Source organism: Balaenoptera acutorostrata, chromosome 7, assembly GCF_949987535.1.
Source record: "Balaenoptera acutorostrata chromosome 7, mBalAcu1.1, whole genome shotgun sequence".
In the NCBI taxonomy this organism is placed as follows: Eukaryota; Metazoa; Chordata; class Mammalia; order Artiodactyla; family Balaenopteridae; genus Balaenoptera; species Balaenoptera acutorostrata.
In genome coordinates this window covers 2,526,245-2,669,942 of record NC_080070.1, presented here as the reverse complement: position 1 = coordinate 2,669,942, position 143,698 = coordinate 2,526,245, and the positions used below count along the sequence as shown (strand labels likewise).

At 43.2% G+C, this 143,698-nt stretch overlaps 1 protein-coding gene across 9 annotated transcripts; it reads left to right on the top strand.

Moving 5' to 3' along the window:
• The first annotated feature begins 23,754 nt into the window (after positions 1-23,754).
• On the top strand, positions 23,755-138,173 carry RBM33 (RNA binding motif protein 33). 9 transcript variants are annotated; one of them, XM_057549612.1, is made up of 19 exons: positions 23,755-24,299; positions 38,521-38,599; positions 44,776-44,824; positions 47,839-47,915; positions 49,919-50,231; positions 53,939-54,055; positions 66,024-66,195; positions 71,594-71,802; positions 75,668-75,953; positions 82,395-82,453; positions 101,036-101,168; positions 101,570-101,907; positions 103,681-103,965; positions 105,314-105,601; positions 108,786-109,394; positions 123,118-123,324; positions 125,675-125,863; positions 134,996-135,084; positions 135,333-138,173. In XM_057549612.1, the coding sequence occupies exons 1-19, from the start codon at positions 24,257-24,259 to the stop codon at positions 135,379-135,381; spliced, it is 3,591 nt and encodes a 1,196-aa protein (XP_057405595.1). In that variant the 5' UTR covers positions 23,755-24,256; the 3' UTR covers positions 135,382-138,173. The 9 variants fall into 9 exon arrangements, with proteins under 9 accessions (XP_057405595.1, XP_057405599.1, XP_057405598.1 ...); XM_057549611.1 differs by having other exon boundaries at positions 23,757-24,299; positions 108,786-109,421; XM_057549610.1 differs by having other exon boundaries at positions 23,757-24,299; positions 108,786-109,421; positions 123,115-123,324.
• Positions 138,174-143,698: the final 5,525 nt, after the last annotated feature.

Here is a 143,698-nt window from a genome sequence, read left to right as displayed (position 1 = left end):
CCTGCAGCCCAGCCGCTCTGGCTGCCCCAGCTCTAGCCCACCCGGCGACTCCCCTGTGAAATCCTTGTGCTGTAGGTCTGTCTGCAGCCACCATTGTTCCTTTCTCTTCCTCTTCTCTCCGTCTTTATGTGTTTATACCTTTTTCAAATTCTCACTCCATTGTTCTAGTGGACTTTTGAGTAGGAGTGGAGATAACTGCTGCCATCAACCCCGTTTACTGGAAACCCTGTAATCGCAGCGTTAGTTTGACCCCATGAATAAAATTGGCCTAGTGGGGAGACCCAGGGCACCTCTCCCAAGTGAGAATAGAAAGGGGGCGGGGGGCCAGGGTCTGCAGTGGGTCATGATGTGGGCCCTCACCCCGAATGCAATGATGCCAAGGAGACAACGCTGCTCAGTGGGTCGGTTGCCAGTCATTAGAGATGAGTTAATAACATTTTCAAAATAAAGAACATTTGCCATTGACCCTACCTGCTGGAGTCTGATTTCATTGCTTTGGAAGCAGCTCCTGTGCATCAGGGTCCCCAGGGCGTGAAGCAGAGCTCACGGGAGTGGTACTAGCCACAGCTGCTGCTGGACTGGGGGCTTCAGAAATAAAGCAGGAACGCGCTACAGGGGCAGAAGACCCCGAAGTGGTGGGCGCACAACAGAAACACTTTAGTGGGGCGAGGGAAAGATGAGGGACTGAAAATTCTGGGTGCTGTAGCGGGGTTGGGGGGGCCGTGGGAAGAGGGATGTCTGCAGCCTGGCCAGCGCCTGGCACCTGGGGATGAAGGACGGCGGGAAGAGGGGGCCTCAAAGCAGGAACGGGACGGGGAGTCAACGCCCCGCAGGGAAACACAGGCCTGTGCTGTGGACTCAGGCCAGTGGCCTTTCCGCTTCTTATTCCTGAGGTGTCCTTGTCACGGGAAGTGGGAGCAGCCCTGGGCGCTTCTCGCAGGAGGACCCTGTGTTTATAATCCTCGCGCAGGACCTGATGGGCCCCCAGCACTTTCTAGTCGGGCAGGTGGTCTATTTACTTCAGGTGTTTGTCTCCCTGAAGATCAGACCCTCTCCTCGCGGCCGCAGACCCCGTGTCTCCCTCTGGCTGTGGGTGATAAGCTCCGTGCTCATCCCAAGAGCACAGCCCAGAAGCCTCAGCTGCTCGGGGCGGTGGAGCCCGGGCGGCTCGGCGCCAAATGCCTCCTGGAAGTGCTTCTGCACAGGCACGCCAGCCTGGGAAGGGCTGGGACGGCCTCACGGGGGGTTCTGGGGACACTGGGCCTGGAGTCGTGCGGCTGGCAAAGCCCCTCCTGCCCTAGACCTTGGTTTCCTGCCTTGGGAGGCCGGGGGTAGGGGGACTGTACCAGGCTGATGCGCTCCGAGCTACTTTCTTTGCCCCTGGCCGTCTGTGATTTATCGAAGGAGGCTCTAAACTCACAAGGAAAGTCTGCTTCCGGGCAGGAGTCCACCCAGGCCCTAAATGGATATGAAGTTGCTATCCTTGCGATTTTAGTTTTTTATAGAATGTGAGAAATGGCAAATATCTCAGGGATCATGCATTCTAAACACTTGGTTTTTATATATGAAAGTCAGCCACGTGGTTTGTAAAAGGCCAGAGAAGTAGTTAGTGGTGAGACTGGATAGACACACGGACAACAGCCAGACCGCATATAAACACAGAACCCTGACCACACGTGCAGGAGTCATGCCCGGAAACCAGCTCCTCCTCCTCGGTGACCAGCCTGGGAAGCCAGCCCGGCTTCCAGGAAGTCAGCCTCTGTCCCTAGCAACTAGCTCAGGAACCCCCGTAACACAGCTGGGCCACGATCAATTATCTGACATCACTATCTCGATCCCTAATTTCTGTCCCCACTTCCAATGTAGGGCCAGTTGGGGAAAGCCTGATATGTTCCCCGAGGCGGCCACGTTAGAGCCCTGCTTCCAACCCTGCCCCAGCTCCCCGTGCCCTCAGCCTCCACCAGGGCACCCCTGAGCCCCCTTTCCCACGATGAAACTGTCCCAGCTCTGAGGAAGCAGCCTCTGCTTGCTCTCATTTGGTCCCTTCATTAATTCCACAGCAGAGGACTGGACTTAGCTGCCGGGACTCCAGGTCCTTCCCCGAGCTCTCCCCCCGGAGTCTCACTGTCCAGAAGCAAAACATGAGTGGGTTTTCCCAAGTAAGTCTTGGCCACTGGTTGCCAGCTACCATAAGGTTAGTCAGCCTTCCCAGGGATGCTGGGAGCCCGACCAGCATTTCAAATTGCTTTCCCTGGGGGCATTCATTCTAAGCTCCAAACAATCAACTTACAATTAAACTTTTTGAGAATTATTTTTTTAATGATTTTGGCATTTCCGGACTGCAAGTAAGCCATATTCACCCGTGTTTGTATTTGGGGGTCACATCTCTCCCCTGGGGGCACAGGTTACTTTGCAGTGCTTCTCTGAAGCTGACGGGCCCTTTCCCTCCCCCCACGCCCATCACTGGGGGTGGCCCGATCCCTAGTAGAGGCTCAGGTGTCTAGGGCATATTTTTGTGTCCTGGTTGGGTGCCCTCAGGTGTGAGAAGACCTTAATTTATATTCAAACAAGTGGTAGCTCGTTTGAATATTTTTTCAGTCACTGTGCGCAATGACAATTTAAAATGCAGTTCACACCCTATTAGGTCAGATTGATTTAGAAACCTGACATCATTTTTACAGTAAAATTTCACTAGGTCTACAATGTATCCCATTTAAAAAGTTTTAAGGAAATAGTATTATTCACAATGCTAAATTCAAACGCCTCCTAAAATCAAATATTTCAGTGAACAACCACAGAGGGATTTTTAAAAAGTACAAAATCCCAACATCTAATGAGAAAAAGTGTTAATTTTGCAAGAAACAAATTATTCCTGATTTGTGAGAGTTCCCGTGCTCCAGGATTTGCCATTTTATTATAAATGCTCCATAAATCTCAACTATGGGAAGTAAAAGACATGACTATTCATTTTTATTTCGACCAATTATTTGGCCTTTCCTCACAAATGATCTTTTCTAACTCATTTACTGCCCTTATTGGGAAGCTGGGCACGGGGAGTGTTTCTCTCCTGCTGTACGTGGGACTTGAGCACATGTTTCCCCAAGAGCCTGGGGTTCTAAACTGGTGGCCGTGGCATGCCCCTTCTCCCCACGCAATGAGCAGAGCTAGAGACCACAGATGTCTGCAAACAGCTTTGTAAATTCAAAGGACGACATCGCTGGTTCTCAGGTCGGGACCCTGAACACTGTTGCAGCCTTTGCAGAATCCGGAAGCCTGAGCCTCCCTTCCCTCCCCAAAGTGGGGCAGGCCAGGCAACTTGGAGCAGAGAGCTCTTCAAAGATATTCGGACTCAGTCCCCAGCAGCAAGTATGGGCAGGACCACTGGCTGTTTCTCTGCCTTCTAACCACTGGAATGAGTCACAGGGCATGCCCCTCAATAAGTGACATCAGGTTAATTAATACCCGGGATGGCCTCAAAGGGGGCAGAAGTCACACAGAGGCAGGAGGGGCAGGAGGAAGGCTGTGAGCTGCTGGATTTGCCTGGTTACCATTGGCACCAGCTCCTGGTTCCCTTCACATGGCTGGGACCCCCTCTGTGCTCTGCCTTCCCTCACCCTTTCCCCCTCACGTAGTCCCTGCCCCCTCTGCCCTGGTCAAGCACGCAATCTGAGTCCCTTTCCTTGACTGCGGGGAGGCTGGGACCTTTGGAACAACCTGTGCCTGGATCCCAAACTGCATAGAATCTAAGAGAGACGGGAGAGACAGTTAGTCACCAGAAATAAATCACATGCATTAAGACAAGGGTTGCAAAAGGGTAATGAAGGAAACATCGTCAAGAATTCAGACTTGAGATTTTAAAACCCCAGTCTTCTGACTTTCAAACCTGAGTTCAGGATCTGAGAAACACGGTGCGGGGGGCGACGGGGAGGGAACCTGTGGTTGGGGGGCAGTTCCGGCGGGCTTCCCACATCCAGCGCTACTGTTAAACCAAAAGCGATTTTATTTGTCTCCAAGTGTTTTAATCAGATTGTAAAGATGCTTTACTGCCTGAAGATGAAAGCAGCACTTGGAGTAATTTTTCATAGTTCTGCTCTTTTGTCCAACAAGATCAATAAGCAAACCGGCTGCCTGGGAAAGCAACTGCATTCTGTATCTGTGGGAGCCTCAAAAAGCAAGGGAGATGCGAGACTCTTCTGGAATCACTGAGACACGCTTTGCAAGTAGAAACATGTACACGCTCTACCCTCGAAGTCCTGAAGCGATGGCGTCTGAAGTGATCACGGTTCCTCTTGGTCGAGATGCCAGTCAGCGCTTCTCTCCAGAAGGTGGGAGACTCTCTCGCTGCTGCACATTGCAGGCAAGAGTCCTGAGACTCACTCGTCTGTCGTGAGCACTCCTCGATGGCAAAGCTGTCCCTGAAAGTCCACCGGTGTCACCTTAGTCTCTCAGTCCCCACTCGGGTAGGTATGTCACAGAACAGTCACAGAGACACGTCCAGCTTTGGGACTTCTTCAGAACCATGATGGCAAACCCGCGAATGCCTGTCACCACTGAGATGGTGGGAACACCTGGACCTCGGGGTCCCACCGACTTAACTGGTGGCTGGGTCCTAGGACAGGGGCTCCTCATGCACTGAAAACACATCAACATTGCAATGCCCAGACTTACGTTGATTCTTTGGTTCCCAGGACTCATTTCTGTTTTGTTTTAACACCCATCTAATAGACTGGGAGCTCCTAATGAGAAAGGCAGCCTTAGACGAAATAAACTATTACGTTGAGAACTTGGGTGTCCAAACAGGCATATCTTTCTAAATTGCAAATTATTAGCTGGTTCACAGACTTTAACTGTGACAAGCATAATGCATTGTTTAAGTGACCTAAATGGGTTTGTTTTGCTCTCATAGATCAGCCTCAATGCTCTCCCAGCAGGAAATTTATTGCCAAAAGAAAAAAAACATCTTTCTGACTGGAGAGGAAAAGAAAAATGTGCACCTTTCACCATATACTAAAAGATAAATATCTGAGAAGTCACATTTCCAGTTGCAAGCGAATGCAAAGTGTGTCTGCGTTTGCTCTAGTGTCCTCACTAGGACACCTACGCAAAGCTTGTGTGAGAATGAAAGAGAATACGGGGTTGATACAATTTTGTATTTCTAAGTACTTTTAAGACACTGGTGTGGGTGCACTGGAAAAATATGAATGATATGAAAAATGTGTCAACTCGGTTATTTTATTTTATTTTTATTTTTTTGGCTGCACCGTGTGGCATGCGGGATCTTAGTTCCCTGACCACGGTCCAAACCCATGCCCCCTGCAGTGGAATCACAGGGGCCTTAACCACTGGACTGCCAGGGAATCCCTTAGTTATTTTAAATGAACAAACAGAGCTGATACTTAAAACAAAAATTACAAAGCATATTTTTCCCAGCTGAAAAAATTCCTTTGTAATGCAGTCAATCAAGTTCTAATTTTAAATTATCCACTTCATGCATTTGGAGTTTTGGAAACCTTGTTTTCTTAAAGCAGAGTGTCCTACACGGCCTGGTTTGAACTCACCTACTCCCCACCCATTTTCCCTTTGAATAAGTGGAAAAGAGAAAGTACGCAGCATTTAATGCGATGACTCCTTTAGGAGTTCAAATTTCTCAACATTCCCTAAAGGACTATTTTCAAGGACCCTCTATAAAACATCAACAAGGTCTGTAGATCTTCTCTTCCTCCTCCTCCGCCTCCTCATCAAAGTGGTTACAATGTTTAGAAATGAGAGAAGAGAAGCAAATTGTGGATCTGGCTGGTCCTGGAGAATTTATTCAATCGTCAGTCCAATTAACTGGCCATCTTTAACAACTTATGTTTATAAAATGCATTACATGTTACCCAGACATATGAAACAGGCTTAAATCTTCAAACATAATTCAGCCCATGTTCTAAAAACAGGTCCTTTCTCGGGAAGCTGTCCACGTGCAGTGCTGACAGCCGCCAGTGGGTGACACCCCCAAGGCTCACACACAACAGTCGAGTCACGGAGAGGGAGATCCGGGTGGTGTTAGGGGCCTACTGTGATATCGTCAGGACATCTGACAAAGGCAAATTATGTTCTCTCTTTGTTGTTTTCTTTCTAAACATATTTGACAACCGATCTTGTATTAACATTTGTGTTCTCTGAGATGATTCTTTTGTACACCATCTATGCTATTTCAGCACAAGGGATCAATCACGGATTAAGGACAAGGTCCTGTATAAAGAATATTTATGTCTTAATTGTCTCGAAAGCTTGGCATAGTAATTGAAAATTCAAAGGTCAAAAATGCTACTGTGTTTTTCTTGTTTTTCAAGAAATCAAGAGGGCAACAGCACAAAGATTGATAGAAATACATTTTCCTTGTCTCTTTCGCACGTTATACTAAGTGGAAAAAGGTGTCAGGCTGTCAGGACTTTGTGATGTTTCCCATCTAACGGTGAATATGTCTTAGAATGCCTACTATTAGAGATACTGCCTTATAGGTAAAAAGACTAACAGACAAATCATGAAAGAGGTCATACGAAGGAACGTGAACATTGGAAAACACGTTTAACCTCAACAGCAATCAAATACAAATGAAAGCCCAACCTGAGATGTCATGATTCACCAATCAAATTATCACACGCAAAAAATGTATTAATCACAAGTACTATATGGGAGAGGATAAACTGATCAAATCTTTCTGGGAATCTGACCCAAGAAAAGAATCTCAAATCCAAAGATACATGAACGAAGTTGTTCATTCCAGCAGTATACATAATAGAAGAACACAGGACACATTCTAAATATCACCAACAGAACAGATAACTAGGTTATAAAATAGCCATATGATTATATAGATTTAGTCAATAATATAATGTCTATACATACTTTCGGAGATAAACAGAATAAGAGGTACAAACTACTATGTATAAATTAACTAAGCTACAAGGATATATTGTACAGCACAGGGAATATTTTATAATAACTATAAATGGAATATAATTTTTAAAAATCATGAATCACTATGTTGTACACCTGAAACATAAAATATTGTGAATCAACTGTACCTCAATTAAAAAAAGTAAATAAAAATGAGAGGACTTCCCTGGTGGCGCAGTGTTAAGAATCCACCTGCCAATGCAGGGGACATGGGTTCGAGCCCTGGTCTGGGAAGATCCCACCTGCTGCAGAGCAACTAAGCCTGTGCACCACAACTACTGAGCTTGTGCTCTAGAGCCTGCCAGCCACAACTACTGAGCCCACGTGCCACAACTACTGAAGCCCATGCGCCTAGAGCCCGTGCTCCCCAACAAGAGAAGCCACTGTAATGAGAAGCCCGCGCACCAACGAAGAGTAGCCCGTGCTAGCTGCAACTAGAGAAAGCCCACACGCAGCAACAAAGACCCAATGCGGCCAAAAGTAACATAAAAATAAATAAAATTTTTAAAAGTTTCATAATTGCTAGTCATTGATTTTTTAATATCCTATTTTACCTTTTGGTAGCAATTGAATTGTTGACTGAAAAAAATACACAACATGAGAATTCTGAGTTAAGTTTTATTTGGGGCAAAATGAGGACTATAGCCCGGGAGACAGCATTTCAGATAGCTCTGAGAAACTGCTCCAAAGAGGTAGGGGGGAAGGTCAGTATAGATGTGATTTTAGTGAAGGGGGAGTACATGCAATCAAGCACATATTTTTTTGCAGAAGATTACTGCTAGTCACGAGGACCAGACATCACCATGAAGTATTTTGTGCTTTTCTAGATACGAGGAGATGCAAGAATTTGGCTCATAAAATCTTCTCCTGAAAATATCTAACCCTCTGAAGACCTGTCCTGACAGTTTTTCCCAGAGCACAGAGCACCTCATTCCTGATCTCCACCTGAACTCCTTTCAGGGGGTGTTGAAGGTTAGTAGCTGCAGCAGCACATGATTTAATCCTCGTAAAGGCAGATGGCAAGTGCCAATTTGTAGGTGACAGTATTTGAAGCACATTCATCTCCGTCACATTACCAATCCTACAGCATCCCAATGAAGCCCACTGGGCTTCAAATGACCCCGTTTTTAAAGTCAGGAAACAGGTCCATGTAGGTGGTCCGATGATGTAAGGCGAGCAGCCTGCGGTGGCACCCTTGCCCTCTGTGTTATCTGCATCCATCTGGCCATTTCACCTCCAGAAAGATAAGTGTCCCTTGCTTTTCCTTTGCTGAGTGACAGCAGAGGTGTTTCCTGAAGCTCCGTGCGGATTTTTGGAAAGAAGACCAATTCGGTTACTAATTAATTTTATTCAGTAGCCCGAGCAGAGATTTGAGTCCACAAGAGTCAAAGCTCACTTTTAACAAATGCCTTTGTTCCCTTGGTTTTCTGTTACACAGGAAACAAAAGTTTCATGACGTAACGCTTTAGCTAGGTGCAATGACCCTGATGGTGTGTATTCTGTTCTATACTATTTGGTTTTTTTTTTTAGGTGCTGGTCATGACCCACTAAATTGACTTTATCATCCACTGATGAGTAGTGACCATGGTTTGAAAAACACCTGTAGTGAGCCTGGTGACACACACTTTAGTGTCTCATTAACAACTTTTGTAGGGGAAAGACTGATGTTTACACGAAGGAGCCTGTTCATCTATTTGTGAACCGAGTATACTTTAAAAGTTAGAAACTATTGAAAAGAAGTCCTTACCTTTTAGATCCTCATTTCCTACTCCTGTGAACAGCACCGCGGCTACTCCAACCATATAATGACCTTGCTGTTTCTCACGCCTCCACGCACCGTCCTGCCTCAGGGCCTTTGCACTCGCTCTTCCTTCTGCCTGAAGCATCTTCCCCCAGATATCCCATGACTAGGCCCTCACCTCCTCCAAGTCACCTTCTCGGTAAGTCCCTCCCTGATCACCAGTGTAAAACTGCAGCCACATTCTCGGTTAGCCTTGCCTTGCTGTTTTTGTCCTATTCATGGCATTTTCACCTTCATTATTTAGTAAATTTATGTATTGTTTATTGTCTGTTTCTCCCAGTTAGACTCTAACTCCAGAAGGGCAGGGATCTTTGCCTTTTCTTCACGAACACATTTCACCTGGAATGGAGCAGCCTCTGGCCGATGTTTAACACCAGCTGATGGAATTTCTTAAATATTTTCTACAAATTAGAATGAATTGATGGCAAGCTTTTCATTGTATCTGGTCTGGTGAAGAGGAGCTGGGCACATGGTTCTGGGTCTCACCCATACCCTCCCACCCGCAGACCCAGGCTGATATGATGATTCCTGGAGTGTAAGCCCCAGAGACACCTGCAGCAGAATCAGTCATCATGCTTACTAAAAATGCAGATTCCTGGACCCCACCCAGACCTACTGACTTAGACTATCTGACGGCAGGACCAGCAGTTTGCGTTTTAAATAAGCCCCAACCCCCACTAGCTAGCTGTTTGGACTTTGAGGTTATCAGCATGCTGCCAGACTAATCCAGACTGTGTACACTCTGCTATGGTAGTGGTGGTGATGGTGCTGGTGGTGTTGGTGGTGGTGATGGTGCTGGTGATGGTGGTGGTGGTGCTGGTGGTGGTGGTGCTGGTGGTAGTGGTGGTGGTGCTGGTGCTGGTGATGGTGCTGGTGGTGGTGGTGATGGTGACGTTGATGCTGGCGGTGGTGCTGGTGCTGGTGGTGGTGCTGCTGGTGGTGGTGATGGTGATGGTGTTGGTGGTGATGGTGATGGTGGCGGTGGGGCTGGTGGTGGTGGTGTTGGCAGTGGTGGGAATAATCAGGCTGCAGGCTGGTCAATACCTACCCAATGTCAAGCACCACCTAAGTGCATTAGCTCATTTAATCCTGTCCATAAACCAGAGGTCAGCACCATTATCACCCACCATAAATCTGAGGACAGGGATGCAGAGAGGAGGGACGTAGGTGATTTGTTTGGGGTTATGGGCTGGTGAAAGGAAACCCAGTTGTAGCTGGTCTGGTTTCCTGACTGTACTATTTCACTGCCTACAGTGTGGTTCAAATTGCTATTTCTTTAAAATGAAAATAAAGAAATCTTATTTTTCTCATCTAGTAGGCTAAAAAAAAAAAAATCTACAAGTAGGTCAAAAAAAATCAAGTAGGAGTTACTCAAACAAGGTCAGTTTTTATAAATTCCCACTGAACCCACAAGAGGTGGCCTGGGCCTCCTGGGCCTCCCTCCCCTTGTTTGTGGCACTGCAGGCAGGCAGGAAAGATGCCTCGCACGCTCTGGGCCCTGCTAGGCCATCCTCGGGGCCTGGGGAGGAGCCCTGCGGCCAGGCCGCCCGTGCCTTTCCAGGGAGACCGCAGGTTGCTTCAGCTCCCCGCCACTAGGTGAGTCGACCCCTGGGCCTCAAGCCTGAACAGACCCTACCCGGACACCCGTGCTCATCTTCACACCTCAGGGTCACCTGGGAGCCCAGGCCGGCACTGGCTCGGCCCCTCAGGCGCAGCTGTTTTAAGCTTCCCAAGTGCAAGCTCTCCATCTGGGGTGACAGAGGATCACCCCCTGCTGCGTGTGTGCTTCCTGTCTCCCCCTGCTCTCCAGACCCCACCCCTGCGGCCTTGGACTTCGCTGAGGGACACCTTAAAAGTGCTCAGGACAATTGCAGTAAACATCTTCCTTCAACCTCCCTTTGAAGTCTTCATATCCACGCTTGCGGTTTTATGTTTAAATAGGGCACATGGCCTGTGGGCTGAGTGCTGTGTTAACAGCATGGAATTGCGAAAGCGTGTGTCCAGATCGGGCAGAGAATGAGGACATCCCTGGCACTGCCTAATTGCCATCTGTTTCTACCATTCTGCAGGACAGCTTCGAAGATAATGGCATTTATTCTGGAGTGTTCACTCCACTGTTTGGGACAGTGATACGTACATGGTCCAGCCAGGGCACTGCCCACTATAGCTTTCACGTCTCAGAGAGTTCTTTGTGCTCCCAACGTGAGCTGACAGCGACAAAGGTAGAGGTGAGTTTCCAATGGAAACAGCCGAAGGAGCAGACCCCAGACCATCACCTACCTAAGGAGGAGGGATGGCATCGCTGACAGGTCCCAGACACTAAATAACACAGGGCACCAGTGCACGAGAAAGAGGGAAACCGTGTGTGTGTCTACACAGGGAGCTCCTCTCATCTAAGAAGTAAGGAGAATAGGAAAACATACGAGTTGTCTGTTGCAAAAAAGAAACCCAGAAAAGGGGAATCAGGAAACATTAGAGAGGATGGTGAGCATGGAGTGCAAAAGACGGGGGAATGGGAAGGGGTTGTCAGGGATGCGGAGGGACACCTCTCTGAATATACCCTTTGTATGGTTCTGACGGGTTAGAACCAAGTTAATGTTTCACATTATTTGCTCAGTAAGGAGGGAGGGAGACCTCCAATGAGCTACACACAGAAACAGAAGAACCAAAAAGTGTGTTACACATAAATAACATAGCAGCACAGAAGAGGGTGGGCAAGGAAAGAACTACAACTACATTCTTTCTCTCATCTCTCTGTCTGGTCAGATCTGGCTGCTATAATAAAGAACCTCCAACCTGGGCATCTTGAACAACAGACATTTATTTCTCTCAGTTCTGGAGGCTGGATGTCCGAGATCAAAATGTCAGCGGAATGGGTTCTTGGCGAGGACCCTCTTCCGCCTTTCAAACGGCCGCCTTCTGGCTGTGTGTTCACAGGGCAGGGAACACATAGCATGTGCTCTGCTGTCTCTTCTTGTAAGGGCGCTGATCCGTCATGAGGGATCCACATTCATGACCTCATCTAAACCTGATCACCCCCTAAAATTCCATCTCCTAACACACCATCACACTGGGGGGTAGGGGTTCGACATAGGAATTTGGGGGCAGACACAAACATTAGCTCTATAACATACTCTGAAGCTAAAGGCAAAAGGATACGGATCCAACTTGAAGGGTTTTCTTATGGCCAAATCTGTGACAATTTGAACATAATAAGTAATGATAATAACAGATTATAATCCGTAGAATAGAATACAAATTCATGAGTCCATACTGATTTAAATAAATAATTGAATAAATAAATGAATAGGAAATAGTGAAAGCTCTTCTTACAGCAGTATTACAAGTGATGAATGCAGAATTGTGGACTTAGAAAAGCATCAGTTGCCACCCAACATCATCAGAATCAATTCAGGCAAGAATAATCAATGAATGTAAACTAGTGGGCGATGTTTGAATAGAAACAGAATATTTACATAGTCTCAAAGTAACTCCTTATGAGACACTTATCAATTGCAAAGGGAAGAAGAATGGTACAGTGGAGAAAACTGGTAGACACCTCTAGGGGTGGACCAGCTGGGCAGTTTCCTGAGGCGTCAATCTACACACAGAGAGACCCACTAGAAATGTAGAAGGGTGGCAAAAATTATGTTTACTAGAATTCCACTGAAGAAGAATACTATTTGTGGATAGAAGTATACTCCAAGCCACTCCCTCCCCAACCCGGAAGACTAGGAAAGGCAGCCCCTGACGGGAAGGGGGGCAGGGGTAGCTCTAAACACCAGAGGAGAAGCCGAGTGGCTGCCCTCACATCTCCACCGTGCACACCTCTGTTCCTTCTTTCAATACATTATTTTTAAGCATTAAAAATATTTGGTCACACCTATTGTACAGCACAGGGAACTATATTCAATATCTTGTAATAACCTATAGTGAAAAAGATAGTGAAAAAGAATATATATGCATATGGAGCTTCTTGACAGCAGGACAAGTTCTTAGTTGACTTCCCATTTTCACACCTATCCAGGTGCTTGGCACATAAGCACGTGCTTAGCAGATATGCAGGTGCGCAAACTCTTTTTTTTTTTTCATCTGATGGACAAAATTTGGACCTTAATTTTTTTGATCAATTTTACCCAGAGAAAAACCTGAATGCCCTATTTTGGGATTGCTTTTGAGTTGGAAGGAGATTTAACAAATCTTTAGTTTAAAAAGTAAGATGGAACAATACAACTTTCCTGCAAAACTGAAACCAACCTAGAGAATGTTCTTAGGCAGTTTTGATTCAATAAAATCTCTCTTTTTTGATCAGTTACATCTCAAACTAGCCTTAAAAATCAGCAACCAGTTGATAAATCAACAGTGTGATGAGTTGTCTTCATTCTCTTTCTATATTTAACTCAAAAAACAATTTCTAATAGAATATTACTTTTTGATTTTCAAGTGTTAAAAATTTCAGACTAATAAATCTGATGCTTTTTGATATTTATAATGACAAATGCTTACAAATAAAACTGTTCAATGGAAAATAAAATATTGTGATAGGAAAGAAGTCACAGAATTCAGAGGATTCTACTACCATACAGATATTGAACAAAAGCCTGATGTATCATGATGTAATCTTTCAGACATACAATACCTTGTAGCGACTGAAGTTTGAGACATACCTAGCATAAAATACATGGACCCTGTGACTGTGCAGCCCTTCCCCCTGTGCCCTACCAGGAATAGTTATCATGCATGGGCACATCTTTATACCTTGGCTTTATATGAAAGTTTTCTCTGTATACGTATTTTCATATTTATTCATTTTTTGTTCAACACTCTGATCTGAAGTCTTTCTATTATGGCATGCATAGCTCTGGTTCACCATTTTCACTTCGTGAGTATATCACAATCTATTTTTCTATTCTTTTTCAAAATGTGTGTTTGGATACTGTGTTTGTTTTGTGTTTTTATTCGTTTGGGAGCTTTGTTTTTGCTATAATCAACAATGCTGCAAGCATGTTCTGGTTCTTAATGCACACATGTGAGCATTTCTTTAGGGTGTATACCAGCAGGGAGATTGCTGGATAGGAGAGCATGCTCTGTTCTTCACTAATTAATAACTTTACTAGATATTACCAGTCACTCTGCAGAATGGTTGTTCTACTTTATGCTCCTATCGGCACCCGCGGACTCACCAGCACTTGGTATTGTCCAGCTTTTAAATTTCTACCAATCTGATGGGTGTGAATTTGTTTCAATTTTTATACTACCTTACACAGAGTGAGGCTTCCCAGCTTCTCGTATTGTCATTAGCCATTTGAGAATCCTCATCTGTCATCTGTGTGTTTATATCCTTTGCCTATTTTTCTTTTTTTTTTTTTTTTAATTTATTTGTTTATTTTTGGCTGCGTTTGGTCTTCTTGCTGTGCGCAGGCGTTCTCTAGTTGCGGCGAGTGGGGGCTACTCTTCCTTGTGGTGCGCAGGCTTCTCATCGTGGTGTCTTGTCTTGTTGCAGAGCACGGGCTCTAGGCACACGGGCTTCAGTAGTTGTGGCACGAGGGCTCAGTAGTTGTGGCTCACTGGCTCTAAAGCGCAGGCTCAGTAGTTGTGGCACACAGGCTTAGTTGCTCCGCGGCATGTGGGATCTTCCCGGACCAGGGATCGAACCTGTGTCCCCTGCATTGGCAGGCGGATTCTTAACCACTGGCGCCACCAGGGAAGTCCCTGCCTATTTTTCTATTGGGCTATTTGTTTTTATTATTGTTACCAATTAGTGTGTGTATGTGTGTATTCTGGGTACTAATACTTTGTTAATCATACATGTTGCAAATAATTTTTCCTAGTTTATGGTGTGTCTTTTCACATTTAAGTGACATTTTTAGATAACGGAGAAGTTTCAAATTTTAATGAGCTCCAATTTACCAGTCTCTGCCTGTTTTTGTTTTGTTATGTTATGTTTTTTTAAATCCTTTAAAAAATATATCCTCATTTACCCACTGAATCGATATAATTCTACGAGGCAAACATTTATCAAAGCATTATTATTATTTTCCCCTAAGTTCCAATGTAGGTCAATGAGAGTTTTTTGTTTTTTGTTTTTGGCTGCATTGGGTCTTTGTTGCTGTGCGTGGGCTTTCTCTAGTTGTGGAGAGCGGGGGCTACTCTTCGTTGTGGTGTGCAGGCTTCTCATTGCGGTGGCTTCTCTTGTTGCGGAGAATGGGGTCTAGGCGCATGGGCTTCAGTAGTTGTGGCTCGCGGGCTCTAGAGCACAGGCTCAGTAGTTGTGGCTCACGGTCTTAGTTGCTCCGCGGCATGTGGGATCTTCCCGGACCAGGGATGGAAACTGTGTCCCTTGCATTGGCAGGCGAATTCTTAACCACTGCACCACCAGTGAAGTCCTGGTCAATGAGAGATTTATTAGTGGCTTTTCCAATGGTTGCACTTAGATTATCTTCATAATCAGTCTTATAATTGTCTAAATGTTAACACTAACACTTTCTAGCAGCAAAACCTTTTTATAAGCGTTTTTCAGTTCAAACAAGATATCCTATCTGTAAGTGATCTTTTTTAAAAAGAAGATCTTTGAAGTGCTTAGGTATCTAATTCAATACTGAGGACCTGAAAAGTAACAATGGCTTAGCATATGCTCTTGGATATGGATTACCCCATAAATCCGGACCCTGCTCCCCTAGATCCGCCCAGGCTGCTATTCCCTGAACGCCTCCCTTTCTTCCAGCTACTCCTCCAATTGCTTGCTGTTGCTTCACATTGATTTCTCCCTGGTCTCTTTAGCCACATTAAAAACTCCTTCTGACCAGTTGTAGCTTAAACCGCTGTTTTCACTCCCAGCACTTAGTGTAGTAGCTTATAAATGGAAGGTGGTAAATGAAAAATTGAACAAACATTTGGTGTACGCCACTTGGACAGGATTGTTTAGATTTCATACAGCTGGTAAATATTTATCTACAGCTCAGAAAGCAGCGATCCACATTCGCTTCATTTTCTGCTGGTGAAGATTCCATCCTTTGCGTTGTACAATATGTTAGCCTGACTTTGAAGTCGCGAGAAATTATTTTTGGACTCTGTCATTCCTGCCTCTTCCTTCCCCTCTTCTGAGCCCGGGGCTCCTGTCGTGGGAAGGACATGGCCACTGGCATCTTTCAGGCCACATTGTCCCAACCTCATTGCGTGAAAGGCTATCCCTCCCCCGCAACCAGCCGCTGTGTGCAGTGTCCTGAGGGCCCTGGCTTGGGTTACATACCCACCCCTGCGGACAGTCTCGAAGGTGGTGGGAGGGGGAGAGTGACTTCTGTTCTATTGTACAGAAGCTACAGGAACTTCATAGCACACTTTCTGTGCTCATGGTACAGCACTAAGTGCCTTTTATGCATAAATGAGGAAATGAAGGTGCAGACATGTAAGTGGCTGCCGTCAGGTTAAACACCATAAAAGACACCCCAAGATGCTCAGGGCTCCCATGAAGGTGTGGCTTCATGAGATTTCTCACTAGTCAAAATGATAAACAGCAGTTTTAAATTTTAGTTGCAATAATCAATAACTATATTTCTTTTTCCAATCTACAGTCAGTACTCGGGGAACTAAATTTATGGGTATTAGAATGACAGTGCCAGCTATGGAACGTGGGGATCTCTAATTTCCTTCTGTAAGAACATGTTTTAATGATTTGGTCTTGCAGCTTCACTCTGGGACCGGGCTGTCCTCGTGTCAACCACACAGAGCCGTTGGCTCATGCCAGACGGGGACACCCTGGGGCAGGGCAGGATCTTGGTCATTTTGGCGCCTCCACTGCCCAGCCCCAGCCTGGCACACCTGCGCACGTGGTGGCTGGGTGGGTAGCTAATGTTAATGGGAAATGAATAAACCAGAAACTTGGGTTCTTTGCCCTCTGGAAAGTAACCCCGAAGGTGAGGAGGGCGCACCCAAGCAACTACTTATCAATTGGTATAATGGGGGAGGGAATGGAAGAATGATGAGTATTCGGACAAGACAAATCATTTGGACTTGGGAAGATAAAACAACGTTAGCAAGAAAAAGATGGGAGCCTGAACTCACGTTGGAAGCAAAATGTGTAGCATGGACAAGTGGTGAAGATGAGCTATATTCGTACGCGGCTGGAAGAATTAATTTAGAAAGTTAACATTCCCACTTTCAGGAGCACTGTTTTTCTTTTTGTTTTTACACAACTCTCAATTTCGTTATTCACAGTATGCAGTGATTTCACACAGCTCTCCACAACACCGGGAAGGATCAGGCTGGAATCTCTCCTGGGTGGACCGCTGCGGTAGTGAGGAAATCTTGTGAGCTTGGTCTTATTATCTGTTAGAACAGTGAAGGAAGATGGTGACAAGGTTGGGGGACCAGCCACTGCCATCCGTGACTCCCATGAACACTGTCCAGATTAACACTTTAAACATGCTTCTGAAACACGATAGAAAACACCGATGATGTGTGTGTGTCACACAAGTCACCATTAGCAAAAAGGATGAAATCGTGTTTCAGAAACCATCTTGGTGCGAGTGTAGTTTCATTAGCAGATTTATACTTAAGAAGTGGGATACTTTTTGGTGAGGACCTTATGCTAGAATTGAGAATCAGGCTTACCGCTGCTCTGTAATCAATTATCAGTTACCATTTTAGGCTTGTACTTAAATGCAACTGAAATTCAAGCAAACAGTGAAACTCAAGAGCTTGGATTTGCATACTACTGCACAGTTGCTTGTTCAGGTGTGTATTTAACATCTCTTCATATTCCAGTTGCCATTACTAAATGCATTATTTGACATCTTAAATTGAAAATCACTCAATTTATATGGGATATTTTAGTCTTATCAATATGCATTAGGGTGATATCCTTTTAACATCTTTATAAAGAAAATGTTCTTAATAACAAAAGAAAAAAATAGGTTAAGAAAAAAAAACACCATAAAAAGAAAATTAACTATGTTGAAAGTAATAGCTGAGAAGTAAAATATAGGATATATGATTATGAAGTTTCTTTCTTTGTAAGTAACAGTAATGTATCCCTCGAAAGGATCATACAGCAGGTATCTGTTTTAGCCACAGCTACCTTCTTTGCACACAAAGCTCTCAAGTCCCCCAGTGATGCCTCGTGCTGGAATGAGGGCTGGGTTGCAGAGATTGTCTGTTTGTCCCCTGGGTTGGGGTCTTCTCTTTGCACTGCGCTCCCTGGAGAATCAGTCTTTGCAGCTCTCCCAACTGTATTCCGTTGTTAGTTTTATTTGACGTCTGTTGGGCTGGTGGCAGGAGGTGCAAGAGGGGAGATCCGATGTTCTCTGTCAGCCTCTTTGGGCCAGCACAGAGTCCTGTCCCGGGTCTCAGGGTGTGGACTCCAGTATCCCTGCTTCCACCTGTCGCCCGGGCTCCCCTGCGAGCTGTCCCCTTCTCACAGTAGAAATGGGTTCCCCATTGTCCCAAGGCCACCGTTTTTGTTGCTTTTCCCCCTGAAGATTACAGCTTATTTTTAGAGGGAAGATGAGGAGGGGTGTGTATGTGTGTGGAAGGTGGTCTCAAGTGGTAGCTGCTCCCTTCCTCAGCCCACACAACGAGGGGTGTGCTCGGGACTCTGCCCATCTTCCCGGTCAGTGCCTGGTGGGGTTCATGGAGAAGAAGCTTGCAAGACGGTGCAGGTCTCTCTGCCTCTGCAGCCCTGAGGGGCTTCACGCTCTCATGCTAGCCCACACGTGGCCTTTAGACGTCACTGAACATTTTTAGCTGAATCTTAGTTCCAGCTTCTATGGCATCCGGCCTCGTCTGCCCCGGGTAAGCAAAGGCTCAGGTCCTGCTTTTCTTTGCAGATGTCTGTCTTTCTCTCAATTTCCACTTGGTTGCTCTGAAATCTTTTAATTCTCTGATTAAAGGCTCGAGAAAATTGAAGGTGGTTGTAATTTTTTCCTGTTGTGAGCTTGGGAGCGATGCTCTTTCCAGCTCTCTATGTCTCTCAGATGAAACTGGAAATTTCTAACCTGCTTTTATTCCTATCCACTGAATATTGAATTTCAAATATTGCATTTTTCAGCTCTAGAAGTTCCACTTATATCTTCTATTTCCTTCCTCATTATGGGCCCACTTTTCCTTAAATCCCTGAGCACATTTATAATAGTTAGAAATCCCTGGCCTGCTAATTCTGTCATCTCTGTTTCTATTGATTAATTTTTCTCCTGGTATTGGTCATATATTCCTGCTTCTTCCCTTCACTAGTAGGTTTTTTAAATTAAATGCTAGACTATGTGAATTTTACTTTATTGAGTGCTGGGTTTGTTTTTCTTTAAAGAAAAATGAAGTTTGTTCTGGTAGGCCATTAAATTACTTGCTGATTAGCATAAACTATTTCGAGACTTGTTTTAAAGGTTTGTTAGGAGATTCTAGCACTGGTTTGTCCTAGTCCTAATGCACTGGCCCTTCTTGGGTCTCTCCTGAATGTCCTGGGTGGTCAGCCAGGATCATCCACTCTGGGTGGTTGAAGTTCAAACATCTCCCAGGCTCTGTGTGAGCTCCGGGAATGGTTCCACTTACAGCTGTCTGGTTGTTCTGGTCCTCTGTTTATCCTCATGGGATTCTGCCCTGCAGCAGCACATTCAAGGTGTCCCCGTGTGGATTTCTGGAGTTCTTCCTCAGCATAGCTCCATCATTTCCACTACCACCTCCCCACAATGCCCCATGTTAGGCCCTCTAAATTCTGGTCTGTCTCCTCAAGTCTTTAAGACAACTGTGTTTCACGTGTGTTTCCCCTCTTGCCTCATGGTCCAGAAAGTGTTTCCAGGCAGAAAGCTGGATGATCGTTAAGGCCCACTTCATTGGTTTTCTTTCTCTCAGTGACCACAGGCCTGTACTGCCTGTGGCCCAACGTTGGAAAGCAGTTTTGTTTTCTCAAATTTGTCTACTTTTCAAGTTATGATATAAGGACAGTCTGTCCCAGCATCTTCATCATGACCAGAGGTGGCAGTTTCTTTATGGTTGTTTTAAGATCTCCTTTGTGGGTGCTGTTCAGTTTCACCACATATGTATAGGTGTGAACTTATTTTTCTTGCTTGATATTTGTTATGCCTCCTGTATTTGTGGGTTTATATCTTTCACCAGTTCTTAAAAGTTCTCAGGAATCATCTTCTCAAACATTGCCTCTTTTCCATCCTCTTTTTTCTCTACTTTTTGGAACTCCCATTTGACATTCTCATTCCAACCTCCCAATTTTGAAAACTCTCCATCATATTGTCCCTCTGCTCCCCCACTTTTCTTTGTGGCATATTCTGGGAAATCTTTTCCTGCCTGTCCGTAATTCTAAAATTTTCTCAACTGTCTCTTATCTGTTTAACTTTTCTTTTGCATTTTACTTCAACAATGAATTTTTTTAGTTTTATTGAGGCATAATTGATGTACAAAAAACTGCACATATTCAATGTACACAATTTGATGTGTTTGGATATGGGTATATACCCGTGATGCTATCACCACAATTAAACAGTGGCATTTTTAAACAATGTTCTCTTTAGTTCTTTTTTGTTGTGAAGCAGTAGAAAACAATATTTAATTTTATAGAAAAATTTAATATAGAGTAAAATTAAAACCCTTTTACTGCGATCCATTTGAGAATAAGTTCCTGACTTGAAGCCCCATCACCCCCAAGTAACTTTGTAAGAGGGAAGAATAAATCTGACTCCATATTGGATCTGTTTCTTTTACTATAACCTTTGTATTCTATTGCTTTTGCTACACTTTAAGAACGTTGCCTATAGCCTGAATTATATAGGGTAGCCCATTCTCAGGGCTCTGACCTTTAAAGGTATAACACTTTTCCATTCATCTAGAGATAAAAAGTTGCAGAAGAGAGAATAACATTTGTCTTGTTGGAGGTTTATAAGGACATTGTGACCAGACCTCTGTGGACAGCTGCAAGAAAAAAGGATTCTGGCCCAAGAAGTTTGCAGTAATCAACCACACCCCCGCCCCTTTAATATAAAAGAAGCCTGAATTTTTTTTTTCGTAACATCTTTATTGGAGTATATTTGCTTTACAATGGTGTGTTAGTTTCTGCTTTATAACAAAGTGAATCAGTTATACATATACATATGTTCCCATATCTCTTCCCTTTTGCATCTCCCTCCTTCCCACACTCCCTATCCCACCCCTCTAGGTGGTCACAAAGCACAGAGCTGATCTCCCTGTGCTATGTGGTTGCTTCCCACTAGCTATCTATTTTACGTTTGGCAGTGTATATATGTCCATGCCACTCTCTGTCTTTGTCACATCTTACCCTTCCCCCTCCCCATATCCTCAAGTCCATTCTCTAGTAGGTCTGTGTCTTTATTCCCATCTTGCCACTAGGTTCTTCATGACTTTTTTTCCCCCTTAGATTCCATATATATGTGTTAGCATACTGTATTTGTTTTTCTCTTTCTGACTTACTTCACTCTGTATGACAGACTCTAACTCCATCCACCTCACTACAAATAACTCAATTTCGTTTCTTTTTATGGCTGAGTAATAGTCCATTGTATATATGTGCCACATCTTCTTTATCCATTCATCCGATGATGGACACTTAGGTTGCTTCCATGTCCTGGCTATTGTAAATAGAGCTGCAATGAACATTTTGGTACATGACTCTTTTTGAATTATGGTTTTCTCAGGGTATATGCCCAGTAGTGGGATTGCTGGGTCATATGGTAGTTCTATTTGTAGTTTTTTAAGGAACCTCCATACTGTTCTCCATAGTGGCTGTATCAATTTACATTCCCACCAACAGTGCAAGAGTGTTCCCTTTTCTCCACACCCTCTCCTGCATTTGTTTCTAGATTTTTTGATGATGGCCATTCTGACTGGTGTGAGAGGATATCTCATTGTAGTTTTGATTTGCATTTCTCTAATGATTAATGATGTTGAGCATTCTTTCATGTGTTTGTTTGCGATCTGTATATCTTCTTTGGAGAAATGTCTATTTAGGTCTTCTGCCCATTTTTGGATTGGGTTGTTTGTTTTTTTGTTATTGAGCTGCATGAGCTGCTTGTAAATTTTGGAAATTAATCCTTTGTCAGTTGCTTCATTTGCAAATATTTTCTCCCATTCTGAGGGTTGTCTTTTGGTCTTGTTTATGGTTTCCTTTGCTGTGCAAAAGCTTTTAAGTTTCATTAGGTCCCATTTGTTTATTTTTGTTCTTATTTCCATTTCTCTAGGAGCTGGGTCAAAAAGGATCTTGCTGTGATTTATGTCATAGTGTTCTGCCTATGTTTTCCTCTAAGAGTTTGATAGTGTCTGGCCTTACATTTAGGTCTTTGATCCATTTTGAGTTTATTTTTGTGTATGGTGTTAGGGAGTGTTCTAATTTCATACTTTTACATGCAGCTGTCCAGTTTTCCCAGCACCACTTATTGAAGAGGCTGTCTTTTCTCCACTGTATATGCTTGCCTCCTTTATCAAAGATAAGGTGACCATATGTGCGTGGGTTTATCTCTGGGCTTTCTATCCTGTTCCATTGATCTATGTTTCTGTTTTTGTGCCAGTACCATACTGTCTTGATTACTGTAGCTTTGTAGTATAGTCTGAAGTCAGGGAGCCTGATTCCTCCAGCTCCATTTTTCGTTCTCAAGATTGCTTTGGCTATTCGGGGTCTTTTGTGTTTCCATACAAATTGTGAAAATTTTGTTCTAGTTCTGTGAAAAATGCCAGTGGTAGTTTGATAGGGATTGCATTGAATCTGTAGATTGCTTTGGGTAGTAGAGTCATTTTCACAATGTTGATTCTTCCAATCCAAGAACATGGTATATAAGAAGCCTGAATTCTAACTCAGGTAAGATGGCTCTTTGGGATGCTACTCCATCATCTTTTTGGTCCGCTGGCTTTCTGAATAAAGTCGCTATTCCTTGTCCCAACACCTCATCTCTCAATTTATTGGCCTGTCCTGCAGTGAGCAGTACGAACTTGGACTCCGTAACACTTAGTATTTTCTACAAAGATTTTCTTCCTGCATATCACCTACAATCATCAAAATAAGGAAGTTAATTTTGCTATATAACTCCCATCTTATCTTCAGACTTCATCAATTTTTGCAACTTGTTCCAATAATATTCATTACAGTGAAATGATCCAGTTCAGAATCATGCATTGCATTCAGCTGTCATGTCTTTTTTTTCCTTCAGTCTGAAACAGTTCCTCAGTCTTTCCTTGACTTTCATAACTTTAACACTTTTGAAGACTAAAGGACAATTGTTTTGTAGTATGTCCCTCACTTTTTTGTCCTTACTTCTTCAGGATTAGGTTCAGTTACGTATCTGCGACAGGATTACCACATAAGTGATGCTGCTTCTTCCTATTGCATCCTTTCAGGTGGCACACAATTTTGATTTATCCCATTACTGAAAATGTGTACTATCATCAGTTTAGGTGGAGTTTTCTAGGCTCTTCCACCAGAAATTATTCTTTTCTACTAATACGCCAGCGCCCACGTGTACTGCTTGCAAATCTGGAATCATATGAAGTCATTGGACATCTCTGTGCCTTTGCTCAGCCTTCTCTTTCTACCTAAAACGACCCTTTTCTCTCCCCATAATCCCCACATTCGTTGTTTTGGAACCGTCTGCAGCTTGGGAGTACGTCAAGGCCTAACTACATTCACTCCCCCTCCCCCGCAAAGGCCAACAAGTCATAAGTCGTCTTCGGACGCCTTATCCTGAGTAGCCCTCACTCTTCTCCGTATCACTGTCTGGTCCCCTTTTTGTCACTCATTGGCATCTTGCTCTCCACCTTTGTCGCTGCTCGAACGCAAACTCTCGCGCACTCGTTCCACTCCGTCTGTCTCAGGGCCGCACCGGCTCAGCGCACCCGCCTCTGCCCGCAGTCCGCAGTGCGCATGCCCGGCACCTCCCGGCCCGCCCCAGGCGCGCTCGCTCTCCGCGTCGGTCCACCGCTCAGTTACTCCGCCCCCACCCCGCCCCGCACAGTCCGAACACAGAAACCAGGTTCAGGTCCCATTGCGAGGCGCGGGTCCGCCCCCTCCCACTTCCAGCGAGACTTTCGCCGGCCGTAAAGCGCGGCGCCAACTGCTGCAAAGCGCTTTGCGACAGAGCCCGGGGCCGAACTACAGCCGGCAGCCGCCCCCGCGTTAAACGTTAGGCTATCCGGAGCCGAGGAAGGCGGCCGCTCGCGTGTTTGACTTCCGCACTCGGCCTGCGTCCCCCGGAGGTGGCTCGGAGCCGCCGCGGCCAGGAGGGGAGGGCCCGCGCCGGCGCCTCCCGGCCGCCATCATCCCGGCGTGCACCGCGGCGGCGGGCCGAGCTGGCCGCCATGTTGCGATAGTTTGTTGTTTTCTTCCTGAGGAGGAGCAGGCTGGAGGGCCAGATACCCGTCGGCTGTGCAGCCCTCCGCCCCCAGGCACGGCCTGCTGCCCCCCGCGTGTCGTCCCCCGCCGCGCGTCTCCGGGCCCCGGCTGGCCCGGCAGCCCCCCCAGCTGGCTTGGTGGGGCGAGGCTGAAGGCCGGGCCCAGCGAGCACTATGGCGGCCGCCCTGGGAGCGGGCGGAGGAACCGGCGCTGGAGGTAAGTCAGCGGCCCCGCGAGGGAGGCGGCGGCGGGCGGCAGCGGGCCGCTCCCGGCCGTCGTTGTGCCCTAGTGTCCCTGCCTTCGCGGCGGTGAGGCGTCAGGCTCACCTGAGGCGGCGGGCGGCCTGCGCGGGGGGGGACAGCGCCCGCCCCCGGGCCTTTTGGGGGAGGGTCGCGGCCCAGGGCGGGTTGTCTTGTCGGGCTCGGGGTGGTTGGCAGCTCTGCACTAGACCTGGCTAAGACTCACCTACGTGAGGGGATGTGTTTGTGCGGCGTTTCGGAGAGCAAGGAGTCTGAAAAAATAATCTCCCCGGGCTGGTCTCATTTTCCCTGAACTCCTTAGTGGTCTGATACCGACCCCTTAGGGCTTCGTGATCAGCATCTTACAGAGATGGAAACGGGGCCGAAAAGGGTCAGGTACTGATGCAGTTCCTCTGGGTAGTTTCTCTTGTTTTCCGAGCGTAGATGAGCTTGATAGGGGACCTAACTCAAAACAGATTTCAGGTCAAGTCACTTTTTGGTTGCAATCACATTTTGTTGATTGAGGTTTTTTTTTTTAACGTGAGAAAAACACTTGAAAGTGACTTTTACGATTGTTCGAAAACTTTGGTAAAGGAGTCCCTTAACTGGTAAAGTATGAACAACAGCAGTGTTTGGGCTTAGTTCTCATTATTGAAAGGTCAAACCATCCTACTGCGTGTTCTTTAGGAATGCCTATTTATGAGTACATTGCAATAATCTTGTCTAGGTCTAAGTATTTTGGTCTAAGTATTGAAGCGCTCATATGGCGCAATGGAAAAACCCACAGAGACTAAATGCAAGAAATGTCACTTCTGGCAGTATGATTTGGTGTATGCCATTTTTCTGTCACGTGATTTTTTTTCTGAGGCTTTGTAGTTAAATTTTGAAAATACTTGGTTTACCTTCCTTACTTGGTTACTTTCTGGGGTTCAAAATCATGGTTCTGTATCATTTTCAAAGTGTAGTCTGGGAACTCCTGGGTCAGAACTGTTTCCATTGATAGTACTAGTGTCACTTGCATGTTTCGCTCTTTCACTAGAGCATAGTGGAGTTTTCCAAAGGCTGCGTGACACGTGAAGGCATCGTTGTACAGGTGGCCAATGGAATGTGTGCTTGCATAGCTTTTTGCGTTTCTCATTTTTAATTTCGAAAATAGCAAATGTCAGTGAACGTAATTCACATAAACAAAAGCTTTTTGGTGTCCTTAATAAATTTGAGTCCAGAAAGTTTTTGAGAATGGCTATTTTAGAGGATTAAGTAGGTTTTGTCCTTGATGATTTGGAGTTTTTCTTTCCATTTTGTCACAGGTGCCTGGTTTCCCATTGCTCTTAGACTAAAGCCAATCTCCTTACCAAGATTTGCGAGTTCTGCATGACTCGGTCCCCCAGCCTCCCCAAGCTCTTGGGTCAGCCTGCTGCCCTCTAGGAGGACTGCTCCTGCCCTCCCTCTGGCTCCTCATCCCCCAGGTCTCAGGCTCCTTGGGAGGCCTTCCTTGAGCATTCTTCTTTCTGTCTCAGATATGCCCATCTCGTGCTTGTGTGCCTCCCTCACCTAAATTCTGTGGCACCCTTCTTCCTTCAGAGCATTTATCTGAGTTTGTGATTTTATTTGGTTATTTATTTACTTTTGTAAAATCTCCCTTCCCCAGTAGCCTGTAAGCCCCTTGAGGACAGGAATGCTGCCTGTTTTACCTGCCGTGTATTCCAAGTTCCCGGCACGTAGTGTATGTTCAACAAATACTTGACAAATTAATGATTAAAGAATAAAATATTTTCTTTATGAATCCCTTTGCACCCTTTTCTGTGCATATGTAAGTTGCACATTTACAGCTGTGTGGCTTTTTATGGTATGAATGGAATCACGTAGTGCGCCCCAGTTTGTTCACTTAGTAGTAGGTCTTGGCGATCTCTCCTGTGTTAGTAGGTGAGAGTTACGTGGATCCACCGTTTATTGATTAACCATTTTTGTATTGATGGGCATTTCAGTTATATGTCCTTTTCCACTGCTGTGGAAAATTCTGCACTAAACGTCTACAGACACATCTTGGTGTGCTTAAGCAAATATTTCTGGAGGATTGATAACTCTAGAAGTGGAAATACGGTGTTGTAGGCTACATATATTAAAAACTTTTTTTGTGTGTGTGTTTCTTTGTTTTTCAGCCTTGTACGTGGGATCTTAGTTCCCCGATCAGGGATTGAACCGATCAGGGATTGAACCCGGGGCCACACCAGTGAAGGCCCGGAATCCTAACCACTAGGCCACCAGGGAACTACCCCTCCCACCCAAGTTTTTTTTAATTGAAGTGTAGTTGATTTACAAAGTTGTGTTAGTTTCAAGTGTACAGCAGAGTGATTCATTTATATATGTTTACACATATATATATTTTCTTTTTCAGTTTTTTTTTGGTCACTTGTTTTTCATAAATTTTTTTTGTAATGGTGTCTCCATGCCAAGAGTTCCTCTGTGCTTTTAATACTTTATGCTTCTTTGCTTTTTTATGTTTAGCTTTTATTGCATATGGAATTTTATTTTGGGTGTGGTGTGAATTTGGGGCTTCTAACAGTTCTAATATGATTTATTGAATTCTCTATCTTTTCCAGCTTTATGACATTAAATTCTCATTCATAGTTTTAAAAAATTACTGCTTCATGGTGTGTGACTATATATATTATAGCATGTTTTTCAGTAATTTCGATTAGCTCTGCATTTAAAAAAAAATAAACTTCAGAATCATCACATTTTATAAAGAATTCTGCTGAAATTCTTACTGGGATTGCATTGAGTTTATTAATATAACTTTGGGATGATGGATACTTTTACAATATGGGTTCTTTCGTTCAGCAGCAAGAATGTCTCGCTGTCAAGCTCTTTTTTGCCTGTCAGTCATCTGCCACATTTCTGAGTACCTGCTCTGTGCTGGGCACTGATCTAAGAGGTTGGGATACATAAATATTGGAATAGAAGAGATTGCAGATACGAAGAAAATTTTACTTAAGGTAAGTTCCATAGGAGAAGGGATCTCTGTCTCTTATGGAACGTACCTTAGTAAAATTTTCTTTATATAGTTTTCTTACATTTCTTGTTAGTTTTATTCCTAGATATTTTGTATTTGTTGTTGTTGTGGATGGTATACTTTTTCATCCTATTATATTCTGAAATTTGTTGCTGATCTACTATAGAAAAACTTTTTTTTTGGTTATTGTGTATAACTGGCTTATTGGGATCTTGTTTTAAGAGTTTGGTGCTTTAGATTTTCTAGTCAGACTGTCATATCTGCAGTTTCTTCTATTTCAGTATTTATGTCTCATTTCTTGTACTTCTCGTTCTAGAACCATTCCTTGTCAAGTTCTCCAGTATAATGTTGGGTAATAGGGGTGATGACAGGCATCTTTGTCTTGTCATCTTGTTATGAGTTTAATGAGTGTTCTTTTAATGTTTTACCAGTGAGTATGGTGTTTGCTGTAGTTTTCTGATAGTTGTTGTTTGTTTAGCTAAGAAAGTTTATTTTTTGAGTTGGGGTTTTAATTTTATCAAAGCCTTTTCTGCATCATTGAGGTGATCATGAGGCCCCTTCTTTAATATCTTACTGTGATGTATTGATAGATTTCCAATGCTGAATCAATCATGCAATCTTGGGTTCAAAACCTTCTGGTTCTGTAGGTCCTTTTCAGTGTTTTGTTGCTTTTCATTTTAGGATTTATCTGTGATCATAAGAGAGAGAGGCTTATTTATAGTTTTCTTCCTTTGTATTTGTGTGTGCACATGGTGCTATCCTGTTTTTTTTTTAAGATAGGCTGACTTCCTAGAATGACTTGTGAGATTTTCTGGACATTGTAAAAATCTCTTTATTAAATGTCAGAAGAGCTCTTGTCTGCAAAGCCATTTGGATCTGTTGCCTGTTTATTTTTCGGTTTCTTCTGATATTATTGGTCTATTTAGCTTTTTTAAATCCATGGGTCAATTTTGATAAATTTTTCTGGGAAAATTATTCTTTATGTTTATATTTTCAAATGAACACATAATAAAGGCTTCAGTTTCTTAAGAGTGGGTGTGTTGAAGGTAGGTAACTTTTTGAGACCCATGCATGTCTGAATAAATTCTTACTTTATTTTCATACTTGACTGATGATTTGGTAGGGTCTCGAACTCTAGATTTGACTTAGATTCATTTTCCTTAGATTTTTGGTGGTACTGCTGTGTTGTTCTCTGGCTTCCAGTTCTGCTCTTGAGAAGTCTGATGACATCCTGATTCCCTATCATTTGTATGTGACCTTTTTTTTCTTCCTGGAAGGTTTTAACAGTTCCTCCTTACTGTTATAACATTCATTAGCATAGGTCTTTTTCTGTTTCTTGTGCTGCATTTGGTGGATACTTTAGTCTGGAAATATGCATCCTTCAGTTCTGGGAAATTTTCTTACAGTACTGTTTTTCTCCTTTCATTTCCTCTGTTCTCACTTTCTGAAATTCTTATTATTGGATTTTGATGCTTCATTTATATACACAAGATAAGCATGATGAGGCAGTTCATTAGGATTCTTTTGGAAGGATAGATACTTTGGTAGTTCACAGAGTCAGATAAAGTAGTTGGACAACTAAGACTGCAGAACAACAGAAGTCAGGGTGGTGTGGGCCTTGGGCGGGCTTGCAGCTGCTGATGGGGCTTGCTCCAGCTCGGCTCTGTGGCTGCCACTTCCTCTTCAGTTACTTTTCTTACAGACACAGGAATTTTGTTCCTGTTTGGCCAGGTGCTGTTCATCTTTAGCTGATTTAGCTACAGCAAAATGTGGGTCCACTGTTCTACATCTTTTGATATTTTTATGTTTTTTTGAAAGAAGCTGTAACTCTGGTACTTATATATAATTATATTTTTAAAATGTTGGCAACCAAGTTGATTAAAAAAAGACAACATAATTCAAAGAGAGTGTGTGTCTTCTAGGCCACCAGATTGCAACCTGTGCTTTAGAGTGATTCTGCCTTCATGATTTTGTAGGTTCCATGAATTAGTGATCTTCCTACCTAAACATTGAGGAAGTTATGGTTACCCTTTAGTATTTTTACATAGGAAATCAGAGGGTTTGTTACTGCAGTTGCTTCCTGAATAAATTCAAGAGCGTTGTACTTCGTGTTTGGTAGACCAGAGTTTAAATCTGATTTTGCTCTTTACTAACTTAGATTAGTCTTACTTTTCACATCTGTAGAAGGAGAATTTGGGGATGGATTAAATGAGAAGACAAATATAAAAATGCTAGCTTGCTGAAGTAAAATGAAGCCTCTCTTCAGCTCTTCAGTAGTGCTAGGCTTATTTGAGCTTTATCAGTCTTGTTTTAGTTAGGACAGAGGCCATGCTTTGCCTTCCAAGTGTGAAGGGTTTTAACACAGGATTTAGAGGCTTGTACAATCCTTGGAAAGGCTGGGGATGTGATGGTCAGGAAAACTTAGTCTGGTTATCTGATACTGATGGTCAGGAGCTTGCCCAGAAGCCGTTGTAACTGAAGACTATTGCGGAAGCTCCAGTGGACTGTCTGAAGTCTGCAGCACTGGAGGTGTTGACTTCTGATGGTATTGAGTCTCAAGAAGCCCCCACTGACCGTCACAGCTCCTGCAAGCCCGGATGCCACACATGGTTTTCAAGAGCACATTCTGACCTCTGCGAACCTCATATCTGCAGTGTGTGTGTCCGTCTGTCATCTGTCCTGCCTCTGCCTCATCAGAGTAACTGATGATAATTGTGACTCAAAGCTCCTGTGACTGCCTTACCTTGCATACTCTAACTCAAAACCACACAGGGAAGGAGGCTCTGGGAAGTCTATTCCTCCCATTCTCTGCACCATTGCGTAGAGCGGAGGGGACCACAGTCTCAGCAGAGCTGTTACTTCTGTCTGTGGAAGGAAAGACAGATGGGTGGAAGGACTTTCTCCCTTTCTTTGACATTTCTTCCCGGACACTTCACCAATTTAGCAACTAATCTTTAGCAATTGAGAAGGTTTCCCTTTTTAAAAAGAAGGTGTGGATTCTTGGGAAAAGAAATGGGGTGTCATTTCCTCTAGATTCTAAGTCATGATGGGAACATTCAGTTGGCTGAGCTCAGACTACTTGTCCTCTCCCAGCCTGCCCGGGCCAGCAGAGAACTCAAGGGCCTAGCTTTTATGGCTTCTGTAATTGGGAGGCAGAGCCCTGCCCTGTCTTCCTTCAGGACTCATACTGTGATTAATTTCCAACACAGGAAGAGGAAATTCAGTTGTAAGACCCGCAAACAAATTGTCAGTGTGCACTGCACTTCATAAGCGAAATACAAAGTTCACTTCAGGGAAACCTCTCCAGGGTCCCATGAAAGTAAGAGAGTTTTAGAACAAGACTACAAATAGTTTTTCAAGTACATGATGTAGGGGTGCTTTCTGAAAATTTTGCTTGGTTACTCAAAATTTGATAGTTATACTGTAGGGCAAAGATGCTCACTTTGAATGTTCTTAAATATTAGTCCAATTCCTTTCTCTAGTTGCTGTTTAAATAAAGGGTCTGGATTTCCTCACTTATAAAATATGGAATTTTGACTCTGTTAGTGATTTAGAATATGAGCATGTATACATGAGAATGGTGTTGAGGCGAAAGAAGGAAGGTTAGAACCTTTGGACTAGAGCAAAGATTGGCAAACTTCGTAAAGGGCCAAATGGTAAATATTTTAGGCTCTGCAGATCACAGGGCTTCTCTTGCAATCTTCTGCTGTGCCTTGTAGCTTGAAAGACCTATAGAGAATATGTAACTGAATTAGCATACAGTGTTCCAATAAAAGCTTATTTCTATACATCAGGCAGTAGCCAAATCTGGACAAAAAGAGGTGGCAGACCCTACGTGGCCTGTGGACTGTAGTTTGCTGACCCTTGGACTAGACAGTTGCTAGAGCCCTGTTCCAAGCTAATATTCTATAAAATTTCTAATCTAAGCTGCAGGTTCCTGGAAAGGATGAGGAAATAAGAATGATAAGTAAAAGAGTTGTGTTCGTTATAGATATCTAATTGCTGTGTAATTGAATATTGTAAAAATTCCAGTAGCTGTTTTTAAGTCTTGCTGATGAGGAAAGTTGATTCCCTTAATATAGCATGTCTGGTATAATGTTTAGCCTTAGAAGGAGAGTTTCTAGGTAAAGGCATTGACCACTCTTGTCCTGCTGAGTTAATCTTCCCCTTGGTCTTCAGGGATGCGCTCTTTTTCCTTTAAAACTCTGGATTAGTGTGGACATGTTTTGTTCTCTTGGTTCTGCTCAGTATGACAGATATAAACTAGAACTTTAAAAAAAAAGGATTTGTTTATATTCTAAAGGAGAACAGAAGGGGAGTGATGCAGAAAATGTAAGAAGAGTAAAAATAGGCATACAGAGTTCTTGTCTTAGTTTATTTCTTAGGATTTTGAGTTAGAGTTCTTTTCATACCCATTTTTACATTCCATATTCCAGGTGGAAAGAAAGTATGTTTTTGTTTTCTGCTTTATCAGGTGTGGTTTTTCCTTTGCTTAATGTGGTTTTGTCCAAGCACAAGGTTACCCACATTTACAACCTTTCGTGTCTCCTTTTGGGAATTCTAGTTATTTTCCACTTCCTTTAGGTATTTAGTTTCTCTCGGCAGTGTTTCACAGTTCTTAATTAATAGGTCTTTCACAGATTTTATTATGGTTATCCCTAGTATGTATTTCATATTTTTATGCTAGTGCAAAGATTTGTTTTTTAATTTCCAACTGCTCATGCCTTGTATGTAGAAAAACTATTGTTTTTTTAATATTGTTCTTATATTCTGCGACCTTATTTCATTCACTGAATAGTTTCAGTACCTTTTTTTCATAGATTCCATATGATTTTCTACATAGTTGATCATGTTTGCTGTGAATAATGACAGTTTTACTTCTTCCTTTTCTATCTGAATTCCTTTTACTTCTTTTTCTTGTCTGGTTGCACTAGGTAGAACTTCCATTACAGTGCCGAATTGCAGTGTAATGGAAGCCACAATCCCAGTCTTGTTCCTGATTCCAGATGAAAGCACTGAGTCTTTGCCTTTACCTGTGATGTTTGTTATAGGTTATTCTTACAGATGCCCTTTGATCAGGTTAGGGAAATACTATTCTATACTTAAATTTGATGAGAGTTTGTATAAGGAATGTGGATATTGGGTTTTGTAAAAAAAATAAATTTATTTATGTATTTATTTTTGGCTGCGTTGGGTCTTGGTTGCTGCACGCGGGCTTTCTCTGGTTGCGGTGAGCGGGGGCTACTCTTCGTTGCGGTGTGCGGGCTTCTCATTGTGGTGGCTTCTCTTGTTGCAGAGCACGGGCTCTAGGCACGTGGGCTTCAGTAGTTGTGGCTCGCGGGCTCTAGAGCGCAGGCTCAGTAGTTGTGGCGCACGGGCTTAGTTGCTCCGCGGCATGTGGGATCTTCCCGGACCAGGTCTTGAACCCATGTCCCCTGCGTTGGCAGATGGATTCTTAACCACTGTGCCACCAGGGAAATCCTGGGTATTGGGTTTTGATTAATGCTTTTTCTCCTTATATTGAGATGATAATTTGGTTTTCTACTTTTAGTGTGTTATTATGACACATTACATTGATTTTTAAAAAGTATTGATTTTTGGATGTTAAACGAACCGTTCATTCCAGGGATAAACCCATGAGGTCATGATGTGTATTATCCTTTTAATGTATTATTGAGTCCTATATGCTAATTTTTTAAAAATAATTTTTGCATGTATGTTCATGAGGAATAATCGTCAAATTTTTTTTTCTTTTAATATCTTTGTCTAGTTTTATAGTGGCCTCAGAATGAATTTGATAGTGTTTTACTAGTGTTTCATGTATCTCTGCTGTAATCTTTTTTTTTTAATGGACACAGTTCTCTCTCTTTTTTTTTTTTTTAAATTAAATGAGGTTAAGGATTTTTTTTTAAGACAATCAGATGTTTATTTATTTATTTATTTATTTTTTTATGGCTGTGTTGGGTCTTCCTTCCTGTGCGAGGGCTTTCTCTAGCTGTGGCAAGCGTGGGCCACTCTTCATCGCGGTGCGCAGGCCCCCCCACCATCGCGGCCTCTCCTGTTTCAGAGCACAGGCTCCAGACGCGCAGGCTCAGTAGTTGTGGCTCACAGGCCCAGTTGCTCCGCGGCATGTGGGATCTTCCCAGACCAGGGCTCGAACCCGTGTCCCCTGAATTGGCAGGCAGATTCCCAACCACTGCACCACCAGGAAAGCCCAGTTTTCTCTTTTAAATACTTGTTTCATTTTTTATTATTTGTTTATTTTTGCTGCACCGGGTCTTAGTTGTGGCATGCAGGCCTCTTTTTTTTTTAATAAATAAATTGATTGATTGATTGATTGCTGTGTTGGGTCTTAGTTGCTGCGCACAGGCTTTCTCTAGTTGCAGTGAGCGTGGGCTACTCTTCATCGCGGCCCACGGGCTTCTCATTGTGGTGGCTTCTCTTGGTGCGGAGCACGGGCTCTAGGTGCAGGGGCTTCAGTAGTTGTGGCATGCGGACTCAGTAGTTGTGGCTCGTGAGCTCATTAGTTGTGGTGCGCAGGCTTAGTTGCTCCGTGGAGTGTGGGATCTTCCCGGACCAGGTCTTGAACCCGTGTCCCCTGCATTGGCAGGTGGATTCTTAACCACCGTGCCACCAGGGAAATCCACACGTGGGCTTCTTAGTTGCCACACTTGGACTTCTTAGTTGTGGCATGCGGACTCTTAGTTGTGGCATACATGTGGGATCTGGTCCCCAGACCAGGGATCGAACCCGGGCCTCCTGCGTTGGGAGCGTGGAGTCTTACCCACTGGATCACAAGGGAAGTCCCTCTGCTCTAATCTTTATCATTTACTTCCTTTTGCTATGTTTTGGTTTAATTTCCTTTTCTTTCTCCAGTTCCTCAAGATTTAAATTAAGGTTGTTGATTTGGGATCTTTCTTCTTTGTTAGTGTAGACAATTATAGCCAAAAATTTTTCTCCAAGTACTGCTTTTGCTGCATCCCATAAACTTTGGTATGTTGTATTTTTGTGTTCATTTTTCTCAAAGTATGTTCTTATTTCCCTGTTTCTTATTTCTTCTTTGATCTGTTGGTTGATGAAGTGTATTGGTTAATTTTCATGTATTTGTGAATATTTCAGTTTTCCTTCTATTTATTTCTAGTTTTATTATACAGTTGACCCTTGAACAATGCAGGGGTCAACTGCAACACTCTATGCAGTTGAAAATCCACGCATAACTTTGCAGCCGGCTCTCCGTATCCATGGTTCTGCATCTGTGGATTCAACCAATCACGGATTGTGTAGTACTGTAGTACATATTTATTAAAAAAAAAAATACACACATAAGTGAAACCTATGCAGTTCAATCCAGTGTTGTTCAAGGGTCAACCATTTTTTAGTCAGGTTTGTATGCTTTGTATGATTTTGACCTTCTGAAACTATTAAGAATTGTTTTATGGCCTAACATATATCCCAGAGAATGTTCCATGTACACCTGAGAAGAATGTATATTCTGCTGCTGAGTTGAGTGTCCTGTATTTATCTGTTAGGTCTAATATCCAGTATAATTTCATCTTTTTAAAAAAACGATAGTACTGTACCATTTATTTTTAAAACGAGCTTTGCAAAGTCTTAAATTTCTATTTTACTTCCAAATACTCTCATCTTAACTTGATTATGTCTGCAGAGACCCTGTTTCTAAATAAGGTCACATTCATAGGTGGGGGAATGGGGAGGTAGGACTTAAACGTGTCATTTTGGGGCACACAGTTCAATCAACTACAGAGTCAGTTAGCAACGAATTTCTTCTGTTTTTGTTTAGCTGTGAATGTCTTTTTTTCACCTTTATTTTGATAGTTTTGCTGGATATAGAATTCTTTGAGCACTTGGTATATGCCTCTGACCTCCATTGTTTCTGATGAGAATTAGTTGTTAATCTTATCGCATTTGTAAGTGCTGAGTTGTTTTTCTCTTGCTGCTGCTGAGGTTTTCTTCTTGTCTCTGAAACATTTTGACTATGATGTGTGTATTTGTAGATCTCTGTGTTTAGTTTACTTGGAGTTTGTTGAACTTTTTGAATGTGTAGATTAATATTTACAAATAAATTTGAGAAGTTTTCAGCTATTATTTTTCCAGATATTTCTCCCTGCTTCTATTTCTCTTTTTCTCCTATTACACATATATTGGTGTGCTTAATGGTATCTCACGTTTCTCTGAAGCTATGTTCATTTTTCCTTTCTGTTTTTTGGATTGGATAATCTCTGTTGATCTGTTTTCGAGTTTACCAGTTCTTTTTTTTTTGCCAGTTCAAATCTGTTGTTGAGCCCCTCTAGTGAATTTTTCATTTTAGTTATTTTTCAATTATAGAATTTTTTTGTTTCTTTTTTATAATTACTGTTTATTCATACTGTTTATTTGGTGCAACATTGTCATCATACCTTCCTTTAGTTCTTTAATCATGGTTTCATTTAGTTATTTGAGCATACTTATAATGGCCTATTTGTCTGTTAAAGCTGACATTCATGGTGTGTGGGATCTTAGTTCCCTTACCAGGGATCAGACCCGTGCCCCCTGCATTGGAAGTGCAGATTCTTGACCTCTGGACTGCCTGGGAAGTCCCTCACAGGCAGTTTCTGTTGCCTGCCTTTTTTCTGATGGGTTATGGGTTGTACTTTCCTGTTTCTTTGCATGTCTTGTAATTTCTTGTTGGAAGTTGGACATTTTAGATAATATTTTGTGTCATGGCTGAATGCTGGTCTTCCCACTTCTCCACCCCAGGCCTGTTTTTACTTGCTTGTTTACTTGTTTGGTGACCAGCTAGGTTTTAAGTGAAGTCCGTTCCCACCTGACACCCCACTCTGGGCAGTGTGAAGCTTCTGATGTCACTCCTCAAGGGGGCCACAGCCTTGGGCATGCCCACAGTCACCCTGGGATGGTGGTGCTTTGGCTGGGCTCCTTCTGTCTTTTTCTCTGACCACACCTTCCACAGTGCCTGGGCCATAATTTCCTTCACAGACTGGCCAGTCAAATTCAGGCTCCTTTCATTGGATAGTGTCTGAGGTCAGTGACTGAGATCTGTTATAAGTAAGTGAGGACACTGGTCCCTGTCTCCTCATTTCTCTCTGGTCCACTAGGCATCCTGCAGTTCAGTCATTATCTCCAGTGACTCTTATCTTTCTAATAATCTCTCTCCAAAACCTTCACTGTTTGTGAGAGCACCTTTCGCTTAGGACTTTTTTTGTACTCTGTTCATAAGGAAGTTAGCTTCTCTGAGAGAGTTTTGGAGCTCTGTTGTTACAAGGTTTGCTTTGCCCCTTGGGCTGCCTCTGAGCCCCAGTTCTTGTGCTGTGGGTGGGGACAGTGATGCACTTGTCTCTTGGGTGACACCCTTGCTCTAGGAGCTGAGTGCCTGGGTGGCAGCAGGGTGGGGGGCGGGTGCTGGCAGTAGCCCTGGATCTGCTTGCTTACCTCTCGGTATGAAACCCCCACCTCGTGAGCTGGGGCAGGGGTGATCTGGGCGCCGGTGGCGTCTGTACCACACTTGGGGCCTGGGTGAAAGAAGGGACCCCCCCCCCCCCCCCCGCTCACGCCCGGGAGTTAAACTCAGCGCCAGGCAGGTTGCGTAGGGGGAGGAATGCGGAGGTCTGTGTTCTTGGCTGCACTGGTCTAGAGTGGATGGAGTTGGTGCCTCACTGAGCTGCGAGGGGGAGGAGTGAGTGCGTTCTGGTTCAGAAACCACAGAATCCTGTAGCCGTTCTTACCAGATTTGAGTAGGTTTCTTGGATGAGTGTTTTCCATTTAATGTATGCATTTAGAATCAATTCCAGAGACATTAAATAGTCATTTCATTAAAAATAATTTTCACCAGTTTCACAGAGAGTGGGTTGGTGGAGCTCCTCCTGATGTCATACTGGAAGCAGAATTCCCCAAGGATGCTAATTCTTTAATATCTCTCATTCTTCTTCTTTTTTTTTTAAAGCACCTATTCTGTTTGGTAGTGTATGGTAGGAATTGATGTATTACTTTGCTAGAACTTTATTGGTTAATTTCTAGCCCCAGGCTGGAAAAATTCCTGGGGTTTTATGTTTATAGCATCTGGCTCCCCTAGGTAGACTCTCTGGGGAGACATATGCTGCTGCTTCTCAAGCCTCTTTGCTTGCATGTGTTCTCAGATGAAAAACTTAAATTCCAATTCTTTTATTTTCCTAATAATAAAAATAAATTTGAAAATGAGGTAGGAGATGTCGTGTATATGTGAAATATACACTGAGTATGGAAAAAAATGTAAAATATCTTAATCTTTTCTGTATCGAGTACATGTTAATAATGATGTTTTTGATACACTAGGTTAAAATGTTGTCAACATTTAACCTGTTTAAATTTCGTCTTTATTTAAAAATTTTTTTAAGTTCTTTTTTTAAAAATTGAAGTATAGTTGATTTACAATATTCTGTTAGTTTCAGGTGTACAACAAAGTGATTTAGTTATTTTTTTTTCAGGTTATATTCCATTATAGATTATTATAAGGTATTGAATATAATTCCCTGTGCTGTACAGTAAATCCTTTTTGCTTATCTATGGTAGTTTGTGTTTATTAATCCTGTACTCTTAATTTGTCCCTCCCTCCCTCCGTCGCTGTCCCCTTTGGTAATCATAAGTTTGTTTTCTATGTCTGGTTCTTTTTACTTTTTAAAATGTGAACACTAGTAAAATTTAAAATTATGTAGCTTGTATTGTATTTCTATTGTTTGTTAATTCTCTACATTATCTCTACTGCCCTTAAATAGGGTGTTTTCCATGATTAATTTGGAAAAATGTAAAAATTTCAAAAAGTATTAGAAAAGTCTCTTTAATTTTTGCAAAGTCAGCTATTTTCCCCTTTTATATAGTTGTAGTAAAAAATATGTACTCAAAAACCATTGTTTTATAAAGAGAAGTTTTACTTAAATTTATGATTTAAAAAAAACTATTCTGTCAGTTTTCATGCCTAATAGTGTTTAGTAAGTTGATTTTCTTTAGATAGATATGTGCTTTAAAATTTTTTAATTGTTGAAAACGGCTAAAGCATTTATAATTGGTGTATATGAAATTTTAGTATTTTAAAACGTCGTGTCAGGAATCCTTAAATGAAACAAGTTGTTTCAGTATTTGAATGTGTGTCTGTTTTAATTTAGTAAGACTGACTTTCGTGGCCTCTCGCTCACAGATGATGACTTTGACCAGTTTGATAAGCCTGGTGCAGAGCGGTCCTGGCGGAGAAGAGCTGCAGACGAGGACTGGGACAGGTGCGGAAACCCCTTGTTATGTGCAGGGTCCATGCTGATTTATCTCCTGTCGCTAGGGCACACAGAGATCTTTACTGAAGGCAGTGTGTTAGCTGCTGATGCTCTTTCCTGGGTAGGCTGGTCCTTACTGGGCGAAAGTAGGGCAGGGACGAGCACTCCAGGTGGAAGGCTTTGTAGTGGGCTTCTACCCCAGGCCTGTGCTGTCTCAGGGCTGCCAGTGGAGCACTGGGGGTCTTATCTCTCTGTTTTTATACAGTGATGGTACTGACTTGGTGGGCACCCAGAGCTATTGTTGGAGTAATTGTACGCCTACAACAACAATAGCAACAGAATTCCTCCACATCCTACATAATATTTGGCTAGACGTTAACATTTTTGCTATTTTAATTTGTGTAAAATGGTATCTCGTAGTTTAAATTTGTATTGCTCTGATAACTAGTGAAGATGGAAATCTCCCTTTAGGAATACACACACACACACACACACACACACACTCTCTCTCTCTCCCTCTCTCTCTCTCTCTCTCTCTCTCTCTCTCTCTATTAAAAATGTCGACAGTTATGATAGATGTCAGTTCCGTGTAGTGATTACTTCTGGGAAGGCGCTCTAGTAGGGGTTAGAGGGATGTGCACTGGAGAAGCGCACAGAGGCCTTCATTTGAGCTGGGGGAGTTCTCAATTGATGACTACGCGTTACGTATTTCTTACCGTCTTAAATACTGTGTTGAAAATGTGAACATTACCTTGGAGTTGCAGTCAGAAAGTTTGATAATGAAGGTCAATAAACCTGGATAAGGAACAACAATGATATATACTGCTGTGAGAAGAGTACCTGGTTGCCGTTTGAAAACTGTGATGTCCCAGAAGTTTTACTGAAAAATCTACATTAAAAACTATGTAATTCTTTTAGTCTACATAAAGTTGATTACCCTCAATGACTCTTAAGGTAGTCCATAAAAAAGTGAGAGCTTAGAGCAAAGTTTTCTATATAAGCAGTGGTCCTATTGGGAAGTACTGATAACTAGTTTTATTTAAAAGACTATGATGGGGAGCTGAGTAAAGTCTTGTGTATTTTCATAGTTTACTCATCATTTGGACTTTCTGTTCTGTTAGTCATCTGGTAGTATTTATGTCTGTTTTTCGTTTGGGTTGCTTGTCTTTTCCTTATGGATTTTAGGGATTCTTTATACTTTTTGAAATTTGTTTTTTGCGCTTAGAGATATCTCCTTCCAGTCTGTGGCATGTATTGTCTTAAACTTAATAGTCTTCAAGTAGATTTTTATAAATAATATCATTATAATCTTTTCCTGTATGGTTTTTGTTTATTTTTTTAAATTAAAATATGAAAAATGTGTTTGGAAATCATTTTCAGACTTATGGGAAAGTTGCAAGAATAACCCCAAAATTCTTACAAGCCCTTCTCTCAGACTCACGGTTGGTTTTTGTCATATTCATGTTATTCTCTCCCTCTTTACACGCTCACATACACACACATAGAACATTTTTCTTTCCTGTACCATTTGACAGTAGTTTGCAGTAGTTTGTATCATGCCATTTTCTTCTGAATCTACATTGGTTATCCAAGGTTTGTCAGTTGTCCCAGTAATGTGCTTTCTAGCCAAAAATGAGTTTCTTTTCCTCCTCTTTGTTTCTTCATCTGGAAGAATTCTGTCTTTAAAGACTTCTGTAAAGGCTTCTGTAAAGCCTCTGTCTTTAATGACTTTTGACATTTTTGAAGAGGACACACTGTTTATCTTGTAGCAGCCCTCAAGTGTGGCTTTGCTAGTGTCTCCTCAAGCCTAGATTCAGGTTGTGCATTTGGTAAGGAGCACTCTTTGGTGACACCGTGGCCTTCCTGAGGGTACCTCTCCAGGAGACATGTGATGTCAGTCAAGCTGCTTTCTGCCTTTTGTCCTCAAGAAATTCTTCCCTACCCTGTATTCTGTATGTTCCTATGAAAGTTTTAAAGTGTTTTTTGGTCTCCGTCCCTCCCTCCCTCCCTCCCTCCCTCCTTTTCTTCCTTCGTTCCTTCCTTCCTCCTGAAATTGATTAAATTGATTGATTTTTTTTTTTTTTTTTAACTTACTGAGAATTTCAAGTGTATATGAGAATAGTACAGTGCAGGCAATATACCATCCTTCAGCTTCAACGGTGTCAGTAGGAAGCACTCTTCTTTTATCTGTGATCTCTGTAACCCTCCTCACATCACAGACATAATTTCATCTGAAAATATATCAGATTGTATCTCTCTAAAAAATAAAGGATTTATAAATATAGGCATAATAGAGTTATATCTAAAAAGAAGTCCCTTAATGGGAATGTCTTATTAATGTTCACATTTTCCTGATTGTCTCATGTATATATAAGTATATTACAAATACACACACATATAGTGTGGATATGTGTCTGTGTGTTCTTTTATAGTTTGACTTGGAGTCCAAATAAGATCCATATTTCATAATTGATTGGTAGGTCTTTTAAGTATTGTTTCATCTGTAAGTTCTCTCCACAGTTTTTGTTAGTTCCCTGAAGTTTTTGTTGAAGAAACAAGGGGTTTATCTTGGAGAATTTCTACTTTTGGTGATTGCATCTCCTGGAGTGTTTTTAGTATGTTCCTTCATCTCTTGCATTTTCTGTAAATTCATAGTTAGATCTGGAGGTTGATCAGATCCAGGTTTGAATTTGGGCAGGAGTAGGGGCTCTGCAGTGTCTCAGTTGGTGGTATGTTCCTCCATCGGGAGCTTCACAATGTCTTGTTAACTTTTTGTGGGGTTACCAGCCATTAGATAATGCAAGTGGTGATATTCTCATTCTGTCATTCCTTCTTTTTCTGTTAGTTGTGGTAATTCTGTAAACTACTTGGTTCTTCTGAGGTACAGAATAAGTGCTTGATTCTTTACTTTTATTTGCCAGTTTTCAAAATAATGGGTCAGTTCCTTAGCATCCTCCAGAGGTGAGTTCTATTTTTGAATCATTTCAAATGCATAGATTTAAATACTGCATGTGTTTTTTTAATCCATTGTAGTTACTATTCTTATTAATGTTTGAATTGTCCCAGTATTTGTTCAGTGGGAATTTATTTTGGTTGTCGTGACATTTGTTGGTCTTCTGCTATGATGGAATTGGGTTTTGTTTGCAGTGAGACAGGGCTCTAGTTTTTCTTGTTCTTTCCAGTGTGACTAGCATTTGTCCCAGTGTCCTCTCTTCACCTCTTCCATGTACTGCATGGTAGAGGAGAAGTTTGAAAGTTTAGGAGAAGAGTGAGTCAGAAAATGTATCAGTGTACGTCCCGGTAGGAAAGAGCATGTTGAGGAGGTCTCCACTGAAGGTCATTTGATGACAGGGACGTTGACAGGGCCGGGCTAAAGAAGCAGCTGTGGCACTGGGGGAGCAGCAGCAGGCCCGCGGGGGAGGGGTGTCCGAGGGCCCAGCCAGGGCTGCGCTTGTGTGGGGGGTGGAACTGGAGCTGAGCAGGTGGGGGGGGCATCTCTCCCCCTGCTTTGTGACATTCCGTTGGGACCTCCCATGGCCGAGCCCATCCAGAAGAAAGGCCGGGGGAACCGGAGAGCCCGTGGGAGCCGTTCCCGGAGACCCTCTCCAGGGCCTGGAGCCGGCAGGGACCAGACGAGGGTGGCCTGGAGTGGGGAGGCATAGAGACGATGAACTCATGTGCAGTCTTTGTTGTCACTTAGATTTCTCATTTTGAAAGGCTGCAGCCAGGTGACTGCCTGCAAAATACCTGTTTCCCGAAAAAGTCTTTTAGTATAATTCTGTTTGTTAGTAAAAATGTACTTGCTCCCTAAGAGCTGGTTGTCTCTCATCTTTGATAAGAAATACCTGCCAAAGAGGTTGTTCTTCCTCCAGTAGTGTTTACTGGTGAAATCTTGTGGGAGCTCTGCCATTGAATGCAGGAAGCCTCCTCATCCTTTTGGTACTCCTGTCACTTCCTAACAGTTACCGTATTGTCCACGAGCATTACTGCTCACCCCTTTGAAAGGACTCGATTTGGACCATTCAGTCCCATTCATTGTTGTTTTTGGTGACCCTTGCTGTAATTTCGGTAGTGTTTCGTATTTTACAAGTTTCTTCCCTTTTGTGTACCTCTTTGTAAGGATCCAACTTTATGATAACAATAGAGAACTAACTACATTTAACTTTTGTGGGGTGTGTGCATCGTAGTTAGTATTTGGACTCTGGAGCCAGACTTTTCAACTCATCTACTGGTTTCTGACTTGGAGGCAGGGTGACCTTGGGCCAGTTCTTTAACATCTCGGCCTCTTTGTTTTCACGTTGAAAAAAATGGAGAATGATGTAGGTGTCTGGTTGCTGGGGTTGTGTTATGTCAACAAAAGAGCGAGTATGTGTGAAACGCGTGGAGTGATTCTTGGCATGTCGCACACTGAATGGGCGTTAGTGATTTCTTGAGCTATAATTTATGCATATTGTAGTCGCGTGCACTTAATCCTTCCGTCTCCCGTCTTGCTTTCTTATTTCATGCTATTATTGCCTTTGTTAGTCATGGAAACAACTGTTCTCCACCTCTGTACACTCCACTCGTTTACAACTGGTAAAGTTTTCATTTATCTTCTTTTAAAAAATGCTTTTGTTTAGAAAATATAGGTGGCAGTCCAAGACTGATTTCTTATTTCCATATATTTGTCGGCAACAAATACGTTCTAGATTTTTGCTTGTATGATTACCAGCACCTGTTCATATTATGGTTTTAAGAGCTCTCCTCAGTTAGTTTCCCCTGGGCAAATGGTATTACCTTCCCTTTTCAGTTACTTAGAGGGATGCTCCAGAGGGGTGCTTGTATTTTTGGGGGGTAATCTAGAATCACATTCTCAAATGCGCTTATTGTAAATATTGTGACTAGAAAGCATTTTTTCCTCGTCCATGGAAAATGATTGTAACACTGAAGATACAAAAATTGTATCTGAAAGATGATTAGATGATTTGTGAATTGAAAATGTTGGAATAAGTTATACATTAGTCTCTAGTAACCGTTTTACTTGTACAGGTCCATGAAAGATTTTTTTCCATGAGCTAAGTTCTTGTCCTGAATCTGTCTCTGCTGTGTGACCTTGGGCAAATCATTTAATCTTGTCCTTATTTTCTCTATCTATAAAATGATGGTATACGATTTATGTAGGGTAACATAAGATAATGAAAGAGGTATTCAGTGCATGAATGAAATGACTTGTTGAGTTGTTTCTGGTTCTAAAAGGTAGTATATAGAATTTCTGTTGTAACTTCATATGTGCATTCCAGGATATTCTGGCATTCTGCACAGTAAACATGGGTTTTGGGTAAAATAGCACTCAACTTATAGAACTTATAGATATTTGTAACCAGAGCCGTTATTTAAAAAGTAGCAAATCATAATAAGAACATTGGTGCAGTTAAATCTCCATTGGCATTTGTACCTAGAATCATAGTCTAATTGCGTTTCCTCCTTCTAGATGTTGGTCCTTAGTCATTTGCTTTTAAAAGACTTAATTTAGTGGTAGCCATCTTCATCAGTTAGAGGAACATACAGTGGGAAATGTCTTCAGATTTTTCATCTGGTAAGGATTTCTATTTTAATTATGAGAAAAACTCCTTCTGATTGCTTCAGAACATAAACATGCTGACAAAAAAATTGCGGACAGCTGACATGACTCCCATGTTATAAAGATAATTCTCTTAGTTATGATTTACTTGAATGTCCTTATCAGCATTGACTTTTCATTTTTAAACTTTTTCAGTTTTCGCAGTTTGAGTGTTAAATGGTCTTTCAATGATTTTGGTTTTTAGTTTTCCTAGTTAATGACGTTGGGCATCTATCTTTTCCTATTTCATCGTAGGTAAGAGAAAGCATAGATATTGTATTAAATAGTTTCTTCTTTTGCTCATTAATGAACAAGTCCAGAGAAATTAAGATCTCATATTGAGGTGAAAAAACTAAGATTAGAAGTCTAGTGAGAGCCGCTAGTTATAGCAAAGCTTCCCATACTTAAAGGACCAGATGCTCCCTATATATTTGAAAATATGTTTTCATTATTAATAAAGGAAAATGTAGCAAACTTAATGTGAAAGTACCCAAACCCTAAAGTCCTGGATAAATTTCCCAGTGGTCTACAAACTTCGCAGTGTGTAATAGGAATAATACATTGTCATGTCTCTTTTTTTCCACAGTGAACTTGAAGATGACTTACTTGGAGAAGATTTGCTCTCTGGCAAAAAGGTAAGAAATACAGATCTTCCTGAAATTAAATGATAGTCATTTAATTGCATTTAAAATATAGGAGTACATCTTATGCATGGGATGTGTTACTGGAAAGTTGGGTATAGATTAAAATTTTGTGAATCGAATTACTTTTTAAATGCACAAAGAGTTGAGTGTTTAATTTGTAAGTTCTTTGCTAACTTAGAATTCAAGCCCTAAACCCTTTGAAGCAAGTACTCTAGCTCCTGCTACGCCAAGGCACTCTAGCAGGCACTGAATCTATGAAGGCGGCAGCAAAGCTGCCACTTGCCCGAAGGAAGTGGCAGCTCTTTCCTTAACATTCAGTGGTTAGTATTTGCATACTGGAGCTGGGATTTACTTTTTGGGAATATTCAGAGATAAGCATAAAAATAAACATACTCAAATATGATAAATATTCAGATAAATAAGAATAAAAGTCTAAAACCTGATGTAGGTTTTTCTAAACTCTTGATCAAGTAAAATCTTGGAAGCAGTTATCGTTGATGTGTATATCTATTTATATATCGTGTGTGTATATGTATATATGTAACTCTACATATATATATATATATATATTTTTTTTTTTGGCTGCGTTGGGTCTTTGTTGCTGCGTGTGGGCTTTCTTTAGTTGTGGCGAATGGGGGCTGCTCTTCGTTGCGGTGCGCGGGCTTCTCATTGTGGTGGCTTCTCTTGTTGTGGAGCATGGGCTCTAGGTGCGCGGGCTTCAGTAGTTGTGGCGTGTGGGCTTAGTCGCTCTGCAGCACGTGGGAACTTCCCGGACCAGGGCTCGAACCTGTGTCCCCTGCGTTGGCAGGCGATTCTTAAGCACCGCACCACCAGGGAAGTCCCCTGCCAATATATTTTGAACAGTATGAAACATTAAAAATAAAAAGCCAAAAATTAAAGTGAAATACTGAATTTTTATTTTACTTATTAACAGTTTAAAGACACTTGTTATTCTCACTAAATATCAAGATAGCTTTTCATGCTTAGTTTTTTTAAGTCTTCAGATTGTGATGGCTCCTTACTGTCAGTTGTTTTCAAGCTCATTGTACTCTTAGGCGATTGGGCCACATCAGTTGTCTGATCTATCAGATCTGATTACATTTTCCTTTTCCTTTTATAATTTAGTTGATGAAGGTCTAGTACTAGAAGTACCAGCTTTGCCATTTTCCTGTAACTTACTGTGTTGCATTAACATCTTCTCTAATACATGAATTTGCTGTAGCCGCTCTGTTTTCTGTTTCTTATTGCACCATAGGCCTGCAGGTGTCTTGGCTTTGGCCTCCCCCAACATTTTCTCCTTTAAAAAGTGGCTCTGTCATCACCTGTAACTCTAAGTAAGGATTAGTTCCCGTTACCTGTAAACCCACTTGATCATAGTGACTGAAAGTGAAAAACCAGGGAGAGTGCCCCTCAGCCTGCCCATGTTGAGCTTGTGCTCTGGCCTCAGGATGCCGCATGTGCAGTGTGATTTGGGGGGCCAGGGCCAGTCCTTCTTGTGTCATGGTCATAGAGGGGAGGGGAGGACTGTGTCCTTTCTGACTCAGTGAATTAGTTTGCACATCCTTGAACTGCACTCACTGTACGTGGGGCTCCACTACCCTAACGTAGACACATTTTTTTCCTTTGTAATTATTTAAAATGCTTTAGTGAGGAATACCAATTACATGTTACAATGTTTAAATGTAGTAAAGTATTTGGACATGAAGTTGGAGTTCTACCCTTGGGCAAGGCTGATGTATCATAGTTTGCCCTGGGTTTCTATCAGGGAGCCCACCTGGCCCTAATGACTTCACCGGCATTCTTGGCCACTTTCTCTTACTCTTTTTTGCCCTGCTTTCCTGCAGACCACGCTGACCAGAGTCCTCCCTAGCTATTCCACTCTTGCCTGAGGAAACACTTCACTCCAGTTCATCTTTAAGTAGAAACTCAAGTCCTTTTTTCCTCCTCTTTCTTCCCTTGTGTGCGTGTTGTCGGGGAGTAGTAACGCACACACACCACAGAAATCCTTTTAATAGGGTAGGGAAGTGTGAGGTGCCCCGGGATCTAAGAGACCGGCATGCACTCATGCAGCCTAACAAAGCCTGGAACTGTAGAAATTTGACCAGTTGGCAGAATCACTAGGCTGCTTCTACTTACTGATCTGATGAGTAGACAAGCCTGTCAAGAACAGGAGAGAGGGTCTAAGTTGTGTTTATTTTCATGTGTTCATCCGTACTGGGCAAACCAGAGTTTTCTTTTAGTCCATTACCATTTCAGTTGGGCACTCTAGTTATCTAAAATCTGCTTATTTCTAAAATTCAACTATTTTTTTCTTTTGTTGTGCTAAATTTAGTCAGATATTAAGGATACCATTTTTTTTATGATAAGAAAAAATTACTTGTTTATAGGGTACTGCCAAAGGACTCGTTCCTTTTTTTTTCTTTCGTTAAGAGTTATAGTAAATATGATCATTATGCTTGCTGCTTCTATACTTATTTGACTGTGCATCTAAAAATTAGTCTGGGGCTTCCCTGGTGGCACAGTGGTTAGGAATTCGCCTGTCAGTACAGGGGACACGGGTTCGAGCCCTGGTCTGGGAAGATCCCACATGCCGCGGAGCGACTAAGCCCGTGCGCCACAACTACTGAAGCCCACGCGCCCTAGAGCCCGTGCTCCACAACAAGAGAAGCCACTGCGGTGGGAAGCCCGTGCACGGCAACGAAGAATATCCCCTGCTCGCTGCAGCTAGAGAAAGCCTGCGCACAGCAATGAAGACTCAACACAGCCATAAATAAATAAATTAATTAAAAAATAAATAAATAAAAATTAGTCTGGGGTAGTTAGCCAGTAGGCCATATGTAGAATCTAGACTGTCAAATGGTTATATCAAACTGAGAAAACTTTCTGAATGGCAGATGTTTTAATAACAAGGTTAGAAACAATCCAGTCAATGTAATTTTGCACTTTTGTAACAAGTCTTTTTTGTGGAAGTGACATGCATTAATTAGATTTCTTACTTTAATTAGAATCAATCGGATTTGTCAGATGAGGAGCTAAATGATGATCTTCTACAGAGTGATAACGAAGACGAAGAAAATTTCAGGTACTCAATATTAGCTCATTAAAAATGTTCTTTAACTAAATTTCTAGTAACTAATTTATAATTATAGTGGGATATAAATGATAATGTACTGTATCTTTAACCTATGATTATATTGTAAACAGGATATTAATATAACTCTTTGATGTGGAAGCCATATATATTTTTCTATAAATACATCAACTGTTTAAAGTCAGTGTTGGTCTTGCATTTAACGACCTGAGAGCTCTGTTGAGTGCTGGTTATAAAAGTTCAGTACAGGTATATGCACTGCTCTTTTAAAGAATTCCTTTATTTGGACGGGGGCAGTGGCCTCCGACTCTTAATACTGTTGGTCACAGTTTGATGTTACTGCTTTTGTTTTCATTTTAGACAGTTTTTATTTATACATATGTAGCAACTGAATTGCCATTTTGAAAATTCCTTTGGACTGTACTTCGACTCTAGTTGACTATCTGAATATAGTTGTTTTAGTCTGTTTGGGCTGCCATAACAAAATATCATAAAATGGGTAGCTTACAAAGATCAGAAATTTATTTCTCACAGTTCTGGGAGCCGGGAAGTCCAAGGTCAAGGTGCTGGCCTGGTTGGGTTCTAGTGAGGACCCCCAGCCCTCTCACTGTGTACTCACATGGTTGGAAGGTGGGAGGGAGCTCTCTCGGGTCCCTTTTGTAAGGGCACTGATCGCATTCATGAGGTTCCACCCTCATGACCTAGGCATCTCCCAGAGGCTTCACCTCTAGACACCATCACGTTGGGTGTTAGGATTCAACACATGAATTTGGGGGGGGGGGGTGGGGCACAAATATTCAGTGCATGGCAATAAAGAATATCTTTCTGTTGCTGACATAGTAATGCAATTATAAGAAGAGGAAGAGGCATTTAGTATACTCTGTTAGGTGGAATAATTTTTTCAGTTTTATGAGGAAACATTTATTGTGAAAATATAGAGACACTTCTTGCTTATAAATGTAGTTAACAAATATATTCCATTCATTGTTGAGCTATAGATTTGTAATAGTTTTTCTAACATAAAGTAATTTTTATGGGTAACAAGTTTTAAATTAATCTATTCTGTCAGTTATTTGTTTCCCAATTCCATTCTGTGACATCATTATTAAATTTTGATCTTTTGAGTTAGTTAAGTTGCCCTTGAAATAAACCTTTGGAATTTTTTTAGCCATATGTCTTCAAGTGTATGTGGCATGTTCAATTTTTTGTTAGGATTGGATACTTAATAAGTGTAAACTTAGATCTAGCTACAAAACCTTGCATTTTAAGTGTTATTATGCATTTTTAATTGTTTGACATTTATCTGTTGTGATTTAACAGGTGGAATATGATTTCTTTTTTGCAGTTTTAAAACTGCCTTCGTTTATTTTACTCAGAAATTAACTGTTTTTTTAAAATTTGTGGCTAGTATAAACTTTAGTTGAACATTGAAATTATTTTCATGCAGATTTTTAATATTTTGATTTTTTAAATAGGAGTTTATAGTTTGCGTCATAGATTTAAAAAAGAAAACAAGTTGTTCTTAAAATTCCATCTGTGATTTTCTGTTTATAGAGTAATACTCCTAGTTTTACCTGGATGTTTTAGAAAATAGATACCACCCGTTTCATTTTGGAAGTTAGAATGAAACGTAGTCCATTTGCTTTCAGTCCTGGACTTTTGCCAGGTAGACCTGTTTCTCATGGTTGGTCTGATTCTCCCGGTCAAATAAGCTGCAGCTGATGATAGAGGGGGCACCTTATGCAGTAGGAGTCTGGTGCTGGCCCTGTGTACGTATAGCGCACTGAGCTCTGCGGTGTGCAGGCGGAGTTTGTAGTGCTGGCTTAGTAGGTAGCACGTTGAGTTTTGCTTTCAGTCATTGTTGTTGTCAGTGTGCCTTGATCAGTCACTGGAGTAACTTTTCACCAGTCTTTCTAACAGTTAACTTATGCAATGATTTAGTTTTGAGCTTCACTCCAGTTGCCTGCCTTTCTTTGTATTTTTGTCCCCTCTAGTTCTCAGGGTGTCACAATTAGTCTGAATACCACATCTGGCATGGTCACATCATTTGAACTGTCTGACAACACTAATGACCAGTCTGGAGAACAGGAATCCGAGTATGAACAAGGAGAGGATGAACTCGTTTATCACAAGTCTGATGGATCTGAACTGTATGCTCCTGAGTACCCGGAAGAAGGACAGTATGAAGGCCACGGTGCTGAGCTGACAGAAGACCACATCCAGTACGTGGGGGAGCCGGAGGAGGAGCAGCTGTACAGTGACGAGGTGTTAGACATCGAGATCAATGAGCCTTTAGATGAGTTCACAGTGAGTCTTTCTCCTTTGTATGGCTGAAGATAGCATGGCTGCCTGGGTATAGGTTTCTAGACGGATTTGAAATCTGTTTCCCTCCCCTGGGAGGGTGGGAAATTAGACCTTATTATCACTGTCTGCCAGTTTCTTTATCTGCGCTATGACAAAGTTTGTGTTGACAGCTTGTTTGGCCAGAGGTAATGCTCCTTTGTCATCCTGGAAGGCTGTACAGAATCATGACCTTGAGGAAGAAAACAGCTTTGTGTGGTGGAGATACACTGTCAATTGTTAGAAGTACTTAATGCAGGGCTTTTATCCAGGCTTTAGACAAGATCTGATAAAGTCCTTCTAAGGTGAAAAGATTATTGACCTGCTAAAGACATCTTTAAGGTGCTAATATTCCAGAGTGATTGATGTCCTGTTCATTCATCCTTTTTTGTAACCGAGAACTGTCTAAACATGAATAAAGAGATTGGAGGTTAGTTTAGGAAATGTCACACACAATTTGTTATCTGTAATCAGGAAGCAAAGATTGCACTGATTTTTATTTCAGAAAGGTGGTTTTGGTTGGTAGCTTTTTTTTTTTTTTTTTTTTTTTTTTTTAGGTTGAACTGTCAAGAAAGAAAAAGGTATTAGTGAAAGATGGCTCATCTGTCTTCATGATTTATCATTAAAAAAGATTTGTTTTTGAAATAAGCACTTAACGAAATTTATGTTGGAAGGACATGACCTCCATAGGTGCAATAGAATCTTAGGGTTTTCAGGGTGCTAGTCTCCCCCGAGGTGCAGTGTGAGTGGGGCTGCTGGAATGGGGTGGAGGCATGCAGCGTTAGGGCTAGAGTTCTGCCTTTATCTCTTAATGTTTCCATTCAGAGTAGGTAATTTTTCAATTGAGAAAAAATGTGTGTGTGTGTGTGTGTGTGTGTGTAGTTTTGAAAGACACTAATTGTTTATGTGGAGCCTTAGAATATTTAGTTCCAAACACAGTTGCATCTATATATCGCAGTGTTGTTTTTAAGATTTATTCTTTTTGAATGCTTTCTCTTTAGTAGATACAGTAATGAAAAAATGTTTCTGGGTTTGGTAAACAGAATCCTGTAAAAGGCATCATGGGTCCTTGTTTTTTCGATAATTCTGTAATGGTTTGTTTTGGTAATAAACCCTTCAGTAGTGTGGACAGGTACTCTCTGGTTTACTGGTGTGTCCATATACTATGTTAAAGTGAGACACTGTGATTTAAAATGATTCTTAAAAATTAAGCCAAGATCTTTTAAAAATGTGCCCCGTTATTCCCTGGTTAGAGTGTTTTAGTATTTCTACTGCTCATCCCTAAAATAAGATGGTCAGTCAGTCACATCCCTTGTAAATTCAAAAGCTCAACAGATATTTACCAGTGTCCAAGCAGTGGGGATGTAAGTATTTCTGAAATATGAAGCATGAAGCATGGCCCCTGCCTTCTGTCAACTTAGACTTTAGTGGAACAAATCACAGTGTGGAAAGTGCTTGATAGCACTTATACATGGTCATGTAAGAGGTATCTCTCACTTTGGTGTTCTTGCAGTTTGTTGTAAAGAGAATTTTTAGTAAGTGAGGACTTTCCCTCTCTTATTTTCCAAACTTGAGGCTACATTTAGGCCCCTCGTTGTATAAAATCCAACTTAACTATCCAGCATTTTGTGCCTAAGATTCAGGTATTGAAAAGAAAAAAATGCAAATTCAATATACTCACAGTACTTCTCCACATTAAAATAAATTTTTTCAGAATTAAAAAAAAAATCTTAAAGTAAATAAATTTACTTAACTGAACGTGTCCAAATATTTTCACAGAGAGTTGTGAAGTTTAAAGGTAAGGCGAAGTTAGACGTCTTCCTGTGAGCAGTATCGGCTCACCTCAGTATATCCAGCTTTATAGCCACACTCGTTCCTTCCCTTCTTCCCGATTTTTTGAAGATTATTGGTTTCTTTATAGTTATCACAGTGGTAGAATCTGGCACTGCCTCTTCTTTGCATGGGAAGAGAAAAATGGACTTAAGCTGTGAAATACTTTTCTCCAGCTCTGCAGTGCGGGCCTCTTACTGTCTTCTTAGGCTGTCACTGGTGCACAGATTAATTAATTATTCATTATTAGAGTAACGAACATATGAGTAGATTGCAGTCCTGTGTGTCCCAGTGGTATTTTAGTTTATTAAATGGTTTATTTAACTGTGGTTCATGTCCTAGTTAGGACTTGTTAACTCGTACTCTAAAGCTAGAATTAACTGTACTCATCACGAGTATGTTCTATTTGAGCTCACACGTAACGTCACAGGGAGGAATTTTGTGTATAACTGGGAGTGGAATCATAAAATCGCAGAATTTTACAATTGGAAGGGACAGTCTTACATATGAAGAAACTGCGTTTTCCCACAAAAAGTTGGTAGTAAATTGTGGTGTTCTTTCCTTTCATACTCAAAAAAATTTTTTTGAATTTTGCTGTCCTAATCTTGAGAGTGAATTGGGATTTGATGTAAAAACTTGTGTTCTTGTATTAGGAAGAGATGTATATTATTTATTATTCAACAGAATATTAGAACACTGTCAGATGATTTATACTTTTGAGCACAACCAGATTTACTTAGTGCCTTTAAAGTTAACATAGATTGAGATTTCATAAAACATTGTTCTGTAAAAACAATTTCAGATTGGTAATTTATGTAATGGATAGCAGATTTTTGTTTCCCAGAGAGTTCAGTGGTGTAGACTGTTCTCCATTGTATGTTGGCTGAAAATTTTGATTAGCATCGTATCCGACAGTTCTGCTCTCCGTGAATCATGGGTAGTGATAGTTGCTCTTTTAGGTAGGATGGTAACAGTTTCTTTTGGGAAGTAAAATGCAGTGTGTTTGGACAGTCTTGAGAGACAGTTGTGGGGACTAAGGTGGTCTGTCACCTTGGGTACAGCTGCTGTTCTTTGTAGAGAGACTATTGGATTCTGGGCAGTAGGGCTGTGCAGGTCCCGCAGCTGGTCCGCTCTTCCTTCCTGCCTATTGTTCACTTGAGCTGGTGGCCAGGGGCACTGGGGAGTTCAGCTCCCCTGGAGGGGATCAGATCATGTTACTTGTAGTGATACCTGTAGGAGCCCTTCTTTCCTTGCAGTTGTTGTTTCTAGCCAGCTTGCCTGCTTCCTTCTCTATGCCCTCAAGAGATGCCTGCCTGCTGCCATGCCCTTACATTTCATGCAAACCTGGAATCATCCTTCTAATTCAAGGGAGCGGCTGATGGAGCAACTAATTCTAACATGTAATTTTAATACAGCTCCTGAGTTGAATTGAATTGCCCATACTTTTGTTGTCTTCTGTTGCTATAAAAACGGTTCGAGTTGGGCATGATTCCAGCCCGCGTACTGCTGCTGAGCTGCTGTGTGCAAGCACATACACACTTTCTTTTAAGATTATATTTACTTAGTGTTGCTTTGAAGAAGAGCTACTTGTCAGGGCCCTTGGAGGTTGAAGCAGGGTCCGTGTCACTCCCTGTAGCGACTGGGTTGGCGTACTGCTCTCTTGCTCTCATGAACACCCAGGGGAGGCCCCATTCTGGTTTTGTGCTTAGTACTTTTCTGCTCAGTCTGATAATTGCCATAGTAAAATTTGCTAACATAACTAAGCATGAGTCATGAAGGTGAAAAGTGCTTAAAAACCCCAAAGCTATATGAGAAAAACTTACTTTCTCTTTAATGGCTGTTAGGATGAAGAATACTTGCAGGCTTGTGGGCAACAAGGGATGAAAGAGCAGGAAGACTGTGTTGCTGAAGAGGAATTAGATGAGATTACTGATTCCCAGGTTGCTCCTGAAACTGAAGAGGTATTTGTTCATCTTTTAAAAAGAGTCCAAAAGTTTGCTGGAGTTTTTTTTTTCTTCTAGATTTAAAATGAGCATCCTTTTAATATTAGCGAAAAGTTGATACATCTCTTCTTTGAAGTATGAGTGTAGTTTAAAAAAAACCACAAAAACAAAACCCTGAGCTTTCTAGAATCTTTGGACAGTGAGTTCTGGTTAGCTGTGGCTTCCAGATAGCTGTTTGCCCTTTGAGTGTTAGAATGTTTTAAATGTTTTATGGGAGTGTGGGTAGAAATGTTTTGAAATGCGCAGTATATGTTAGTGCTTTGAAAGGAGTGCTGTAATTATTTCAAATTAGTTAACGTTAGTTAATTTTGACCATTATTCAAAAAATACTGCAGAGTTCCCTGGATTTAGGTGCTGTGTTAGGTATTGAAGAAACAAGGATGATTGAGAAGCTTGGTTCTTGTGCTCAAGGTACTTGCAGCCTCATAAAAGGGAGAGAAGACGTGGGCAAATTCCAGTGATGTAAACATAGACGTAAACCTCCCGGAAGAGAGGCTCAGGTACATGCTTTAGCAGCTCACACAGGGGACCTCTCCGGTCGGGTGTGTGTCTTGAGGATGGATTGGGGAACCGGGGTGGGATGTGTTGAGGCTTTATGGAAGAGGTAGCCTGTGAAGTAGGTCTGGAAAAATAGATGTCATTGGACGAATAGAGGTGTGCTCTGAGATGGAGGCTTATAGATTCTGTTTTCCAACCTTAGAACTTGTCCCATGGGTCAAGCATGTGAGCCACAAAAATCATTCTATAGTCTTAGAACTTGTGGGTTAAAATTTTTTTTTTCCTTATTAATGTTTTTTCTCACTTATTTTCCTTAATACTTTTTTCCCTCTTTTTCCCAAGAGATCATGAAAAGTGATATTTCACTGGCTTAGGTCATTTCCTTTAGGTTTTACACCAGTGCTTTAGAAACTCAGTATACAAAACATTTACCCTTTCTTTTCCCTAATATAATGCTACGGCAGAGTATATGAACACTTACAGACACTTTCTGGGACACATCCTTGCTTTTCCCCAACGAGCTAAATTTAACTTCTCTTTTTGTGCTTTCTCTCTGTCTCTCTTGCTATTTGAAATAATTTGAAACTTAGAGAAAAGGTAGAATAGTAGAACGCTCCCTTTTCCCAGATTCTTCAATTGTCGGCAAATATATTTAGCCCAAGGAACCAAGACAAAGCTAAAGAAGATGTTAAGTAAGAAATGGTTCTCCTACTGGTGACTGCTCTGTTCTGAGTGACGAGCCACGGAACCGAGGTTCAGGGAGGCCCGATTTATGCGGGTCGTGTTTAGCACCACGTTGTGCCCAGCGCAGAGCCAGTAAGAGCCTAGATTAGGTCAGACCTGTGAAAGGGTGTTTTGGCAAAAGATCTCTGAGAGAGAAATCTAAGAAGCTGTTAAGGCCGGGGGGGGGGGGGGACAGACGGAAGTGGCTGTGGAGGTCATTCTGGGGGTGAGTAGTTGAAAGGGAAACCTGGGAATCCAGCGCCCATTAGTTAGTTCATGTCCTCTTCATTAGTTTGTAGTATTTTGTAGTTGGAAAATTAATTCCATTGTTTTTTTTTCCCCCCAGTAATTTATTCTTTCAGCATTTTAGGTAATACTTCTCCTTACTCTGATAATGTATTGTGTTTGTAGCATATTTTAGAGTGAGAAAAGGTTTTGTAGATTTCAAGCTTTAACTGATCTCTGGAGATATAAACTATTATTGTAAAGCAGTTAAAGAATAAGAATGCTAGTAGGTGTTATGCTATTGCTTGGGTGCCTTCTGGAACTGATAAGGTATGACTTGTAGATCTAGATGTTTCCGACTTTGGTTCCTGAACTGTATTCATTAAAATATTGAAGCAAAAGTGGATTATTATTTTAAAAAATGGTAATCTTACCTTTGATTTTCAGTGTCTTCTGAACAGAGAGATTGAGGGAGAGAGTTATCTTTGGAGGAGCATGAATGATCAGACCCAGCCCTCAAGTAAATGAACTCATAACATGTATGAGTTAATATAACAATATCTCAGACATACTTAGGAAGGCTTAATCATTGGGGGAAGAGTTAGATCCCTTCCTTGTACCTTATGCCAATATTGATCTCAGATTAATTCACACCAAACTTTACATGTATTAGAAGAAAATGTTTTAATGTTTTAATAATGGTGTGTTAGCCTTAGGCTTATCTGCAAAACAGAAAACTCACCAAATAGTACAAGTTTATTTCTCACTGATGTCAGAAAATTCCAGAAGGCATTTCAGATCTGGTATTGGCCTCACGAGGTAATCACGTACCCAGGCTTCTTCCAGACTTCCGTGGTACAACTCAAGGGCTGCTGGTCTTACCATGGTCCACATCCAAGCAGTGGGTTGCAGGAAGACTGAATGAGACCATGCCCACCCTTTGAAGACACGTCCCAGAGTTCTCAAACAACACTGTGTAAACATCTCATGAGTTACGTCTTAGTTACATGGCTGTACTTCACAGCAAAGGAGACTGGTGAATATAGTGTTTTATTAGGTGACAGCATGTTCAGTTAAAGCTGGGAGTTTCATGATTAAGGACGTGATAGAGAATGAGTAAAAATGAGTACCAAGTTGTCTTGGTTTCACTACTCTACTACTCTTGGTATTAGGCCTTTTTAAGCCATAAAGGAAAAGAATGATTTGATCATACAGAAATACCCCAAAACACTATAAACAAGTTTAGACAATATGAGGAAATATTTACACATGAGCCTAAGAATTAATATATGTAGTAAAGTTAATATGTTCATTATGGAAGAGTTACCATATTCAGTATGTTCCGTATATACAGATGAGCACTCCTGTAGAAAGAAGGGCAAATAATGTGAGAAAGTAATCCAAAAATAACATAAGCAAATGATCACTAAGTATATAAAATATATTCAATAAAATAAAAATTATAACAGTTGAGAATTCTAACCTGTCTTAATATTGGCAAAAATCAAAACTATTGGTCAGGTATTTTTTATTCTGTTGGGATTATTTTGGAAGTATTGACTGCCAGAAGAATTTTCCACAATTCTGTCATGTCTCTGCATGTTCGGGGGAGCAAGGCCCCTCCTTTGTTCCCGACAATCTCTTCAAGGATGTTTTTGTAGCAGCATCTAGGAAAGACGCATCTTTCCCTGGAGCAGGGGGCAGCCATGCCTTCTGCACATTATAACAGTTCCCTAAACTCAGTGCCCCTCCTGTCATACAGCTACCTTTGCGCAGGGTCACCTGGCCCTCTTTGTCAGATGGCCCAATGGGAATTGGGGCTTAGGGAGCTGGGCCCAAATGCTACTGCTATTGTTAAAAGTAATGAATTGTCCTAGTCTGTGGCTGAGAGTCTCGTGCCTTCTCACAGCCTCCATGAAACAGTGGCAGGCTACCTTATTAACTTGCAGGAAGAGTAAAATTGCAGACCCTACGCTTTTCGTGACAGTATCAAAAGCCTGAAGGTCCTTGGCTCAATAACTCCACTTTGATGACGTTATCCAGGAGTTAATCTACGATGTGTTCAAGGGTACGTGCACCGGGTGTTTGTTTGCAGCGTTGAAAATAAGTGGAACCAATGTAAATAGATTTTTCTAAAAGGTTGAATAAATGATGGTCAGGGAACTGCAGGTTGCCAGAGGATGCCGTTGCTCTGTTGGACATGGAAAGAGGCTCGTGATGCGTTAAGTCAAAGAGCAAGCTAACAGATTTCCTCCCCTTAGGTTCCTCCATAGTTTTGCATGTCTAAATGTGTGTGTGTGACTCTCAAACACGTGTCTGGATGGATAAAGACAGAAATGGTGATAGTGATTACCTCTGGATGGTGGGATTATTTTATACTTTGTGTGTCAAATATTTTAAAATGTTTTTGCCACGAATAAAATAACTTTTGTGAACAGAGAAATACGGAGTGGTTAAAATTTGATCCTTGGTGATTTGGAGGGGAAAGAAGTAGAATGCATTTGTTTAACTCCTGTGATTTCTAGTTGCTGCTAACTCACTTGAAACATCTTAATGCTTGTGTTTTCTATGTGACTCTTTTTATAGAGAAGAAAGTAAACTCTCATCCAGATTACATAGTTTATACCATCTGTTAAGAGGTATATTATTTGCTTTTTCTTTTAAGCTGTATGTTCCATAATTTAATTTTAAATATAGTATTTAAAAATATTTTTAAAAAGTCACTCATACAGTTTCCTTATCCTTTGTCCTTGATTGTTGGTTTGTTTATTACCTTGTTTATGCTGCTTGTTTTTGTACTGACTGAAAATTCTTTGTATTGCTCTTTGCTCTCAGGACTTACTAGTCCTTCTTGGAGGCAGGTGTTGTGCTGGTCTTTTCTCCTGGCAACAGATGTTTTGGGCTTGTTTTCTTCCTCGTAGTGGAATCGCTGAATGTCAGTCAAAGAGATCATTATTGAGAACTTGTATGCACGGTACTGTTGTAAGTGCTGGGAGGTATTATTTCAGTACCTTTTGGTAGGCTTTGCTTTTGGAGGGCTGTCCTCCCATCTTTTTTAGAAGTGTAAATAAGTTATAGAGTCCTCAGGGAAGAGCAGCAGTTTTATTTTGCCGCATACACCTGTGTTTTGGTGTCTTGCTAGTTTTTTGACCCATTTTCTTAAATTAACTGCAGTGTGTTGATGAACCAAACCTTTGCACTCCACCTTGCGTTGCAGCGTTCATGGCTCTGGGTTGCTTAAGACGGAGGTGGAAGGCATATTGCAGTTTTTCAGTTGACTTCTTTCTAGGAGTTACGTTTAAGTACACATTAGAATCTGAATTATGGAACTAAAAAGTAATTTCAGTTGAAAAGTCTATTTTCAGTGGCTCCTTTTATTTAACTAATGTTCTTGCTTGGTTAATACAAAGGAATCACTGTACTCGAAACAAATTAGAAAGACCCAATTACGAAGACTAACTCTCAAGCCTTTCTAATTATACAGCCACTTCAGTGTCAGTGATGCTTTTGTCTTCAAACATGGTTAAAAAGGTTTTGGCTTGTATAGAGGAACAAGTGAGAAGTTTAAAAATATCTTTGCACTATTTAAATTCGAAATACTTTTAAAATTGTGATAACATTTACATTCAGTGATAGGCACACATCTGAGGTATACGTTCAGTGTTTTGATACATGTATACATCCAAGTTACTGTCCTTCTGTTGGTGAGAAACAGTTCATCATCCCAGAAAATTCCCCCTTGTTTCTTTCTAGTCTGTCCTGACTCCTCTCAGAGGCAAGCCGTGTTCTTAGTTCTGTTGACTTAAATTAGTCTTTCCTAGTCTAGAACTTCATGTAACGTAATCATACATTTATGTAATCGGTATGTGATGATGTGATGATGATGATGCTGTGTGTCTAGCTTCTTTTGCTCACCGTAATGTTTTTGAGGTTCATCCAAGTGGTCGTGTATGTCAGTGGTCAACAGTTCATTCCATTTTATGGATATACCTTATTTGTTTTCTCCTGATAATAGATATTTGGGTTGTTTCCAGTTTTTTTTGTTGTTATTATGAATAACTCAAAGCTTATTTTACACGTCATTTTGTGAATGTAATTTTTTGTTTCCCTTGGCATTAACTAGGAGTGGAATTACTGAGACAGGGTGGAAATGTGTTTAATGCTATAAGAAACAGCTGAATGGTTTTCCAAAGTGTTTGTACCGTTTATACTCCCACCAGTCGCGTATGAGAGTTTCAGTTCTCCCATTTGTTTATCTAGTTTTTGTACCATTATTTGTTGTAAAGGCTTTCCCATTGAGTTGCCTTAGTGCTTATGTTGAGAATCAATTGACCACTTAAGTTTGGGTCTCTTTCTGGAATCTCTTTTTTGTTCTATTGCCAATACTACACTGTCTTGGTTACTCTGGCATGAAATCAGGAAGTGTAATTCACCAGTTTTGTTCCCTTTTCAAGATTGTTTTGGCTATTCTAAATCCTTTGAATTTTGCATATAAATTCTGTAATTCACTTGTCAATATCTATTAAAAATCCGGTTGGGATTTTTATGAAAATTGCATTGTATCTTTAGATCATATTGGGGGAAAACTAACATCGTAATAACCATGTTGCCTGTTGATAAACACAGTTTAATTCTTCCTACTTGTTTTTTTATTTCTTTCTTTTGCTGTGATCTCCAGCATTATGTAGGATGGAAACATTGAGGGCACTAGTTTTTGCCTTGTTCTTCATAGTAGGTGTAAAATAGTCAATATTTCATCAAGTAAGTAATATAAGCTACTTGGAGGTTTTTCAGTCAAATTGAAGTTCTTTTCTATGTCTAGTTTGCTGAGTTTTTTTTTTTTTTTAATCAGAGATGAGTGTTGAATTTTGTCAATGCTTCTTCTGCATCTGTTGAGATAATCTTGTGACTTTTATCCCCCGTTTTATTAATGTGAATTAAATTAGCTTTAAAAACTGTTAACTATATTCCCGAATTAATTTCCATTTTGCAGGTTTTTCCATTAATGTCCTCTTTCTGTTCTGGGATCCAGTCCAGGGCACCACATTGTTGTCTTGTCTCCTCTGGTCTGTAATAGTTTGTTGGTCTTTCCTTGAGTTTCTCGACCTTGATAGTCTAAAGAAGTACTGGCCAGGTGTCCTGTGGAATGTCTCCCAACCTGGGCTCGTCTAGTGTTTTTCTCATGATGATACTGGGGTTATGGATTTTTGGAAAGATTACCATGGAGGTTAGGTGTCCTCGTTCCATCTTACACTGGGTACAGGACCTCCCTGGCAGTGTCGCCCTTGATTATGTGGTGAGGTGGCCTTTGCCAGTTAAAGGTAGTGATTCTGTCAAGTCGCTGTCTTTCATTTTCTCTGCTCTCTTCTTTGGAAGCAAGTAACTAAGTCTGGTCTGCACCCAAGGCGAGGGAGAGGAGGGACTTAAGGTCCACCCCTGGAGGAGGGGAGAGTTTGTACATATATTTGAAATTCTTCTCGAAGTAAGATTTGTTAAATTGATTTTTGGATGTTAAATCAACCTTATGCTTCCGGCTAAACCTCACTTGGTCGTGACGAATTTTCCTTTTATTTTTTGCTGGATTCCATGTGCTTTTATTTTCTTAAGGAATTTTGTCTCTGTATTCACGAAGGAGGTTGGTCTGTAATTTTATTCTCTTGTAATTTTTGCACAATTTAATTGCTCAGTCTTTCCAGCTTGTAAATTTTAACTGTTGGTAGAATTAGATACTTTTTGTATTTCATGATATAGTAAAGAAATATTCTCTATCAAATATTTTGTAAGCACTAAAAACTTTTGGGAAGTTTTTTAAAGCAGTGTTCTCTATAGTTGTTTTCTATTGGGTTGGCCAAAAAGTTCCTTCAGTTTTTAAAGTAAAAATAAAAGACACATTTTTCATGTTCATCAAGAACTTTATTGAACAACACATTCACCCTTTTGTTCCACTACCTTCTGCCAAGAACTGCAAACAACTGTTCCAGGTGCCCTTTACAGTCTTACAGGGAATTGAAATGTTTTCCATTAAGAGAAGTTTGTAAATGGAAATCCGAAGATGCAATGTCTGGTGAATACGGGACATGAATTAGAACTTCCCAGCCAAGCTGTAACAGTTTTTGCCTGGTCATCAAAGAAACATGCGGTCTTGTGTTACCCTGATGGAAGATTATCTGTTTTCTGTTGACTGATTCCGGACGCTTTTCGTCGAGTGCTGCTTTCAGTTGGTCTAATTGGGAGCAGTACTTGTTGGAATTAATTGTTTGGTTTTCCGGAAGGAACTCATAATGGAGGACTCCATTCCAATCCCACCATATATACAACATCACCTTCTTTGGATGAAGACCGGCCTTTGGCGTGGTTGGTGGTGGTTCATTTCGCTTGCCCCACGATTTCTTCCATTCCACATTATTGTACAGTATCCACTATTCATCGCCCATCACAATTTGTTTTAAAACGGAACATTTTCATTGCAGTTAAGTAGAGAATTGCATGCGGAAATACGGTCAAGAAGGTTTTTTTGCTTAACTTACGTGAAACCCAAACATCAAAGTGATGAATGTAACCAAGCTGGTGCAAATGACTTTCAACACTCAATTGGATATTTTGAGTATGTCGGCTATCTCCCACTTGGTATAACATTGATTGTTCTCAATTAATGTCTTGATTTGATCGCTGTCAACTTCAACTGGGCTACCCGACCCTGGAGCATGGTCAATGGAGAAATCTCCAGCACGAAACTTTGCAAACCACTTTTGACACGTTCGATCAGTCACAGCACCTTCTCCATACACTGCACAACTGCACAAATCATTTTTTGCATTTCAGTTGCGTTTTTACCTTTCTTGAAATAATAAAGCATAATATGCCAAAAATGTTGCTTTTTGTCTTCCATCTTCAATATTAAAATGGCTACACAAAAATTCACCAATTTTGATACTTTTTTTTTTTTAATGCATGCTGATATGACAGCTGTCACAATACAGTCTAAGAAAATTGTTTTGAATGAAGTTAGAGACAACTGCGTGCTCCTGGAGCCCCACCCTACAGGAAAAACCAAACGAACTTTTTGGCCAACCCACTAGTTCAGAGAACTGCCTAATTTTTTTTTTCTTCAGATTTGGGATGGAATATTGAATTTTCTTTCAAAACACTGAGATCACAAGTTCATTTCAGAGTTAGCTGGAGAATGTAACAAAATATACAAGTCTGGGTCTTGCTACCCCTTAGGGTTTCTAATTATTTCTGTATTGATGTTACGGGAAAACCCGAACGAATTTTTTGGCCAACCCAATATATATGATAAGACTCTAGTGGACTTATCTATTTTTAAAGAACTTTCATGATGGTTTTCATATGCACCCTCTGTTAAGCATTACAACTACAAGTTTCAGGTTTTCAAGATAATTAAATAGCTAAAAATCAAACCTTCAAATATTTCTGGCAGTGTCTATAATGAAATCAGAGATTTACATACGTATTTAAATTCTTACAAAATATAATCTTAGGCTAATTTAATTTTTATATTGTTATCCAGTATCACCCTTCAGTGGAATTTTAGTTGTGAATGGAATATTGTGAATATGTATGAATATTCCATTCATAAGTATTTCTCTGCAGAGAAAGTCAACATTTGGGCAGGTAGGTTTGTTAGTTAATTCTGTAAGCACATAGCCAAAGGAGATGCCCAGTATTTAGAATAAGAGGTAGTGACCAGTGGCTGAAGGAGCGACTCTAGCTTAGTGAATGTTGCCAGGTGGCCTGTACTTGAAGCAGCTGAGACCAGGTGGTGTTTCAGTTTCAGCTCAGGGCTTGTATAATCCTTGATGTAGTTCAAAGCTGAACTGGACCCTGCGACTTGGACCAGAAGTTTGCATTCTAGGACATTTCATCTCTCAGAAAGCTACCTTGTGCCATCCTTTTTGTAGTCAGGCCCTCCCTCCATTCCTAATCACTGGTAACTAGTGCAGTTTTGTTTCTTGGAGAGTGTCATATATGTGGAATTGTCGCAGAATATCACCTTTTGAGTGATAAACCTTTTGACTTCTCTCAGTCAGCATGATGCCTTTGTGATTGAATCCCAGTTGTTGTATCAGTAGTTCATTCCTTTTTATGGCTGAAAGAGCATTCCATGGTTTGGATGCACCATAGTTCGTATATCCATTCACTATTGTTTCTGTTTTCGGTGATCCAAAAGAGAACTGTAAACATTTTCCTGTGGGTTTTTACATGAACATAAATTTTCATTTCTCTTGGGTAAATATCTAGCAGTGGGATTGCCGGGTCATAGACTAGAATTGTTTGTTGATTTGTTTCTGGTAGCCTGTAGTATTTGTTTCAAAGAAACAATTTTCAGCTTGTCTGTATTGTATTTAGATTTCTTAGATGGAGATTTGTATGTAGAATAAACTATTAGCTTCAGTACTGTCGTGTTTCATGTTAAACTTGCTTGGAAAGTGTTTGAACTGTAATTGCTTTTAATGGTTGAATTAGAAATGACTATTGTAATAGAATCTTTGCTTTATTGGTAGTGATTTCTTTTCCTCCTCTGGGGCCTTGCTACTTAAAGTGTGGTCTGTGGACCTGCATGTTGACTTCACTTGGAGCTTCTTGGAAATACAGAAAGTCAGACCCCACCCTGGACCTGTGGAATCAGAATCTGCATCTTAGCAGGATTCCCAGTGATCGATATAAACCTTAAATTTGAGAAGCACTGCTCTGGAGCATTAATGGCGGTGGAGAAGAGTATTTTGTAAATGAGTTGACGTTTGCTCAGTTTGAGTGTAGTGCAGCACAAACATAGCTGGGTCCATCTCGCACGTCACTCATTCTTGGTTTCAGATATTCAGTAAGACAGAAGTAATGGTATTAAGCCAACAAAATGCCAAAATTTTGGTACTTTAAAATTCTATAGTGGACTTCCCTGGTGGCACAGTGGTTAAGAATCCGCCTGCCCATGCAGGGGACACAGATTCGATCCCTGGTCCGGGAAGATCCCACGTGCCGCGGAGCAACTAAGTCCGTGCGCCACAACTGTGTTCTAGAGCCTGCGAGCCACAACTACTGAAGCCCCTGCGCCTAGAGCCCATGCTCCGCAACAAGAGAGGCCACTGCAATGAGAAGCCCGCGCACCGCAAGGAAGAGTAGCCCCTGCCCGCCGCAACCAGAGAAAGCCCACGCGCAGCAACAAAGACCCAACACAGCCAAAAATAAATAAGTAAAATAAATTAAAAAAAAGAAAGGGACTAAAATTAAAAAAAAAAATTCTATAGTATGCTGAGTATCAGAATACTGAAAAGTGGTTTTGCAATCATTAGGCTAAAAGTTACAGTTTACATTCATTATTTTATTTTCAGGCATTTGATTCTCTACTTTAGAGTTTATAGCAATGAGTGTGTGCATTTTTTACACAGAAAATGTTGGGGAAAGAATCCAAAATGATTGTATCTTTTTTTTTGCACACTTTCTAATGAAGTAGTTCATATTTGTTTCTGTTAAGAGTAAAGGACATGTAAGAATTATGAATGATGAGACTGAAGGAGTAGTTTCTGGGTCTTTTTTTTTTTCAAGTTTACCAAAAGTCTAAGTGAACCTAACGGTCAGTAGGGTACCTACCTTATTACCTAACAGTAGGTCACTAAGATGTAACATGAGGCGAAAGTGATTAGTGTCAAAAGGAACATGAGTTATACAGAAAGAATTGTTGATGAAGAAATTACTTTTAGTTTGGGACCAGATTAGGCAGAATTTTTGTAGGAATCCTGATGTAGTGAAATATAAGATAAAAACTGGTTTTAATGTGATGTGAATGAAGAAAAAAATAGTTTTATGGTTAATAATCTGAGCCAGAGGTGGTAATGAACGAACACTAGGCAGTGGAACGAAGTAGAAAGGGTTGAGAAATGTTACAGGAAAGATTATGGAGGCTGAAAAAAACCAAATCAACCCAACAGCAGATTTGGAGCGCTTGCCTGGCATTGGAAATCAAAGTAGATGGGGTCAGGAATTACAGGAAATGTGGAGCCTGTTTAATGGGAAGGAGTGTGCTGTCATCTAATGTGAGTTACAAGGTGGGTTATAGGCTAATAAGCTCACGGAACACTAGTGTTAATTTAATTAATATATTGAACTTTGTTTAGCTCTGAATTAGACTCCAGACCAGCAGGGATTTTTGGAATTCATGTTTGTTCTCTTAGAAGTATAAGTAGTAACAATGTGTAAGACTTTGTATATTAACCAGGAGTAGGAATTCGATTTTTTCTAACATTGTTAATTTTTAATGTTTGAGATTTTGTCTCCTGGGATCAGTTTAATGTTTCACATGGCTTTACAAATAGGACATTTTGCAGTATTTTTACATCTTGAATATAAAGAGCTTTTATGTGTGCATACACATATGTGTATACATAACCATTATTCAATATTTAATTCAAAAGAATATGAACTCACTTTCCCTCCTCTTGTTTTTTGTATGTCTGCAATGTAGGGAGGCATGGAAACTTTGGAGCTGCAGAAGGACATGAAAGAGGAGTCAGATGAAGAAGAGGATGATGATGAAGAATCTGGACGATTACGTTTCAAAACTGAAAGGAAAGAAGGAACAATTATTAGGCTCTCAGATGTAACTAGAGAGAGAAGGAACATTCCAGAAACTTTGGGTAACTTTTTTTGCCTGTCTCCCATCCTTCACTCCCATTTCAACTTCCTCCATAGTACTGTTATGATTAATGAAACAGATTTTAAAAAAGTTACCTTTATAGAGTATTATGCATGGCATTCAGAGGGTGGATGGTCTGTGTGAGGTGAGAGCTGAGTTACGGTGCTGTAAAGGTCGGTCTATAAAAATGACTTGTCTTCTGGATTAAAACATGTTTGAATAAAATATTTGGTTGTTTTTTTTAATAGTTTTTCTTTTGGAGTCTGTGGCTTAGACCTGCTCTCATGCATACTGTGTGGTTCTTGGTTGGCTCTGGGAAGGTGGTGTGGGGTGGTACAGGGTCATTTTACCCTTCCCGAGACTGTCTAGGTTGCCAGGGCTAATTCTGGGCCAGAGTGTTTTTATTTTGTACCTTTTAGTGTTATTATAACCATCTCTTTTTGTTGTTGTTCTGTATGCCATTCCTCTCAGTGTTTAATGAGACAAGATGACTTGTTTGTAGCACAATCAGTTGAACGTCATTCCTGTTACAGACCTACTGCAGGCTGTTGCTAATCAGCAGAGCCTTTTCCAGTATTGCCCCCCCCCGCCCCCCCTTGTCTGTGGTTCTGTCTAGTGCCCATTGCAGAGAATAAAGCAGTGGTTCTCACATTTGAGCAGCAGAATCACCCAGACTTGTTAAAACACATATTTCTGGATGCATTCTCAGCTGTTCTGATTCAGTAGGTTTAGGGTGGGGCCCAAGAAAGTTGCATTTCTGGTGAGTTCCCAGGTAATGCTGTTCCTGCTGCCCTGGAACCCATACTTTGAGAACCACTGGGATATTGTCCCGTATTACAAGGAGGAGGGTAGGAGGGTGGAAGGATGGAAGGACAGAGGGTTGTTGTACTTGTTCTCTGGTCTTGGTCAAAGTAAAAGTCAAGAAACTAACCATTAGTTACTACCTTTATTACTTCATAAAACTGTTATTTGTAGCCGTGTTCAGTCGGAACCCTGAGTGTGTGTCTTTAAGTGGCAGATAGGAATTCCCTGTCAGGGCACTAAGCTCACAAGATGCCAGAGTTAACAGTAGTGAGCTAGTCTTATCATGTTCCTTTACTAAGTGAGGTTTGTGGAAAGATTGACCTAGAGACTTAGTGTTCTCCATTTCTTCTCCCTCCAGTTTCCTCCTTCTGCCTTTTGGCCCAGGATTTCCCTAGACTGTTCTTAAGTTATGGTATAAAGTTGCCGGTTGGTCTGAACCGGTACACCATAGGTTTCTAAGAAAGCGGAGCTGAAAAGTTGGGCTTGGGTAAAAGGAGATGAATCAAAGGTCTTAAAAAGGGGATGAAAAGACCAAAAGTATCCGTCAGCAGGCGTAATTGGTAACATTATGGAACAAGCTGGCTGGAATAGACAGACATCTCAATCTTGGGCTGGGATACGATGAACAAAGGGAAGATGGCGCCCCTGGCGGGACACCAGAGGGCAGTGGGCAGCGGCTTATCAGGGAAGGAGGGTGCCGTGTGGGGCGGGTGGCGGCGGGTCGTCTCTTTTCTGCTTCTGTGTAGGTGGGCTGTGGCTTTGTTACGTAAATTGGGGAACATATGTGTCACATCTGAATAACTGGGATAGCTGCACGTTCTAAGGATGTGTGAAACCACTTCACAGACACCGTCAGGAATGGCGGCCTTCCCTCTCTGCAGCCAGCTCCTCACGGGCCCTGGGGCCTTTCATGGGTCATCCTCCCCGCATCCTCAGCGCCCTTGCTTCTCCCGTCCCCTGCTCCTCAGCTACGGTCTTCTCATCTCTTTTCACTTGACCTTGACCCAAGCACTGACGTGTTCTGGAATGTCCAGCTTGCCTGTGTTCATAAGTTGTACTTGTTTCATTCCTGCATCTCTTTCTTTTCAGGATCTTTGCCTCATTTCATTCTTTTCAGGGTCATTTGTATTTACTTTACTGAAAAGAATTTGTGTCGAATCTTTTTTTTTTTTTTTTCCTTTCCTTTTTTTTTTTTTTAAGGCATTTCTCAGTTGCTATAGTCATGTCATCCTGAGACAAGAGGGTGGAAGGGGGGGTAGTGATGGGCAGGTTGGCCCTTTACATATGGGCAGAGAGGGCCTGGGGTTTTTAGAGGCAGAGTGTCTGAAGCATAAACAGTTTGACCATTTACCATTTTTTTAAACGTTAAGAAAAAAGGCTTTAAATGTATTTGTGCAGAATGTGATTCTGTGGCTAGATAATAGGGCAAGTAAAAATGATACTTTAAAAGTATCTTTCTCTGTTCCCTATTTTTAAGCCCTAACTTAACAAAGCTTAGTGTTTGAAAACATGAGTTTTCTAGTAACTGAAAAGTTAGGATTATTCCCAGTACAAAAACGATTTTTCTGTTCATTTTAGAGATTGGTTTCCTAAAGCAGTGAGCTCCCTTATTTCCTTAAGACCCCTCCCCTCCAACAAAAGGTTAATTTTATATAGAAGAAGAATATTCAGTGAGAAAGAGAAGCTACTACAGTACTTGGTATACTAGAAATTCACATAAATTTGTACTCATCACTTTGTATACTCCTGGTGGTAAAAATATCAGTTTCAGGTTCTGTATACAGATGCTTGCACTTATTTGATTGTATAAAGCTGCTTACCTACTCTTTGTAATGGGATTAAAATACCTTGCTACCAGAGTATATATGTTGTCTCATATGATATGTGTTTCTTGACAAATGATGTCTTTTAACATTCTGAATACAAATAAAAACAATTATTTTGTGATATCATTGATTAATGTTAAGAACACTCCACTCTAAAAAGAAGAATGAAATGATGGTCTGGCATCCCCCATTTCTGACCCTTCCATCTGCATGTGGACTAGTGAGTTCTTTTCAAAATCTGGAAGGGCATTTGGTCACTTTTAGTCTTCTTTCCATTCAAATATATGATGTCATCCTTAAATATGAAGAACACTAATTCATATTTATGACAGTCTTGACCATTGTAGAGCCTAATTCACAGTTGTTGATCTGTATTTTGAATTACAGATTGGATTAGATATGGAATTTTGGGCTTTTACCTGAGTTATGATCTTAAGTAGTGAGCTTTTATCCTCAACCAGGATTCTGGGAATTAAATACCTTAGAGAAAACGTGACTGTTTCTCAGTTTTCCCAAGGATGGTACAAAACTACGTACTTAGGAAATACATTCATTCATTACATAAAAAGGACCCCATTGGGTAAAAGGGCTTAATTCTCTCACAGAATGCAGTTGAGAAGGGTTTCTAGCACATGCATGTGTAAGGGAAAGATTTATTTTGAATGGAAATGTCAAAAGCCATCTCTGAAACGTGGGTGTCATTGACCAGTTACCCTGAAGTGTCAGCACAGCAGTTCAGAGCTGCCAGTTCTTTTGCCCTAGGAGGTGGACCTCAGATTCTCTTTGGAAGCAGTACAAGCAATAAATGAAAGACTATGTTTATTTTAGTTAGGCTTTGACAATTCTTTCTCTATGAGGAGGCATCTAGATTTTGCCATATTCTCAGTTTCACTGGCACATGTAATGTGTTAAATTATGTTTTACTGCTTTAGCCTGAAGACCGTTGTTATTATGCCCACATAAAGTTCTCTTGAAATAATATCCTCGGTTAATTTTGCTGAAGGCAAAGGATCTTTGGGAAAAATATTTTCATCTAGTAATAAACAGTTTAAGGTCACCTAGTACCAGCAATAGGATACCGCCTTCAGTTTACACGATGGTCCTTGTATTTGCAAGATTTTCACAAATTTCTTGATTCAGTTATCTGTTTAAAAAAAAAAAAAGACTGTCATTTGTTTTTATTTTGCCAAGTAAACTGTGTTTTATAGATATTCATTATGTATTAGTTCAACTATTATAAAATTATTTATATGTAAATATGTTTTTCTTAAGCACATTTTAGAAAGGGACAACACTGTAAAACCTTGTTACATTGAGCTATATCTCTTTACTTTGGAATATGGACATAGTTCAGAAAACACTTAAAGGGAAATTAACATTTCAGTTGAAGTTACAAATGTAATTTCCATCCTGTCATATTTTGGTGACCTTTTGTGACAGCTTGTCTCAATTGGAGGAAAGCATTTTTACTTGCTGATTAAAGATGTCATTTGAAACCATTTTATTACTGGGGATAGTGAAATTAATCTTGACACTTAGAACCACTAGCAAAATAATTGCTGATTCACTGCATAAAATGTGTATGTGAACCAATCATGTAGTCAAGATGAGAATAAAAGTCTGTGCTTGTTAAGAAGAGATTAAATTTTCTTTTGAACGGAGTCAGAGATTCATTTGAAGGGGAGGGGAATACCATAGAAACAATTTCAAGAAAATGAAATGTGGCTTAGAGATTTTGGAAGAGTTTGGAGATGATTATGGAATCCAAGGTAGGAGATAAACTGGTAATATTTAAAATTTACCCTTCACTGTGGAAGAGGGCATAACAATCCTTCTTAGTAGAATTCAGTGAAATCTTTAGAAGGTATTCATTTATTAATGGAAGATATATTATCATAACTTAGATAATATTTTAAAATGAAGGAACCATATTTGAATAAGTTAGCATTTTTCTTCTAGGAATTCAGAATAACGTGCCAACTGAAGTTTCTTAGGGCCAGAGACTATATGTTTCTTGTATCCCTAAAGCATTGGTCAGAGAGCTGAGCAGCACCTACTGGGTGTCCCAGAAATATCTGCATTAATGGTTTTTTTTCTTTTGTGGCTTTGCTCTCATTTGCTGTAGCTTCCCTCTCAGACTGCATGGATATAAGCCTTTCTTCACAGAGTAAAGTTGTTATTTTTTAAAAAATAAATCTGAAAATCTGAAATGACAGTATTAAATAAGTTTCCATTCTTTATGAAATTAAGTATTTGACTCGAGAGTGATTTTATTAGTTTTGCTTTTAAAGCAGAACAATCAGGAATTTGTCATTTTTGAGTCTCTTGTGCCACTGTGTGTTAACTAATACTCGTCCTGGTTCCGCTTAGAAGAGTGTCCTGGTTTAGGACTGGGGGAGCCAGGTCTTGACCAGCGTCATCCGTCATCACTGCAGGATGCCTAGCAGATGAAGGGCGGTGGTTGGGTTGAACTTCAGCTCCTCCTTTTTAGCTTCCCTCAGCACAAATGAAAACACTTTAAAATTTACAGGAGATCCTTGTATTTTATTACAAGGGAAAGGCATGTCTTCCATTTAACTGGTCTCAGTCATGGGGCCTGAATGTCTCTGTGATCGTATCCTGCTTGATGCTGCTAGTTGAGTTGTTTGTAGTGGGTGAAGCACTTGCCGTTCCTAAGTTTCATTGTCATGTATTTCTTTCCTGTTTTTACCTATAAATCTGATTTAGGCTATTGGAAGGTATCTAACACATATGCATCTTTTCAAATAGAGCTTTCAGCAGAAGCCAAAGCTGCTTTGCTTGAATTCGAAGAAAGGGAGCGACAGCATAAACAGGGACGCTACGGCTCAAGGCGGGGAGGAAGGAGAGGAGGTTCGTCCATGTGTCGTGGAGCCGGAGACCAGAGGAGAGAGAACAGTGAGAGGGGAAGAGCCAAGGATCACAGGCCCGCCCTGCTGCCCACGCAGCCACCTGTGGTGGTAAGCTTTACAGTTTCGTTGTGGGAGCTTGCAACTTGAGAACAAATGGAAATACGCTTTTGTGTGGGTATCATATTTTGCATTTATCTTAGTCTGAAGTTAAAATTTAGTAAAAGGCATAGTGGCTCAAGTTTCTTTGTAATCTATAGTATGATTTCGTGTATGGTCACACACACTCAGTCCTCTAGTGTTCAGGTAGTGCAAACTAATTCTCTGCACACTGCTGATAAAGAGAGAGGCGATACGGAGACCTGGCGTCCTCCAGTGGCCGAACCAGAGGGGAGCCTTGCTTTTACCTTCTGCTCGTGGGGAGGTGCTGCTCCTCTGAGCACCATTCGGAAAACACTGAACGTCTTACATCTAGAATCTAGCGGTAATGGTGTATTTTATAAAATATTTTTTCTTATACACTGCTTACCGTAGGTTTTTCCTTAAATGTAGCAGTTTCTCTTACAAGTAACTGTCATATCCTATCCATAAAAATGGAGATTGTCGTATCCATAAAAAGTTTTCATAATTTAGGAATAAATCAAGTACTTGTAATTTCAACTTCATTTGAATTTCCTCTGTATTTCAAAGATGAGACACCTCAGGAACAAAGACAGGAATTGTAGTGATTTTTTGTTGTTGTTCCTTCAGTTAGCCTCAGGATTTTATAGCTTTTTCCTTCAGAAGTCAGTCTTCAAGGACAGATTCATTTAATATAAATATGTGTCCACACTGTCTACCCTCCTACATTATTATCTGAGTTTAGGGGAAAACCACACTTTGCCTCCGTGTAGAAATGATGTTTTAGGAGGCATTCATTTGTGAAATAACAAAGTAGAAAAGATGACTTACTGTTGTTTTGTTTTGTTTTATTATTATTACTTTTAATTAATTTTTATTGGAGTCTGGTTGCTTTGCAGTGTTGTGTTAGCCTCCAGTGCACAACAGAATGACTCAGCCGTACACATACAGATATCCCCTCCCTTTTGGACTTCCCTCCCATTTAGGTTACCACAGTGCGTTAGGTAGAGTTCCCTGTGCTGTACAGTGTGTTCCCATCAGTTGTCTATTTTATACATAGTATCGATAATGTAAATGTGTCAATCCCAGTCTCCCAATTCCTCCCACCCCACTCCTTTCCCCCTTGGTGTCCATACATTTGTCCTCTAAGGATGACTTACTGTTTTAGCATGAGAATTCTAATTTTGATCTACAGGGAAGAGGGGTAGGTGGGTTGACTACAGCATAAAGAGGTTGATGATATTAATAACTGCTGTCTGCTCATACAACTGTTCTTAAGCTTCTCTGATAGCGAGAAGACTGGCCCTTCAGTTTTTTCTTTTTCTTCTCCATCCCATCTCCTCTCCCCCAACCTCCACTTGCCGTGTACTGAACAGCCAGCTCCGTTATTTTGGCCTCCTGGGGGGGAACCAGCCACACAGGAGACCAGTTTTTTTGCATAACTGTGTCTCCATGATCCTGGAAAAGTAACTGAACTCCCTGTTTTCTTTTCTACATAGAGAGGAAGTATGTGCCCATATGTGCCTCCTTCAGAGAGGCTCAACTGGGAGATCTGTGGGTGCTTTAAAAACGTTGCCCAAGTGTGAGTTGGCCTGAGTCCCTCCCGACAGTGATGCCGTGTCTCTGGAATTCTGTAGGTGCTATAGGGCTCCCAGTGAACTGGGGCTGCACCCACTCCTGGGGCTTTGGCATATACGCTCTACGCTCATCTCTGCTAGTCAGTGGTGTTTTAAAGCTGCAGTTTACTGAAACGGTCACAGCTGTCTGAAACGACCTTAACCTCGCTCACACTTGTGTCCACCCTTGATCCTGGCCACTCCCCACCCCAGAGCTGTCTGTCTCTTTGACTCTTCACCCTCAGAGTTCTGGAAAGAATAACCTTTGCTCACCGTCTTTGCTTGTGTCCATTTTCTCGGTCCATCCTTTGCTGCCTGGACTTTGTTCTTTTCCCTCTCCCGAATGTGCTCCCAGAGTCGCCACCTGACCTTTGCAGTCCGTCCTGTTGGACTGCACTCTGGGACCTTGGGCATCACCCATGAGCTCCTCTTTCTTGAGCCTTTCTTATTTTGAGTGTCTGAGCTTGGGGTGTACTCTCTTCTCTTCCAGCAGGGCCCCTTCCGTCTCCCCTGTTCCTCTGGCTGCGTTGTTCTCAGGCCTCTTTTTAGTCAGAGCTCTAAGTCGGCAGCCTTGTCCTTCCTGCCATCTGCTGTCTCCACACGAGTCTGGGTCTGTAGCCCTAGCCTCTTGCCAGCTCAGTGTCTTCATTTCCTAGCTGCCCTGGGCCTCTCTGCATGGGTGTCGCCCAGGTCCTAAATTCCCCTTGTTTAAAACACACGATTTCCTTAAAAATCCTTCATGCTCTTGAGTGAATGGCCCTGCGCTGTGCTCATTCCCAGTTCTGTTCAGATTTAGCTTAGCCGTCCCTCTGTCAGCATGCTCTCCATGTGGATTCAGTGGTGAATGAGATAGAAAAGACTCCCGCACCATGTGCAAATGTGCACATTACAGATGTCATGAGTTAGAGGAGGGAACAGACTGGTTTCTGGGAGCATATGTATGTATCCACGGATTTAAGCCGGTTCCAGAATCTTTAGAGAAGTCCTCCCTGAGGAAGGATAGGTTAGACAAGGTCATGTACACTTTGGTTTCAAAATTCTCATTGTTCCTTTGAAATGTCTTCTTCCTGCTGCTCTTGTTCAGACCACGGCCGTTTCTTCCATTCAGCTCCCGCCGTAGCCTGTTAAATGGTCTGTCTTCTTCCATCCTCTTTCCCCTCGTCCATCTCACACACTGCTAGTCCTCGTCGTCATGCATGCTGTGACAACTGAGAAGCCTCCGTAATTTGGCGTCATCCCGGGGAAAACAGCTCATTATACGAGAGACTTTGGTCGGTGGTAGCCAGCTGCCTCGACTGCTGCGTGTGGCCAGTTTGGTTAGTGGTTACAAGCAGGACTTGCGGAATCAGAGTCTCTGCTCTTCTGCTTACCAGCCGCTGGATCTTGTAAAAGGAGAGTCCTAACAAGGGCCCACTGCATAGGGTGGTTGGGAGTGAGCCAGTTACTCCACATACTGACCTTTGAGTAGGTGCTTAAAACACAGGAGCCCGGTGCCCTGCAGCTGTTGCTGTGGGTGGTGGTTTCCTGCTCTCCAGCGACTCTTCCATGAAACAGCCCGAGGTCCTTGACCACCGTGAGGGTGTATTTTCCCACCTTCGCGTCCTCCGGTCTTCAGATGCGGCCGTAGCCACACTGGTCTCCCCCTCGTGTACCCAGCAGGCACCTGTTTCTGCCTCTGCTGCTCTCAGGTGGTTCTGTTCCCCTCCCGGCGCGGCCCATCTCCTTCCCCTCCTTCCTGGTTCAGATGCCGTCTTCTCAGGAGCTTCCCCCACCTCCCTTCGGGGAGCCCTTTGTCCTTTTCTGCAGCCTGGTTTCTAGCAGGGTTGTTTGTGCACGTCCTCGCCTCGCTCTCTAGGCTTTCTCAAAGAGGAGCAGGGCTGGCTGTGCAGGGACAGCCCAGGGCAGGCTGTGTTCCGTCCCCAGCGCAGCGCTTGGCTCGCGGTGGGCAGTTTTGATGGTGGAACTGCGTTTTTTTTCCTTTTGGAATCCATGCGTGTTATTCTGGGGCTGCTGTTTTTCCCTCCTGGCCCTGAGGTTGACTCGTGTTGTCCGACAGTGGCCCTTACTGTGAGCGGGCGGAGCAGCTTATTTATCCTGCTGTTTTACACAAGTTGTTCCTGTAAACTTATTTCCAAGTCATAACTTTTACAGTTCAGTCGATGTGAAATCTGTAAGGCATTGGCCTTTTTTCTTCTGAGTGTTGATCTCCGTGAATGTGTCTCTTTTCCGGTGCTTTTCAGGCGCACTCTCCGAGGTTGATTCCTCCGCCACAGCCTCAGCCTCCCCCGCCGCCGCCGCCGCCGCCGCAGCAGCAGCCGATCAGAAGTCTGTTCCAGCAGCAGCAGCTCCAGCCTCTGCTTCCCCTGCAGCACCCACACCATCCCTCCCCTCCTCAAGGGATGCACCTTCCGCCGCAGATCGAGGCCCCGAGGGCGATGATGACCCCTCCTCCCGTGACTCCACAGCAGCCCAAGAACATACACATAAACCCCCACTTCAAGGGGGCAGTGGTGACGCCCGTGCAAGGTACGTGTCTCCGTTGCTGTTGTAAAGTTCCAGGTTCCTCTGGCAGATCATTCTCACGTGCAGGTCTGTAAGGACGACGTGGATTCCCTGACTCTTCCCCCACCACTCAGATGCGCGCTGCCTGGCCAGGCCACGCTCGTCTGCTGCAACACGTGCGTCTCTTGTATCATTCAGTGGCGGGTACTGAGAAGACACAGTAAATGTAAAGGGCATCAGAGTTAATTGTGGAAGTGTCTGATTGGTGTTCTTCATAAATTCCCAGGTGGGGATGTTCGCAAAGTGAATGTTCCCTTCAGGTTCCACTCGGTGTGCTTCCTTTGAGTTCCAGAGGTACAAACCCATCTTTTAGTTATTAATTCTAAGTGAATAACCTCTTCTGTTATGATTACAGATGCATGTTCCTGAAGCTGGGAAACTAGTTTTGAGCAGTTGATGCGGAGCATATCTTCATGCATCTGTTCAACACAGTGTTGATTGAGATCCCGCTCTCCCTGGCATTGGAGATACATCGGTGAACAAAACAGACAATGCTTTTTGCAGTTGTGACCTAGCTTTCTAGCAGAGACAGTGAGCAGTAAACGTAATAAAATAAGAACGCCGTGTGGCGTGTTAGAGGACGAACGTACAGTGACACACACGTGCAGGGTGGGGGACATTGGGGTGGGCTGCAGCTTTCCATGGGGTGGTGAGGGCCGGCTTCATTGAGAAGGAAAGAGTTGAAGGTCCAGGAGCTAGTGACGTGACTCTTTCGGGGGAGAATATTCCGGGCAGAGGGGTCGGCAAGTACAGGGGCTCTTAATTCTGGTGAGACTATGCCTTTTGTGTTCAAGTAACTAAAAAGAGACCATGTAACATTAACGGAGTGATACAGGTGGAGAGAAGTGTGGCACCTGGGTCAGCTGAGACCTGGGAACCATCCTGAGAGCTTTGGCTTTTGTTCTGAAAGACATGGGCTGTGATTAGAGCAATTTGAGCAGAGGAATAACGTGATCTGGTGTATGTTTTAAAAGGGTTATTCTTGCTGCCGTGTTGAGAGTGGGCTTGTTAGGGTGGCAGGGGTGGAGCCAGACATTCAGCTAGGAGGTGACTATGGTAATCCAGGTAACAAATGACATGGCTCGGGTCAGGGCCGTGGTGGTGGTTAGGGGTCAGATGCTGGATGTAATTCAGGATGGAGCCGATGGACCGGATGAGCGTGAGAGGGAGAAGAGGCGAGATGATGCCGAGGGGGCCTGAGCATTTGAGGGATGGAGTTGCCTTCACCTGAGAGCACTTGGGGGAGAGCAGATTTTGAGGGGCAGCACAACAAAAGTTCTGTGCTGGAGATGCCACCTAGACGTGCAGGTGGAAGCGTCACGTATGAAGTTACTAGGAAGAGTTGAGACGAGGGGTCTGGGCGCAAAGCAGAGGTGGAGGTTTGTTGGCACAGAAGTGGACCTAGAGTCTGCACCCCGTGGGAGACGCAGGCGTCATCGTGTCGGGTGGACCAAGGCCTGGAACCTGGGGCCCTCGACGTGATAGGCGGGGGCCCGCAGGGAGGCGGAAACCCAAAGAGTGTAGAGGACGGGGACAGCAGGGGACCCACTGCTGCCAGGTCATTGGGGATGGGCTTTGGGCCGTGTGCTGCACGTGGCGGTAGAGGGGTCTTTGGGGTATTGACAGAGTGGTTTTGGTGAAGTGGTAGCAGTACACGCCTCACTGAGGTGGGTTTGAGAGGGAACGGGCGCACAGAAATGGGAGATGGTAGTACTTACAGTTGTCGAAGGTGTCCTGCTGAGACAGCTGGGGAGTGGGGGTGCTGGGCAGCTCTGACGCCCACTCGAGCTGTGGGTCCTGACCGGAGACCCGGCCGCGTGCTTGCACGCTCTTCTCCAGCCACTCTCACCTTTCTGTGTCAGGTGTCTCCTGACCGGAGACCCGGCCGCGTGCTTGCACGCTCTTCTCCAGCCACTCTCACCTTTCTGTGTCAGGTGCAGCCTAGACAGAGCTGGACTTGCTTGAGTCCAGGTGTTGGCAAAGCAGTAGAGAAGGCGCCTTGCTCATAATGAAGGGCTGTGGCGTGTACGGTGACAGGGGCCAGGAGATCTTTGAGGGTCCAACAGTTGGAGGAACTGGGGTCCTGGAGGAAGTGGGGTGGAAAGGTAGAAGGTAGGGTGGTAAGAAGGGGGACTCGTAGAGATTGCATAAGGTCGTGGATAATGACCAGGTCTCAGGTGTGGAGCTGGGACAGAGGATGGCAGCCGGGCGCCGGGGCGACAGGGCGCTGGAGCATGAGCGTCGCTGCCGAGACCTGAGACAGGGCTGGTGTTGAAGACAGTGGTGAGCTAGGAACTGAACTCTGAGACACAAGAAAGAGCAGTGGTGTGGGCAGCAGTAGGGGTTCCTGGGCCGTGTTGTCCGATGACATGAGATCCAAATCTGGGGTCTGAAACGGCAGTGAGGACCAAGAAGGATTCCCACCCGCCCCCCGCTCCAGAGCCAGCGGGAAGAAGGCTGAGGGAGAAAAACAGCCTCATCCTGTGGGAGAGTTAGGTTTCCATTAGAGCAAGAAGGGGAAGAGCTGAGGCCATCACGGGTTCTGCTGCTGGTGAACTTGGAATTCTAAAGGGTCAGGAAGTTCCAGAAGTTGGAGAGAGGCCTGAGATAGGACTTGGAGTATGGGAGACAGCCAGGGCCCGGCGTCACCATGAAACTGTGCTGTGGCCTTGGAGCAGAGCGCCGTGAGGGCAGCTGGCTGGCCGTGGGTGTCAGTGTCCGCGTGTGGCTCTAGGAGTTGCTCTTGTTTTACACACCCGGGAGGGTCAGAGTCGGGTTGGTACCTGTGGGTCCCTGAGCCTCCTTCCCTGGCCCCTTCCCTTGTCCCCATGCTGTGCTGGAGTCACTTGTTGGCCTCACCCCCTCCCAGGGGCAGGCAGTATGGCTGCTGCACTTAACCTTTGCAGTCCCTGCAGCTAGCGCACTGGCGGCCTGGGTCTCCTGCAGCAGCTGCGGGATGAAGGAGCCCGCACCCGCTGCGTGAAGGGGGAGGGCGACTCACTGGGGAAGCCTGTTCCACAGCGGCTTCCCGAGACATGCAACTGCAGTAGATCTAATTTGTCGAAATAATTGTACCGATGTCAGCATCTGTTACTGTGTATTTCCTTCTAAAATTGAATGGAAAACTGGCAGTTGATAAGGTGCACAGATTTTCTTTAGCTTAATGAAAATAAACAGTGTTGGAACTACACAGTGGGAAAGCTATAAGGAAACCCCAAGCTGTCCTCTAGGCATGAAAATAGTGTGCTTTGCCAGAGTCAGTTGCCATATGGGTACAGAATGCAGGCTTTGCATCCCAGCGCTCGTGCCTGATTCAGTAAATACAAGATCAGCTTTCTGACAAGAGTTTTTAAACTCTTAGAACCAGCTAAATGTGTTCTCCTCAGGAAGCCAGGCGACTCAGTGCCCCACCCACGTTCCTTCTCTTTAATGTACCTTTGATCTTGAGAACCCTGACACAGGGAGAGAGAGAAATTGCCTTTGCAGGGTATACACTCAGAACACTTTTGAAGCAGTTGTTTATTCAATATTAAATGAACGAGCTTAATTAAATAGAAAGCCGCCGTTATTCTTGAGAGAGGCTGAATGTCTAGTGGTCTCCTGTACATGAGAGATAGATTAACCCATGATTCTCAGAGCCTCAGGCAATTAAAAGGTATTTTTAAAAACTTTTAAAAAAATTTAAAAATGTATGCCCACCTTTGCCTGATAGCACATATTTTCTTTTCCAGGATGAAGAGTGTTCTATCATATTGTAATTAACCAGTTTTGGTGGAAATTTAACTTGTTTTCTAGATTTTCAGTATTAGAACTGTGGTAATGAATTGAAACATTAATCAGTTTAGTTCATTATTTCGTGGGACAATATGGGAAATAAATATTAAATATCAAATACAAAGAGTTGAAGGTTCAACTAGAATGATCTGTTAGCATTACAGGTGTTATTTATTTATTTTTAAATTTTATTTATTTATTCATTCATTCATTCATGGCTGCGTTGGGTCTTTGTTGCTGCGCACAGGCTTTCTCTAGTTGCAGCGAGCGGGGGCTACTCTTCGTTGTGGTGTGCGGGCTTCTCATAGCGGAGGCTTATCTTGTTGCGGAGCAGAGGCTCTAGGCGCCTGGGCTTCAGTAGTTGTGGCACGCGGGCTCAGTAGTTGTGGCTCGCAGGCTGTAGAGCGCAGGCTCAGTAGTTGTGGTGCATGGGCTTAGTTGCTCCGCGGCATGTGGGATCTTCCAGGACCAGGGCTCGAACCCGTGTTCCCTGCATTGGCAGGCAGATTCTTATCCACTGTGCCACCAGGGAAGCCCTAGCATTACAGGTTTTAAATTCTCTCCTGTTCACAGTGAAGAAGGAGGCAGATAAGTAGAAGTGTTCTGCTTGCAAACCAGGTCATGGGCTACGAGACTCCTGCAAAGACGCTTTGCAAACACCTTGGCAGTCTGACCATGGCCCCCCCCCGGGTTTGGCTAGATTTCTGATCTGCTCCTATCACACCTGTTCTCAGATGCTGTCTTCTGTCATCTTTTGTTCTTTTTCTCTTCTTTCTCCTTCCTTGCTTTATACAGTTGATTAAAAAAAAATTGCCAACTCATCAGAAGGCTTCTGTGTAAGAAATCTATTAATTATGACGGGATTTCTTGCTCTCATCCATCCCCCCTTCCCCCTCCCCCCGAACTTAGAGAGACTTAAAATACTTACCCTTTCATTATATTGGAATTATTTGATAGGAATTGATGTTTAAATCCAAGTTTAAAAATAAGTGGTACATATTCTTGGAGATCTGCGTATTTTCTATTTGGTAGTTAATTTTAAAAACACTGTCTTTATATTGTTTACTATGTAGTTTTTTTTCTTCCTCACTTTCATTATAATCTTCTGAGGTCAGAGGTACTTTATTAGTTTTTTCTTTCTCCACTTCACAATCTAATATTTTGCTTCAGGTATATAATCCACGTACCCCATTGTCTGTTAGCTAGCTGTATAAAATTTTATATTGTCTTGCACAGTGACCCACTGTTACTTTGAAATTTTGACTCATTAGATTAGACTGTCAAGAGGGATGGACTTCTCCCAATTTTACATTTTATCAAAGGAAGTTTCTCTCGGTCTCACTTTTTGGCTTTGGTCAGGCAGTTGACACAGGCCCTCACACTGTATCACTTTCAGTTGGACCTGTGGAAGTGTGATGTTAATTAGAAGCTGAGTTATGGAATTCTTTGAGTAATCATAATAACTAAAAAAAAAATTCATCCGTAGCAATCTATTTTAAAAGTAATTTTGATTGACTTTTAAGCTTTATCACTTCTGTGTTTCTCATTTACCAGAACTTTTATTATATTATTCTTGCCAAGTTCTACATGGATATCCCTTTGTGTGTGTCTGTGTTTTGATGTCGTCCTCTTATGAGGACATTGGTCATGTTGCATCAGGGCCCACCCAGGACCTCATTTTACTTAATTACTTCTTTAAAGGCCCATCTCCAAATACAGTCACCTTCCAGGGTCCTCGTGGTTAGGACTAACATACGAATTTGCGACGGGGCCACAGGTCAGCCCACAGCCTCTGACCGTCTGAGATCTTACTGGATGCATTTGGCAGGACGTCTTAATGGAAGATATAGCATGCTACCATGTAGCAGTCACCACTCGGGTGGGCATTTGTCTCACTCCCAAAATCAAAATCAGGATAAGGCATATGTTTTAAATAGCTTAAACATATCTGATTCAGTCCCACGGTGTGAAACTAGCATCTGGCTTCCTTATGATAAAATGTCTGTTTTAAAATTATTTGGCTCCTTGTTCTTCTGGTAAGTTGATGAGAGTTCGGCCTGTTTAAACACAAAGCTAAGACAAACTAATAGTCTTGGCATAGCAGGTTGTTGAGTAGGTTATTCTTTGTCACAATACCCTGGGTGTGTGTATTTTCCTTTCTCTGCCTGCTTCACTTCCTCCTTCCCTCCTCCTCTCTCTTTCATGATCCTAGAGGATTTGGGTTTAAATTCGTATTTGATTGGAGTCAGAAAATATAACTTGGATTAGATAGCCTGGATAACCTGGGTATGGATGTCAAAAATAAAGTAGGTTTTTTATTGTAGAGGAATAATATCTTCTTTTGTTGCAAAATATTTGAATTCTAAATAAGAATTCACTGTTGAAATTTAAGCTTCTAAATAAGAATTCACTGTTGAAATTTAAGCTTCTGCTTGTGCTATTGTATACTGAAGACAGAAGTTCTCTCCCCTTTCCCTTTATGGAATTGTAAAAATATTCAGCACTTAGCTTAAGTGTAAACTTATTATATGTATTATACACATAGTATATGTTTTTTATTAAGCTTAATACATTGCACTCCTTTTCTGGTGGGTTTGGATGTGTTGGTAATGAAAGGTGTTTTTCTTGCAGTGCCCTTGCTGCCGGTCCCGAGCCAGCCGAGACCTGCTGTGGGACCCCAGAGGTTCCCGGTGAGTAGCAGCTGCTCCTTCTGCCCTGATAGGGATGCGCACACATTTATTAGGAAATATTAATATAGCAAATATAAGTGGTTCCAGCTAAATATGAGTTCAAGGATTTGTAAATATTGACAATAATTTTTGCAGTGGAGAATGTTTGTTAAAAGCTTAAGGTCAATGGATTTTTGAGAATGGAATTAATTTTGTTTAACTGTAAAATTGTTGAATCAGGATCATCAGTAGAATGCCTTTCGTCTTAAAGAATATGAATTTTGATTTTATTATTGCCTTATGTTAAAGTGAAAAAGGGCCTTTATTATCGTGTGTGTGGGGGGAACATGTGCATTTGGGTAAGTACGGGTATGTGTGTGCAATTTTAGGGAATAATAATGAGATGTCTACTTGTTTTTAAAAAACCCTCAGAAGTCTTCATGAGCCATTGGTTTTATATTTTAAAATGGAGGTTTTCTTTTTAAAATATCGTTAAGAGAAAACACTCCTCCCCACACTTTCCTGTAGTTCCCATAACTTTATCCATTCTTCTAACATGTTTTAAGTAGAAGAAAAATGTCCATTAAATAGTTATATCTGTTTAAATAAGTAAATTTCATTTTACTTGAGTTTTTGGTTTGATTTGTAGTTAGTTCATGGTTTTGTGAAATCAGTGAGAACATGTTCTAAGAACGATTTTGAGGAAACAAAGACCAGACCATAACATGGTAATGTAGTTTGTGTGTAAAACAGATGTAGTTTTGTTGAGGCTAAACAATCTGATATCCAGGAAATGCCTAAATGACCTATTTGACTCTAGCTTTGATGCTTCAGTAGATACCATAGTTATGTGGGGCATTTAGCAAAAAGGTTTTAATGAAGGATATCTAGATGTGTAGTCAGATGATTAGTCAAAAAATCAGTATTGGATTTAAGGTTCAGAGTGTTTTTTAGAAAATTCCTTGATTTGTAATTATTATTTATGAATTATGATTTCTGAAACTGATTCTTACTGGTTTCATACCCTGTATTAGCTAATTTTTAAAAATTACTTACCAAGTTCTAAAAATAGTTATTTTTAAAAATTAGGTGATGTTTATTGAGTACAATTCTGTATTTGAAGCACTTGCCTAAATAGCTAAGATTTATTAATTGTATTACCCAAGGATAAGCACGTATGATTTTAGTCATTAGATATATTTCTTTTGGTGAAGTAATTTAACTGCTAGTTATTGTAAAGCACTGACATTTTAAAAAATGTACTTTTTGCTATTTTCAGGGTTGTGAGCTTCTGTGTTAGAATCCTCATTGGACTTGTGTTTATGTTTTATTTGCAATATAGCAATAAAACTTGATGTGAAAAAGCAATTGTAGCTTAAATCATAAAGTAATGTATATAAATATAAAATTAGAATAATCATTTGCAGTTTTTATCTACTTATAATTTTTGATTGTACAGATATAATTGTATCTGATACTGGAAGAAGCAAACCTCATAATACTTGAGGATTTTACAAGAGGATAATAAAACAGAATTTCTTTGTGAGAAATTGAACTTATTTTTAAGTTATATTGTACTCTGAGGGTGGTAAATATTGTTGAACTGCTTTTGGAAGTTTCTGCAAGGCGTAATGTTTTGTTACTGTTTTTAAGGTGGGATGTGTGTGGGGGTGATGGGAAGGAGTTGGCCTAGAAATTAGTTGTCTGTGTGATATAATTTCAGAAATATTTACCGCTGTTTATTATGTATCTTTTATTTATTTACTTATTTATTTATGCCTGCGTTGGGTCTTTGTTGCTGCGCGCGGGCTTTCTCTAGTTGCGGCGAGCGGGGGCTACTCTTGGTTGCGGTGCACGGGCTTCTCATTGCAGTGGCTTCTCTTGCTGCGGAGCGCGGGCTCTAGGCACGCGGGCTCAGTAGTTGTGGGTCGCGGGCTCTAGAGCGCAGGCTCGGTAGTTGTGGCTCACGGGCTTAGTTGCTTCGCGGCATGTGGGATCTTCCTGGACCGGGGCTCAAACCCGTGTGCCCTGCATTGGCAGGCGGATTCTTAACCACTGCGCCAATATGTATCTTTAAGCCCCAAATGCTGGTTCTTAAGCTGAAGTTACAGTAAACTTGTGATCTTGAAAATGCAGTGCTCTACTTACTTCTGCAATCAGTCTCCTTTAGAGAGAACAATCGGATGTGGAATCTATTTTTTAAAAATTACATTAGAGGTGTTAGGTTTTTTAAAAGTCCATCAAAATATTGTTGGGAAGGGAGAGTAACTCTAGGCCATCTCCTGTCATATGTACGCCAAATTTTTTTTAAAAATATCTTTATGAGTATTAATTTTTAATTTTATGTAATTTTAAAGGTTTCTTTCCATTTACAGTTATTACAAAATATTGGCTATATTCCGCATGTTGTACAGTGCATCCCTGAGCCTATGTTACACCCAGTCGTTTGTACCTCCCATTTCCCCACCCCTGTAAAAATCCCCCCCTCCCCCGCCCTTAACCGCTGGCTTGGTCTCCATATCTGTGAGTCCTGCTTCTTTTTTGTTATATTCACTAGTTTGTTGTATTTTTTAGATTCCACATATAAGTGGTATCGTACAGTATTTGTCTTTCTCTGTCTGACTTATTTCACTTAGCATAGTGCCTTCCAAGTCCATCCATGTTGCTGCAGATGGCAAAATTTCATTTTTTATGGCTGAGTAATATTCCATTGTATATATGTACCACATCTTCTTTACCCATTCATCTGCTGATGGAAACTTAGGTTGCTTCCACGTCTTGGCAATTGTAAATACCGCTGCTGTGAACATTGGGGTGCATATATCTTTTCTGAGTAAAATTATTTTTTCCCTTTTCTGCTAATAGATTATACTTGGATTTTTATCAATGTAGGTGTAGTTTTGTGACCATTGAGTGAGTTTCTCCTATGCAGAATGCTCTGCACAGAGCTAGTCCTTAAACTATAAAACGTATAAGCATAGGTCACTGGAGCGTAACTTTCCTCCTGAAGACAGTACTGTTGTGGCTTAACAAAGCCCCTTGGCAATTTCTTACTGATGGCAATGTGCCCTGCAGGCCCTTTCTTGGTACTTTTCCATAGGGGACTTCAGTCATTATTTGTTAAACTGAATTTTGCTTTGTAAAATGACTATACACACACACACATGCGCATGCGAGCACGCGCACACACACACGTTGATAAAACATGTTAGGAAACCTAACTTCAGTTTCATCATAGGGTCTGTTTGAATCAGTGTGCTTCCTTGGCACACAAAAAGATCTGAATTACAGAAATGTATTGAGCAAAGCAAAGTTGATTTTGATCTTGTCTTTTCCCAGCCTAAGCCCCTTGAATGAATTCCCATTGCTCCTAGAGTAGATCATGGTCTTGTTCACAGCTTCATTCTGTATTGATGTAAGGACCCGATTCATGTCTGTACAGAGTCCCAGGCATCCTGTGTCTTGTGGAGCTGACCTGACTCCGGGCCTCGTGCACAGAAGTCCAGATAAATAGTTGTTGAATAAGTGTATACAGGGATTTAATATTGAGTTATCTTGCTATTTATTAGGAACCTACATAAAATTAATAGTGTAGAGAAGGGGTGTATACTTTCATTTTTTACTTATTGTTGTTTTCAAGAATACATAAATGAATTTGCACAATAGAATTACATTATCCACATTTAACTATACAAGAATTCAGCTCTACCCAGTTGACTAAAGAGTGAAAAAGGCAGGCAGTAGACAGAAGTACCACTAGATTTCCCAGTTTTAATGGGATTAGGATACAGTTGGTATTAATGCTAAGATATTCCTTCTCTTCCCCAACACTGGTAAACTTTACTTTCTTAATGGTCCAGTTTGTTTGACAATTTTGTGAAAACTTGAGAAATTCTTAATTTAGAACTAGTATGCCTAGAAATTGTACTAAGTGATAACACATCCAGTTTTTTAATTAAACAATCACAGAGGACTCCAGACAACCTAATATGAAACACAATTTTTTTATAGAATTATTTTCAGTTATTTTTTAAAATCACAATCTTAGACCAAAATATGGTATTCTAGGCTACACTTAATGTAGCAATACTAATATTTTTATTTCCTGTTAATGAATTTTATTTACAGAATTGAATAAACAGTTTCTGAAACAAAGGTTTGAATGTCAAAGTAATAAATATCATAAGAAAAGGATTCCTTATTTTTGATCATTTTAGAAAATACTGCTTAAGCTTTTAAGCTCACTGCCAGCACTTCTTTTGTCATGTTAGTCTTTGCATCCAGATGGGATTTTTTTCCCCTTCTTCCTTTGTTTATGGAATTTAGTGAAGTGCTTTGTAATTTAGGTTTCTAAAAATTAGATTCACGTATTTAATTTTAGTTACAGATATAGCCATTAGTGCTTTATTCTCACTTAAGCTTTTATTCCCAGGACTATGTTAATTTTTCACATCAGAGTTATGAATCTTTTTTGGAATCATAAGTATATCTCAGTTGATAGCAAGCATATCAGAGAATGAATCTTTTTCATACTTATTTTCATATCAGAATATTAATCTGCTGAATGTAAAATGTACCTTAGAAATAGCGACTACTTACAAGAGCAGATTGGCACAGGAAGGAGGCACATGCCTCAGGAGATCAGGGGGCCATCGAGTGACTGTCCATCCTTCCTCCATTTCAGCTCCTCCTCTTCTGCCCCATCCTGCCATCTAGCCGCCTGCTTGCCCGCAGTCCACTCCTGAAGCATTTTTGTTCATGCCACGACCTTTGAGTGTGATTTCACAGGACAGTTGTGGTTTTCTCGTGTGTGTGTGTGTGTGTTTGTTTTTTTTAAAAAATAAATTTATTATATAAATTTTAAACTTTGTCCACTTGAAAAAGCAACACTGAAGTGTTGATTAATAATATTTTTAAAAGTGTTTTCAGTGTCAGGTAAGCATACAGATAAATTTCAAGTAACTCACATTGTGAAGATTCTTGACCTAGGCTATTTTAAAACCTGCTTAGTCATTCATTTTGCATTGGTGTTTCTGGTAAATGCTGCTATTTCAGGGTAGCCAGTTAAATACTGAGTAATTTGGCTACTGAATAATTTCCTAGTGATCTTTGTTTAAATTAAAACTAAAAGTTATGTTTAAAAAAGACTACCACACTAAGTTTAAATTAGTCTCCTTAGTGATTACCTCATTAGGTAGACCCAGTAAATGAAATTGCCATTTGTGCTTACTGTGTAGTTATAGCACCTCACGGGTGGGTCTGACTGCACTGTGTCTCCGTGTGACGCGGATGCATGGTACCAGGTGGTGGTGATCGACGCCTCCTGGATGGACTCTGTATGGCATTTCATGCAAGTCATGTTTGATGAGACTGCGGCATCAAGTTACAGTGCTCTCTGATGATGGCCCTTGCAGATGTGAGTCCAGGCCTTATTCCGTCTAGGAAAAAGAAGTCTTTCTTTTGAACCCTTTTACTGTCTTTACAACTTGCCTGCAGTGCCTTGTAATTATTAGCACTTAAGATGGGTAAGGAATGATGCGCATTTTCTCTTATCAGATCTCTGAGTACTAGCAGGTGAATGTGGGAGGAGGTCCTTCCCCCTGTCAAACATTGTCAGGCTTGCAGCAAGAGAATGCGTGTTAAAATGCAGGTGACATAATACCCAACGTCCTCCATTTGCTAGTGGGTTTCTGATTAATCATGATTACCATACGTTATCATACCATCAGATTTAATCATATCAGTGCATTCCCATCTGCAGCAGCAACAGGAGCAGCTAAGCACTGTGGTAACGGCTATTAAATGTGGTGGTTATAAAATTCAGTGCCCTGTTGACTTGACTTGCTGTCCTGTCAGCAAGTGTGTGTGCGTTGGGTGGAGAGAGGGTGGTGGGCATCCACAGCAGTAACTCCAAGGCCAGGGAATACTCACTGAGATCGTAAAGTCCAGCCATTAAGTCACAGTGTAAAAACTGCATTGTAAAAGTGTGATGCACTATTTTGTTTCATTTTCGGCTAAGTAAAACTGTTACATTGAATTGAATGCCTTTCATAAATCCTCCCAGATACATAGTGCCATTCATTGTATAGTAGACTTGAACTTTGAGTATGACTTGCCCATCTGTAATTTAATAACTCAGCCAATGAAATGTTGACAATAACACAAAGTTTCAAAGTCTTAGAACTCCTTCCATGCCAAGAAAATCTCTGTCCTGTTTTTACTGATTTGTTCTGCAAAGCACACCAAATTTTTTTTTTTAATGTTTATTTTTCCAGGAGTCCTTGAAGATCCATAGTTCTGTTTAAACTTTGAAAGTGGCCCTATTTTAAAGTACCTGAAAGCACTTCTTCCAAAAGATTTGAATTTTTTTAAACTTTAAAAATTTTGTCCTTTTGATGTACACTCTGATTTTTAACAAATACATACAGTTGTGTAATCACTACAATTAAGATAGAGAACAGTTCCGTCTCCCCGAAAGACTTCCTTGTGCTGCCCCTTGGTAGGCAGCCCCTCTCCCCACTCCAGCCCCTGGCAACCAGTGATCTGCTTCCCGCTCCTCCAGCTGTGGCGCATAAATGGAACCCCATGGCATGCTTCATTTCGAGCCTGGCCTCTTGCTCCCAGCACAGTGTAGTTGAGGCTCGATCAGCCCGTCTGTCGTCCCTGCCAGTGGTTTGTCCTTTCTTATTGACCAGCATTATTCCATTGTGCGCATGTAGCCCAGTTTGTCTGCCCAGTCACCATTTGGACATTGGAATTTTTTCTGGTCATAGTTGTCAGTGAATAGTTGGGAGTGGGGATTGTGGGTCATACGGTAGGTATATTCAGATGAGAATTTTGAGACAGACTGTGTGCTTTCAGTCAATAAAGCTGATAACCGCTGCTTTGCTTTCTTAGTCCTTTATCGAATGAGGAAATACCGTCTTCCTAGAGCATATACTATTGACGACCAGTGGGAAATGAAGAACATTATTGAGTGATTACAATATTCCAGATTTTGCTCAAAGCTTGTGTTCAACAACCTCATGAAGGTACCATTTTCTCCACTTTACAGATAGGGAAACTTTGAGTCTTGGAAAGATGAAATCGCTGAAGTTCACATAACTGGGTGCAGGAGGTAGGATTTGAAGCAAGGCGACCTGCGTCTCTTAATCATGCTGAACCTTCTCCCTTTCTCTCTAAATATTAAAATGCACCTCAGTAAACCGGGTAAAAATAATTGGATCTGGTAAGATGAATCATAACTATGTAAGATTGTGACTGTCAGGAGTGCTGAAGTGGAGAAGTTTACCGCGGTAGGGCCTGACACTGGGTGAGCTTGTTTACGGAGGAGAGTGGAGGGGTGAGGTATAGGAATAAAACGTTTTTCGTTTTATGAAAAAATGTAAATAGTCTTCAGTAGATTCATCGGAAACAGTATTTTGTACTAAAGTAACAGTGTTATAACTTGCAGTGCCTGCTCTAGCTTCACTGCTTGAACCAGTAACCTTAAATACCCTAGCGTATTTAAGTTCATGTGGTGTCCTCCTCCTCCCCCCGCCACCTCTAGTGTGAAACCTAGCGCTTGCTGCTGGGTATATGGTGCTTCAGAATGTTAAGAATGCATCTGCAAATACACGAGTATCTTCTAGGAAAATGAATGTAGGTATTTAAACAGGGCATAACCTGAAAGAAAAGAATCTCTGGAAAATACTGAAATAAGAGGATTAACATTGTGACAATGGGCTATAATTCTAATTACGTCGTGGGTCACTAGTGGTCTTGATTCTTTGCACTTAACCCATCATTTAATCAGAATTAACTGAGAGGCATTCTCAAGTGTCTATTGGTTTCTTGTATAGTTCTTTGCATCTTAAGTGAGATTAATAAATGAAAACACGTTGTAGCAGAGGCTGTAATTTATTGAAAGATTCATGAAGTTTCAATGACATTGTTAAGGTATTCAATTAGTCTTATTAAAATATACCAACTGACCCTTTCAGGGAAGCTGATAAGTCACATAATAGCTGTTAGAGCCTCTTTATTCTTTGCATTATACGATTAACTTTGTGCTAAGCAATTTATGCAAAGTTTTTCATCTTTCTTTTTTTGTAACTGAAGTTATCAGTTCTTCCTGAATAGGATCAACATAGATAACATCACATAATTAACAAGAGATGCAAAAAAGAAAGTACAATTTGTATAAGAATTATATGTGGGAGAATGATAATTTCTTACCTTGGACTTTTAAAGGGATATAAAGAAAAGCAAAACAGAGCAGTTATTTGAAAGGATTATGGTAGCTTTTTCTTTCAAAAGGCAGAATTACGGTAGTCCTAAAAGTTCTGTTAAGTGAGGTATTTACAGCTCACTAACAGTCTTAAAATAATTCTTCATTTTCTAGAGAGAGTTGGTCATTTATTATCCTTTCTACTTGTGAAATGGCAGATGCTCTTACATGAATGATTGCATCAAGAGAATTTAGGTAGTGAACGCCAGACTCAGGAACGACGGTTTATTCAGCATTACCTGAGGATAGGTTGGCCGCAGCGGAAGCAGTGCGCGAGGGGAGAAAAAGAGCATTTATAAACCACGAGTCTGAAAATGTGGGTTCGTGTCTTGAGTTATTTATTGACAGTGTAACTTTGGATAATTGTTTAACTCTGTAAACCTGAGTTTCTTCATCCCCTAAAGGAAAAGTTATTGGTTCTGCCTGATTCTTGGCACTGTATTTATGAAAGAAACTTGGTTTCTTGGTTTATCAGTCAGGATGTGAATGAGGCTGCAGGTAACGGAAAACTCAGTTAATAGTGACTTAACAAACTGAGTGTCATATTTTTTGCATAAAAAAGAAAGTTCTTCTGGGTGGGTATAGCACTTCTGTGTTGTTATCAGAGATCCGTTTTTTCCCCCTACCCAAGTTTCAGGCTGAAAGAGGAGGAGGGTCAGGCAGCCCCTAGTGAGCCTTCCCGGAGGCCCTGTCCAACTGTGCCAGCTCGCCTTGTCACAGGCTGGGATTGGTGGTCTTCTAGCTGGGCACAGTGTTGTCCTTCTGTTACTAAGGAAGAAGTGAGAATTTATACTAGGTAAGCAATGGGAAGTCTTTTCCATGTGGCTAAAACTTGTGGTCAGAATTTAAGTTGTGTAAATCGAGAAAAAGAAAGTGACATCTGTGTTCAAAACAGAACAGAAAACAATGAGGAAAAATGGTATTGTGAGCTTAATGATACCTACTATTTGTTAAATTTTTATTTCATAAAGCCAATACTGATAACAGTAAGCAGCTTCTAGGACCTTAAAGCTGAAAATTGTTCAGTTTGTTTACATATTCAGACTCTCAAGTTCTGTTATCCATTGAGGCAAATAGAGGCAACTAGGGGCCCACTTATCTTCCCAGATGGTTTCTCCCTAGTGTCCGGCATGGTCTGACATCGCCAGAGAAGTAGCCGTTGTCACTGTGGTTTATTTCATGTATCAGCCATTGTCTTTCTTTCAGAATAATATCTTGTATTATCTGCCCTCTACTTTCTAATCCTCTTACATAGGCATTTGCCCTCTTGGAAATGGGCTTCTTCCTCGTTGGGTACGCCTGCATTTATCATTAAAGCTGTCTCTTTGCCAGGGTCGGCCTCCCTCATTTGTACACCTCAGGGTGGCTTTCAGCTTCCTGGGGGCCTGCGGGTCAGCTGCCATGATCTTAACTGGCACCCGCTGCCTTCCACCTGGCTGTCCCAGGTTCCCACACCTTGCTAGTGTCACTTAGTTTCAAGGTTAAGCCCACAAAACCCCTCTTTTTCCATTCTTATTCTATTGAGCCAACTTCCAAAGCCAGAAATTTCCTTGTTTACTCAGCTTGAGTCAGCTATTTCTTTCTAAGCTGTGGATAGCATCTCTGGTCCTCCCTCCTTTATCAGTCTCTCAGGTTGATCAGATAAGAACTGCTAATTTGTATTAGCCATTCAGGCCAGCCGTGGAATGTCCATGGCTGTCTGACTTGACTGGATTTAGTATTTACTGGTTTTCTTAACTCTAAAGCGCACACACACTCTCACGCAATTACATATACGTATGTGATTGAAAGACACTGGGACAGATAAGGGGATGTGAAAGTAAGTCCCTGCCGTTTGCTGTTCCCAGCAAGCAGTAGATAGCATGGTGGGTACGTGTCCGTGCTCTGGACATAGGTGACCTGTGCTTTCTAACCTTGTGCTTTGTGCAGGTGATTTAAGTGCTCAAAAGATTTCTGTGAACACAATAGCTCCCTTGTAGGGCTGTTGGCAGGATTGAGGGAGACAGCAGAGGAGCTCTCTGCACAATTGGCAGCAGCAGCAGCAGTGTGGGTTGAGCCTTAGGTGGGCAGCAGCAGGGCCCGGGAGGGGCATTTGAGGTGCCCAGGACTAGGTAAGGGCACAGGGGATGCAGGATAGGAAGGAGGTGGTGCCCCAGGGTAAGATGGGGTTTCAGGTAAAAGTCCCCAGCCCTGGCCTGATCCCCAGAGGGTAGGGCTCTGGAGCGTAAGTTGTCCATCCTGGGGCAGAGGGCAGAGTGCGTGGCCATGTCAGGCAGTCCTTGGCGAAGGACGGCATTTGCAGCACCTGGGGCACGTGGTGCTGGCCCAGTGAAGGAGACTCGGCGATGGCCCCAGAGCGTCCAGCGTGGGAGTATCAGCCAGAGTGGACTGACTTCACAGCGCCACCGGGATGCCTATTTCTCACTCAGATCACCCTCTGGGCATCTTCCTCTGGCCCTCAGGGGCCTCCCTCTCCACCCTCTGGCAGGTGGGGAAAGAGGGCAGATTATTCATGGGAGGTTGTCTTTCACTGACTGGGCCTGGAACCAGCCCACCTCACTTCTGCTCACACGCCATCTGCCAGGAACTTGGTCATGAGGCCGTATTGGCTTCATTCATCTTACAGGTGCATGGTTCTTCAGTTGGATCTGCAGGCAAGATGGGGACACTGGCCTGGGCTGTGTTCCTGAACAGCAGTGCTGGAAGTGTACCCTACCCACTATCCACCTCAGTTTCATTCTTCTAAAATTAGGGGCGTGGTCATAGGGTGAGGACGAGAGTCTCCAGGTTCACGTCACCTTTCCTCTCTAATTATGTTACATCATTACAGGACAAGTTACAGCAAATTCTCTCCTACAGTTAGGTTGGAGAGTCAGGGTCTGTCGGTCTTGGCTGCTCTCTGGTCCCGCTGCCCTGTCTGTGCTCCGAGTCCGCTCGGCGCGTGAGCCTCGGGGCTGGTCGCCGGCGCCTTGGTCAGCACGGTCCACCCTCCCCTGCTTGCTTCCTGAGGCTTTCAGCCGTTCCCTGACCGTGTGCTTCCCGGGCAGCCGGTTGCTGGGCGTGCTGCGGCATTCTCCACTAGATGTGGGGCCTGGCTCCCCTCGCCTTAGAGTCAGGCAGTTCATCCATCCCTTACGTGTTATGGGCGTCTTTGTGCCAAGCTCTGTGCCGAGCGTGGAAATGCACTGGTGAATGAAACAGTCGTGGTCTCGGCCCTCGTGGCTCTGTGGGTGAAGGGTAGAGAGGGGCAGGGGTGGACTTGAGGGAGATTTAGGAGGTAAAATTACTAGGACTTGGTAATACCTGTTCTGTGAAGGCTTTCCGGTTTGAACTCAGAATGAGAGCACAGGAAGGAGATCTGTGCTGATTTGTCTTTCACCTTACAAGGAAACACGTTAATTGTCAGAAGCTGATACATTTATTAATTGTAATTATATTATAGTATAATTATATCAATATAATATACTATATATTATATAATAGAGGGTCATTTGGAAGTAAGAATAAAGTTCTAGTTAAATATTACTGATGGAGAAAGAATTCCGGGGCTTTGTTCTGTATTGCTAACACTTGAATGCCTGTGTATGTGCAGTTAGCACATGGATGATTAGTAAAAGGGAAGAAGGTTTGGGGAAGAGATGAAAATCACAATATTAAAATGCCAGAGGGGGCAAGATTTATGATCCCAATGTTATTTTCAGTTTAATACCAAAAAATGTCTTTAGAAGTTAGGAATGTTCAATATAATCTCCCAGGAAATCTGAAAGTGCTTAGAGACCCAAGAAGTAATGTACTTAGTTCTCAGGCAACTTGAAATTATCAGTCTCTCTTTGAGTTTATTCTTGTAACTCAGTGACTACTTTTTTTTTTTTTTAACTTTTAAAAAAAATTGATTTATTTTTGGCTGCATTGGGTCTTTGTTGCTGTGCACAGACTTTCTCTAGTTGCAGTGAGCGGGAGCTACTCTTCGTTGCGGTGCGCGGGCTTCTTGTTGCGGTGGCTTCTGTTGTTGCGGAGCACGGGTTCTAGGCGTGCAAGCTCAGTAGTTGTGGCTTGTGGGCTCCGTAGTTGTGGCTCACGGGCTCAGTAGTTGTGGCTTGCAGGCTCAGTAGTTGCGGCACACGGGCTTAGTTGCTCCGTGGCATGTGGGATATTCCTGGACCAGGGCTTGAACCCGTGTCCCCTGCATTGGCAGGTGAATTCCTAACCACTGTGCCACCAGGGAAGCCCCCTACTTCCTTTTCAGAAAAGGATGAAGGGGCTAAGGGGTGAATACTTTCCCTGATCTCAGCCTGTGGCAAGGTAAAAATCAAAATTTAGCAGACTTTCTACTTACAGTGGAGGGAAGCCAGTCTACTTTTCTACTTACATTTTGCCTTATCTGTAATGAGAAAACCTATCGTTGGGAGGACTTGAAATTAACTGTCTAATGGAAGGAGGAAAAGAAGGTTATAAAGAGCCCTGTTGCAGCAGCCACGTGACCAGTGCCGGCCAGAGCTTCATCAGCAGGGGGTGAGGCTTGTGGCACTAAAATGCACTCACGGAATTTACAAATAACTACAGATTTCAGAAGAAACCGAGTATTTTCCCAGCCTGATGCGAGCCTGCTAAGAAAAGTGGTAAGAAATATCGGGGCTTCACATGTTAAGTAATGAAGAAAGCTGTGTTTATTAGTCAAGACAGAAAAGTCAGGACGCTTTTCCAGGCTTCTTCTAATTGTGAGCAGAATCAGGCAAGTAAGGCAAAGGGAGTCAGTCACTCCCTGGCTTCCGTGAAGCTGAGTGAAGGAGCAGTTCAGGAGTCATTCTTACGGGGCTGAGTTCTGCCTTCTAGGTATTGGCAGTGCCGATGTCAGCACTGTGCAAAACCCCATGTGTCCTGCAGTGACCCACACCGGACAGAAGTGGAAGTGGGCCGAGCTGGGGTGCAGGAGCAGTGCTGGACTGGGGCCTGTGATTACAGTGGTTCTGAACAACAGAGGTTAAGTTTTGCTTTACCCCTTATGGGAATCGGCGAAACATTTGTAAGTTAGTAAAAGTTCCCACAACGAGTGATGCTGCTTTCTAGCTATTCATCCAACACAGTAGTGAAAGGCTAAGTGGAAATAGCCCCAAAGGACTTTCCCTCTTTCTGAGAAAATGCGTTTTACTCTTCCCGTCCTCCTTTCTGACACCGTCTCCCTGTGTCTGTCCTTTTTTGTCAACTCGTTAGCATAGTGGTGACTGATACAGCTAATGAGTTTATGAGTCCTGAAGTATGCTGACTGTAGTTCAGATTGAAAGCTTGTCAACAAATCAGTAGCATAATACTTTCAACTGCTGTTATAATTCAGCATACTGTTCCTTTCTTTTTTTTTTAATTAATTAATTTATTTTTGGCTGTGATGGGTCTTTGTTTCTGTGCGAGGGCTTTCTCTAGTTGTGGCAAGCGGGGGCCACTCTTCATCGCGGTGCACGGGCCTCTCACTATCGTGGCCTCTCTTGTTGCGGAGCACAGGCTCCAGACGCGCAGGCTCAGTAGTTGTGGCTCACGGGCCCAGTTGCTCCGCGGCATGTGGGATCTTCCCAGACCAGGGCTCGAACCCGTGTCCCCTGCATTGGCAGGCAGATTCTCAACCACTGCACCACCAGGGAAGTCCTGTTCCTATTTTTTAAGTGAAAAATCTGACCAAATGCAGTAATAGAATGAGAATTAATATTTTTAACAAATAGACTGCTGCTAAAAATTAGCAACAAACACATGATTCATGCCAGAAACTTCTCTGTAGATGTAGCTGAATGAAAGTGGAGGGGACAGAAAGGAAGCGAGAACGCAGAGAGCACTGTTGGCGGGGGAGGAGGGGAGGGGGACACCTGACGTGGGGTGGGTAGGAAGCATCTTACCTGGTAGGAGGGTGAGAGAGGGCAGGTCAGGAGGCTGAGGGACTAGAAGATGCTCAGAGAAGGGAGAATGTCCTGGGCAGTGGGAGGGCTGGCCAGGAGGAGGGGAGACTGTGAGGGACAGTGCTGGGCCCGCTAAGAGTAAATAGAAGCTCGGCTTCCCTGGTGGCGTGGTGGTTAAGAATCCGCCTGCCAACGCAGGGGACACAGGTTCGAGCCCTGGTCCGGGAAGATCCCACATGCCGCGGAGCAGCTAAGCCCGTGCGCCACAACTACTGAGCCTGCGCTCTCTAGAGCCCACGAGCCACAACTGCTGAGCCTGTGCGCCACAGCTGCTGAAGCCCGTGAGCCTAGAGCCTGTGCTCTGCAACAGGAGAAGCCACCACAGTGAGAAGCCCGCGCAGCGCAACGAAGAGCGTAGCCCCCAGAGAAAGCCTGCGTGCAGCAACGAAGACCCAACACAGCCAAAAATAAATAAATAAATAAATTTATTATTTTTTTTAGAAAAGAGTAAATAGAAACTTAGAGTGAGTCCGATTCAGCGTACGGAGAGTTTTACCCAGCAGTACTCAGCAGCCGTAGAGAAGCGGGGCGCTGGGGCCCACGTGCACGCAGGGTCTCCTGAAACAGTGTGGCTGCAGGACGGACGGGTCGGTGAGAGAGTGAAGGAGGGACGGGAGAAAATGAAGTTTGTATAATGAGGGCTTACGAGAGGGCTCACGTTTTGGCTGAAACAGAAGTATAGAGTGAACATTTCCTGAAGAAATCTGTAGTATATGGAAGCTTGTATGGGATGTGATGGTTTCCAGAATTCATGTGCTAGACGATCATTTTCATATCTAAGTCAGGGGAAAGTATGGTTTTTAAAATCCCCAAATTTAGTCATTTTGACAAGATTTATACCATATGGAATGAAATTTCCCCTACCTCATCTTAACTTGTTTTTCTTGGGTATTGAAATCTGTGATTTAGAAAAAAAAATAGAATGGTGTCACCTTGGACACATTATTTAATGTCCTGAGTTTCAGTTTCCTTGGCTGTGAAGTAGGACACATACCCCCGATGTCACTGTGCTGTGCGTTCATGAGCTCAGGTGGTCAGGGGCTCTGCACAGGGCCTGGCGGGCAGTGCGTGAGCCACAGGTGGTGGAAGCTGCTGCCGTCACGCCTGGGTCCTCATTATTTCTTACTGTGAAGCAGGTGCTCACGCTGGCTTCACAGGGTTACTTGTGTGAATTCTGTGCCAGTCGCTGCCGTCGTTATCCGCTGTACTACGGTGGGAGTGTGTGTGTCAGGAGCATGGGCTTGCACACACACAGGCTGAGAATCCTTGTGAGTAGAAAGGATTATCTCCCGCTCTGGTTGACGGTGCCCGGACCTGAGCCTTGGTTCAGGCTCTGGCCTGGGTTCTTACGCGGGTCCTGAGTCTCTCACCAAGATCCCCCAGGGCTGTCAGACCAGCCAGAGAAGCAAGAGAATTGACACTGAATCCAGGTGACTACAGCAAGTAGCACCCACCGAGTCCCAGCCCCTGCATTTCACCAAGCCATCATCCCCCAGGTCTCCCTGTCCTGCTTGGAGCCGTCCTGATGCCACCCCGTGCCCAGCTCAGCAGACGGACCTGCAGGTTGCTGGTTGCTCCAGCGCTGGCTCAGGTTCACAACTCGGTCTTTCAGCTTGCCGCCTGATTCTCAGAACACGGACGGGCCTGAGGTCCTTTCCTGGTGCAGCAGTCCCCCTGCCGTGGGGCACTTCCATACCCAAGGGGCTTTTCTGAGGCTTCGTGGTGCTGTTCGCTCCCTGGCTGGGACCTACCCCACCAAACCCGTGTCCAGACAAACCCTGCCCTAGTGACCTGATGCAGGCTAACATACACCTGCTTGTAAGTGATCACAGCACAGGTATATGAAGAGAGCTGTTGTTTCTTAATACACTTTAAAGGCTGAAAATGTTTTCTGTCTTCAAGTAGGTGTTAATATTTTACTATTTGTAAGCTAAAGCCTCATGAAAAATACGTATATTTTTCATTTTTAAAAGATTTTAAATTTCAGTGATTTCTTTTACCTTTTACATCCCATAGCTTGTTTTAGGCTGTGGTGATGTTAATGAATCTTATCTGTCCCTTCTGTATTTTATTTATCTGTTCGAAACTCCTTCTTGGTGTTCCCCCCTCCAGAAGAGGGACAGTCAGGTATACATCAAATTAGTTTAAGGAAAACACGCCGTATAGCTGAAACGGGGTTTTACTGAGGTGACCGTTGCTAACTTACGTAGTCAGATTGCACGGATCGGAGGCAGCGTGACCAGTCAAACCTTGCCACGAGCCAGAGGGCAGACAATGTAAAATTTTATTTTCTGGGCCACTCCAAGAAAAATGGTTTAAACATTAAAAAAAAAGACTGGGGACTTCCCTGGCAGTTCAGTGGTTGAGAATCCACGCTTCCACTGCAGGGGGCACGGGTTCGATCCCTGGTCAGGGAACTAAGATCCCACGTGGCACGGCCAACAACAACAAAAAAATGAGTGGACCTTGATTGCTAATTTGTTATCGTCCAGAAAGTTTTGAAATACATGTATATACGAGGGAAAAGGCCTGTAAAACTATACACAGGGTACTAATGCTATATTTTATAAAGAAATACTTTATTAATAAATGTTCTGTTTAAGTTACCTGGCAAAATATCCATGCAAATGCACTCCACGTATTTCATCGGCTTCACACAAAAATAAGAGTAGTTTTAAAACGAGGAAAGAACGCGGCAGTGGAAGACAGAAGGCAAGTCCATTGAAACTCCTAGTACAGATGTAATCAGTACCAATGTAGGATAGCCGACGCTATTAGAAATGTGTTTTTCTAGCGTATTGTTACCATAGTAAAAAAATAGTAGATATTGAAGAATATCCATATCAAAGCATCATATTAGTAAAGTCTCAAACATTGTGATAAAATATATACATTTATTAGGGGTAAAAAGCTTTATGGTTTACTATGAGTTTATACAGTATATATTCTCAGTTATAAATCCAACATTTCTCTGATGATGTTTGCTTCAGTTGTATCTTAATTGATGCCTTTATCTAGAGTGAGAAGTGATGTTCCCTAATGTCAGATGTCAAACACTGGTGAGGTGAGAATACCCTTGATTTCACCTAAACTGACAGACACAGACTACAAGAATTTAAGCTTTGCAACTTTCTGATCCATATGTTTCAGTACCATGTGTTTTTATGAAGATGTAATATTTGTGTGTAAATCTAATTTCGTTAATGTTATATAGCCAATGGTCATATGGGTTTGTGGTGTTTATTGTGTTCATTTTGCATTATTCTTACAACATTATGGATAGAGCAGACCTTTAAAGAGAGAAGGAAGGCAAATGTAGTTTGCAAAAGCATTTTCAGTGTTATAATATGATGTCACATTTAGAAAGAACAGCTAATTCGTAATGACAGAAAAGTCATTAGAATTTTAAGTTTATGAGAAAAGTGTGGTTTTTGAAAGTTGAGAAATACTTCAAAGAATGAGGTGTTATTAAATGAATATTATTTTGATGATGCAGTATGTATAATCAATGAATTTCTGGATAAAGAAGTGAAAAAAAGTTGCGAGGCTTTCTTAAGTAAATGTGGTGTTCTAAAAGAATCTCCATAAATGCTTGAAAGGCCAACTGAAAAATGAAGTAATTTTTCAAAATTGAGGTATAGTTGATTTACAATATTAGTTTCAGGTGTACAACGTAGTGATTCAAAATTTTTATAGATTATACTCCATTTAAAGTTATTATAAAATATTGGCTAAAAAGTGAAGTAATTTTAATTTGTCTTTGTAGAGTTCTACTGGTAACCTGCAGTTATTGGAAAATGGTAATCTGTTTTAAGAGTTCAGAATTTCTAGCCAGTGGAATCTGACTGTATTATTTCTTTCGTAGTAATGTGGTTTCTTAAACATTTCACATTGTCCTGTTCCGTCAGAGATTGCTGATTTTAGTTATGGTACACATTCAGTTTCTTTTTCTTCTGTTGAAATAAAGCAGCTTCATAGCTGTGGCTTATGGTTGTGTGAAAAAGGTAGCAAAGAATAGCATGTTTGAGAAGATGAGTGTCAGGAACACTGAAAGTAGACATTTAGTCTTTTGGATTAATGGGCAAGAGGCTCAGTAATTGCATGGATTTCAGTAAGCTTAAAAATAATACTCTTTTGGTTTTGTAGTGCTGTTAAAACATTGAATTAATTTTTAGATGCTGCATTTTGATGTTTGACTGTTTCATTATGGCAGAATCACCTATTTTGTAATATGAGGTTATATATATATATATGTGCGTCTATATACGGGGGTGGCGGCTTCAGGAGATAAGTTCCTTGACGTTTGCAGAGGAAAACTTAAAACATGTACACCCTTCTGAAAACTACCGTTTATTTTCCCGCCTTCCACCCTGTTTTCCTGCTGTGCTTTAGGGCCCTCCAGAGTTCCCACAGCACACACCTGGACCTGTTCCCAACAGTTTCAGCCAGCCCCCTCGGCTTCCTCTTCAGGACCAGTGGAGGGCCCCGCCGCCTCCCCAGGAGCGAGACCCTTTCTTCTTAGGAGGTAAAGGATGGCGCAGAGTAACAGAGCAAAGCCGCGTGGGGCGACGTGCCTGAACACGCTTATGTTTTAAACGGTATTCAGCTCCCAATAGGAGATTTTGTTAAGAGTGTCAGATTTTTGTCCCGTAACCCTTCTGCCTGTCATTTCTCATGCTAAAATTGGACATTATTGGTATCTGAAATGTGAAAATCTCATGCGAAGGAGGAAATCATCTACAGAAAATGACTAATGTAGCAATCTAGAAATAAGAGGCAAAATGTAGAATTCTTTTCAGACGTTCACACCCAAGCCACCTCTTGTAATTTTCGTCCATAGTAAGACAGTACATAAAACTGATTTCTGTGAAGTGTGTATTCTGTGTGACCAGAGGGCAATAACGTTGCAACGCCCTTCCATTTCAGGTGAACCAAGGTTCCCGAGCCATCTCTTTCTGGAACAGCGAAGTCCCCCTCCCCCGCCACCTCCTCCCACGCTTCTTAGCAGTGGTCACCCTGTGCCCACTCCCAGTCCCTTACCGTTCACCCAGCCTGGACCAGCGTTTAACCAGCAAGGGCAGCAGCCTGTGTTCCCCAGAGAGAGGCCCGTGAGGCCAGCCCTCCAGCCGCCGGGGCCGGTGGGGATCCTGCACTTCAGCCAGCCAGGGTCCGCAGCAGCGCGGCCGTTCATCCCTCCTCGACAGCCCTTCCTGCCCGGCCCAGGACAGCCCTTCCTGCCCGCCCACACACAGCCTAACCTGCAGGTAGGCATCGGGGCTGGCTTTGTGTTTCAGAATTCAAGTCAGAACCTTTCACATTTTTATTCTCGTCTGCCAAGATGTGGAGATTATTTAAAGAACAAGGGTATTAAACTTAAATGTGCTCTTTATTAAAGACAACTTCCTTAACAGTATTGCTTATCTCCTTAATCATAGGAGAAATGGAGAAAGTGATTGTCGTTTTTTGGGAAATGAAAAAATTCAGTAGTAAGATTTTGTAAAGGATATACTATACACTGCTAATGAAATTAGGGCATGTTTTGATAATACCTTTGCTTATCATTGCAAGATTCTTAAAAGGTTAACAGGAAATAAGGTTCTTTGTCAAATTATGTTCCTGCAATATGTAGTGGGGAAAAAAAGCGTTGCTGCTCCCTCATTATTTGAGAGATTTGAGTGCCCTCTGCTGGTGTTTTATGTTTCATCAGCTGCCTTGAGTCTGATACCCCTCTTACCCAGTATGTTTTTTCTTGTGTTTTAAGTTTCCTGTTAAGGTATGTAATGATGATGTGCTTGAACCGATTATTTAGAAACACATAGAATATGTACCTAAAGTAAGAACAGGAAAATGGTTATTATATAAGGTGTTACAGTAGAATAAAATGTTTTTTTCTTTTTATTAAAAAAATCTAATTTGGGAATTTCCTGGCGGTCCAGTGCTTAGGACTCTGTGATTTCACTGCCAAGGGTGCGGGTTCAATCCCTGGTTGGGGAACTAAGATCCCACAAGCGGGCTTCCCTGGTGGCGTAGTGGTTGAGAGTCTGCCTGCTAATGCAGGGGACACGGGTTCGAGCCCTGGTCTGGGAGGATCCCACATGCCGCGGAGCGACTGGGCCCGTGAGCCACAACTGCTGAGCCTGCGCGTCTGGAGCCTGTGCCCCGCGGCGGGAGGGGCCGCGATAGTGAAAGGCCCGCGCACCGCGATGAAGAGCGGCCCCCGCTCCGCGATGAAGAGTGGCCCCCACTTGCCGCAACTAGAGAAAGCCCTCACACGAAAACTAAGAGACCCAACACAGCCATAAATAAATAAATAAATTAAATAAAAGTATAAAAAAAAAAGATCCCACAAGCTGCTCCGCACAACCAAAATACATATAAATGTGCGTGTGTGTGTATATATATATATATATAAATATATATATATATATATAAAATATATATAATTACTACATCTGCATTGCAGAAATAAGTATAGATAGGAATTTGAAAAGGTAATGAAGTCATCCCACCATCTAGAAACAGTTACCACTAACATTTGGGTGCACATGTCTTTCAGTCTCTTTAGTGCTTGCATCCTCATCATGATGCTTTCTTTTCCCCGTTAACATGTAATTACCGTCTTCTCATGGTGATGAGTTCTCTCACCACGGCATTTGAAAACACTGCACGAGTTGACGTTTTACGGCTGTCACTGTTTCTGGCGCACATTTATTGGTTTCCGTCCGTGGGTATTGGAAACAGCGCTGCAGGAAACGTCCTTGAGGCTGTGTTTGCTCGCATCCTTAGTTATTTCTTTAGGATGAATTCCTGGAATTTCAGGATCTAAAGGATTTAGGGCAAATATAAAATGCAGGGTAGTAGCTTTTGGCTTATCACTGCATTTAAGGTAGTATCAGCTTCATCAACAAATCTAAAATGAAACTTCAGTGCCACTTGAAGTTTCTTTCTGGTGTTGGGGTTTTTAAGGAAATGGCTGAATTGGAACATGAGCAGTACGTACATGATAAACTGTTGCTTCTCTCTTTTTGGCCTGGAAGGGGCCCCTGCACCCCCCACTGCCGCCTCCCCCGCAGCCCCAGCAGCAGCCCCCGCTCCCGCCCCCGCTCCAGCCACCCTCGCAGCACCAGCCGCCGCCGCCGCCGCCGCCGCCGCACCCGCACCAGCACCAGCACCAGCACCAGCACCAGCACCACCACCTCTCTGTTCCTCCCCCGCCCCTGATGCCCGTGGCTCAGCCCCAGTTCAGGCCTCACATGCAGACGGGGCCGCCTCAGCCAAACAGCAGTCGGACGCAGTGCCCCCAGCGCCAGGGGCTAAGGCATGTAAGTGTCCAGTGTCCTCAGCTGTCTTCCAGGGGCACCTTTTATGTCGCGGGGCCTTGTGTATCTAGATCCTCCTGTAGTGCGAGATGGCCTTAGTAATTGACGCATAACTTCAGAAAGTAGTTTTGGGTGATAATCATTCTACCTTTGCTGGTACCGAGGTTCTGTCTATCTCCTTGGGCAGTGAATGCACAAGTAAATGAATTCAGGAAGAATTTCTTGAATATCCTTTGTTGTCAGGCACTACTCTGGTTCCTGGGAATACAGCAGTGAATGAGTGAATGAGAGAGACACATTTCCTGCCTTCATGGAGCTTATAGTTAATCGTGGGGGATGAACTGCATTGATCTGTGAGATTACGCTCTCGAGTACCATCAGCAGACGTGTGGCTTGTCATGCATTGGAAGAGACTGGGAGATGCGTGTCGCTTTAAAAATCAAAGACTAGGCATGGCTACTGTCTTATCCTCCATTAAATAACTAACCCTGTAAAGAGGCTCCGGGTTAGAGTGCCAGGCCGTAAGGGGAGATAGTTGGGTTTTCCCTTTAATACTGGTCCTTTTGACCTTGAGCTTCAGGCATGTCACTTACCTACTTTTAATCTCAGTTTTTTTCATACCCGCCTCTTTGTTTCTTAAAGTTACATTGAGACTAAAATGATGTAAGGAATAAGAAAGGATTTCTAGATCTGGAAAGAGGGTGCGCTGTAACCTGGGCTTCATTCTGTAAGAACAGTGGCAGATGACACCCCCAGCCTGGAGCTGAGCAGCCGTGGAATGCAGTCCTCCCCCAGCCGGCTCACAGATCTGCACACGCCTCTAGGCGTCGGGTCTCTGTTAAGAATCCTCAGGGTGAACATGACTTGACAGTCTCCTCCCCGATGAGAGCTTTGGGCATCTTTCTCCTTTTTCTTAGGGCACTAACTTAATGCTTTGTTCTTTGTTAGTTCTACCTTCAATTTAGGAGACCCGTTGACAGTGGTGGTGCCAGTAACCCAGCTGACTCCTTGTGCGGGAGTCCTTGTTGCACTGTTGATTCTGTTAAAAATGTTTGTCCCCATCCTGTAAGTCACCTGGTGTAATGTCCATAACGAGGAGCCTGTGTGTCGGCAGGTACGGTGCCTTTCCCAGCCCCAGTCCTCGTCAGTGAGGGCATGCTACTACGTAGAGCAGGAAGCATTTATGCAGGAGAAATCTGTTTACCAACAGGAAGGTATCTGCCCCCCGAAGGAGAAGTCACTTATTCAATTCGAATGATTTTTTAAAATATTTTAGTCTAACGTGCCTTTTTATGTTTCTTCTCCCAAGTTTCCAGTTGTAATTAGAATTTCTTTCTTCTTGCGATGATAGAACACGACTTCTCAGAATGTAACCAAACGACCAATGCAGCAAATGCAGCCAACTGCTCCACGGAACAGTAACTTGCGTGAATTACCAATAGCGCCGTCACATGTTATAGAACTGAGTAACAGCCGCTGCGCCGCCACACCGGCGGCTCAAGTGAAGCCGATTATCAGCACGTCACCGCCCACGCGGCCCGGGCTGGGGCCCAGGACTGCGCAGGGGAAGGCTGACGTGAAAGTCAAGCCCGTTAGCCCTGTGGGCCGGCCTAAAGAGGAAGCAAAGACAGAGCCAGAGGTAGGACTTCTCTTTTTCTAATTAAAAAATAATGTTTGGTCTCAAACAGGGAGACCTTATAACCAAGGTCTGTACCTCTTATCTCAGTTCACTCTCACCCAGTGAGTTCTTCACAAAATCTTCCCACCTTCTTTTAACCTAACAGCCATATTCATAGAAGATACACTTTCATTCTCACTGGTACTATATCAGATTGTATTTATATATTTATACAGTTATAGTTGTGTGTTACAGAATCTGTGTCTATCAGGGATCTTAACCAACTGTTTCTCTGAAGGGCCCAGATAATAAATATTTTAGGTTTTATAGTCCAAATTGTCTCTCAGAATTACTCAACTCTGCTGTTTTATCACAAAAGCAAACATAGACAGTCTTACATCAATGGGCATGGCTGTGTTCTGGTAGCACTTTACGACAAAGCCAAGTGTTGGGCTAGATTGGCTCATGGGCCATAGTTAGCTGACCCCTTACGTTTACTCTTACGTTCCTGTGGCTTTTCTGGTTTTACACTGTGAACTTCTAGAAGGTAGGACCAGTTTGGACCTTTAAATAAGATGGGGAGGGGTGTTTTGTTCTGAATTGTGTATATTATTGCTGATTTCTAAATAGGTATAAATGTTGTAAGAATAAATAATAAATGCAAGTCAGTATTCTACATGATTTCCAATTGAGATGTTATTTGCACCTTGTTTTCGCCACTTGGTTATGTTTTGCTTAGAGGCAGTTCAGTGTTAATGTAGTATTAGTCACGAACTTTTACATTTTTAAAAAAAATTTCTTTACGTCAGTAAAATTTATGCCTGAGACAAACTGCTTGAGGCCCTTGGTCTCCTGTAAAAGAAGTGAATGTGCTTGTCTAATGCTTCCCTGAAGTCAGGATTCCATTGTGGGCTGTTCCCTGGAATTATAGATACAAAAGTTGGGCAGTATCTGTATAATGTAGGTTCTAATGAAGCATAGGCATCTAGTGTAGCACAGGTCAGAACACGCCCTTGGAATGATCTGCCGTCGCTAGCAGTGCGGCTCTGAGCCAGTTACTTCACTTATCCCAAGCCTCAGTTTCCTTAACTATTGGGTGTATGTGCCTGAGACGTGGCAAGAGATCAGTACATGGAAGTTACGTTAATAATAATATGTGTAATGTAATAAGTAAGTACATCTATTAACTTTATAAAATAATGGCACAAAGTTTCCTTAGATGAGAATATAAGCCCTTAATCATAATAAAAACAAGCGTTAACTGGTTTTTGCCTTTCAATCAGTTAAATTGCGGGGGGGGGTGTCAGATTTTCTTCTAATAAATTATTATAGCAGCTGTAATGTAATGTTTCCAAGTCAGAAATGTAAGTATAAAGTGAAAATACTGAGTTAACGTTTAATAACATCTTATTAGAAGAAGGGTGACATTTCGGTTTTAAAATCAATATATGAAAAAATCATGTAGATTTACAAACTGGATTAGGATAGTTTATAAAAAGAAATCATTGCTAAAAATTTTATCCTGCTTTTAGTTTATATAGCTAGCTCCTAACTCATATGTATAAATGGATTTGGCTCAAAAATGAAGTCACATACACTTTTATAGTAACAGTGGCTAAGTAAAATGAGAAAAGTGACTTTTTAGGCATACCACTAGCCACGTTTGTCTGTCCCTTTCATAATAGTTGATTTAATAAGCAGGCTTCTGAAGAAGTCTTCTGTAGAATAAAATGGATGCTTTGTGCATGAAGTGGAGCTTGCAGGTGGCCATAGTGTAAGTGGCGTGTGTCTTAATTTGTTTGCTTTAAATTTTCTGTGCACATAGAATGGGGCCAGGAGTAAAGTTTTTTTTATTTTTTAAAATCTTCCGTTTGTTTCGCTTAGGTAAATGTGGTTTATCTTCTTATATTCACCCAATTGGTAATGATATAATGAAGGACAAATCTATTTAGAAGTATTTCTACCTATATTCTTGAATATACTTTTAATTCTTTTTGGATTACATGGGGAAAAATCCTAGTGAATATTAATTATTCTTGCATTTGAAACAGTGGGCCCTCTGGACCTGTTACTATTTCCCCAGAATGCCCTGGCCCCTGTACTTTTCGAACTTCTGTTTTTCTGTCTTCCCCTTAATGTCACTTCTAGCTCTGTGTAGCCCTCACCCAACTTCAGGTTTGCTGTTTCAGGTCTGTCCTAGACTTTGAAATTAGGTGACTGAGTTGGTCAGGATTGCTTCTAAAATGACAAGCAAGCGCCAGTGAGGGGGCTTGGCTCTGTGTCTCGTAGGTCAAGTGCACGGGCTCTGGGGGCACCAGCCAGCTCTTCAGCTACATTTGGGTCTTATAATTCCTAACTTCTAAGGTTTATTTGTTAACAGCTGAATTCTAGATAGAGTAAATCCTGTTATATTCTTTTCCGGAGGATCTGTGAGTGATGATATCTATGACTTTTTTTTTTTTTTAAAGAAAATTATTACAATTTTAAACAAATGCTAAACTTTTAATAAACTTTCCTCTTTGGATGCTTTTTTTAAGAAAATTATTGGATTTTTACAGAGATTCTTCTGATAGACTTTCAGAGTGGTTTGGGACTGGCATATTAAAGGCATTCCTTATATACCATTAATATTCCAATACTGCAATTGGCAGCATTTTGATTCTGAGGAGAGTGCATGAGTTCAAGGTCAGAGAGATTGACTTGTGCTGTTCATTATAAGCAATTATTCTGTGACAAATGAGTTTGAGATCAGGCTGAAAATTCTGTACGAAAAATCAATAGTTCTAATCAGGCCCTTTCAGGTCATTTACACCCCACCTTTTGTTGGTTCGTCAGAGGAGAGCCAGATAAAACCTGTGTGACAGCGAGGCCTCCCTACTGTTGCAGTTTCCATTTCAAACATATTTTGATATCTTAAATGAATAGTTTAATTGGTTTCAAAGTTGTAAATGAGTGGAAATTTACATTATTTCATTTTTAATATTCTGATAAGATTTTCCAAATTAGCTTTAGCCGTGTAATTTTTTTTTCCCTCCCCAGGGGAAGGGGTTATACTTAAAGTCTATAAGCAGATTTTGAATGGCTTCTTTCAAATCCTGAATTAAAGGGTTTTTAGAAAGTGCCTTTTCTTAAGTTTGCTGAAACAGACTGGAACCATCACCTAGCCTTGTACTCTAAAGTAAACCGTGCGTGTTTTCTGCTTCAGTTTCCTGATGAAGATGAAGAAACCAGGTTATACCGCTTAAAGATAGAAGAGCAGAAGCGCCTCCGAGAAGAAATCCTGAAGCAGAAGGAGCTGCGGCGGCAGCAGCAGGCGGGCGCGAGGAAGAAGGAGCTGCTCGAGAGGCTGGCGCAGCAGCAGCAGCTCTGCCCCCCGCCGGCCCTGGCCGAGCAGGGAGAGCAGCTGTCGGCACCCTCGCCCTCCAATGGCAGCCCGCTGTTACCCTTCCCGGGGGCACAGGTCAGGCCGCATGTGAAACACAGACTTCTCGTGAAAAACCAAGATGCCACTGTTTCAAGTGTTCCACCCAAAACATCCAGTTTTGTGCCATCTGGTGCTAACACGCAGTATCAAGGACAGCAGATGAAACCACTGAAACATTTGAGACAGGCCAGAACCATACCTCAGTGTCCAGCTCAGCACAAAGTCCTGCAGGTAAAGCCTGCAGACGGGGAGGGACCGCCACCCCCCTCGCAGACTGCTCGAGCCACGTCCCTCCAGGGCCGGCCCCCGGAGGCCAAGCCTGGCACGAAAAGGACTGTCATGCACCGGGCCAACAGCGGTGGCGGAGACGGGCCGCACGTCAGCTCCAAGGTCAGGGTGATTAAGTTGTCAGGCGGGGTAAGTTGACGAGGTCACCAGTGCCTCTTGGAATCTATGTTTCACTTAGTATGTCCTAACTCCCAGAGAGGATTTTTGAAGGAAGGGAAGTAAAGTTGCCTGTCTTAGAATCATGTGGACCAGCCTTTCCCCACTTGAAGCTGGTGTAAGAATTGTCGTTTAAATCCTGCTTCCAATTGGGACCCATGTTTCAGTTGTCTCTTGAGTCTTAGTGAAAAACCAGTGTGACAGTTCCTAAATTAGACGTTTCTCGGTTTTAGCTTCTTTTTATAGATAATTTATGCTAGAACCATCAAGTTTGTTTTAAAAATAAAATTTCCTTTACCACAGAACACATAATTTGTTGTGTGTAGCTTTAGATTCAGGGAGCATCTATGTCAGCGGGGGGTGGGGGGGCAGTGTATGTGTTGCTTTTAAGCAGCGTTGTTTCAAAGACTGTTTCCCGTCTTCCAGTTCAAGCTAATTGCCCCCCCCCCCCCCGCCCACATTTGAGGGAAAAAGGGATTGACAGTATTCTAAAGTGAAATCATGTGTGATCCTACCATGTGCTTTCAGAAGTGGGGCACCCCTCATTTCTGTCTTCACCTCAGAACAGTGCCCATTTTAGAGCATTTTCAATAAAGCACAGTAATTGCAGTTTGGATAAATTCAGTACTTAAACTAAACAGAGTTGCTGCAGATAGATTCCCATTGCAGGAGATTCTCCCGCCAGCGTCTGTAGAATACTCGCTTCCTTAATTCTGCCGTATAGTCTTTATTTATTATAGGAGGTAACGCTCATCTCTTGCTTTAATCATGATGAATTCTGCAGCGAACTCTCTTTGGTCCGAGTGACTGTTGTACTCTCTGTCGCAGCTCCCTGTTGTGTGCACTTTGTGTTACAAACTGGGGAAGAAGCGGGAGAGCTGTAAGACACGGGCTCTTAGAGCAAACCAGCTGCAGATGGTTACTTCTAAAACCACAAAATACTGACAGTAAAAAAAGAAAAGGACTTCTAATTCTCAGTTCACCCAGGGAGAGCAGTACCGCTAGGAACAGGCAGGAGTTGTTTGCTGTGCTGGAGGAAGGGCAGCTCCTCGTTAGCTGCTTAATCAGTTGAGTTTAAATTGCTTTTGTTTCTAGGTTTGTAGACTAAGGTGTGAAGTTTTTCACGTGCCATAAGAATATTTGTGACAGAGCAAATCTGTTGTTTCTCACCTCCGTCCATTGTGATTCAAAATGTTGATAAGTAGATGGCCTGTATTATATCAGATTGTTTAAATATTGTATGAATTTATTATCTTTAGGCGAAGACCCAAGTGTTTATCAGTTTCCGGTGTCTGTGTGGCCTTTTGCTTTTGACCGTGTTTTAACCATACTTTGTCGGTGTCTCATTTTTTTACTTGCGTTAGACACTCCTGAGGCTGGGCCGTGGGGCGGTGGTTTGGGAATAGGCCTTTTCCCCGGGCAGCCACAGTGGTGCGGCGCGGGCCTGGGCACTCTGCGCTCCGGCAGACGAGGAGGTGCAGGGCACGGCTCTGCTGTCCACAGGCCGCCTTCGACTAACGAATTCATCTACTTCAGAAGAATTTATCTACCTCAGTTTTTGCTATCTTTTTTTCTCCAGTGGAAAAAATATATTTTTTATATCAGACCATATTCCAAAATCATGCTATATAATTTTACAATACACAGGAAAACAACAGAGGAATTTTACATGAAAATAGCTATCTGCCAAACTTTGAAATGGTTTTTTAGCTCCCTTTTTAATTCTTAAGTATTAAGTTAATTAACCAACATGTTCTGTATATTAGGATTTATTCCAATAATTCCTCCAATAGCACGTTGGCAACTTTCACCTTATCAGAGGATAAATGTCTCTTGTTTGTATCTCTCTGAACCAGAACAAACAGTGTTTTCCTAATGGCCTGGGTTTTTTTGTGTGTTTTTTTGGTGGGTAGGAACTATTTGTAACATACCCATTGTGCAAGAAGGAGACAGTTCTTGCAAGTGCTAAGTATGCTCTCATTTTTCCTTTTATCTCTGTCCCTGCTGGTCCCTCTCTCCTTTCATGCACCATGGCATTAATGCCCAGGGCTGTGCTCTGTTGTGTGCCTGGAGCTGAACCGGCCACCCTGGTGAGGGTCTGACAGGGGCTTAGCATCTGGGAGGATTGACTTGTATATCGTACCTGTGCAGAATATTATTTATGCATTTCAGGTTTATAGTTACTTGTTTAATAAAAGCATTTCATTGTCAGTTCACGTTCTTGTATTTTGCTATGAGCCCAGGACTTCTTCACATTCTGTTAGTGCAGAAATACAATAGATATTCTGTTTATAAGGTTTTCTAGAGAAATTTACTTTTCAGAGAGTCGTTTGATTTCTTTCACTTTTTTCTAACGTAACCTGGCATCGAATGTATTAACTAAACTATTCTTTGCATTCAGTGGTCTCCTCGTTCTAGTAGTTGGTCTTCAGACAGGACACAGGGCTATCGCAGTACATAGTGCTGTTCTAGAAATTGTGCTCTGGTGGTGATCACAGTAAAAATATGTATCTACAGGATTGTTAGGAAAGCAGAATTTTCTTGGCAGTCTTATTCTGATGTACAAATTGAAAATATATTACAGCTTAAATTAGGTTTCTTTAGGTGAACTTTTACCTGTGAGGCAATTGTGAATCAATAAGGTCTTCTCTTTTGTCATTTTCCATATTTCATTACCTGTAATTAAATAATTTATCTTTGGATTTTATTAAATTGGGGTTTTTGAAAGGTGAAAGAGCCTGAGTCTTAAGACTATAGATTTTTCAGTCTGCCCTTTCATTAATTATACTATCTTCAAAGTGATTTTAATTCATACTGATCATCGAAGGAGAATTTCTAGTCTTTTTATATTGTTCCTCTTTGTTAGAGCTAATGCATTACGGACATGGGAAGCATGTTCAAAAAGAACGTAATGAAAAGTCTTTCTTGGTGTTGGTTCTCACACAGTCCCTGACCAGGGTCTGGTCTGGGTTTGTAGCTCGCAGAGTCGTACCTCACTTTCTTCGGGGGCCGTCTTGGCATCATGCGTTCTTTGTTGGCCGTTCCGAAGCTCCTGTGTGTGGGGCGTGGAGGTTGAGGCCCTCAGTCACCAGGAGGCTGTGATGAGGTGAAAACAACGTGGCTGTGTTTGAGGAAGACCCGTGGCTGGATGCTTGTCTATTATTTATTGTCTTGGGGACCCTTCTAACACGTAGAAGGTACTTTATAACTGTCCATTTTCTTTTTGGAATGCTCCTAAGGCCCCTTCTGGAAATACATTCCCTGATTTTATGCCGCGTAATAGGTAGTAGCTACTGTTTATCAGGTGTTTAGCATGTATTCACAGCATCCTTATGAGTTAGATCTGTTATTGCCATTTCATAGGTAAGTAAGTTGAGTCTCAGATAGTAGCCCAGGGCCGCTCAGCTACTGACTGGCAGAGTGGGGCTTCTGAATCCTGTGCTTTTTACCATTACTTATAGTAGCTATTTTTGCTGCTCCTTTTCCTCCTATGTTTCTTAGTTCTAGATTAGGGAGAGGAGTCTACTTTTTCCACTGAGTTTTTTAGGGGGGGCTTCTAGGATAAGGGGGGGTGATGAGGTTTCATTTGGCTTGCCAACCCCAGTTGGCAGTGACGGGCTGCAGAGTATGTTGAGAAGGGTTTAGAGGTGTGCCGCAGTACCCTGACCGGTGAGCGGCCTCAGCTGTGGGTCAGGACTGGGGAGCGGCTGGGCTTTCATCACGCCTGTTCTGGAACCTGTGTGGAGGAGCCTGGCGTGGTGAATTAAAGCGAGGGACGGTGTACCCTGGCTGAGCGTAGCTATGACTAGCTGTGTGCTAGAAATGTGTCGTTGACCATTTCTATGTAAATCAAAATAGATCAGATTTTATATTTAAAATTGAAATCATGAAGGGACTTCGGAATTTAAAGAGACCTTTTGTGATGAGGCTAATCAATCTCTTTGTGAATTTTAGTTTTTTCCCATTTATATTGTCTGGATTTGTTGGGTGAGATTTAAAAAGGAATAAATTAATGCTACTTATAAAGAGTGTTAAATGTTGGCAAATATTGCTTCTAAAATTTCATGTGCCTCCCTGAATATTATTTATATAAGTAATCTACTTAAAGAATTTTATTTGATGGAATGGTTCTCTTTTTATTATTTAAAACGTAGGAATAGTCTCCATTTGCTCATTTCTCAGAAAGCTACTTTTAAGTATTTAATTTTCAGAAACCAAAAGAGCAATCTTGTTAAATCATAATTTCTGAAATTCCCTGGTGACCCAGTGGTTAGGACTCCGTGCTTTCACTGACGAGGGCCTGGCTTCAGTCCCTGGTTGGGGAACAAAGATCCCACAGGCTGTGCAGTGTGCCGTGCCCCCCTGCCCCCAATCATAATTTCGCTCATAACCAACACATCATCCAGAAAAACTCTGCAGGTAATAACAGGGCGTATACAAAAATGTAAAATGTTTACTTAGTGTAAACTTATTACAACCATTCTCAGCCATGTTTTGTGATTAAACACCAGAAAAAAGAATTAGGACGAGCAAGTGCCATGCAAAATTTGTTTATCCGGGAATTTAATTAGGCCTGCAGCTCTGTCTTCCAGTTTAGGGGAAATGGGGAACCCTTGAGATGTTTGCATCGGGTTACCTGGCCAGAATGAACCCGTCTCCTCCTCAGAAGGAGGCTAAGCTTCTCCCAGGGTGGCTGTGAGGGTTAACTGTCGTGACATGGGTGAGATGAGTGGCACAGTGCTTGGGCACATGGCAGTGGCTCAGTAGATATTACTACCCTTTCCTTTTAATTAAAGGAAGAAAAAGTGTGTTCTTACAGTGTTCTTTAAGAAAAAGCAAATTCTGAATTCAGCTGCTTTATTCTAATTGAGGTCATGAAAATTTTAAGAATTTGGCAGCAGATTAAGTAAAAAGCCCTTTGTTCTGCTGGCCACACAGAGAAATGGGAGAAGCACAGAATGCCTCAGCAGGAAAGCCAGCTGTCCAGTCGTGATACTCTTGTATTTTACCTTTAAAAGGCTGTCAAAATGCTTCACGTAGAAGGTCCCAATTTGTTTGTGTGAGCTTGCTTTTGGGGGTTGGTGTGCATTTGTAGATTTCTTCTCTTCCTCAAAAATTATTCTCAGATTTTTCTCTAGCGTGATGGTGTGTGCATACCTGATCTTTTTTTGTGGAGTGGAGGACGTTTAATTTTGATATACGTAATCTCAATTTAAGAGAAGTTGCAAAAATAGTATAAGGAGTTTCTTACACTGTGTATCAGATTTACTAGAAACAGAAGTGCTGGTCTTGGAGTCATCTGTCAGTCTTCGGGGACCGTAGTCTGAGAAGGAGTCGCAGGTGGGGATGCAAGTGGTCACCCTCGCGGCCTCCCGTTCTCCGGACGTGCCCTGTTGTTCCGTGGTCTGGCCGCCTTGCTCTTGCGGTTCTGTCTCCCTGCTCCGTCCACACTCACGCTGCGCCCTTTCTCGGCACCGCACCTGCACGCCGCCGCCACGCCCTGCCCTTCTCTGCCCACTGCTGGAGCTGGCTCCTGGTCACTGCTCCTGACTGAGGCTGGGTTTCCGCTTCAGTTCATTTTTTGTCTCAAATACATTATCAATATTTAAGAAACAGTTGTTGAAATAGTAGAGAAAATAAGTAGCTTCTCCCTTTAAAAATACAGGTATTGTTTACAGTTTCTTTATGGAAATATCCAAGGAGGAGTTAACACAGTGTCGTGTCGTCGTCAGGCCCCCCCCCCCCCATGGTACTTCTGATTATAAAAGTAATAGCTGTATATCGTAGACATTTAGATGACACTAGTAAGCAGAGTATGATAACACCAAAAATAGCACTAATCCTTGTTAATTCAGTTTACAAGAAGCGATTGTGTCGTACATTTGGCTGCTGTTTGATGAGTCTGTGGTGATGGCTCGTTCTTGGGGAGACCCATGCCCCAGGCCAGGGCGGAACAAGGCTCACGCTGTGGATGTCATTCTGTGACTCGCCAGGCTGCCTGGCCACGGCTGGAGGACTCAGCTGTCCTGACTCATTGGTTTCTGGTGGAAGCTGACTTGATGCCATGGTTTCGGGCAGTACCCAAGAGCTGATGCCGTGCTAGAGGACCAGGAGAAAGCAAGTCAGATGAAAGTGAGTTGCAAATGGGTAGTAAAGGACAGAACTGCAGTGGGCTTGTGATAGAGAAACACCTCTGGGAAGCTGAGTGTGAGAGAAGCTGCTTTGACACAGGTAGGGGAGCCAGGAGAGGCCCTGCCCAGACGGACGGGGCGTGGGGGTGGGCCTGGAGGCACCACCGTCCAAGGAGGTGAGAGCCCAGACTCCCACCTTGCTGACCCTGGTTCCCTCTCGTCCTGCCATCCCTCTCCTCTCTGGTGGGGAGAGTGGCCAAGTGGCTGGTTGTAGTTGGGCCTCATTTGTTGCCCGATCATTTCCCTGTTAGAGGAGCTGATGAGCAGTCAGGTGGCCGAAAGGCAAATAAGAGAGGAAGAAAAATGGGGCACGAATCTTGATTAATCGCTTGTTTGATAAGATGTATATTCTAGAATCTTCTTTTGGAGGAGAAGCTACTGTGCATAAATAATTGTTTTTAAGAGCTTTGAAACACTTTGGTGGGAAGAATTGATAACTTCTAGAGGCATGACCTTTTAAGCATTCATAAACATGTGACCTCTAAATTTGGGCAAAATAGACTACTGTTCATTAGAGGACAGAAATCAGTTTTAATGAATTAGAATGTCTACACATGAATTTATAGGTGTTTTTAGGCATATGGTGTTTCTTTCAGAGCGAAATAAGTGGTTTAAATCAGAAATAATTCTCTTGTAATTAGGAATCAGGATTTGCTAACCCACCTTCTCCAGCAGAAAAGGAATCTGCTTTCTCCAGCGTCTTGGGTAACTTCCCTCTCCTCACTTCGAACGGCTACCAAGAATAGGAGCCTCGTCATCTGCGCCGGAAAGTCACCCAGCGCTGTAAAGTAGGTCCTTCCCAGCTGCCCATCCGGGGCAGGTTGGAAGCGTCTGCTTTCCAGAGTCTGGAGCTTCACCCCTACGGGGGCGCTCTTGCTGGAGAAGCCAGAGTTTATGGGCCCCTGCTGCTGGGTGAACCGCAGTCTCACTTCTGGCAGTCCTTTCCTTTTTTTAGATTGGTAGGTCTGTGCTGTAGAAATTGGAGAATCCTGGGGTATCAGATCCCCTCACAGGCTCAGGGCTTTGGTATATTTCTCCAAAGGCCAATTAATTTTGCTTTTAAAAGATTCCCCAAACCTAGCTAGTTTCAGAAAGGTAGAATGTTGAGAGAGAGAGAGAGCGAGAGAGAGAGAGAGAGAGAGAGAGAGCGAGAGCGAGCACGTGAATAACTGTGCCGTGTTATCCCCATAAGGCGAAATCCTGGTGCACCTACCGCTTGAATCCTTTTTTCCTCCAGGAAGCCCAAGCAAGCACTTGTGAGATCCCTTTAACCTTATGGATTTTGTTTCAGTTCAACCCGTATAGACCTGTTACTGGAATTTTATAGGAAGCATTTTAGATTTAAGTTGCTGCTTTTACATGTTTTGCATGCTTGCCGTATGTAAGGATAGTTTATTGCATAGAATAGATGGACACTGCACATGTGAAGTGTCCTCACCTCATATCATATTGCAGCAGTTTAATTAGGGAATTGACACAGGAGCCTAGATAAGAATGTTATTAGCCTGTTTATTTTCTTTTATCTTTTCTCCTTTAAGTAGTAGTCTCAAAGACAAACTAGAGCATGAAATGTATTTGTGTTTAGAAACTTCGTAGAGCATGCATATCATTTATTGTCCAGATTCTGGGTGAGCTTTCTAAAGATCACAGGGCTAGGCCCAGCATTGTTGTAGTTAATAGAAACCTGCTCTGTGAGGTCTGTGGGCTGGCAGATCAGCACCATTGCCATGACAGTGAAGTAGGCCTTATCGAAAGGAGAATTCATAAGAGGCTGCCCTGGGACCCTAACCACTGTCCTTCTCTGTGTCCCGACAATGTTATCTGTCGTCTCAGTATGGAGTATCAAATGTCTGTCATGAGCACAGAAATTAATTTAATGTCACCTGAAGACATGCAATTAATCTTTTAGAGGTTTTCATAATACCTTTACAGAAAGAGTTGCCAGTTTGGCGGATTTGGATTTTGGGGTTTAGAAGAAGATAAGGAAAATTAATTTTTCATCAGGGTTAATACAAGCTAGCAGGGCCACAAAGGCTGAGAAAAATGGTTGGGGAATTTGTCAAGTGTTGTCACTCTAGAATAATGCTGCTTAACGTCTGATAGGTGTAATCAAGAGTTGAGATTTCTATAGAGAGGGATTAATCAATTTGCTCACTAGTGAATGCAAGCCAGCGATACCACTTCTTCATGAGGTTTAAGAATGAAAATAAGATTTGATCTGTCAAATTGCAGGATACCCTGACAGTATCAATGGGCATTTTTATCTATACGTTTAAACAATTTGTTATAATAAATTTGTCATGCTAATGTTGGTTGGCTACAAATCTCATTTTTTGTAACGATTAAGCTGATAAAAAGTGTTCCCTAAGCTTACTGAATTCAGGAAGTGCCTTTTATATTTAAGAAAAACTGCTCTCAAAATACATTTTTATAGTATTCATTAAAAGATAATTATTTGTGGGAAAAAAACAAGAAAATATTTCCAGGTTGGTTTAAGACAGGCCAAACTTCTTTTCTCTTCATCTGTTTTGGAGTAAGTAAAAGGTATTTAAAATCATGTCTAAACACACTGCTGTGTAAGGAATTTAAAAGGGAACTGTGCCACCCTAGAGAAATGAACTTTCAAAGTGGATTTCCTTTCTTTGAATGGAATGTAATCTGCCATCCACAGATGACTAGTTATTTCCTTACATTAAGATGGTAATGTAACTTAATAAGTTTTTAATGAAACTTTCAGGTTTCTGAAAGTCCTGATTTGAATCGACAGTATTTTTAAATTTACATAGCTAATAATTTTGGGATCTCCTTCAGTGCTGTTAACTATATGCACAAGTTGTAGAAGACTTCTAAATAACTAGGTGGGTTCAGTTTGGCTTGGTTCTCATTCACCTTTTTTCTGTGTCTGTGAGTATGTGAGTAGGTGTAAAAAATATGTTTCTGGCCGCAGCCTAGAAGTTAGTAGGTTGAATGTTGCCTAGTGTTAACCGGAATAACTCTGGGATTTAAAATTTATCCTAAGAATTAGCTTTTCGTTGTGCTAATTTGAAAGAAAATAATTGTTCTCTCAACTGAAAAAAAAATCTGCTTTTCTTACAAAATGAAATAACCTATTACTTATATTTAAGCCTTGAGTCCTCAGCATGGTTTCCAGAAAATTGTCAGAGCAGAGCATTATAGTAAACCTTCATTTCCTTAAAATGATTTAATTGAATGATGGTTAGTCCCTTTGTTTCCAACCCTGCTAAAAATAGTTATGTTAGTATAAGCTCCTTGCCTGTGAGGTCGTGTGGAGTCCATGCTCTGGAACCACTGAGACAGGAAGTCCTAGAAGCACTTCCTGTGTGACCAGGGATGTCGGGTTTTTCATTTGCAAAGTGAGAATAATAATATTTACCTTGAGGGAGGATTGAAGGAAAACAGTCTCTGTACAGACCCCAGTGTACTACTTGTCAAATTTGAAGACATCCAGCAAACAACTCCATCCATCTTCCCATGAGTGGAGCATGTTGAATGATGCCATTCAGCATGGTGGTGGAGAGCCTGGAGTGCCTTGGAAATTTCTGTTATAAAGTTTATTACATCATTTGTAGCTGTAGAAGGTATAAAACATTGTTCTGAATATAAGTAACTCCAGAGCTTACCCAGACCTTCCCGTCACTTGTCAGTAAGCTGGTGATAGCAGTTTTTCCCAAAAGTTGGGCCTTTGTTATAATCCCTGCCTGAAACATCCCTCTTTCTTGTTCATCGTTGACTCACCCAGCGCTTGTCGTCTGCCTGCTCGGGGGTCGGTCCTCTTCTCTGTCCTGAGGATGCCGTGGTGGCCGGTGCTCCCCGCGGGGCGCCCCTTCTCGTGAGCATGACAGGACTGTGAGTGGTGATGAATGCTGTGGAGACAAACAAAGCAGTTACGTGGCCTGGGAAACCTTAGGATCGGAGGTGCTGGGGGCCCCCTCGAGTGAGCGGGCCAGGCGGGCGGCTGCTGAGGCTCCCCGGGCGGGGAGGAGCAGGGGCGCTCACCGTGCTCGTGAGTCTGTGAGACGCAGACAGAGCGAGGAGACCGCCAGGCGGCGAGTCCAGACCCACGGGCGCTCTGACCACAGACGTCGTTTGCCTGTGTCTTCTCAGGCCATCTCTTAGAAAGTCCTAAGTGGAGAGGCTTTTTGTGATACCTGTACCTGTATTTCCGAACTGCAGATGGGAATCGAGCTTACTTTAAAATGTAAACTTGTTTAGAAAGGAAAATAAAAAGTTTAGAACTTTGTTTTTCAGGGTGTTCCTCTGACCTAATATTGTCAGACATAAATCATCACCAGTCTCTTAACTCATAATAGCAGTAAAGAGAATTTTTGTTTGGGGTGTTTATTGACTAAATGCTTCTGTTCTCAATTCCCAGTTTAAAAATCATCGGATCGCCACAGCGTTACATATTTATCACCCAAATACATACACACAGTGTACACCTTAAAAATAGGCAGATATCCTACTTCTGGTGCAAGCTCTTCTTTTTAAATAAAAGTTTACTATCTAGGTCATCTACTTTTTTTTTTTTTTTTTTTTTTTGTCCGCTCCTCGCGGCTTGTGGGATATTAGTTCCGCAACCGGATATTGAACCCAGGCCCCCGGCCGTGGAAGCACAGAGTTCTGACCACTGGTGGCGAGGGAATTCCCTTTTTGTTTTCTCTCTTTTTCTTTCTTTTTCTTTTTTTGTTTTTTTTTTTAAGATCATCTACGTTTTTAGCTCTGGATTGCTAAAGAAAATATCTGCAACGATATTCACCGTGTTGTCCACCGTATATATGGACATCATTCCTTTTAGACCACATGTACCAGCTAATTACCGATTTGTACAGCATGACAGTATGTTTTCTGATGCATCCAGTATCAGTGCTGAACTGAAAGCTGGCTTTTTTAGTATCACAGTGGCATTTAGTAAATATGTATGTACTAATTGACAGTGGCTATAACCTAGTATCCTGATACTGTAATCTTTTTTTTAATAGCACATTCAGAACTACGTAGTTTTCAGAAGCCTGCTCTACCGTTGATTGTTTTCTTCAGTAAATACCTCAGTGCCATCTACATGCGTAGGAAATTTTGGCTTGGGGAACAAAAGCCGACTCAGCGGAGTCGAAGCCGCTGGCGCCTCTAGACCCTTACAAAGTGGCACGTGCTCTAGGTGTCCATAGACCTTGCCCTCCTCTGATGAGCTGCGAGGGGGTCCGCAAAATGGAGGACTTTTCCCAGAGTGCTAACCATACGTCATAGCCAGTTCATTTATCCACATTCGTGAAAAAGGTAGACGGTGGAGAAGCAGTCAGTAGGCTGTTAGGTAGCTGAGCTGTGTGGAGAATTTAGTGGCCCAGCGCCACCTTGCATCTATGGTACAGCCTCTGGTGGGACCTGGGGGCTAGTGTGAAGTGTCAGCCCATGTAGAAAGACGTTTCTAAGAACAGTGAGACTTAACACTTGAATAGTGAATTTATGGATCTTATACTAACATAATTTCAGTATGATTTTAGGTAAATTAATAAGTGATGGATTACTGGCTTTTAAAGATAGGAATATGTGGTGTATATCCTTACAATTTTCAACTCTTTAGAATAGAAAATTTCAGGCGTATACAAAACTAGAGAGTGTTCACATAGCTTTTCAAGATAGGGACTTTGAAAAATTGTGTGCTGAGAATAGGCCATCCCTGCCTGGCTGGGGCACCTGCTCAAGAAGCACAAGGAGCAGTCTGAGTTTATGTGGATCCTGGTCCTGCGGAAGGGCCTGCCTTTCCATAGTGCTTCTGTTTCCATTTGGGGAACCAGTCTTCCATCAGGTTGGAATACCTCCCAGCAGGATCACGTTTCAGGCAATTATAGCCGACATTATAGAGTCACAGAGTCACAGAACATTATGGGGGGGGACCCACCTGGTTCAGCCATCCTCAGCCCTGGCTGGACAGCATCACTGGAAGAGCCTTTAAAATATGCTCATGTCTGGGTTCCAGCTCCGGAGGGTCTAATTGGATGGTTCTGGGTTAAAGCCCAGGAACACTAACACCCGAGAGCTCCCCGGGTGACTAACGTGCAGGTCGAATACCCCTGACTAGTCTCACTCTAAGCATGATGTGAGCTGTCGATTTTTGCTAGATTTCCTTTATCAGGTTGATTTGTCCCTTCTGTTCCTAGTTCATTGAAAATTTTTATTATGAGTGCTTTTCCTGTGTCAGTGCAGGTGGTCATGTGGTCTTTTCCTCTACTCATGTGGTCTGATAACTGATTTTTGAGAGTTAAACCAACCTTGCATTCCTGGGGTAAATCTTACTTGGTTATAGTGTATGATTCTTTTTCTGTGTTGCTGAATTTAGTTTGCTAGTGTTTTGGTGAGAATTTTTTTCATGTATATGTATGAGGGATATTCTTTTGTGGCTTTTGTTTCTTTTGATGTCTTTGTTTGACTTTTGTAAAAAGGTAATACAAGTCTGAGAGAATGAGTGGGAAAGTTGTCCCTCCGCTTCTGTTTTCTGAACCAGAGTGTGTAAGATTGGGAGTCTGTCTTTCTTAAATAGTTGATAGGCTTCACCAGAGGATCCGTTTGGGCCTGGGTTTTTCATTTCGTAGCCTGGGCTCCTAGGGAGGCAGCCCTGCTGCCGCCTAGCTTAGTGGCCAGCCAGCGTTCAGGAGTCGCTGGTGCTCGGTGCCTCGCCCTCGGCCGGCGGTCTGTGTGCGGGTTGCCCCCTCAGACCCCGCCTCAGCTCTTCTTCCTGCTGTCCCCCCGCGACTCCCTGTCTGCCACGTGGGGAGGACTTGTCTGGGCCTCCAGTAACTCTTTCATTTCTAGAATTTCCTCATTCAGTTTCTCGGATTCCTGGCTGGTCTGCTCTTGTTCCAGACAGGACTGAGGCCGGAGGCCAGCCTACGTGTGGGCACTTGTGACTCAGAGGAGGAGGGGTGACCAGGGTGCTCCTCAGCCTGCGGGCGCTCTGGGGAGCCCAAGTGTTGAGGGTCGTGTCTGCAGGGCGGAAGGCACTGGGGCGCGCCCCAGGATTTACAACCAGCGCCGGGGGGGCAGCGGGGCGAGTCAGGATGATGACCCACTTTCATTAGGTTCGGATGGGAGTTAAAAGTTTAAAACCGCTGCCTAGACAAACTGTCAGATTTTAACAAGAACGCTCATGAAAATGGAAAAGGCATGTTGAGTATGAAGTATTTTTAAAGTCAAGCACTATTTCACTGAACTCAACAGCACTTACTTTAGTAATTATAGACCTCTTGAGTGGATACAGTAATTAAAGATCTTAGTTTTAAATTTGAAAAATACTATTAAAACCCGAACACCCGTCAAATAAGAAATTTCCTTAGTGGCCCTAGTGAAATGGCAGCCTTGATGGTTTTGCTTCTCAGTTGAACACTGATCGCGGTGGACCCTATGCTGGGGGGGGATGCCTGCTTGTGCGGAGACTGACCAGCGTGCTGCCTTGGTTTCAGCAGGGAGGAGAGAGCGACGGCTTTTTTCACCTGGAGGGCCAGCCTCAGCGGCTCCCTCAGCCCCCGGAAGCGAGACAGCAGCCTGCCCGCAAGGTGACGCTGGCCAAGGGGGCGCCTCAGCAGCCCCAGCACCCCCCGGTGGGGGCCCACGGGCACTCAGCCGGCCCTCCAGGCATCAAGAGCATCCAAGGAGTTCACCCGGCCAAGAAGGTACCGCCTGTTACCGCCCCCGCCCCAGGCGCCCCATGAACCCGCTGATGGGAGTGCCCGGCGCAGCAGGAGCGCTCAGATTGTGGACAGATGAGCCACGGTTTCCTGTGCCCTGGCTTTGAAAGCTCACGTGTTCACAGAAGCGCTTTCCTCTCGTGACTTTTTTAGTGGTACGATGCTGGGAAATCACCCTAAACCCAGGCTGCGGGTATTTCGGGCAGCTCTGAGCCGTGCCCTGCACGGGGCCCAGCCCGGCGCTCCTTCCTCCCCTGCCAGCTGCTCCTCCAGAGGCTGCTTCCTCCTTGTCACCCCACCTCGCAGGTGGGAAGCCTTCGGGGCTGAAGGACCTTGCCCGAGACAGTGCCTCTCCCCCCGGCTCTTCCCTCCTCCCTCCCTCGCTCTGGGGGTCGAGGGGGTGTTTTCCTTCTCCAAGCTCAGTGTGGGAGACAAGGTGTGGGCATCTAGTACCCCTTGTGAATTTAACCTTCCCGAGGAGAGGGGCGTCCCCCTTGTCCAGTCATGTCCTGCTGGGGACCGCGCCCCCCCCCCCCACCCCCAGCTTCTGGTGAGGGTGTCTTTGTAGCTTTCCCAAGGCCCCCCTCTCTGCCTGACAGCAAGGTCCGCTCTTGGCGCAGAAGCCAGATGCCCCTTGCCTGATGACCTTAGGGTGGAAGAGGGGCAGCAATACCTGCTCTGAGTTTCTTCTAGAAAGCTCTGAACTCTGCCAGTTCATCCTCTCTGCTTGCCTTGCAGTTGATATTAAGGAGTAGTGTTAGCCTGAAGACCATTCTAGGTCTTTGAAGTAATTCAGTTACTCCGGATTTATTATCTCATAAATACCTTATGATACAGGGACAAACAGAATTGTGACATTTTTGCTGCAGGTGGCACAGGCACAGACACATTGTCGTATCTTCAGATACACTCTTTAAAAATTGCTCCAGTCTAAATTTTCTTCAGTCAGGTGTTGTCCCTGGGTATGCGATGAGAAAGACCGTAGAAACCCGCCCCCCCCCCCCCCCGCCCCCCCAATACAGCTGTTGTACACGTAGATAAAGCACTCGCGTTTCTTCATCTTCACCCTCAGGTTACTCTCCTATAAAGCGAGGACAGTAATCTTTCCTGTCTTATTTGGGCTTTTGTGAGGGTTTTATAAGAAGATACACAGTGCCTGGAATGTAAGCCAGCATTTGGTAAAGGATTGTTATTAATGTTATAGAACACAAGAATGGTTATTTACTGCTGGTTTCCAGGCAGTGAAACTTGCACTTTTTGATGGTGTTTTCCCGTGTGACTTCTCTTGAAATACCCTTTTGCACTCCAAGAACTCACTTCACAGGAGTAGTTGTGTCACCTTCTGTGGAATGTTCAGAAGTGTTGCGTTTTTTTCTCAGTTTCCCTTTGTGTGGTACCCATGCATGCACTAAGGTTCCATTCTGATTTCTGTCTGCCTTCCTCTCTGCCCTTTCCTGTGATGGGACGGGAGGTCATTTTTGGCTCGGGCAGAGTTGGGCAGGATGTCTGGAAAGCCCAGTGAGCCCAGGCACATCCGTGTCTGCGTTTCACTGTTGTCCTGATCTGGGGGGTGCTGGTGCTTTATCTAATTGCCGGATTAGAAAAGACCGGAAGGCTCAGCTGTTCCTTCTTGTTTAAAAGATCCCAGAAGTGGTTTTGACCCCTGGACGGCTTTAAAAAATGCTAAGGTCTGGGCCCTACCTGAGGCCAGTGATGGTTGTAATTTCGGTGGGGGACAGGGGCACTCAGTCGTTGTAGTTTGGGTTCTTGGTTTTGTTTTGAAAGCCCTGCAGAGGAGTGTAATGTGCAGTGGTGCAGCCGGTGGGACCCCTGCTGCAGAATCCGCCCTCCAGAGTACGTAGAGTTGTGGCTTGCCGTGACAGGGAGGCGGCTGTGGGGAGCACCATGCCCAGCCCCCTGGCCCCCGCTGGGTTTGCCTGGGATACAGTGGGAGAAATTTGGGCTCTGGGGCCGATAAGGACTGGACCCAGATCTTTGTGTTACTCGCAGCAAGTTTCTGAACCCCTGTGATCCTGCTGCTTTGTCTACAGAATGATGGTAGCACAGAAAGTGCCTACCTAGTACCATGCTTGGCACCAAGATAGGTGCAGACTTCGCTACTTCCTTTTCCTTCCTTTTCTTTCACTCCAGTTTGCTGGGTACTGTGGTCTTATTTAGACATTAAACCCTTTTCTGATAGTGGATAAAAACTACAGAAGGTCCTTTCGCTCACGGTATATTTTAATGGATTCTGATTTGTTCACTTTTGTATCTTAGTAGCTGTGAAAAAAAACCCCAAGCTTCAACCTTGAATAGTTCCTTTTGTTGTTGCCAGGTCATCATGCACGGGAGAGGCCGGGGAATGGCAGGTGCGATGGGCCGGGGCCGCCTGATGCCGAACAAGCAGAATCTCCGGGTGGTGGAGTGCAAGCCTCAGCCCTGCGTTGTGTCTGTTGAAGGGCTTTCTTCATCCACTACTGACGCCCAACTGAAGAGCCTGCTGATGTCAGTAGGACCCATTCAGGTGGGTCACCTGGGCCCGCTCTGTCGGTGCCTGTTGTCCTTCCCAAGACTCGGTTATTTCTTCATTTAAAATCCCTTTGTGTTGGTTACTTCATGTTAAAACAGGACTCTTGAGAAGAAAGACACATATTTTATCTACTGTGCACACTTGATGCCAGAACTTTTGCCTTAGGGTTAGATTATTTGGAAATTATCAGGTGCTCAGAAACGTTATGAAATATTTATTCTAGCTGAACAAATTATCCTTTGAAATCCTCATATTATCCTAAAGTTCTTATATGCACCCAAACACACAGTCTTTTTGCTTTATCACACACTTGTTTTGTGTGTAACAATTTTAAAATTTTAAAGTATTTAGCCTTTTGACCTTAATTTTCAGAAATAGCCTCACATGTTAACACCTTTGGAACTTGCTTTAGACTTTACAAATGTAAAATAATGTGGACTATATTTTGGTCTCTTAATTTTAAAACTGGCTAATTCTAAATGCGTGAAGATCTCTGCTGAGCTGGCTGCAAATAGGTCTCCAGTTGTGTTGTAAACAAAAATTGCCACTGAAATCCCTGATCGCTCCAGCCTCTAGAGCCCTGGAGGTAAACCAGCGCAGTGGGTAGACCTAGTTTTCCTTGAGCAGCGTGTCCCCAACTCTGGCCTTTCCTGCCAGCTCCCCGCCTCCCCGCCTCTCCCCCACTCCACAGCACACCCCCCCATCCTGCACCAGGATCCGTGTCTGAGGCTGGAGCACTTCGGAAGGATGTTTGATGCAAATCGTAGGACGTGGAGTGTGAATGTTAGATTTCTGAGTAAAAAGTGCACAGAAAGGGGGCTTCCCTGGCGGTCCAGTGGTTACCGTGCTTCCACTGCAGGGGGCACAGGTTTGATCCCTGGTCGGGGAGCACTAAGGTCCCGAAAGCGTCATGGCCAAAAAAAAAAAAAAAAAAACACAGAAAGCACAGAGTGCTTTCTTTTAAGGTGTCTTGCTTCATGGGTTAATGGGGAAACAGAGTTGACACAAGTAATTAATTTTTAGTGTATTTTAAGCCTTCATCTACCATTGAGTGTTGACAAGAGTGAGGCGTAGATGGAAGCCCTTCCGAGATGATTTCGTTGTTTAGGTTTAACTACTTCTGCCTTCATCCTTGGATTCTCAGAGAGATGGTTAAGCTTAGTTTTCATGTGTATGTAATAGTGAAACGTTAACCAGAGACTGTGGCTTCTGTTTTTAGTAGGGTCAGTTTCCCAGCTGTGTGGTCAGTAGCGGCTTGTCAGTCATCAAGAGGCATTAAGCTCTTGTCCAAGGAGAGTTGTCCTTGGACAGTCCGTCATAACACGGATTAATCTGCAGGAACAGAACTGGCATTAGAGAACTTACAATGCATTAAAATATGGTTATCCTGAGTGGATTCTCAAACAAATGGTGGTTGAAAACTTGGGGTCAAATCACAGTTCATCAGGGAGCCTGGAGTTAAAGACCCGGGGCCTCGTCCAGTCTGTTCTCTGAGGGCTCGTGTTCCTGGTGTCTGTGTTTGGGTGGGAAGTGGTAGCACTGTTGCTTTCCACATGTGACCTGCTCGTTTCCTGGGCTTTGCTTCCTCCTCCGTATCTTGAGCATCCTTGAATGTGATTCGGTTTTCAGGAAGTGTGAATGGCAGTGCTGTTGCTGCTTACAGCACTGCGTGAGGTTGACGGCCCTGCAAAAGTTAGCTTGGAGCCACTGCTAAAACACCGAACCTTGGTTTTATCCATCTTAAAAACTGAATTTTGAGTTCTTCATTTTGGGGGCCATCTTTCCTCCCATTTGCCTTTTTTTTTTTTTTTTTCCTCCTGTTCTGGAAAGAAGGATTAGAGATCATTGTGTTAAGTAAAGTTTAACTGAGGGCACTTAAAGCCAGGCAAAAACAATGTCAAGTGTCTTAAGGGCTTCTCTTAACTAGAAAGGGAGAGGAAGATAGGAAAATGAGAGTGGTGTTTTCTGAGTTACATCAGGTACCCTGAAAATGCCACCGTAAAAAATCCCCAAGGGTGATGAATCTAGCACTTACTCAGTAGGGCATGTTCGTCCATCCCAGGGAGCAAAAAGCAGAGCTCTCGTTTCTCGCCAGTCTTACTTAGTTCTATGGAATGGTTTTGAGGGGGAGTTTATAGATTTTTAAACACTGCATTCACAAAGTGCTGAGTTTCTCAATTTAAAAAAACAAACAAACTGATCTGTCAATAGCAAGCTTCTGCCAGCATTAGATAGCTAAAGAATGATATTGCTAGGTATAAATTTTTTAAAGCCGTTTATAACAAGACTTCATTGTGGTTTAACTATAAGTACACTTCAGAGGGATGGTTAGGGGACCCAGGCCCCCCGCCCCGGTGTGCTGGCTGAGGAAGAAACGTGTCAAGCCTCTGGTGGGCTGGGCTGTGGTGCCACCTGGCGTTCACTTAGTGTAACAGCAAGAGGCGGTGTCTGGACTAGAAAGGCCCGTTCCTTTGGGCCTTTAATTATGGGAACGGCAGTAACAGCACGTCAGCTCTGCTTCTTTACTGTGGCGGCGTCACTCCCCGGTTAGTGTGCTGTCCCCTTAACCTGTTCTCATAAGCCTCTCTAAAGAGTCCTTTTTAAAGACATTTATCTGTAGACTCACAGAATAAGAAAAAATGATAGGATTTTGTCAGAAATATTCTGACCAGCGGTAGAAATGACACAGGAGGCATCGCAGCATGTTTGAGAGTTTCAGGTGAGAGGGTGCAGTGAGAATAAGCCCACCTGGTACTCTCTAGCAGTGATATAGAAAGAATCAGAAAGAAGGTTCTGCCCGGACACTGGGGGGTCTTGCTCTTAGGGAAGGGAGGGGCCGGCTGGGTGCGGGTGGGGCTCCGGGAGGCTGACCTGTGCGGGGGCGTGGGGGCTCCACAGACAGGTGAGCCTCGCGCAGGTGCCCCTCCGGTGACCAGCACACGTTCCCACGGAGCGGCCTCCCGCTGCGTTCCGGAGGACTGAAGCCGAGTTAACTCTTCGGGTCAGGAAGTAAGGTAGTTATAACTTCTGAGCCCCTTTGCTTAGCTATCCTTATTTCCCTGTTTGTGGGATTTTGCCTAAAACTGTTAGGAAGAAAAATGTGTTATCCTATAGAGAAATGAAACGCCATGGTGTAAAAATAAAAGTATTTTCCTTGTTGTGATCATCACTAAAATAAAAAGCCGGGCACTGGCCATGAGCAACGGCAGTAATAACCGCTGAGGCTTAGATTAGGCCAACACGTGCCTGGCACTGTGCTGTTCACTTTTCCCCGGCTTCTTCCCTGATTTCTCCAACAACCCTGGAAGGTAGTCACTAAACCGAGAGCCCGAGTGACCGGAGTGGCCATGGCGGCTCGTTCTCGAAGCTGCCGGGCCCTCCGGGATGCGGCGGTGCAGCAGCAAGTGTTGGGCTTTGAGAGAGGGCTTCGGTTTCGGTCCCGAGTCTGCCGTTTCTTGGCGTGCAGCTCCCCAACCAAGTACGTCACCTGCGTGAGTCTCATGAACCACACAAGCTTGCAAGCGCTGTCTCCTACCTCTTTCACCATTCCCTGGCGTCGCCCAGAAGGGGGAATGGAAGAAACACGGAGGCCTCCACGTGCCATTGAGGGAAAGCGTGTGCCCTCGAAAGGCGGCCTGCTGCCCCAGAGCAGAGTCCTCTGGGGGGGTCGCTTCAGGCTGCTGAGGAGAGGCCCGCCGGGACCCACCAAGTTTGCCAGGCTCCCAGTGCGGTAGTTCCAGGGAACCAGACACTTGGGAAGCCCTCGTTCTGGCGGGTGTCTTGGGCCCCCCAGTGAGAGGGAGCCCCTTTGAGCAGTCGTGTAAGGTGGGGTCACGTTGGAGCATCTCGCCTTCTGGGATGAGACCATGTTACCTTCTTTGCGTCTGGTTCTGACTGACCAGGGATGTCTGGTGGGTGATGTGGAGAAAGCTGGGATCTCAATGAAAGCAGTTCAGTCATTTTGAAGTTCAGGACGTTTGGGAAGGAAAACACCAGGCATAGTCAAATGTAGACTTTCCGAAAACCGACGTCACGAGGTTTAAAGAAAATATAGGCGTGGCCGCATGATCTGAAACCATAATGGGAAAAACTGTTAATTGGAGGCTCCCACACAAAGTTCTGAAAACACTGTTGTAAATAATCCCAAAAGAAAAAAGAGGATTCCAGGCAGACCATGTGATAAGACACGGGCTCTTACCTGCAGGGCACGTTTGTACAAGATGAAGGTGAGTGTGGAAGAGGAGGGCCTCAGAATGTCTTTAAACTGTATCAGAGCAGAAAGAACAGCACTTACGCCGTGGACACAAGGAAGCCCAAACATAGGAATCGAGGAAAAAACAGAATCGGCATCAGAAAAGACCACACACGCTGCGTTGATCAGTTAAGTGTGAACAGGCACGGGGGGAGTCGTTGATTCCCGTGAGAAGCAGCGTGTGCGATGGAGCAGGCTGAGACGCTGCCCCCTCACCAGCGAGGGGTCGGGTGGGCTGCGCACAGAAGAGAGTCCGGAGCGAAGGGGTCCTGCGCCATGCTGCCCGAGGACTGGCTTGAGGAAGCCGACTGCGAGGCCGGAGGAGAAAAGATTTAATGGGCATAGGCCAGCTGCCACCAACACGTGCAGGTGCCACCGCGTGAGAAAGGAGGACTAGCGCGTGTCCCTCGATGGTTCCCAAGCTGTCCCTGGAGGCTGGGCCCACCCCAGGGTGTCTTATCAGGTCTGGGGTGGAGCCCGAGAGAGTAGATTTCTAATGATTGATCAGTGGGGCTCTTGTTTGAGCAATTTCACTTGTTTAAAACAACTAATATCAATATCATTTTTGGCTTTAGGTTGATTCCTGAAGGTGCTGGGAACTGTTGGCCAGAGTGGGAGAATAGTTTAATTGATTTTCAGGGCTGCAGAATCATTTCAGAATCCCCTTAACATTCACATGGGGATATAAGTATACGTATAGCTGATTCACTTTGTTATACAGCAGAAACTAACACAACAATGTAAAGCAATTATACTCCAATAAAGATGTTTTAAAAAAAAAAGAATCCCCTTAATATTGTAATTTATTAGTATACATGGACATGAACACAAGCTCTTTCTAGAAAGAGGAAGAACTTCTCCTAATCAGGGAAGAAACGGCCAAGGTTCTGAACAGCATGGACATTTTTCTGGACTTAAATTGTATTGTAGGTTGTCGCAGCTTTTCTACCGTTAACGTAGTGCCTTGTGGCAGTTCAGTCAAATGGCCCTGAATGGGATGGCTGAATATAAACAAAGGAAGCGGCCAATTAAAGGAGTATTTTAACTGGTAATTTGCTACTTATAGTAGCACAGTTATTCTCAAATTGTCTGCAGATGTCTTGTCTCTGAAAAATGAGAAGTGTATCAGGGTGGGCGTGGGCAAGTTAGCCTTTCTGTCCGTGGGCCAGTACCGTATTTGTGGGGGAGATGGGGCGGGGTCAGAGTGAGTGTGTAGACTGGAGACAAAGTTTAACTCTTCGTTCATTCTGGGTGAATTGAAGTGTTTAATTATTTGGAAATGGGCTGCTGATTAGAAGAAGCACGTATTTTCAAAGTAGAAGCTGGTGATCATAATAAGTTTTTAGCTTATTAGTGGACAGTGTCTTTTCCTCTCTTCCCAATAAAGTGATCGCTAATACTTGTCGTTTTGGTAGGTCAGAAATGGTTGAATATTGACAGTTTTAGCAATTCAATCTTATATCTGAAAATAGGTTTTGTTTTTTGGAAAAGGGTGCAAAAATGTCAATAAAGGGGAACAGACAGAAAACAAATTTTAAGACAGTGTTCTTATTACTTTTGTTGACTATTGAGAACCAACTCCTTCCTGTGATTTAAAAATTTCATCGAGGGACCTCCCTGGTGGTCCAGTGGTTAAGAATCCGTCTTGAAATGCAGGGGACGCAGGTTCCATCCCTGGTCGGGGAACTAAGATCCCACATGCCGCAGGGGAACTAAGCCTGCGCGCCACAACTGGAGAGGAGCCCGAGGGCCTCAACGAAAGATACTGCATGCCGCAACTAAGACCTGATGCAACCAATAAATAAATAAATAAATATTAAAAAAGAAAAAAAGAATTTCATCGAAAGTTTATGCTCTCTTGATCGATACCTTCTCAATCGAATTGAGCTTTAAACCACTGAGATACAGATAAGCGTATCTTCTTACCTCTTACCTTATAAATTGGTAAATGGTAAAGAGGAAGCTTCATGCCTTCATTCCACATTGTGAAATCACCCAGAGGAAATGACATCTAGACATGCTTTTTCTCCAAAGAAGAGCATAGTATTTTCAAAATCCAGATTCCATCTGTGAATTGTAGAGTGTGGGTAATTATTTGTGATATCATAACAAATTAGTTTTTTCTTGTCTGTTCCTAATTGAGCGATTTTTGTAGTTTTGGACAAAATAAGTTTAGGTAAGTTCTTCTAAGTCTTGTGGTAAGAACTGCCACAGTGCTGGCAGCAGTTAGTATGAAGCTGTGCCTACACCCCAGCGCCCTCGAGCCCTGCAGCCATGTGGCTGGAAGAGGAAAAGGGTGCCTGAGGCGCCCGAGATCGAATTAGAAAGCAGGGCCTGGTGGGAGGTTCTGCTGCAGTGCTTGGGTTGGACTTGTGACTTGAAGCAGGCCCTTACCCACATTCTCCTCTGGCCTCCTCTGGTGGTGACAGGACAGCACTGCATTTTCTCTTCAGGAGCAGTTCCAGAAGAGCTTCAACAACTGGAGATCGTTCAAGGATAAGGCACAGAGTGGGCGTGAGCCGAAAGCTGGGGCTGGCAGAGAAAACAGGTCTTTGTCAAGTAACAAAAGTGGAATTTGAGAGGCCAGAAAAGCCGCATGCTGACAATGTGTCCAAGAGAAATTAATTGATGGCGTTAATTAAAGACCAAGTTGCTGAGCTTTACTTGTCCAGTTAACTTAATGATAAGTGAAATCATCAAGAAAAATCTTCTGCGTCTGGTTTTTATATCTGAAAGAAGAGGAAAACTCTGGTGTCTACTAAACTGGTTTCAGAAACCCAGGCAGACAGAGCTCACTGCTGCCTAGCGGCTGCCTCTGCCACCTCCGGGCCTGCTCCTCTCACTGGTCCGGGTCTGGTTGGCGATGGGCCCCAGGCTATCTGACTGCCCCTCCGAGTGGCGTCTGCGTGTGAACCTTAGTGCCGTGTAACGCGGAGACTTGAAACTCTTCATTTCTGTGTGAAGCACTGGAAAGCAACTTTTTGGGAAGAATATTTTTTTAGCGCTCTCCTGGTCATGTTTTACTCATCGGAGTTCTGTTTACTAAAATGGAGAGTGCTTATTTCATATACAGTATACCTTTTTTGAACATATTTCAAGGAATTGATATTTTGCCTGTGTGCTTTTGTTGTAGGTCTTTGAACAAATGCTTTAAAATGAAACAGCCATGTGTGTAAACACTTCTAAAGGGTTGTGTGTTACCATTAGTTATTTTTTCTGGCTGTTAAGCGTCACTGGACAGAAGCCCAGACACAGCAGACGGTTCCCCGCCACTGAATCCTGTGCTGCTTCCTCAGGCTGTGTCCCCGTGGTAGCAAGGCCCCCCCTGCCACTTTGCTCATTGCCCCAGACACACATGGCAAGTCACCAAAATGCTTGAGAAGGATCAGACTCTGGAGAGTGGGACTGGCTGAGAAATCCGAATTCTTCTCCGGCCCATCCCTCCCAAATCCTGGAATCCTACATCTCCAGTCCTCGGGGAAGCACAAAGCTGCCCCTTGTCCTCAGGGCAGGTGTGAGGGAGGACCAGGTGTAAGTCCACTGTCCCTGCACCCGTCTCTTCACTTGATGGATCCATCTTCTTCATGAACTCACTTGGTTTTTACTGCAAACAGTAGCCTCAGGAATGGTTGTTTCAAATCCTAAAGGTTTAATTTTTTTTTTTAAGGTTTTTTTGATGTGGACCATTTTTAAAGTCTTTATTGAATTTCTTACAGTATTGCTTCTGTTTTATGTTTTGGTTTTTTTGGCCACGAGGCATGTGGGATCTTAGCTCCCCGACCAGGGATCAAACCCGCACCGGCTGCACTGGAAGGTGAAGTCTTAACCACTGGACCGCCAGGGAAGTCCCCTAAAGGTCTAATTTAAGATGCCACTTCTCTCAGACTTTTTAAAGCACAAACCGTGACCAAATTGTGCTGATGGCTGCCACAGACACAGCTGCCCCTCACTGTGGCCCAGCTACATATATGAAACCCTTAATTTACCCCAGTGGTAATTAGGAGGTAACTACCCACTCCGACCGTGGGGTCCCATTGCCTTACGGCAGTTCCTCCTGTATGATGAGTATTGTACTTTTAAAAAGCTGACTGAGGGCCCCGTGGAAAATCGCCTGACAGGAAGACATGAAACCAGAAAGTAACTTTCCAAGGACACCTGTCCTGGGCCTCCCCAAGAAGGTTTAGAGAGAAGATTGGGTGGCTGACGGGGCAAACGATGGCAGGTCTTTATATATATGTGTGTGTGTGTGTGTATGTGTGTGTGTGTGTGTGTGTGTGTGTGTGTGTGTGTGTGTGTATATATATATATATATTTAGTTAGTTAGTTAGTTAGTTTATTTATTGTTTTTGGCTGCGTTGGGTCTTCATTGCTGCGCACGGGCTTTATCTAGTGGCGAGCGGGGGCTACTCTTCATTGTGGTGCGTGGGCTTCTCATTACGGTGGCTTCTCTTGTTGCGGAGCACGGGCTCTAGGCACGTGGGCTTCAGTAGCTGTGGCTCGTGGGCTTAGTTGCTCCGTGGCATGTGGGATCTTCCTGGATCAGGGCTCGAACGTGTGTCCCCTGCATTGGCAGGTGGATTCTTAACCACTGCGCCACCAGGGAAGCCCCCACGATGGAAGGAAGGTCTTAACACCAATCTGGGAGGATATGAATGAGTGCTGCTCAGGGCAGTGACTTACTGAAGCACTGGTTTTGGATAGATTATCTGGGTAGGTTACAAAAAATAGCCAGGGAGGTAGAATTAGTTTGTTTTAGTGATCTAAGGGTCAGCCTGGACTCAAATTTTGCATTAAATCTAATGTATAAAAAAATATATATATATATTACACCCTATACAACAGGATTCTAAAGTGTTTCTGTCATCTTCCTTCAGAGTTTACAGATGCTTCCCCAGCAGCGGAAAGCCATAGCCAAGTTCAAGGAACCCGCCCATGCATTAGCGTTTCAGCAGAAGTTCCACAGGTAGCCTTGGATTCCCCGGTGACAGGTGGGAGATGGAAGGGGTCCGTGCTGCCACCTGCTCTCTGTCTCTTCGGAGCCGCACCGGGGGTGCAGAGAGAGGGCACGCCGCCTCCTTTTATGACGTGGGTGGTCACCCCTGGGTTTGTGTTGATCTTCCCTGCCAGTCTGCATGTTTCCTTCTACTTGATCGGGTGGCTGCTGGTGTGCAGAGGTAGCTTAATGGTCACTGTTTCTTTACATCCCCACAGGCATATGGTAGACTTGTCCCACATAAATGTGGCCCTGGTTGTTGAGTGATTTCTGGCAGGAGAGCCCGACCGTCACACTGCACACGCGCTGTGGGATTTCTTCCCGGGAGCCGCCGCGCAGAGCCCCGCGCGCTTAGGTCTCTCCCTCCGCAGCCCTGCGTGGCTGTTGTCTGGAGCGCCCAGCGGCCCAGCACTGACTCCAGAAGAGCTGACCTTACGGGACGCGGCAGACTCGACTCGGTGTTAGATCGCTTCACATTCTCTTGTCACCACAAAGAACTACAGGTTTCGCTTTCTTTTGTTTTCAAAGTGCTTACAATGCATGTAGACATCGTTCTTCGTGATCTTATGTATGATCGATTACAGCGACTTAGAGTGAGTAAAGAACATTAACGTCACAAATTCTCAGTAGTTTTCACAGCAAAGAATATTTGATAATGGTTGCACTTATCTTCAGTGCAGGCTAGATGAGCGTTTTCTCAACCAGCTTCACTTGTGTTACCTTCTCAGAAAGCCCTCAAAAGGCTCTTGTAAAAACGTAGGTTAAAATTCGGGTGATTATGATTGGCAGTTGCATATCCTGGAAAGCAGGGTATGAGGGTGGTTGGGAGCGGTGCCAATTGTGTGGCCGATTCTGCTTCTTGTAAATATTCCAAAAGCACCAACTGTATAGTCCTAGTTCCAAAGGGAAAGCCCCTTTTTATACTCGTCCTGAATGCGGCAGAAGTGCTGCTGGCTATCGTCACGCGCCCCCAGGCTGAGAGCAGGTGTCGGGACGCCCTCACCTCCAGCCCTCGCTGGGCTCCCTGCTAGGCGAGCTGCGTAGCATACCTGCCAGGCGAGGAGGGTAGGACAGCCTGAAGCTTTCGCAGGCCTGTTTGGTTTTTTCCTCTTTTTAAATGCAGCCCCAAGGGGCATATTCATGTCACCGGCTATGTGACGCATATAGAACATTCTTGGGCAACCTGTGATTAAGATTTTCTTTTTCGAAGGCCTTTTGAGCAGGGGCTGCGCTGTCCTTCAGCGGACCCGAGAGCGAGGGGACGTTTGCGCTGGCTTGTCGCGCTCCGTGGCGTGTGGCGCAGTGTGTCTGGGGGATTATGGGTAGGCTCCTTCAGGTGAGAGATGCTTCCTCCCCTTAGAGTCATCTGTAGTAAAATTCATGTTGGGCACACGTGGAAAAAAGTGCCTTATCGTACTGCTCATGAAGGAGTTTCACTATTTTGGACTGATTCTAACGTGGACCTGAACTATTTGAGCAAATGATACCGGGACATACTCAGACTTTTTAGCTATATTTTATACCTAAGGTTTCCTGTGAGATTTATTAATGGAACTAAGGGAAATAGAAGCCTGTTACCACCAGTTAATGCGTCTGGTTAGCCTAGCGAGGACCAGATGTGAGCAGGAAGCCCCCTGCAGCAAGGCGTCCCTCCTTCTCAGCCTTCTCTTGGGAGCTAAGACACAGGTCATGTGAACTTGTATCTTCTTATTTTCACAGTTGAAATTTTATGTTACTTTTTCAAATTAAGTTACCAGAACCAGAGGAGAGCATTTCAGACCCGGTGAGACTTTCTGTAGCATTGATTCCACTGTGGTGTACCATGTGCTAGGAGTGAGCTTGGAATGTGAAGGTGGGTGTTGATGGCTGCTCTTCAGAAGATTTCGGTTCCAGGAAACTATAGGCACTCGTAGAACACACTAGAACACCCCCCCAGCTGAGGTGCCTGGCCACCCGTGTTCCAGAAAGCCCCTGCCTAAGCCTTGGGAGGTGGTGGTGTGTGCCAGCCTGGCCCCGGGTGCTCCAGTGGAGCTTCCAGGTGGCCAGTGGCCACTGCCCCGTCCTCACAAGTAGTAGATACAGGTGTGTTCACAGGTTAGGAGCGTAGCTTATGTGGCTCTGTCCACAGAGAGCTGCGTTGAAGTGGTGAGTTGGGTAACCTGCAGGCACCACATAGGCGAGATCCAGACCACTTCCCCGCCCTGGGCAGCAGGAAGGCTCACAGTTAATGGACTTATTTTATCACTGAGGACTTAATGACGCAATGAGCTGAGTTTACAAAATTTTACCGCTTTTTGAAATAGTCTGAGTGTGTTGTGGCTTTGAAACTAAAAATCTGCATGTTGTCTCAGGAAAGTAGCCATTCAGGCATACTTTCTTCTAGTTAGTGGTAAGAAACGAATCCTATTTGGGCTCCTTTGTTCAAGGCAGACCTCATGGCTACTTTAAGGTCTGTTCTTGTGTTGTCTGAGTCTGACAGGGGTGCCCCGGGACAGGTGTGTGTCTGTTAACAGTCTACACACACAGAGAAGTAAGCTTTCTCTTGATAGAATGTTCTTGAAAGGCCAAGTCGAGCCAGGCCTTCCGGAAAGGACTGGTTAGAAAGGCTTCCCACGGTCGCCTCCTGATGCACACGGCCCCTGGTCACGGGCTCTGTTAGTGCCAGCCAGGCCTAGGAACAAAGGCTTGATTTCCTTGAGGGAAACTGGAAAAGGAAAGAAAGAAGCAGAATTAGAAAGGAACGTTATTTCCATTTTCGGTGCACTTCTCGCAGTGAAATCAGACCACCGTGAGCTGAACCCTCTTGGAAGATCTGCTGCAACCATTATCTTTGTTCTTTCTTTATCATGCATTTAAAGGATACGCAGGAGCAGTTAGCATACCCTGTAAATATGGACCTCTTAAAATGAAATGTTATTGGAAATGCTTTCAATTCAGCAGCATCTTAGCTATTTGTTAGTTCTTTTGTGTTGTCTTATCAAAGTTTAATGGATACAGTTCCATAATTGTTGATGTGTTTGTGTGTATATTCGATTTTTATAAAGATGGTAGTAAGTCAATACATTTATCCTGACCTGTGTATTATTTGTTCACAAATTCAAGAAGCCAGTAAATATCAGTGTATCTCAGAAGGTAAATACAGCAGGTGACTGTGTGGCGTTGAGGAGCTTTTTCTTTTCGCATTATCTTGTTTTGATTTTATGCTGTAATATAAGTTCACTTAGCTACTTATCTGAGCGTAACCTTGCACTACCGTTGGTCTGGCCACATGTGTTAAATTCTTATACTGATATCCTTCTCAAGGAGAAATATCATCTCTTTTTTCCAAAAGAAATATTGCGGGTTCCCCCCTTTCTGGGCAGGCAGCATGCTAAGTGGGTGTCTGTGCCCCCTCCCCACCGGGGGGGGCGGGGGGGGGACGGGGGAAGGGAGGGGGGTGGCATCATAACCATTCCTAATTGGGGGTCTTCCTTCTCATGATTTGTAAAGGTCCTGGATAAACAATTGTTTGTGCTTGGTTCTGTAGCATTTCCGAATTGTGACAGCTTAGATCCTGCACAGAGGGGTCTTTTTTTAAAGGGCATTTGGCTTAATTATGCAAACAGACTTTGTTGCTGGAAGGAGGCTGGGAGAGGTGTCCAGGGTGAGGGAAGAAGGAGCCTAGAAGTGGGGCGAGGAGAGTTGTAGCCCGGAGGGGTGGTAACGAGGGTCAATCAGAGGCTTTGTTCTAACACGCTGGCTCTGCACAGGAGTCAGCCGGTCTGGTGGGGAGGCCTGTGGGCGGGCGGCGGGCACGGTGGGCTCGGTGGATGTCCGCTGGCGGCCCGGGCTGGAGGAGGGTCGTCCGCACCAGGTCCAGCCCCTTGGGCTCGGTGGACCACCGGGCTCTTGGACAGGAGGAGGCCTGGCTGGCTTGCGTGGAGGGTAGATGAGAACTGAGGCCGTGTTGTTTTGAGAACCTGTCACTTTCTTTTTTTAGTTTTTTTTGGTTTTTTGGTTTTTTGTGTTTTTTTTTTTTTGGCTTCTGGTTTTTGTTTTGTTCTGTTTGGCTTTTGTTTTCTTATGTTTTTAAATTTCTTTGTTGTTTAATTGAAGGTAAGCTCAATGTGCTCGTGTCCCCTTCTGGGGACGGTCGGGTTTTGGTCGAGGTCTGTGTGCAGAGCACCTAGAGCCGCCCTTGGGGGCTTCTGTCCTGCCTTCTGTCCCTGAGATCCTGGAGATGCAGCAGGCCGCTTGTCCAGAAGCGTGTCCCGGCGGGCGCAGGCCCGCGCTGCCCTCGCTCTCCTAGTGCCTCTCCGGGCTTCACGCACGCCCCGGGAGAGCTGCTTCTACTTTCCCGTAGTCAGCTAGAGCCGCCCCGCCCTGCCCCGTCCCCCCAAGCCCAGCTCCTTTCTCTTTGTTTGTTGGGGGAGGGGGTGGGGTGCTTGAAAGGTATTATTGATTTTTTACAGGGTTTTAAGTGACAGAATTCTAAAAGGGGATTAACCAACAGGGGGGGGGTGATGCGAAATAGGACCAGGAGACGCCCCCACCCCCCATGAAGGAAGCCACAGGAGTTTACATCGATAGAGGGAAAGTTGAGATATTCCATTGTATTTAATGAGCATTTTAATTAACCTTCTCAACTCTTCTTAAAACTTGTGAATGACGCGTTATTTTGGACATTGGTAAATACGAACTCTGCAAAGGCAGTCAGCCTTGACTTCTATTAAATCCTAAGGATTTTGTGTAAGGTTTTTTACAACCTATTTAATTTTTCTCATTTAAAGTGCCCTTGGTTTTGTGTCCTAGAACCAAACAAAACTCACTGATTCATATTGGATCCCAGGTATACCTTCTGGTAGCGTGTGGTTGGGAAGGATCATTGGTTTTACACGTGTAACCTGCCCTTTCTAGAGAAGGTGCAGAAAATCTTAACTGGCTCTTTTCTGTGCCGTGTTTTGGTAGGAAATCTTTTCATTAAGATGGGCAGGCAGAACAGGTATTTTTAGTGAGAAGTTGCTTTTTGCTTTTACTTCTTACCAACTAAAATGTAAAAAGGCCTCCATGTTGGTGTTTTGTTTTACTAATTTTGAAAGGTATGTAGAAAAATACAGGCCTTTTAAAAAGGAACATGATGTAGTCTTTGAATTTTAATATTTTCCAGAGTGGACAAACAGTTGTACTGTTTTAATATATTCTGTATTTAGTAATTTATATACTCTAGAAAGTAGACCTCTTGCTAGCATGATTTTCTTTTAAACTATTTTTCATTTTAAGGGCACGTAATGGAACCTGATTTTTAAAGGACTATTTAAATTGTGTGCACTCTGCAGTATTGTCTTAGAGTATATAATTTATGGTTTTAAAGCAACACGCATGCATGCAACACACATTTATACTGTTGACTGAAGAGCAGATAATCATTTGTTTTTATGATTCAGCTTTGCTTTTCACAGGCATGGGATCCAGAATTGTTCTTCCTTTGTGAGGATTTTAACTCTAAGGCTTTTAATTCCACTGTTTAATTTTCAGGTTCACCAACAACACAGCCCGAAATCTGATTTTTTTTCCCGCCCCCCATTTTTGAGTTGGTTCTCTTTGCTGGGCTCCCCGTCGCGTCTTGCTGCTGCTGCTGAGGGTCTGGGCCACGTCAGCCAGGCCTGGTGCACACCCTCCTTCCTTCCTTCCGGGGTCTCCCTGCCAAACCCACCTTCCCCCGTCCTCAGGCGCGGCCCCTTCTTTCACTCGCCATTGCTGGGTGTCCATTCTCTTCTCCTGCCGTCTCCCCTGGTGACGGCTTCTTCATCTGGTGACGGCGCTCCTTCCTGGCTGCTCTGTCCAAATGTTAACGTTTAGAATTCCACTCTCAGTGCCGTGAATATCTTTGTGCTGTGTCGACAACTCGATTACATCTAAACCTTTGCTTTGACAGGTTTTACTCACGGTTTGTCCCTCCAGGTCTTTGGTTGGCGAGAGTAACATCTGGATTCTGTTGTTTTGCAGTCCGACTCAGGGGCTGGGGCCCCGCGGAAGCCAGCGTCCTGCAGCCTGCGCCGGCCCTGCCATTAATCACCCCTTCTCTGTTTTTATCCACTTTTGCAGGACCTCTTTTGCATGAGTTGAGTGTTAGTGGTAGCGTGCCTCTTCTTCCACTGGGAGGTGGCGGCCTGTTTGACTTTGTTACCGCTCTCGCTGACTGTGATCCTTCCTAACCTTACTGCTAATCGCTGTGAGCTGGCCTGGGCCAGCTCGGCGTCGAGTCTGAAGCTGTGGTTATGGGGCGCGCACTGGGAGTTGAGACATCAAGGGCTGAGCAAATTGCTTTCCTCTGGGTGATCTACTCCGTGTTTTCTACCAAACGCTACACACATTTGCGGGAAATGATGTTGCCTTGTTTTACCCCATTTTTCACTTTGCTCTAATCACTGTGACAGCTTTATCAGGAATATATGTGAAGAACAGTTGTGACATGGTTGGAAAAAATGTATTCTTGTGTGTATCATTTATGTGATTCCATGCTGAGAAATATGTTTTGAACTGTACTGTAATTTGAAAGATGTGTTAATAAATACCTTGCAGTTTCTGCTTTTGTCCTGTAGCTTTTATTTTTTCTCGCACTCGGGTTCGGTCCGTCCCATGTCTTGCCCGTGTGGACAGAGGGCCCTGGGACCGTCCCTCTGAGGCTGGGAGTTGTCCCCAGGCCCCCCAGACCCGCCTCCTCTGCTCAGCGCTGGCCTTGAACAGGCGTCTCATTGGTGGAGGGTCAGGTGCCTGTCTTCCTTGCAGCCCACGGTCTCGTGAGTCTGAACCGACCGAGCAGACGCGTCGTCGTGTGTTTTGTTTGTTGCAAGTGGGAGACTTCTTTTCTCTTCTTTAATTTTTTAAAACATCACGAGTAATCTGTACAGGTTTTCAAAGGAATTCTGTACTCCAGCACTAATCGTAACACTGAAAGTGGGGAAAATCAGTCGCCCATGCCTTTCTACCGCCATTGCCTGGTGACTTCTGTTTCTGTCACGTGCACACGGCCTGTCTGAGAAGCCACATGCACTGGCCCTGCTGTGTCCGCTTCCCACTTAAGGCATCCTCAGTGCTTTTCACGCTGCGACAAATTGCTCGTAATTCATGGTCTATTTTGAAAATATTTAGAAAAATAAAGGTTCCCCCCCCCCCCCCACAAACCAAACATTGTTAAAGGAAAAGCTTGAGGAGGAGAAAACCAGAGGTTCCCCCCTCCCACTTCCCGTCACGCTGTACAGGCCAGGAACCTGGGCTCCATCCACACACACCCGCTGCCTCACTGACAGAAATGAGACTGGCTTTCAAACGTAAGCCATAGCTCAGCACTGCTCTCCCCATGGTAAGGGTGAGGAGAAGGATCCCAGGTTTCAGGTAAGGAAGGGAGAAGGTGAGAAAGAAGGCTGGTTTGGGGGAACACAGAAGGAAGTGATGTATCACAGAGGTGAGTGCATCTAATCAATTTCTCAGATCTGATTTAGTGGAATTTTTAAACCTCAATCAGAATCGGAAAATACCTTGTGATTAAAGTCAAAGCCATTTTTCTTCTATTTTAATCCATATTCCATGGATAAGTCATTCTTCTTCTAAAAGGCTGACCTTTGCGTTGAGTGATGGGATCTCAGGAAGATGGACTCAACACCTGGAGATGTCAGGTCGAAAGTGGGTTTCTCTGAATTGGGGGGATTCGTTATGAATGGAGCTCCTTTGAAAGGTGCTTTCAGGTCTCTAGCCCTTTGTACCCCCGCCCGGCCTGGAGAGGTCTGGGCGAGTATCCCTGCAAGGGCTGGAGGAGAGAGCGCGTGTCTCCGGCGGGCGGGAGCCTCCTTGCCGGCTCGGGAGGCGGGGAGGTACTCTGCGCTCCCGTGACTCCTGTTGAAAGGCTGCAGCTGTCTCCACGGTTCTCACCCAGCTCTCATCTGACAGGCTCTTTTACTCAACAGTGTATTTCCATATTTTGAAGGAAATTATTTATAGTCAAGTCTGAAGAGAAAAATAAGTCGTGAAAGAGTTCTCTAGGCGAGTACAGCGCTTAGGACTTGCGGCTCCAAGAAAGAGAAGCGCAGGAAGTCGCATGTCCGCAGCTTGAGGTGTGGCTTCCAGATTTAAAGAAGTGACAAGCACAGCGATTTTTCAGCTTCATGCTCGAAAATATCGTCTCCTCGCTCCACTTCTGGTGTCGCCTGTAGACGGGGTGAGAGGCAGAGAGGTTTAAGTTAGATCCAAACCAGAAAATAAACGCTGAGCCTCCCACCAAGTAAGTACCTCTCCCTAACCTGCGTCCACACTTGTGCCTGGGGGATGAAGGGGGGGGCAGGACGTGTCAGGGACCCTCGCGGACGGATTGCCCCCCGCCTTGAGGTGAGACGGGTGGGCCCGGCCTAGGGACCCAGATCGGCGTGGGGAGAAGGAGAGCAGAGGTTTGGCTGGAGGACGGCGGCCCCCTGCGCTGGCGGCCTGGTCGGGAGGGGTCCTCGGGTGGACGCGGCTCGCGGCGGCCGGGCGGTGGGCGCCGAGGGCTACGCGACCACGGGGAGGCCCTGCCCCTGCAGCTTCCAGCCGCGAGTGCCAAGCACGAGCACCG

Excerpts from the sequence above, each read along its gene's own strand:
- RBM33 (XM_057549610.1), top strand. The coding sequence starts at position 24,257 with ATGGCGGCCGCCCTGGGAGCGGGCGGAGGAACCGGCGCTGGAG. Across the intron at positions 44,825-47,838 it reads ATTTGCTCTCTGGCAAAAAG|AATCAATCGGATTTGTCAGA; the intron begins GTAAGAAATACA and ends TACTTTAATTAG. Across the intron at positions 54,056-66,023 it reads TTGCTCCTGAAACTGAAGAG|GGAGGCATGGAAACTTTGGA; the intron begins GTATTTGTTCAT and ends TCTGCAATGTAG.